Here is a 144179-nt window from a genome sequence, read left to right on the forward strand (position 1 = left end):
TCATGTCGTCTGCAAACAGCGAGAGTTTTACTTCTTCGTTACCTATTTGGATTCCTTTTATTTCTTTTTCCTGCCGAATTGCTCTGGCCAACACCTCCAGTACTATGTTGAATAGGAGTGGTGAAAGTGGGCACCCTTGTCTTGTTCCTGTCCTCAGAGGGATGGCTTTCAATTTTTGTCCATTGAGTATGATGTTGGCTGTGGGTCTGTCATATATGGCCTTTATTATGTTGAGGTACTTTCCTTCTATACCCATTTTATTGAGGGTTTTTATCATAAATGGGTGTTGGATCTTGTCGAATGCTTTCTCTGCATCTATTGAGATGATCATGTGGTTTTTGTTTTTCATTTTGTTGATGTAGTGTAGCAATCTACAGATTCAATGCTATCCCAATCAGAATCCCAAGAACATTCTTCACAGAAATTGAACAAAGAATCCTAAAATTCATATGGGGCAACAAAAGACCGCGAATTGCTAAAGCAATCCTGAGCAAGAAAAACAAAGCCGGCGGAATCACAATCCCCGATTTCAAAACACACTACAAAGCTACAGTGATCAAAACAGCATGGTACCGGTACAAAAACAGGTCCACAGATCAATGGAACAGAATCGAAAGCCCAGAGATAAAACCACACATCTATGGACAACTAATCTTCGACAAAGGAGCAGAGGGCCTACAATGGAGAAAAGAAAGTCTCTTTAACAAATGGTGCTGGGAAAACTGGACAGCCACATGTAAAAGATTGAAAATTGACCATTCTTTTTCACCACACACCAAAATAAACTCAAAATGGATCAAAGACCTAAAGATTAGGCCTGAAACAATAAGTCTTCTGGAAGAGAATATAGGCAGTACACTCTTTGACATCAGTTTCAAAAGAATCTTTTCAGACACTATAACTCCTCAGTTGAGGGAAACAATAGAAAGAATAAACAAATGGGACTTCATCAGACTAAAGAGCTTCTTCAAGGCAAGGGACAACAGGATTGAAACAAGAAAACAGCCCACTAATTGGGAAAAAATATTTACAAGCCACTTATCCGACAAAGGCTTAATCTCCATAATATACAAAGAACTCACACGGCTCAACAACAAAAAAACAAACAACCCAATCAAAAAATGGGCAGAGGACATGAACAGACATTTCTCAAAAGAAGATATGAATATGGCCAAGAGACACATGAAAAGATGTTCATCATCGCTAATCATCAGGGAAATGCAAATCAAAACTACACTAAGATATCACCTTACACCCGTTAGATTGGCAAAAACATCCAAAACCAAGAGCGACAAATATTGGAGAGGTTGTGGAGAAAAAGGAACCCTCATACACTGTTGATGGGAATGCAAACTGGTACAGCCACTATGGAAAACAGTATGGAGATTTCTCAAAAAGTTAAAAATTGAAATACCCTATGACCCAGCCATCCCATTACTAGGTATCTATCCTAAGAACCTGAAATCAGAAATCCCAAGAGTCCCTTGCACCCCTATGTTCATTGCAGCATTATTTACAATAGCCAAGATGTGGAACCAACCTACATGCCCAGAAACTGATGATTGGATAAAGAAGATGTGGTATATATACACAATGGAATATACTCAGCCATAAAAAAAGACAAAATTGGCCCATTCACAGCAACGTGGATGGACCTCGAGAGTATTATGTTAAGCGAAATAAGCCAGTCAGAGAAAGATGAACTCTATATGACTCCACTCATAGGTGGAAGTTAGTATATTGACAAGGAGATCTGATCGGTGGTTACCAGGGAAAAGGGGGGGTGGGGGTGAGGGCACAAAGGGGGAAGTGGTGTACCCACAACATGACTAACAAAAATGTACAACTGAAATCTCACAAGGTTGTAATCTATCATAACATTAATAAAAAAAAAAGCAATCAGAAATGAAGAATACAGTACTGGAAATGAGAAGTTCACTAGAGGGACTCAATAGCAGAGTAGAGGATGCAGAAGAATGGATCAGCGAGCTAGGTGAAAGACTAGAGGAAATCACCCAAGCAGAACAGAAAAACGAATTAGACAGAATGAGAACAGTCTAAGGGAACTCCGGTACAATATGAAGTATGCTAACATTTGGATTATAGGTGTCCCAGAAGGAGAAGAGAGAGACAAAGGGGCAGAAAATTTATTTGAATATATAATAGATGAAAATTTTCCTAATCTTAGGAAGAAAACACACATCCAAGTTCATAAAGCACAGAGAGCTCCAAGTAAGATAAGACCAAAGAGGCCCACACCAAGACATATTACAATTAAAATGTCCAAAATTAAAGACAAAGAGAGAATCGTAAAAAGCAGCAAGAGAAAGGTCACAAGTGACACATAAAGGGAAGCCCATCAGGCTATCAGGGGACTTCTCAGCCGAGACCCTACAGGTGAGAAGAGAAATGCAAGATGTATTTAAAGTGCTAAAAGGAAAAACCTACAGCCAAGAATACTCTATCCATCAAGGTTGCCATTCAGATTGGAAGGAGAGATAAATAGCTTCCCAGACAAGCAAGAATTAAAGGAGTTTATCACCAAGAAACCAGTTCTACAAGAAATGCTGAAGGGACTTATTTAAGTGGGAAAGCAATGACCACAAATAGAGATAAAAAAAATTATTATCAAAAAACCAAAACAATGACAACAAAAAACAGGCAATAAAATCACTGGAAAAGGTAAAGATATAGTAAAGGTAGCAGATCAACTATCTGTGAAGATAATATGAAGATTAAAAGACAAATGTACTAAAATCACCTATTTCAATGATAAGAGGGTAATGGATAGACACACATTAAACAAGAGGCTTTCTACGAAACCAACATTATCCTGATACCAAAACCAGACAAGGACAACACAAAACAGAAAATTACAGGCCAATATCACTGATGAAATTCGATGCAAAAATCCTCAACAAAATACTAGCAAATCGAATACAACAATACATTAAAAAGATCATACATCATGATCAAGTGGGTTTCATTCCAGGGATGCAGGGATGGTTCAACATCCGCAAATCTATCAACGTGATACACCACATTAACAAAACGAAGAATAAAAATCACATGATCATCTCAATACATGCCGAGAAAGCATTTGACAAGATACAGCATCCATTTATGATAAAAACTCTAAATAAAATGGGTATAGAGGGAAAATACCTCAACATAATAAAGGCCATGTATGACAAACCCACAGCAAATATCATTCTCAATGGAGAAAAATTGAAAGCTATCCCTTTAAGAACAGGAACCACACAAGGATGCCCACTGTCACCACTCTTACTTAACATAGTATTGGAATTCCCAGCCAGAGCAATCAGGCAGGAAAAAGAAATAAAAGGGATCCACATTGGAAAAGAAGAAGTGAAACTGTCACTCTTTGCAGACGACATGATTTTATATCTAGAAAATCCTAAAGAATCCACTAAAAAACTTTTAGAAACAATAAAGGAATACAGTCAAGTCACGGGATACAAAATCAATGTACAAAAATCGGTCGCATTTCTATACACTAACAACGAAGTAGTAGAAAAGGAAATTAAGAAGACAATCCCATTTACAACTGTAACAAAAAGAATAAAATACCTAGGAATAAACTTAACCAAAGAGGTGAAAGATCTCTACACCGAAAACTATCAAACACTGTTGAAAGAAATCGAAGAAGACACCAAGAAATGGAAAGATATTCCGTGCTCTTGGATTGGAAGAATTAACATCATTAAAATGTCCATACTTCCTGAAGCAATCTATAGATTCAACGCAATCCCTATCAAAGTTCCAACAACATTTTTCACAGAAATAGAACAAAGAATCCTAAAATTTATACGGAACAACAAAAGACCCCGAATAGCCAAAGGATTCCTGAGAAAAAAGAACAAACCTGGAGGTATCACACTCCCTGATTTCAAAATATACTACAAAGCCATAGTAACCAAAACAGCATGGTACTGGCACAGAAACAGACACAGAGACCAATGGAACAGAATCGAGAGCCCAGAAATAAACCCACACATTTATGGACAGCTAATATTCGACAAAGGAGCCAAGAGCATACGATGGAGAAAGGAGAGTCTCTTCAATAAATGGTGTTGGGAAACCTGGACAGCCACATGCAAAAGAATGAAAGTAGACCATTCCCTTACACCATGCACAAAAATCAACTCAAAACGGATTAAAGACTTGAATGTAAGACCCGAAACCATGAAACCTCTAGAAGAAAACATAGGCAGTATGCTCTTTGACATCGGTCTGTGCAGCATATTTTCAAGAATCATGTCTGACCGGGCAAGGGAAACAAAAGAAAAAGATGAACAAATGGGACTACATCAAACTAAGAAGCTTCTGCACAGCAAAGGAAACCATCAACAAAATGAAAACACAACCTAACAATTGGGAGAAGATATTTGAAAACCATATATTGGATAAGGGGTTATATCCAAATTATACATAGAACTCATACAGCTCAACAACAAAAAACCTAATAACCCAATTAAAAAATGGGCAAAAGATCTGAACAGAGATTTCTCCAAAGAAGATATACGGATGGCCATCAGGCATATGAAAAGATGCTCAACATCATTAGCTATCAGGGAAATGCAAATCAAAACTACAATGAGGTATCACCTCACGCCCATCAGAATGGCTATAATTAACAAGACAGGAAACAACAAATGTTGGAGAGGATGTAGAGAGATGGGAACTCTTGTACACTGCTGGTGGGAGTGCAAACTGGTGCAGTCACTATGGAAAGCAGTATGGAGTATCCTCAGAAAATTAAGAATAGATCTACTATATGATCCAGCTATCCCACTGCTGGGTATTTATCCAAAGAACATGAAAACGCAAATGCATAAAGATACATGCACCCCTATGTTCATTGCAGCATTATACACAATAGCCAAGACTTGGAAGCAACCTAGGTGTCCATCAAGGGACGAACGGATAAAGAAGATGTGGTATTTCTATGTGATGGAATACTACTCAGCCATAAGAAATGATGAAATCTGGCCATTTGTGACAACATGGATGGACCTTGAGGGTATTATGCTGAATGAAATAAGTCAGAGGGAGAAAGTCAAATACCATATGATCTCAATCATAAGTAGAAGATAAAAACAACAACAAACAAACACATAGCGACGGAGATTGGATTGGTGGTTACCATGGGGGACGGAGGGAAGGCAAAAGGTGTGATTAGGCTCACATGTGAGGGGATAGACTATAATTAGTTTTTGGGTGGTGAACATGATGTAATCTACACAGAATTTGAAATATATTATGATGTACATCCAAAAGCTATATAATGTTATAACCCAATGTTACTGCAATTAAAAAAAATCAATTAAAAAAATTTCTATTGGACTTTACTTGTGTAGAATGTGCCAACTTTTACCTACGAGGTAGGGAGAAAACTCATATATATGCTATATTTGCTTATATTTTACAAACTGAAGGTTAAGAAAAACTGATAAAAACCTATACAGAGATGCGGGAGCATCCCAGGAAGGAAGCTAAGAATGTACATTCTCTTGAAAATATGATACAAATTTACTGACTTCATGCACTAAAAAGGGCAAGAAACCGTGGCCAATCAGGGAGAAATGAGTGACTCTAGGCCCCAGGTTAAATCCTCTAAACCATCACACTAAAGGAGCTCAGTCTCCTCTGGAGCAACGGTTGACTCCAGCCCTGCAGAAGGAATTACACTGCATGTGTCCGTACCAAACTCTCATACCAGAAAGCATGTCAAAAAGATTCAGAAGCTAACTCGAAGGGTCTCCCAATGGCCAAAGACAGAACAATTTGACATCGAGTAAAATAACGACTACAATGGACTAAGGCACATCAAACATACAAACGTGTATGAGTCATGATGACATTCTTAAGAAAAGCAACACAAACAAAACCAACACAGGGCTCACATTTGGAGGATCCTGGGGAAACAACTCATTACTTTAAAAGGTGGAAATACAGCAAAAAATTAAACATTCATCCTTCCCTTCCTGTGCAAACCATACCTCAGGGAAACCTAATAGTTTATAGGCGGAAGTTCCTTTTATAGAATTCCAGCTAATGAATGGAGAAGAAATTACAGAATTAGAACATCATCCTCCCACTGCCTTTAAGGAAATGCAGATCTAGGCAACTATTTTCAGAGGCTCCAAAAAACATGAGGTAAAAACCAGTTGTGGGGCCAGCCCAGGGGCGTAGTGGTTAAGTTCTTGCACTCCATTTCGGCAGCCTGGGGTTCGCGGGTTCAGATCCTGGGCATGGACCTACACACCACTCAACAAGCCATGCTGTGCTGGCATCCCACATAATATACAGGAAAACTGGCACAGATGTTAGCTCAGTGACAATCTTCCTCGAGTAAAAAGAGGATGATTGCCAACAGCTGGTAGCTCAGGGCCAATCTTCCTCACCAAAACAAACAAACAACAACAAAAAAACCTTAAAAAACTTGTAAAAAAAAAAAGCAGAAGGGAAATTTTATAACAGATGGGTCAGGCTGACAACATCTGAACCCAGTGATGGATCTTTGCATCACAACAGGAGAGACAACCAGACATGATGAGCCTCCTGGTGTACAAGTACAACACCGCATCTGAAGTACTCTGGCCAAAATATCCGAATTGGATCAAGATTCTAAATCTAATCAGCAATTTAAAGGAAATGAGGAGGGGCAGAAGAACATAAACAACACAAGAAGGATATAATCAACATAATCCAGAATGCACATTCCACGGGACAAAAGATGCAGTTTCTTAAGCAAATAACTGGAAGGTTAAAAACAACAAGGGGGCCTTCTTTATAATAAAAGACACTTAAGAGCTCAGTGAAATTAAAATTAAAACCACAATGAGATACTATAACACGTTCACATAAATAACAAAAATGAAAAAGATGGAAAACACCAAGTGTTGGTGAGGATTGGGAACATAGCCTGGAACAACTACTTTGAAAAACTGCTTGGCAGTATCTACTGAGCGCCTCATACACAGACCCTATGACTCAGAAATGCCTCTCTTAGGTACATGCCCGAAAGAAAGGAAAATAATTGTCCATCCAAAAGCTATGTTCAAGATCACTCATAGCAACATTATCCATAATAAGTCAACAACTGGAAAATATCCAAATCCCCATAACAGATGCACATATATTGTGACATATGCACACAATGTAATATTATACACCAAAGAGAATGAATAATCTACAGACAGCAATAACGTAAATCACACACACATTATGTTCATTGAAAGGAGCCAGACATAAAAGAGAACACGGCACATAATTTCAGGAATGTTTCTTCTAATCTCTCAATTGAGTTTGGGGAAAGAGAGGAAAATCAATACCCCACATCCTTCTATTTGAAGCCACTTAGTGTCCTCTTCTATTACCTGCAGGATAAGCTCAGAGAAGGATGAATCCTCTGAGTCCTTGAAGAGTGATTCACTAAACACAGGAACAAGGCTAGTGCCATGTGGGACGGACAGGCAACTGGGTGTGAGACAGGAGACGCTCCTGGCCCCAGAGGCAGACCTAACCCATGAATTCTGGGTGGCCCTGGGTAAGTCACCACACCTCCTCTGGCCCCACCTGCCAAAGAGGGTCAGATCAGCCCTGCTCCCCAACCAACAAAAAACAAAAACTGGAGCAGAGAGCGATGTGATTCCCATCTGAAAAGCACTGAGTTCAAAAGGGAAAAGAATCCACCACGGAAGTCCAAGGAATTATTGCAACAGCCAAGCTGTGTAATGCACAGTATCTGTGATAATTATTACTTTTTTGCTTTTATAATTACTACCTTTTCATTTTTCTTAAATAAATACCCTCTGTATATGGACAAATGCCTACAGAAGCATAGTTTTCAGCCAAAGAGATACGGCCCCAGACTAACATCAACCACTATGGGTTGACATAGTTAAACACGTCTCTTTCTTCTTGCTAAATGTGCTGGCTAGCAGAGTGGGCTCTGGAGAGAGACTAGGTGCAAAGCCTAGTTCTGCCACCTACAAACTGTGTGAGTGTGAACACTTTTACTTTCCCTCACAGACACTGGATTGGCTCCTGTCTGCCCCTTTAACCTCATCCCCAACATCTGCACTTTGCCTGCCAGGCTCCAGCCACTCAATCTTGTCGTCTGCTCCTGGAACAACTGGTGCTCACACACATCAAAGGGCCGCTGACCCAAAGCCCTGGCCTGTATGTAGTTCAGGACTCAGCTCAAATGTCACTTCCTGAGAAAGACCTTCACTGACAACCCCAGCTACAATCATCCATGATCCATCATTTTCTATTCTATTTATGTGTTTATTTTCTTCAAAGCACTCATCCCCACATGAAATCACCCCGCTTATTGACTGACCTGCTTATTGCTGGTTTTCCCAAACTAGACTGAAAGCTCCAGGGACCCTCCCTGTCTTATTCTCTATGCTGTGTCCCCTGTGCCTAGTTCAGTGCCTTGCATATAAATCACTGATAAAGTTGTACTTACATGAAGGAATTGTTACCTATTTGACACACAAGAGTCGACACAGATATTTAAAGCTGAGTGACAGGAGAAACTGACAAAGAAATCAGACATCAAAGGATTCAAAATGTTAAGAACGCCCTGTTGTAAATCCACAGAAGTGCTTTTTAAACTGGGATGAGCCAGAACCAACTAATTGAATGAAATTCTTCAAAATACAGCCATCTCCCATTCACCTCCCTGTTTTGGATACAGCAGACCTAGGGTGGGCGCAGGAACCTCAATTTGCACAAGCACTCCCTGATGATTTTGAGAAAGTGGTCCATGGACCACACTTGGAAATATCCTGACCTAAACATGTGACATTTGTGCACCACTAATTTAATGCCTACCACGCAGAGTTCTACAATAACTGGGACGTCTCTGTTAATGCAATTATTTGAAAATGTACTGGTCCTTCCTCCCACCCACCACCACAAATTGCTTTCCCACATGGGATCACACCTAAACTCCAGATTATTCCCGGGTGGTTGGCAGCAGTGGGTACTGTTATCCTGCTGTATAGACAAGGCTGATGGAAGGGTAGTGACTTACCTGAAGTGTCCCAGTGATGGGACCCTGATCTCCTCACTCTTGCTCCAGGAACCTGTCTGCACACGTGCCAGCACACTTGGTTCTTCTCTGTCAGCTCCTGCTTCTGAGGCTCAGAGTCCACACCCTCCTCTGACGGTCCACTAGAAGGAGAGTCAGGGGGTAAGACGGCACATGGACTGGAGTAAAGTGAGAGGATGGGAAAGCACATGAACACGGGGAAAGGGGTGAAGGTGTCCTTGTCTGTCCCCACTTGTCCACTGGAAGCTGTGCAATGACGCTTCGCCTCTTCCCCAGCTCCACCACAGAGCCCCTCCTGCCCACACAGTGACACTGAAGCTCACACATCATGGAAATAGGGGCTTATCCCTGGTGGCTGTTACATGTCCAAGTATTCTCTCTGGGAGTCATGCTACTATGTGACGTCAGAGGCCTCACACTGACAGAATGAAGGAGGCAAAGTTGGAATGGGGAACTAACATTTTGAGAGCCCACCAGATGCTACACAGTGTAGACTGTTATTTTCAGACTTTTTCTCTCTATATCCTCAAGGCAGTGCTCTGAGGTGGGCATCATTACTTCCTTTCTATAGACGGGGAGATACTCAGGGTCAGGGAGCAAAGTACATGCTCAGAGGAGTCTAGGGAGGCATCGAGTAGACGCAGAAGCCAACCTGGTGGAGCTAACAGTGGCCAATCCTGGGACAATGTGAGCATCAAAATACACAGTAATACTAAACCCTTTTAGTTGTAGGAATCTATGACTCATACTGATATAGATATTTAAATAAATAAATCACAAGGGGAGAAGGGAAAGGTCTACCATACAGTCGAATGCCAACTAATAAATCTAGAACGAATGACAGAATTGGAAAAGCAACACTTGACCACCATCATAGTAACAAGTAATTCAGCCAAAAGGCCTGAATGGATGCTCAGTCTATAGCAAATCCCACAGGAGTGACTGAGTGACCATGGTAACCAGGCTGGCCAGGGAAAGCTGGAAAAACAAACAGCAATGACCCTGATTTGGTTCAGCTAGAAACTGAACAGGACTGGCATAACACACAGTAATTAACCTCAAGTATTCCTGACAGCAAATATTCTTGGCAGCTTTAGCACAATATATATACATACATACATACTCACATACGTGCATGCTCTCTTCCTCTCCTCTGCCCACTCAAGATCCCAGGAATTCATTGTGACGGAATAGCTGGAGGGTAAAAAAGAAAAACACTGCAATTGAACAGATTCAATTCTAAATACACATATAAAGCTGAAAGCTACTAAACTATTTTAGTGATGGGTTTATCTGGAGATGAACTATAGAATTGTTTCTGGGACATTTTTCTCCCTAGTTTCAGTACACTGTCAATAAGGTCTAAAAGCTGATATGGAAACATAAGCAAATGCATGTTATATACATCAAGCACCTTTTCCACCCAAGAGTAAGTGGTCTGAGCTTTCAACCAAAAAGATTCCTCAACAGCTATTTGACATCTGGCTGCTGCCGGTTTAGAGAAAATATAGTACAGTCGGCCCTCTGTATCCATAGGCTCCTGCATCCCTGGATTCAAGAAACCACAGATCGAAAGGCCTAAGATGGCTGTGTATGTACTGAACACACACAGACTTTCTTTTCTTGTCGTTATTCCCTAAACAATACAGTATAACAACTGTTTATGTAGCACTCACATTGTATTAGGTATTTTAAGTAATCGAGATGATGTAAAGTATACGGGAGGATGTGCGTAGGCTATTTGCAAATACTATGCCTTTTTATAGAAGGGACTAGAGCACGGGAGGATTTTGGTACCGACAGGGGTCCTGGAACTGATTCCCCTGTGGATACTGAGGGACCACTGTATGTATAAACTGCAGTTAAAAAATACTCTCATTCACAATAGCAGCAAAGACTATGAAATACTCAGGAAGAATCTCTCCACATATGTGTAAGGTCTGTACCTTGAACAGTACAAAACATCACTGACAGAAATTTTAAAAAGATCTAAATAAACGGAGAGAGAAACCATTTTCATGTATCAGAAGACTGTATTATAGAGATATCTATTCTCCTCAGACTGGTCTACAGACTCCATATAATCTTAAAAATCCTAACAGAGGGGCCGGCCCCGTGGCCGAGTGGTTAAGTTCACACACTCCACCGTGACGGCCCAGGGTTTAACTGGTTCCGATCCTGGGCACGGACATGGCACCACTTGTCAGGCCACATTGAGGTGGCGTCCCACATGCCACAACTAGAAGGACCTGCAACTAAGATATACAACTATGTGCCGGGGGCATTTGGGGAGATAAAGCAGAAAGAAAAAAAAAAAAGATTGGCCATAGTTGTTAGCTCAGGTGCCAATCTTTAAAAAAAAAAAAACCTAACAGACATTTGTTTTTTAAGAAATTGACAGGCTGATTCTAAAATTCATGTTGAAATACAAAGGACCTAGACTATGAAAAACAACTTTGAAAAAGAAGAACAAAGTTGGAGGATCAAAACTACCTGATTTCAATACTCATTATAGGGGCCAGCCCCGTGGCCGAGTGGTTAAGTTTGTGCGCTCTGCTTCGGCAGCCCAGGGTTTTGCTGGTTCAAATCCTGGGCCTGGACATGGCACCACTCATCAAGCCATGCTGAGGCGGCATGCCACATGTCACAACTAGAGTGACCCACAACAAAAAATCCACAACTATGTACCAGGGGGCTTTAGGAGAAAAAAGGAAAAATAAAGAATCTTTAAAAAAAAAAGAAGACCTTCAGTAACCAGGACAGTGAAGTATTGGCATCATGGTAGACAAATAAATCAACGGAACAGAATAGAGTCCAGAAATAGACTCACACCAAAACTCAGGTTAACTGATTTTGTCAAAGTTATAAAAGCAATTCAAGGAGAAAGCATAGTGTCTTTTTCTTTTTTTTTTTTTTTTGAGGAAGATTAGCCCTGAGCTAACATTCCCCACCAATCCTCCTCTTTTTGCTGAGGAAGACAGGCACTGAGCTAACATCCATGCCCATCTTCCTCTATTTTATATGTGGGATGCCTGCCACAGCATGGCTTGATGAGCAGTGCGTAGGTCCGTGCCAAGGGTCCAAACTGGTGAACCCGGGCCGCCAAAGTGGAGCGTGTGAACCTAACCACTATGGCACCGGGCCACCTGGGAAGGATAGTCTTTTTAACAAATGGGGCTGCAACAAATGGATATCCACATGCACAAACATACATTTTGATCCATGTATCGAACTAAATACAAGTCAACTCAAAATAGACCATACGCCTAACTATAAAGCCTAAAACTTCTAGAAGAAAACACAAGAAAAAAGTCCTTGTGACCTTGGGTTAGATGAAGATTTCATAGGTGTAACCCTAAAACCACAATCCATTATGTCAATATATTGGACTTCCTCAAGTTAAAAACTTCTGCTTTTCCAAAGACACTGTTGAGAGAACTAAAAAACAAGCCACTGACTGGGAGAAAATATTTGCAAATCTTATCTCTGATAAAGGACTTGTATCCAGAATACAGAAAATCTCAGAAAGGTCAATATGAAGAAGACAGACACTCTAATTAATAAATGGGAAAATATTTGAATAGACACTCCACCAAAGAAGATATACTAATGTCAAATAAGCGTATGAAAAGATGCTCAACATCTTTTCTCAAATGTTCAAGGTCACTAGGGAAATGTAAACAAAAACTACAAGATATGACTACACCCCTCTGAGTATGGGCAAAATTTTAAAAACTGACCACACCAAATTGTGGCAAGGTTGCGGAGGATGAAACTCTCATACACGGCTGGTGGTAATGACAGATGGTGCAACCACTTTGGAAAACAGTTTACCAGCTTCTTACAATGTTAATCTTACAACTATCATATGATCCAGCCATTGCATCCCTAAGTATTTACCCAAGAGAAAGAAAGCATATGTTCAAGCAAAGACTTATACCCAAATGTCCACAGCAGCTTTATTTACAAGATCCCCCAACTGGAAACAACACAAATATCAATTACCAGGTGAACAGGCAGAACAAACCATGGTATATCCATTTACAGTCATGCGCCACATAACGATGTTTCAGTCAACGATGGACTGCATATATGACAGCGGGCCCATAAGATTAATACCATACAGCCTAGGTGTGTGGTAGGCTATACCATCTAGGTCTGTGTAGTACACTCTATCATATTCACACAACGACAAAATCACCTAAAGACACATTTCTCAGAACGTGTCCCTGTCATTAAGCAATGCATGAATGTCATGGAATATTAGGCCAACAATAGAAAAGAAGGAACTAGTTGTACATGCAAAAAATGGGTAAATCTAGAAATAATTAGGCTGAAGGAAAGGAGACAGACACAAAAGAATACACATTATATAATTCCATTCACATAAAATTATACAAAAAGAAAACTAATCTGTAGTGACAGGAGATCAGTGGTTGCCTGGGAATGGGGTAGGGTGACGTGGAGAGAGAGGCAGGGGAGAGGTAGGTGAGGGGATTACAAAGGGGCACCAGGAAGATTTTTGAGGAGATGGGTATGTTCACTATGTTGACTGCAGTCTGGATCCACAGGTGCACACAGATAGCAAAACTTATTAGAGCATATGCTTTAGATATGCACAGTGTATCGTACATCATCCAAACCTCAATAAATATTTGAGATATACTTACATATTCATACTTCTCTGATGCAATTAAACTAATCAGGTGAAAAAGTCCCATAATTGTGCTCTTGTAGTGTTAACAGGTCCACACCATGTCTTATCAAATTGGCCTAAATGACGGATAACCAAAATAGAAATAATCATTTGCAATGAAATATATGCAAATATATAGGAAAAGTTGATGTCTATTTCCTTCTGAAGTACAGAAATAATATATCATATCTTAGGAAAATAATCATAATGATATCTAAGAGGAACTAGTTATTTCAGGGAACGATGCTGAGTATCATTATGTAGGCTAACAAATATTTTTTAAAATATTAAGTTCTAGTCCCTGACATTTTAAACTAACACTTGGAAAAATTCCCCCTTTTTAAAAAATGCTGTTATAAAAGGGAAAAAAACCCCACGGTCACCAGGGAAGAATCTCATCACAAATAGGAAGATCTAACTACTGCGTATTTCCACACTCCTCTGAGAGGCACAAGAGAATCATGGATTATTATCTGTATGATGAGAACAATTTAGGCATATTTATTGCAAATGCATGTGAAAGGTCGTGTCTTCCTCAAGCCGGACAATTCATTGCTTTCAGACAAAAGGCGGCAACTATAGGATGGCTCTCAGGGCTACTACAGAGCAGGCAGCTGCTGAAGGAATGGATTCCACCTGCTAAACCTCTTCTCTCATGAGGGAGCAAGTTAGCTTCTCTCCTCTGAGGCTCCTTTGTGAACCCCACAGGAGCAATTCCACAACATGCTTTCGTTCAGATGTATGCACTCACTCAGGCCGGGCCTCATATCCCAACAGGGATGTGAAGTGTCATGGTCTCCTGAGGACGGCTGCCCTTGAATCTGGAGCAGATGGTTCAGCAGCCATGAGGACACAGATCCTCAGAAGCTGCCTCCTTCAGACGCCTGATAGGAGCTCGGCCAGAGGCATGAAGAGCTGCACTGGGAGAGACAGATCCAGCAATCACTATGCTTTACTGGAGTAACAGTGTGCCCCTCTTGGTGAAAACAAAACACCTTCACTCTTCAGACCACCATCTCCAGCTGTCGGAGATGACCCTAGGCAATCAGATTAGCAATAAAGATAGATGGTAATCACCTGTGTTGGAGGAATGACGGGGCAATGGACATTCACATACACTGTTGGTGCCAAATGGGTGTATCCATTTTCTGAGGCCCATATTATTACAGCTGAATAAGTTAAATGGCCTTTGATACAGACATCCTATTTCCACCAACAGGAGAGTTTCAGGTGAGGGTTTAGAAAGGGATCCCCAAGGCAATTCTGACCTGCGTCCAGGTTAAGGGGCCTGAGCTGAGGTGGGCAGGTAAAGGAGCCAGGTGAGTTCCCTGATCTTGGAGGAAGAGACAGCTCTATTCATGAAGCTTCTACTTAAGCAGGGCCTATGCATGGGTTCTTCACATTGTTGCCTAGATTTAGTTGTCACCACAAACGTGCTAGTGAGGCATCACTAACCTCTCTTCATGGATGTTGGTGACTCCAAGCATGTGTTCCTAAACAGAGACAGATGGCAAAGAAGATAAAAGCCCAGCTTCTCCACTTAGCCTCTACAAAAATGGGGGTGGGGGAGGAGTGGAAGGGAAGGGGTACCTTGTTACCGCTTGGTAGAGGTGGGATTTCACTCCCTACAAGGTCTCCACCTGGCAGGCGGGGAAAGACACTTCCTCACTGACCTTTGTGTGGCCTCTCCTGACACTGTGGAGAGGAGGAGGCCTCCTCTTTACTGGATGGTCATGAAAGTTACACCATCCCCTCGGCTTCCTGTGACATCAGCCCAGAAATGAGGGGAAGGCGCCTCATCACTGGGTGCGGGTGGAAGTCAGGCTCCCCACATGGTCTCTACTGACACCAGGGCGACAGGTGCTCACTTCCACCATCAGCGATGAGAGTCCCTTTTCTCCTTGGGGTCTTCTCTGATCCACCCCAGAGGGTGGGGAGGGGAGGCTGGTTGCACTCAAGTGAGCGTAGAATCCACACTCCTCACCCAGCCTTTGCTGGCACAGTGTGGGTGGAGCTGTGTTGCATTCTGTGGTGTCTGTCTGAGGTAGGACAGTGGTTGTCTAAAAGCTTTCTTTCATGCTAGGTTTCCTCTTTTCTGGTTCTTTACCTGGAGAAAGATTTTCTTGAGGCTTGTCTGGTCTTTTCCTGTTGGCATTTTTTGGTGCCCTTCTCCTCCAGCACTCAGTCTGGGACATATGGGGTGAAATACAACCAAGGGAATTCACGCATGTCGCTACTTGGATCCTGAAGTCCCCAGCCAGTCTGTTTTTTTTCTCTCCACCTTTCAGTCTTTGTTTTACATATAAGAGCCAGAGATTTTAGCTGCACCTCGCAGGAGTACCAGGGAGAAATGTGTCTACTCCTTCTGGTTCCCAAAACAGAGGTCTTTGCCTTCTACTTTTAATATAAGTAAAAATTTTATATTTGCATTCCCCCCCGTTTCTTAGATCAAAAGTATGCTATTTACACCTTTATGTACGTTGACATTTTCATTTAACACTATATTCTGGACATCCCTCCACAGCCCATGTGGAGATTTTCATCGTTCCTCTTTACACCTTCCTTAGTGTACACCTTTGTGTGGTTGTATACTTTATTCATCCATCAAACAACTGATAAATGTTTAGGTTGTTGCCATTCTTTTGCAATTCAAATAGTGCCAAAGTGAATAGCTACATTTATTATAATATTTATATCTAAAATCTTTTGTGACATTGCCAGTATATCCTTAGGATATTTCTGGAAATAGGATTTCTGAGTCAAAGAGTAAGGGCATATATGAAATTGCTGGTATTGTCAAATTCCCTGCCATAATGACTGTATTAATTTCCCATGGCTACTGCAATAAATTACCACAACAGAAACATCCCCTCATAGTTCTGGAAGCTGGAAGTCCAAAATTAGTTTCACGGGGCCAAAATCAAGACATTGGCAGGGCTGCAGTCCTTCCAGAGACTCTGGGGGAGCTCCCTCCCCTCTTCCAGCTTTTGGCGGCTGCTGGCATTCCTTGGCTTGTGGCTCCATCACTCCAGCCTGCATCCTTGGTCACACTCCCTTCTCCTCTTCTGTCTGTGTCAACTCTCCCTCTGCCTCTCTTAGAAGGACACTTGGCTGTACATTTAGGGACCATTTGGATAATCCAGGATAATCTCCCCATTAAAAGACTCTTAATTTAATCACATCTGCAAAGACCCTTTTTCACATAAGGTAAGATTTACAGGTTCCAGGGATCAGGACCTGATATCTCTTGGGACCAGTATCAGGCCTACTACAGTGATCATACCATTTTGCATCCCTGAGCAGGTATGAAAGGAAACGTTTTTCCCCATCCTCACCAACTGAGTTTGCCTACAAACATTCGGATCTTTGTCAATCTAATAGTTAAGAAATGGTATCTTAGTATAGTTGTAATTGCATCTCTCTTAATTAAAACAAGCTTGCGACTCTTTTCATGTGTTTAAAGACAACTGATATTTTTTTCGTAACTGGTTGTATTTCTCACATGTCTTTGATAGGGCTGTTGTTTTTTCATGCCTCATGTTGGTAAGTGTTTATATGGAAGGGATATCAATGTTTTGTTAAAGATGTTAGCTGCAAATGTTTTCCCTAGAGTCTCTACTTGACTAGCATGTTTTTGCCACGCAGAGCTGTCATTGTTATTTTTACATTGTCAAATATATCAATCGTTTTCCTTAATGCTCCTGGATAATTTATACTTGGGAAAGTTTCCTCCACTTCCAGATTACAGAAGAATTCACCTGTATTTTCTTCTAATATTTGTTTGGATTTCTTTTTTTACATTTCATTCCGAACCGTTTGGAATTTCTGCTGCTGTAAGATAGAGAAATTGATCCCTTTTTACCTTTCTAACCTTATGATTATCTAGCTGCCTCAATACCACTTCTTAATTGGCCATCATATCTCCACTGCTTTGAAATGCTGCTTTCGTTATATTCTAAATTCTAAATGTAATTGGGCCTATATCACTATTTTCTATTGATTAATTTTTCTGTCAATTAATGGGCCAATCAAATCAAAATTGAAATAACCTTTTACCTCCACTCATAGAGCTTTCTCTTCAACATAGGAGGTTGCACTTTCTGTCTGGAAGTCATCAGTATCCCTGTACACTGGCAATAGTCCCCCACTCCTTCCACCTAGACTTCCAGAGGGCTCTGTCTGGTGGGTGTGGGTCACAGCCCGCCTCACCCCTCCTCCTCCCTCCCGCCTTCCCTCTCTCCTCTGCGTTTGAAGCTGAAGTTCAGGCTTCTGCCACAAGGTGGCACCAACGTACCACTATCATCAAACTTTTCCCAAAAAAGGGGTCAGCTAGGAGTCAAAAACCACAATACCCTCTCTAAAACACAGTCTATGAACTTATATACAGATTGATTCTAATTTTGTCTGAAAAACTGAGAGGCATGAAAGAAGTCTGTAAAAATGTACACTCCAGGGGCCGGCCCATGGCTGAGTGGTTAAGTTCGTGCACTCCCCTTCAGCTTCCCAGGGTTTCACGGGTTGGGATCCTGGGCGCGGACATGGCACCACTCATCAAGACACGCTGAGGCGGTGTCCCACATGCTACAACTAGAAGGACCCACAACTAAAATATACAACTATGTACTGGGGGGCTTTGGGGAGAAGAAGGAAAAATAAATAAATGTACACTCTGGGGCCCGCATACAATGAAACACCAGGCGTAGCGCACCTTGGCATGCGAGAGCAGAGCAGGGCAGGTGGAGGTGACTGAGAGGATGGGGCGTCAGAGGGGGTCTGGGCAACTGTGTCCACTGTTGTGGACAGGGGATGACAGACCGGGTGGGAGAAGGTCTGGGAAGCCTGTACAGGGCTGGGGTAATGGAGAGTGAAATCCGTGTTCTCTGACAGGGACTCTCTGCAGTGTGGACATGTCGACCTACTCTGATGAGGGAAGAGAGACCTCAATGAACGTGATGTAGATTTGGGGTCAACAGATGGAACTGTTTTGAATACATACTAATTTTGTAAACAGAATTGGTATCATAGTAAACAAACCATTCCAAGACATTTGTTACCGTCTGCAAAATGTAGTCTCACCATTGTCTAACGGGGGGCTGTGTGATGGAGCTGGGGAAGAGGCGAAGCATCATTGCACAGCTTCCAGTGGACAAGGCGGGGGCAGGCAAGGACATCCTCACCCCTTTCCCTGTGTTCATGTGCTTTCCTATCCTCTACCTTCCTCTCTAGTCCATGAACTCTCTTATCCCCTGACGGTCCTTCTAGTGGACCATCAGAGAAGGGTGTGGACTCTGAGGCTCGAAAGCACGAGGTGATAGAGAAGAATCAAGCGTGATGTTGAGTGTGCTAAAAAGGTCCCTGGAACAAGAGTGAAGAGATCAGGGTCCCATTATTGGGACACTTTAGGTGAGTCACTACCCTTTCCTCCAGCATCTTCTGTACAACAGGATAACAGTACTCATTGCTCCTGACCACCCAGGAATATTGTGGAGTTTAAGTGTAATCCACGTGGGAAAACAATCTGTCGTCACAGGTGAGAGGGAGGGACCAGTGCATGTTCGAGTAATTGCATTAACAGAGACATCCCAGAAATTATAGAATTCTGCATGGTAGGCATTAAATTAATGCTACAGAAATGTCAGCTGTTTAGGTCAGAATTCTCCCCAGTGTGGTCCATGGAGCACCTCATCAAAATCATTCAGAGTTCCTTGTTAAAATTGCAGATTTAGGTCCACTCTAGGTATGCTGTATCCGAAACAAGGAGGTGGGCTAGGAGATGTCTGCATTTTGAACACTTTCTCCAGCTGAAATGAAAGCACTGTTGTGGATTTACTCCAAGGTGTTCTTAAAATTTTGAATCCTTTGATGTCTAATTTCCCTGTCAACATCTCCTGTCACTCAGCTTTAAATATCTGTGTCTGCTCCTGTGTGTCAAATAGGAAACCAATCCTTCACGTAAGTAATGTTTATTCAATGATGTATATGTGAGGCACCGAACTAGGCACTGAGGACACAGCACAGAGAACAAGACAGGCAGGGTCCCTGGAGTTTCATTCTAGTTTGGGAAAACTGGCAATGAGCAGGCAAATAAATCAATAAGCGGGGCAATTCCCCATGGGGATGAGTGCTTTGAAGAAAGTAAACATAAACAGAGTAGAGATGAGGAGGACAGGGGTTATTATGGCTGGGTTGTCAGCGAAGCTCTTTCTTTGTGTACCATTGATCTGATGCCTACCATGCAGCGAAATTCCAATACTAGGTTGAGTAGGAGTGGCGAAAACAGGCAGCCTGTCTTGTTCCTGCTGGGTTGTTGCTTTGAGATTTGAGTTAATATATGAAAACCCTTAGAATAGTGCTAGGAACACAGTAACAGCTCAATAAATGCTAGATGTTTTCATAAATATGTGCAACTTGATATTTTTATAGTTTTGACAGTTTTGCAGCTCTCATGTGTCTTTAATAAAGCCTAATAACCTTACAATTGAATCCTATTCATCAACTGTTGCATATTCTTTGGGTTTTGTTTTATTAAGAGAAAACACTCTGACATATAACATTATAAGAGTTTCAGGTGTACAACATAATGATTTGATATATTAACTCAATTAATGAGCTTCACTGACAGCCCCACTAAATGGGGAAAGAACAGTCTTTTCAACAAATGGTGCTGGGACAACTGGATATCCATGTGCCTAAGCATGAAGTTGCATGCTTACTTTATACCATATGTAAAAATTAACTCAGAATGGATCCAAGACTTAAACATAAGAGCTAAAACTAGAAAACTCTTAGAAGAAAACTTAGAAGAAAAGCTTGATGACACTGGATTTAGCAATGATCTCTTGGATATGACACCAAAAGCATAGGCAACAAGAGAAAAAATAGATAAATGGGACTTCATCAAAATTAAAAACTTGTGAATCAAAGCAAACAATCAGGAGAGTGAAAAGACAATCCACAGAGTTGGAGAAAATATTTGCAAGTCATATATCTGACAAAAGGATTAATATCCTGGATATATAAAGAATTCCCACAACTCAAGAACAAAAAAACCAAACAATACAATTTTAAAAATGCAAAGGACTTGAATACACAATTCTCCAAAGATATACAAACGGCCAATAAGCACATGAAAAGATGCTCAACATCACTAGTCAGTAGGGAAATGCAAATCAAAAGCACAATGAGAAACCACTTCACACCCACTGGTATGGCTATTAGCAAAAAAATAGAAAATAAAGTGTTGGCAATGTTATGCAGAAACTGGAACCCTTGTGCACTGTTGGTGGGAATGTAAAATGGTGCAGCTGCTGTGGAAGACAATATGTCGGTTCCTCAAAAAATTAAACATAGAAATTACCATATGATCCAGCAATTCCACGTCTAGATACATACACAAAATAGCTAAAAGCAGGGACTCTAACAGATACATGCACATCAATGTCCATAGCAGCATTATTCACAATAGCCAAAAGGTGGGAGCAACCCGAGTGTCCATCAACAAGATGAATGGATTTTTAAAAATGTGATATACACATACAATGGAATAGGATTCATCCTTAAATAGGAATGAAATTCTGATACAGGCTACAACACGTATGAACCTTGAAAACATTACGCTACGTGAAATAAGCCAGACACAAAGGACAAATATTGTAAGATTCCACTTATATGAGGTACCTAGAATAAGCAAATTCATAGAGACAGAAAGTATAATAGAGGTCCCCAGGGTAGGGGGAGCAGGGAATGGGGAGTTAGTGTTTAATGGCTATAGAGTTTCTGTTTAGGAAGGTGAAAACGTTCTGGAAACAGGTAGTGGTGATGGCTGCACAACATTGTGAATGTACCTAATGCTAGTGAATTGTACACTGAAAACTGGCTATAATGGTAAATTTTATGTTATATATATTTTACCACAGTTTTAGAAAGAGTCCTTTCAAGGGAAAGAGGGAGGGAGGAGAGTCAGAGAAAGAGATGCGACAGCAGGTGCAGAGGTTGTGGTCAGAAAAAGACCGGAAGATGCTACTGTGCCAGCTTTGAAGATCGAGGCCATGAGACTCAAGCCATGAGCCAGAAGGGGCCACAAGCCAAGGAATGCAGGCAGCCTCTAGAACCTGGAATAGGCAAAGAAACTGATTCTCCCCTAGGCCCTCCAGAAGGGCTGCAGCCCAGCTGAAACCTTGACTTCAGCCCAATAATACTCATTTTGGACTTCTCCCCTCCAAAACTGTTAGAGGGTAAATTTTTGTTGTTTTAAGCCACTAAACAAAAATGAGTTGTGGTCAATTAATGCATTTTTCTTCATTTTGAAATTCCCTTATTATTTTTAGGGATTTCCTTGCTTTAAATAACTAACTCAATCTCTGGCTTATCATTTTTTTTTTCTGCTTTATCTCCCCAAACGCCCCTGTACACAGTTGTATATCTTAGTTGCCGGTCCTTCTAGTAGTGGGATTGGCTTATCATTTTTTTTTTTTAAAGATTTTATTTTTTTCCTTTTTCTCCCCAAAGCCCCCCAGCACATAGTTGTATATTCTTTGCTGTGGGTCCTTCCAGTTGTGGCATGTGGGATGCCGCCTCAGCGTGGTCTGATGAGCAGTGCCATGTCCGCACCCAGGATTCGAACCAACGAAACACTGGGCCGCCTGTAGCAGAGCGCGCGGACTTAACCACTCGGCCACGGGGCCTGCCCCTTGGCTTATCATTTTTAACAGAAAACATTTTATTTCTTGCAGAAGGCGTGACTTCCTGTCTTAGTCTGTTCAGGCTGCCATAACAAAAATATCATAAACTGGGTGGCTTATAAACGACAGAAACGTATTTCTCACAGTTTTGGAAGCTGGCAATCCGAAAGCAGAGTGCAGGCCTGGTCAGATGAGGACTGGCTTCCAGGCCACAGACTTCTTGCTCTATCTTTACATGGTGGAAAGGGGCGAGGGATCTCTCCGGGGCCTCTTTTATGAGAGCACTAATCCCATTCCTGAGGGCTCTGCCCTCGTGACCTAATCACCTCCCCAATGCCCCATGTCCGAATATCATCACCTTAGGGGTTAGGATTTCGACATAGTAATTTGGGGAACGCAAACATTCAGTCCACAGCACTTTCCCTATCAACAAGTTCTAAGTCTGTTCAGAGATATTTTTATATCATTAAAATACACATAGGTTTTTGTTATATGTACGTTTTACCACACAGACTTTTTCTAAAACATGAACTGAGAAGGATTAACCTCATTAATAGAACTGAGTAGAATTTTGTATGTCTGCTGGCCATTTTAGGTTTTTGTGGTTATAAAGACCATTTTCATTAAGTTCTAAAATATATTTAGCGTTGTCCTGCAGTCGAATGCTCTACCACTCAGCTAGACTCTCTCTCATTACACTCTGATGGACTAGTGTGATTTCCTCTCCATGTATCTAGAATGTTCTTTACCCTTGCTTTTCTCTAGACTACACACACGTACACAAACACACAGGCTTAATGCTCCTTAAATTATGGATACTTGGTGTCCGTGATTAAAGAGAAAGAGTTTCATGATGTGTCAGGAATGGAATCAGGACCAATTCATGTTATTGGGCATTGAACTGAGGTATAATTTTTGTTGTGCCAAGCTAATGTGGTGAGTTTTATTTGTCAAACACGTGCTTGAAAGTGAAAAAAATAACTCAACATTCTAATTGTTTGAGGAAAAAGAAAGAGTGCCACCTGCTCTCTTAATTGGGCACCATCCTTCTAGTAATTTGCTGCAAGAGAGGAGAGGTATGCCCAAAGGCAGCTCCAAATTCACGTCCTTTTCCCTCCATGATTAAAAGCAGGTAAACAAACAACAGGCAAGTGCCACACAGATTCTGAACACCCCAGAATGTGTCTTAGTGACTCAGTCTGGTCACCTTTCTACAGTTGGAGGAAACAGCTGGAGCTCAGGGGCTGTAAGTCCTGATGGTTGGGCCAGTGGACAGTGGCGTGGGGAGGGTGCTGCTCTCACTGAAGGTTCCCATTAGTCAAGTGATACATAAATGCAGGTCATGAAAGTTTCTGGTTTGAGAAATAAAAGATTCTATACCATATGACCCAGCCATCCCACTACTGGGTATCTATCCAAAGAACCTGAAGTCAGCAATTCCAAAAGTCCCATGCAACCCTATGTTCATCGCAGCATTATTTACAATAGCCAAGACATGGAAGCAACCTAAGTGTCCATCAACTGATGATTGGATAAAGAAGATATGGTAGATATATACAATGGAATACTACTCAGCCATAAAAAAGGATAAAATCATCCCATTCACAACAACATGGATGGACCCTGAGGGTATGATGTTAAGTGAAATAAGGCAGATAGAGAAAGACGAACTACATATGACTCCACTCATGGACAGAAGTTAAACATATAGACAAAGAGAACTGATTGGTGGTTACCAAGGAAAAGGGGGGTGGGGGAGGGCACAAAGGGTGAAGTGGTGCACCTACAACATGACTGACAATAATGTACGACTGAAATTTCACAAGGCTGTAAACTATCATAATCTTAATAAAAAGTTTAAAAAAACTAAAATTAAAAAAAATAAAAATAAAAGATTCTAGACCGGGAAACAAAAAGAATAGAATGATTCTAAAAAAAATCAAATAGGAATTTTAAAAAAACTTGAAGCCACACTCATATAAGTAATTAAATATTTGAAATAATAATGAAATGAATGAAAGGAGACAAATTGTATTTATCAAATAATTCCAAATAATATCTGTAGATACCCTGCCTCCATGAGGTGAACCTTAATTCAGCCTCCACCCCTGAGAGCAGGACAGAGTCTGGGAATGGAAAATAGTTACTGTGCACTAGAGAACCTTGACAAACAGCGCCTTGACTCAGTGACGTGGGTCAACATGTCCAGTGACCCTGTGACATCACGTGGGTCTCATGTCCTCCCAGATATGATGTGAGGAGAAGGGCACTTCAACTCTGTGGTATTCTTTCCTGAAACCCATAACCACAGTCCAATGACAAGCAAGATAAACTACCTGATTGTTCAAGAGCGTGACAGTCATAAAAACAGTGTGGCAGTTCAACAGAGAGTTACCACATGACCCAGCGATTCCACTCCTAGGTACACAGCCAGGAGAAATGACAACACATGTCTACATAAAAACTAGTACACAAATGTATGTAGCATCATTATTCAAAATAGCCAAAAGTAGACTATCTAAATGTCCACCAATTAATGAGGGGTTAAATAAAATGTGGAATGTTATTCAGCAATAAAAAGGAATGAAGTACCACTACATGCTACAACATGGATGAATCTTGAAAACAGTATGCCAACTGAAAGAAGCCAAATACGCGAAAGACCACATAGTGTATGAGTCCACTTAGGTGAAATGTCCAGAATAGGCAAATCCATGGAGAGACAGCTTATCTGTGGTTCCTGGGCCTCGAGGCGGGTGCGGGCTTTGACTGCATTCAAGCACAATGGGACTTTTTGGGGTGATGGAAACATCTAAAACTCGATTATGGTAATGGTTGTACAACTCTACAGTTACCGAAAGTCATCAAACTGTACCCTTAAAATGTGTGGATTTTGTTCTCTGTAAATTATATTGCAGGAAAGCTGTTAAAAATATGATATTGGCCTGGTCTTCTGTTCTACCACAATAACAACCAACCTCTCTCATACAAAGATTTAGATGCATGTGTATTATATAAATATTAATTCACATAAAACCACCTGGCTTATATAAATATTAACTTATATAAACCACATGCTTAATGAAAATATTAATTTATATAAAACTGTGACTGTGTCTCATGCCTGCTGACTCTATGTCCTGTCTTCCTGCAAGCAATGACCTTCTCCCACACAGGTGACCTCAGGTTGTGCTTGTGTGTAAAGTTTGGTTCACTTGTGATCACTTCCACATCTTCCGACTGTGGCATGGTTTGAGAGTAGGTCCACGACAGAGCCCAGGGCCTGGCCTGTGTGACATGATGTCAGCATTACTACTTTCTTCCCTCCTCTGTGGCCTTTCTCACGTGACTCCACTTTGGGTAGACTACACTGGAACTACCCCTCTGGGTGTCCGTATGGCAGAACTTCTCAAGGGGCCACATAGGTGCACACTCTTTACACCATCAGTTCCCCTCTTAGTAGTTTATCTTCAGGCTGTAGTTAAGGATGGAGACAAGGATTTGGTTATAAGCATTGCTGTCCTGGTAACTCCCTAGTTTCACTTCTGGGTCTGAATTAAGGAAAAAGACCAAATGGTCTGCCCCACGAAGGGGCAGAAGGAAGTAGAGAGAAATGTGACTGTCAGCGCACACACTGACACACTGACACACACACACACATACTCTCTCTCTCTCTCTCTCTCTCTCTCTCTCTCATACACTGTTATCATGATACTAAAATTCTCCCAAAATATTTTCTGGACTCAAAGAGGACACATTCAGTTCATCAGTGCAAACAGCCATGGTAAATGTGCCTTAAACAGTGTCCTTTAGCACTGTACAGACACTGAAAAGATGCCATCCACAGAGTAGACAATAGCAACTATCAGAAACTATATAACACAGGGATGTGAGAACTGAAAATGTCACATCCATAGGATGGAATTCTAGACAGGTAGCAAAAACAAGTTATAGCCAAAACAATGAGGAGAGATGGTTTGTTGCCCATCAGATAAGCAATGATTCACATTATTTCTAATGTGTTGAGAGACAGGCATTATCATACAGCAATGTTAGGACCATTCATTAGTAATAGCATTCCCAATGTTGTGTTAATATAAAATATTACATTTTTTCCTGGTTTATAGAGAACACTTTCAAGAACATATAAAAAATTCTGACAAAGATATTTGTGTATATATGAGCAAGAGTGTTAAGTATACTATTGTTTGTTACAGAAAATATGATACGGAAACTAAATTTTCACCACCTGAGTATTAGTGAAATAGTCTGGAGCATCATATGAAGAAACACAATTAATATAAAAAAACCCTGAAATTTTGTAGAAATATTTAAAATATTATCATAGAAATATATCTACACAGAAAGAAGGTCATAAGTGCAATAGCAGGTTACAAAGATCTTAAGTGGCCTTGATCCATTTTTGCTAATATAGATTTCTATTTATCCAGAGGTGTCCAAGAATAAAACTAAAAAATGATCTTTTACTTCCATTCTCATAGAACTTTCTCTTCAACACAGAATGAGGCTGCACTTTCTGTCTCAATATCTCAGTATCCCTGTACCCTGGCAATGCTCCCGTTCCACCCAGTCTTCCAGAACACTCTGTCTGGTGGGTGTGGAGCACAGCCCCTCCCACCTTCTTGCTCCACCATGTTCAAGATGTAGTTCACGTTTCTGTCACGAGGTGGCACCAACGTACCGCTATCAGCAAACTTTATAAAACAGGGTCATCGCGGAATAAAAAAACACAATATGCTCCCTTAAAACCCAGCCTATGAACCTATGTACAGAATGATTCTAACTCTGTCTGAAAAAACCGATAGGTGTAAAGAGACTGCAAAAATATATACTGCGGGGCCCGCATATGACGACACACCAGGTGGCAGTAGCACGCCTTGGCAGTGGGTGGTGGGCAGATGAAAGGCAGGGCAGGTAGGAAGTGACAGAGAGGATGGGGCGATGGAGCAGGGTCTGGACAGCTGTGTCCAACGTCCTGGACAGGGGATGACACACAGGAGGTGGGAGAAGGTCTGGGCAGCCTGTACAGGGGTGAGGTAATGGAGGGCACAGCACCCTGCTCTCTGGGAGGGACCCCTCTACCGAGTGGACATGTCAACCTGCCCTGATGAGGGAAGAGAACTCTATGAACACAATGTAGATGGAACTGCTTTAATATACATGTTCACTTTCCAAACAGAATTGGAATCTTAGTAAACAAATTGATGACATTCATCCCCCTTTGCTAAATGCACTCCTTTTCCTTAAAAGAGAAAAACGGAGATAGCCGTTATCAGGTGGCCAGAGCCAGGATGTCAGCTGAGAGTCTCAGACATGGCGACTCAGCCAGAGGGCGGGAGGGATGGAGGGTCACACATTGGTCTAATGGTTTCAGCCAGCGTTTCATGAAACTGTGTAACCTACTGGCAGCCATCCAGCTGTATCCATCATTTTCTGGGATATTTAAACATGAGATTGGAAGTCTACCCTTGGCTTGAACTAAAGATAAAGCTGCCCCTTGAGTGTGAGTACTTGGGGTGACAGAGCTAATGGAGACACAGAAACACACACAGGTACCGGCAGAAACACTTCCAATTCTATTTTTTTTCCTACTTCATTTTTCCATGTAATTGAATAAAATGAATGTTTTTCCAAAGTAATGAATACATGTGTACATTAATTTTGCTGAATCTGTTTACAAGTATATTCTGCTTTCAAATTTTCATCAAAATACATTTTTCCTGAAGGCAGTATTTCAAACAATATGTAAAAGTACATTTATACAATGAAGTTACCTGCATCTCTCATGGGCCTGACTCCCCACCCCCCCCCCCCCCCCCCCCCCCCCCCCCCCCCCGTTCCCCAGCCCTAAGGGGCCTGTTGTCATAGAGTGGGGCCTCCTCTCCAGATGCATCCCTGTGGGGGAGGGGTGCATGAACACAGACACCCGCACACACACAGGGTCTCTTCCAAAAGAGGAATCACAGTACTCATTTTTTACTATTGTCTTTTCCACTCAATATGAATTCCCAGGATTTATATTTGCATCTTATTAATGCTTGTGGTTTTGGAATATTCTGACATGTTTATTGTTCACATAATTTTACATGAATTTGCTGTTTAAATTATGAGCCAATCTCTTTGTTACTAAGTGTGTATCACAAACCATGGATACTAACCCAGTGGCTGAGTTGTAGTGGGGAAATTATTTCTCCTTTGTTTCCACACAATTCCTAGTATGTTCTCCATTTAGAATGTATTTTAAGATTAAAAAATATTGTGACTTAAAAATGATATAGTTCACAATTCTAAAATAGAATGAAAAACACCCGAAGAGCACGTAAGGCAGCTCCGGAGGATTCAAGACAAAAAGCGAAAAACTTTAGAATAATTCTGCAGTTAGCTGTTGATCCTGAGAAAATAAAGTTTCCCTGACTTATTTAAATCTCTTAACCTCAGTACCCTAATTTGAATAATGTATATCATGAATAGCTGTTAGGATTAAAGGAAATGCAACAGAAAAAGCACTTGCTTAAAGCAGCTCTGCTCATATCACTTTCCTTCCCTCCAGATCACTTGTCCATCTGAGCTCCTGCACGAGCCCCACTCCCCCCTGCAGGGATCAGGCAACGGATGAGGCCTGACACTCGGTCACATGCCATAAAAAGTGAGATTTCATCTCCTCTGTCATCTTCACCACCCGGAGGTGTTGCTGAGTGACTACTCCCGGGGCCACATTATCAGGGGAGTGTCATGGACCGTTTCTCCAGCCCTGGAAGCCCATTTCTAAAAGCGAGGCTGCTCTGTGTCCTCTTGGGAGGGCGAGGGATGGAGCCTAGTTCCCATCCTGACACGTACCTGGAGAGGGGACATAAGGTCTCTGAGCCAGAGCTTGGTCATCTCTGAAATGGGACGTAGGACACCTCATACCTCAGTCACAGAGCTGTCCTGAGGGGTTAATGAGAAACCCCGCCCAGAGTACATGGCATGTGGTGGGACTTCTGTGGCCCTTTAAATCTTGGGACACGGCAGCAGGGGCGGGCTGAGCCTCGGGGCTGAGGCAGGCACTGTGAGGAGTCATTTCTCATTTCTCCTAATGAGACTACAGACATTAGAGGAAGGGGGCAAATCTCTCTCTGATACGCCTTCAGTTCAAATTTTAGAGACAGAAGGTCCTCTGCTTTCTTGGATGTTTCAGAAGCTCCTAAGAGCTGCCCCACATCGTGCCTCTGCGCAGATCCTGATCCAGTTCCTCACCTGCTGAGCTCGGTGAGAGACGGCGCCAGGGCAGCGAGGGGTGGCGTTGGCCTAACTGATGCTCAGGACTTACCTGTGACTTAACATATTTATAGGAAAATTCTGGACCCGTCCCAGTCACCAGTGCAGGGGTCCTCAGATCGTGCAAGATCCAGCCACGTCACGCCAGGATTTCAGCCATCTGCTGCCTCCCAGACAGGCAAAAATCCAAAAATTACTAGGATTCTGTGACACACAATTCTCCATTCTCCCATTCACTAATAACTAGATATATATAATGACCTTAAAACCCACACTGTCCCACTAGAGGCGTCTCATTAACTCTATAGTGCAAATAAGAGGGAAATATGGGAAAATTCAAGAGTTAAATCTGAGATGAGTTGGCTCCTGTATATTAACTTTCAAATTTACTCAAATTTCAAAGAATTGAAATTTTTAAAAAAACAACCCTCCTTGGTCCTGTCATCTCCACTCAGCCACAGAATCAATAACTATCTCTCTCTCTCTTTCTCTCTCCCACCTTACCCTTTAAATCAAAGTTCCAGAAAGAGTTTTCCAGTCTCTGCTAACATTCTTCATTCTCACAGACTCTTTATCTCGCTGCAGTATCACTTCTGTGCCCATGACGGCAATGAACATGCTCTTACCAAGGTCACAAGTCACCTGTTTGTCACTAGGTCCAGATGTTTTCTATAAATGTATTAACAAATGAGTGTTACGTTTAATGACCGCCTAAAATCCTCATGCTTGTGCAGAGTGCTTCTGTCACTTAACAACAAATCTTTGACAGGCTTCCAGGCTCTGGAGCACGAGATACTGGGTACAAACCCAAGCCGTCCTGTTCCCTAACTGTGCAGTCCTGGGCCATGTCCCTATGTCTCTGTCCTTCAGTTCATCATCTCCAATATGGGGACGAGCAACAGTATCTACCACATAGGGCTGCTAGGAGCACGAGTGACTCACACGTAAAAAGCACTTGGCACATAATACATTTTAGCCAATTTTTTATTTCCTTTTCTCTATCTTTACTGATATTAGTATTCCTGCAGCCATGAAAAAGTAGGATATAGACTGATATTTATTCACAACCAGTGACATTTGAGGTATGTTGCTACTGAGTATATTAGTCGTTCTGAACTCAGTCCACTGTCACTTCCTGAGCAAGAGCGTCCCTGACAACCCATCTATGATAACCCGTCCTGTTATTGTCTACTCAATGGATTTGATTATTTTCTTTAAAGGACTTACCCCCACATGGAACTGCCTCACTATACCGACTTGTTTCCCTGCTTACTGACAGTTTTCCCGAGCTAGAATAAAGCTCCAGGGACACTGCCGGGTCTTGGTCACCGTGTTGCGTGCCTATCAACTAGTTCAGTGCCTGTTATGGGGTGAATTGTGTCACCCAAAAACAGATAAATTGGTCTTAATGCCCAGCACCTCAGGACGTCACCCTACTTGGAACTATGATTGCGGCAGATGTAATCAGTTACGATGAGGTCATCCTGGAGTAGGGTGGGCCCCTGAACCAAGGGGACTGGAGTCCTTATGAGAAGACAGCCATGTGAAGACAGAACAACAGGGGTAACACCATGTGACCACAAAGGCAGAGACTGGAGTCACACAGCTGCAAGCCAAGAAACGCAAAGCCTGTCAGCAACCAACAGAAGGCAGGAAGAAGCACAGAGAGATTCTGCGACAGCTTTCAGAGGGAGCACGGCCCGGCACCACCTTGATTATCCACTTCCAGCCTCCAGAACTGTGAGACAAGACGTGTCTATTGTGAAGCCGCCCAGCTTGCGGGACTTTGCTATGGCAGCCTTGGAAGATGAATGCAGTCCCTCATACAGAAAACACTGAGGAAGTATTGCTGAGAATAAAGAATTGTCCCCTTTTTGACCCACTGGGAGCAGACACAGATATTTCAATCTGAGTTGCAGGAGAAAGTGACACCAAAATTAGACATCAAAGGATGCAACATTTTAAGAACCTTGTTGCAAATGCAGAGCAATGCTCTTCAAACTTGGGACGCATACCACATCCAACAGGAGAAATTGTTCAACATGCAGACACCTCCCACCCCACCTCCCCATTCTGGATGCAGGAGACCTAGGGTGGGCCGTGCATCTGCTGTTTCAACCAGCACCCATGACGATTTTGTGACCCAGCCCACGGACCACACTTGGAGAAATCCTGACCTAAGTATCTGATGTTTTGTGCTATTAATTTGATGTCTGCCACACAGAGTTCTGTGATATCTGGGGTGTCTCTGTTAATGTAATTCCTTGAAAGTGCACTGGTCCTTCCTCCCACCTACGAGCACAGATTGCTTTCCCACATGGGATCACACTCAAACTCCAGAGGATTCCCGGGTGGTCAGCAGCAGTGGGTACTGTCATTCTGCTGAATACACGGGACTGGTGGAAGGGTAGTGACTTACCTAAAGTGTCCCAATGATGGGACCCTGATCTCCTCACTCTTGCTCCAGGAACCTGTCTGCACACGCGCCAGCACACTTGGTTCTTCTCTGTCAGCTCCTGCTTCTGAGGCTCAGAGTCCACACCCTCCTCTGACGGTCCACTAGAAGGAGAGTCAGGGGATAAGACAGCACATGGACTGGAGTAAAGTGAGAGGATGGGAAAGCACATGAACACGGGGAAAGGGGTGAAGGTGGCCTTGTCTGTCCCCACTTGTCCACTGGAAGCTGTGCAATGACGCTTCGCCTCTTCCCCAGCTCCATCACACAGACCCTCTCACCCACACAGTGACACTGAAGCTCACATATCATGGAAATAGGGGCTTATCCCTGGTGGCTGTTACATGTCCAAGTATTCTCTCTGGGAGTCATGCTACTATGTTATGTCAGGGGCCTCACACTGACAGAATGAAGGAGGCAAAGTTGGAATGGGGAACTAACATTTTGAGAGCCCACCAGATGCTACACAGCATAGACTTGTTATTTTCAGAATTTTTATATCCTCAAGGCAGTGCTCTGAGGATGGCATCATTACTTCCGTTCTACAGACGGGCAGATACTCAAGGTCAGAGAGCAAAGTACATGCTCAGAGGAGTCTAAGGAGGCATCAAGTGGACGCAGAAGCCAACCTGGTGGGGCTAACACTGGCCAATCCTGGGACAATGACAGCATCAAAAGAAATAACTATAATGTCAGATGGTAACCCTCTGAGCAAAATAAAAACCTATGAGTCACATTAATATAAATAAACACATGAATAAATAAATAAATGATAGGGGAGAAGGGGAAGCTCGTCCCAACATTTGAATGTCAATGTGGAAATCTAGACGGAATGGCAGAATGATAAAAGCAACACTTAACACCATCACAGTAATGCCTGAGTCAGGTGAGAATCATGACTCAATTTTCAGTCTGTACCAAATCCCACAGCAGTCACTGAGTCACCGTGGTAACCATGCTGGCCAAGGAAAGCTGGGAAAAACAAACAGCAACCACCCTGACTTGTTTCCTAACCTGTGCTGGGAACTGAGCAGGACTGACATAACACTCAGTAATTAACCTCAAACATTCCTCACAACAAACACTCCTCACAACCTCAGCAATAAACACACATGCGCACACGCAGACCCACATTCACACACACGCTCTCCCTCTTTCTCTTCCCACCCAAGAACCCAGGAGTTCAGCAAGGTGCATTTGTTTGGGATAAAGAAGAAATCTCCACACTTCCATTCTAATCACACAAATAAACTTGAAAGCTACTAAACGATTTCATTTTAGTGACTGATTTTTCTGGAGATGACCTGTAGAATTTTCTCTGAGATATTTTTGTCCCTAGGTCAGTACACTGCAAATCACATCTAAAAGCTAATATGGAAATCTAGGCAAATGAATATTGTGATCGTAAATAGTTGTGGGATAACTTGGCAGAGCCAATGTGCCCAGATATTCGATCAAATATTATTCTGGATGTTTCTCTGAGAGTGTTTTTGAATGGCATATACATTTAAATGGGTAGTCTATGAATAAAGCAGTTAGCCCTCTGTAATTTGGGTGGGCCTCATCAAATCAGTTGAAGGCACAAATAGAACAAAGAGCTGATCTCCCCTGAGCCAGAGGGAATTCTGCCCGGAGACTGCCTGTGGACTTCATCTACAACATCAGCTCCTCCAGGCTCACCAGCAGACTGCCCACAGACTCCAAGTGTCACTCTTCCCTGAGGCTCCAGCCTGCTGGCCTCCCACATCAGATTGTGCCAAGCCTCTGCAATTTATGAGTCACTTCCTTGAAATAAATCTCCACCTGTATATAAAGATCCTATGGGTTCTTGTTTCTCTGGAGAACTCTGACAAACACAGGTGTTAAGCATGAAGAATCTTTTCTATCCTAGAGTAACCTGTGCTTTCAACCAAAAAGATCTCCTGGCAACATTTGACTGCTGACACTTCAGCGAAAATATAATACCTGGACAGCATAATAAAAAATACTGCCATTGACAATAGCATCAAAAAGTATGAAACACATAGAGATAATCTATGTAGCACATCTATGTCCAGAGATGTGCAAGGCCTGTACTCTGAACACTGCAAAACATTGTGGAGAGAAAGAAGAGGAAGCTTAAATAAATGGAGGAACACACTGTCTTCATGGGTCAGAAGACTCAGTATTGTTACAATGTCTATTCTCAACAAAATGATCCATAGATTCAATGCAATCGCAATAAAAATCCTACATTTTTTAAAAAAAGAAATACTCTGGGGGGCCGGCCCCGTGGCCGAGTCATTGGGTTCGTGCACTCTGCTTCAGTGGCCCAGGGTTTCGCCAGTTCGAACCCTGGATGCAGACATGGCGCTGCTCATCAAGCCAAGCTGAGGTGGCGTTCCACATGCCACAACTAGAAGGACTCACAACTAAAAATACACAACTATGTACTGGGGGGCTTTGGGAGAAAAAGGAAAAATAAAATCTTAAAAAAGAAAAGAAATAAACAGGCTTATTCTACAAGTCATGTGGAAATGCAAAGGGCCTAGACTATGAAAACAACTTTCACAAAGAACAAAGTTGGAGGATAAGCACCACTTTATTTCAAGACACATTATAAATCTACAGTAATCAAGATGGTGTGGTACCGACATGAAGGAAGAAATGTACATCACAGGAACAAATAGAGTCCAGAAACAGACCCACATATATACGGACAACTGATTTGCATAAAGCTACAAAAGCAATTCAGTGGAGAAAGGATAGTCTTTTCAACAAATGGTGCTGGGACAACTGGATATCCGCACACACAAACATAAAGTCCAATCCATATATCACACCATATGCAAAAGTGATCTCAAAGTGAATCACATACCTAAATATAAAAGCTAAAACTATAAAACTTCTAAAAAAAGTCAGAGAAAATTCTTGTGACCCTAGGTTAGGTGAAGATTTCTCACATATGACATCAAATGCAAAATCAAAACCATAAATGAACGAATTGATATACCAGACTTCCTCAAAATTAAAAAATTCTGTTCTTCCAAACAGACTGTTGAGAGAATTAAAAGATAAGCCACCGACTGCGAAAAAAATATGAGACAGTCACATATATGATGAAGGATTGTATCCAAAATAAATAAATCTCACAAAGGTCAATAAGAAAAAAGACACCAGTAAATAAGTAGGCAAAACGGTAGAACAGATACTTCACCAAAGAAGATATACAAATGTCAAATAAGCATATGAAAAGATGCTCAACAGCATTAGTCATTAGAGAAATGTCAGTGAAAACTACAATGGGACAGCACCACACCGCCCTGAGAAAGGCCAAAACTAAAGAGTGACCAGAGCAAGTCCTGGCAAGGTTGCGGAGGATGGGACTCTCATACACGGCTGGTGGTAATGAAAAATCGTGCAACTACTTTGGAAAACAGTTTAGCAGCTTCTTACAAAGTTAATTTTACGACCACCACGACCCAGTCATTGTCCTCCTAAGTACTGACTTAGGGAAAAAAAGTCATCTGTCCAAGCAAAGACTTATACCCAAGTGTTCACAGCAGCTTTATTAACAAGAGCCTCAAACTGGAAACAAGACAAATATCCATTACCAGGTGAACAGGTAAAACAAATCGTGATATGTCCATTGATAGCCATGCACCGCATAACAACTTTTTGGTCAATGATGGACTGCATATACGACAGCGGTCCCATAAGATTAATACCATACAGCCTAGGTGTGCTGTAGGCTATACCATCTAGGTCTGTGTGGTACACTCTAGGATGTTCGCACGATGACGAAATCCCCCCCAACAATGCATTTCTCAGAACGCATCCCTGGCGTTAAGTGATGCCTGACTGTAATGGAATATCAGTCAACAATAGAAAAGGAGGACCTATTTATACATGCCAAAAATAGATAAATCTATAAATAATTAGGCTTAAGGAAAGAAGACAGACAAAAAAGAATACACATTGTATGATTCCATTCACATAAATTACATGAAAAGAAAACCAATCTATAGTGACAGAAAATCAGTGGTTGCCTGAGAAAGGGGTAGAGTGACATGGAGAGAGAGGCAGGAGAGAGGTAGGTGGGGGGATTACAAAGGGGCACCAGGAAGATTTTTGAGGAGATGGATATGTTCACTATGTTGACTGGTATGGATCCACAGGTGCACACAGACAGCAAAACTTAGTAGAGCATATGCTTTAGATAGGCACAGTGTACTGTATGTCCTCCATACCTCAATAAACTATTTGAAATATATTTACACATTCATATTTCTGATGCAATTATATTAATCATGGGAAAGATTCCCAAGATTGTGCTCTTGTAGTATTAACAGGTCCACAGTATGTCCTATCAAATTGGCCCACACTACATATGACCAAAATAGAAATAATTATTTGCAATGAAATATACCCAAATCTTTAGGGAAAGCTGATGTCCCTTTCCTTCTGAAGTACAGAAATAAAAATATTATATCCTAAGAAAATAATCACAATGATATTTGAGAGGAACTGGTTATTTTAGGGAAAGTGGCTGAGTATCATTATAATAGGGCAAGCTCTTAGAGTAATAATTACTTTTAAAAATATTAAGTTCTCTTAACTGACTTTAAACTAACAATTTAATATTTCTGACTCTTTAAAAATTTTATCATATAATGGGGAAGAAAACCCTGGTCACCATGGAAGAATCTACATTACAATGTCAAATTGCTAGGAAGATCTAACAACTGTATATTTCCACACCCATCTGAGAGATATATGGGAATCACAGATTAGTATTTATACGGTGAGGACAATTTAGGTACATTTATTGCAAATGCATGTTAAAGACCAAATTTCTTCCCAAGTGGACCATTCACTGATTTTTGGCAAGAAAAGACTCCTCTAAGCTGGGCTTCAGGGCTGCTACAGAGCAGGCAGCTGCTGAAGGAATGGATTCCACCTGCTAAACCTCTTCTCCCATGTGGCAGCAAATCAGCTTCTCTTCTTTGAGGCTCCTTTGTGAACCTCACAGGAGCTACTCCACAATATGCTTTCGTTCAGATCTAGGAACTCACTCGAGTCAGAAGTCATATCCCAGCAGGGATGTGAAGTGCTGGGGTCTCCTGAGGATGGCTGGCCTTCAATGTGGAGCAGATGGTTCAGCAGCCAGCAGGGCACAGATCCTCAGAAGCTGCCTCCTTCAGACGCCTGATAGGAGCTCGGGCAGCGGCATGAAGAGCTGCACAGGGAGAGACAGATCCAGCAATTACTATGCTTTACTGGAGTAGCTATGTGCCCGGCGCCATGCTAGGCACTGGGTTAGTGATAATGACACTAATACAATTGCACAGTGATCATAACAACCAGAATATACAATGGTATTCTCATAACGGTCTTTCTTCCCTCTTTTCCTCCTCTATCTCCTAACAATAAAGTTGAAAATGAGTAAGAAGTGGCTGGAATTCATACAGACACTCACGGTCCCGCAATAACCACAGGGCGATGGGCTTACTTACGTGTTGTCACTGAACGCTCACAGCAATCCTAGGGGTTAAGCAATCTCATCCCGTTTGACAGAGGGGGGAGCTGGAGCTGAGAGAGCCGTTCCCTGTGTCACCTCCCGCGCCCCGGCCCTTAGAAGCAAAGTATCTTGAGGACACCCTTGGGGCAGGACGCCACACTCACTGGGACCGGCGGGAACCCAGTGTCTTTACCCACGAGCCCGCCAGGATCCGAGTCCCAAAGCGGGAAAGAGGCGACTTGGATGTGGGTCCTTTTGTCTCCCCCACCCCCCGGGGCGGCTCAGCCCCCTCCAGGGGAACCACAGCCTCTGCCGCGTCTCGGATACCTGAAGGTGAGACCTGCTCTTGCCAGAGCCCCTCCGTCTCTATTAAAAAGTCGTCACGGTCGCTACGATGACGTCACGTTTCTACGGCAACTAGGAAGCGCAGGCACATCCTTCCCCCGGAAACGCTCCGTTTGCTCGTCCACACCTGGACCCTTAGCTGAAAGTAGAACATCTTCCTTCGCTCTTCAGCCACCCCGTGAAAAAGCATACTAAATACAGGCACTAGACTAGGTACCCGAGAATTGGCGGAATTCTGCCCAGTTTGGTGGAACACAGCATGTCCCTGTCGTCAGAATTTTGTTTGCCTTAAAGAGACAGTAGGGGAGTATTATTGGTACACAGAGACCCAGGGAGATTTCCTAGGGTTCTTAGAGATGAGCTCACCTAGGAGGGTGAACGTGTAAGATCACGCCCATGCTAAGCAGTTAGCCATCTGTGGCAGAGAACTAAGAGACTGTCCATAATCATGTGACAATGATATAGAAACAAAAAATAAAGTTAAGGGGCCGCCCCATGGCGAGTGGTTAAGTTTGCGCGCTCCGCTTTGGCGGCCCAGGGTTTCACCGGTTGGGTTCCTGGGCGCGACATGGCACCGCTCCGGCAGGCCATGCTGAGGCTGCGTCACACACAGCACACCCAGAATATACAACTATGTTGGGGGGGGGAGTTGGGGAGAAGAAGGAGGAAAAAAAACGATTGGCAAGGGTTGTTAGCTCAGGTGCCAACCTTTAAAAAAATAAAGTTAAAATTACTTTTTAATGACTTTTTTCATTAAAAAAATCTGAGAGTTATCTGGGGGAGGCAGGCCTAAAATATTAGTCATTTAATAGGCACAAACCTAGTCAGTTGAACTATATACACTGGTATTTCCTGGGGAATTCTTATCCTGCATTCCCGATATTTTCTTCCATGTGGAGGGACATCCACCACCAAACACATCCAACCTCTCTATACACTCAGTCCTCTGTGTAGAGAGTCACTTACCTGATTAGTGAGGTTGGAAGGATAAACGGGCTGCACAGCCCAGGCCCTGTCCCTTCAAAGCTCTTGTAGCAAGCAGCCCTTCCAGAGCACATCTTTCACTCTGCCCTCAGGGGTGCGTCTAAAAACAGATCCACAGCTCTTCTCCCCTTTCTGTGTCTTGCTGGCTCCCAATCTATTCCCATGGTCTTGCTCCAAAAATGCTTGAGTCTTTAAGAGACCCCTTCTCCACATCTGGTCTCGAAACCAACTAAGAAATAGGAGAAAAGAATAGAAAGAAAAATACATCTATTTTATTCCTTATAAAGGTGATATTGGAGAATATGGCTTAGATTTGCCACAGGGCAAGTGGGCTTCCTAGTAAAGAACCCCAGAATTGGGCAGAATTATCCACCCAGCATTGCTGCACTGGGACAGTCAGAAAGGCCAAGGGTGGGATGCCTGTCTCTCTGCTGTCTGATGAAGGAGTCCTATGTGTACTCAAGAAAAATGGCTTCCTTGGGAGACTATCCTTGTAGCAGGAGAAAGAGTTTGAGGACCCCTTCTTTGAGAAACACTTCTCAAAAGGAATAAATACCCCTTGTTCTGATTGCATACTCCCCAAGCCACCTTCTGAGGATATGGCTCTCCACGTGTCTCAGGGAGCATTTCTAGCAATACCCTCTCATTCCCTTCACAAGCAGGATTGTAGTGGAAGCTCCTCTTGTGGAGGGGATTGGAGTAAATTTCTAAATTTCAAGAGTAGGATGAAAATCATACATCATGAAAATCTCTCTTGGAAATCCCTTCAAGAAAGAATTTAAATGTTCAAAAGCTATACCAACATGCAGACGATAGCTAAAATTATAAGGAAGTCCTACCAAACCTTGAAGGATAAGAGAATCCCTATCTCATCCAATGATTACAGACCACAGAAAAAGAGGGAGAGTTCACTCAAACCACGTCAGATATCCATTTCTGTTTAATAAGCACACTCCCAAAACAATAGCCATGTTTTTTCTTTCAGGATTTTGTGGGCTGACTGGGCTCAGCTGGGTGTTTTTCTGGTTCATGTGGAGTCTGTCACCCGGGCTGCAATCATCTGGAGGCTCCACTTGGCTGCGACATCCAAGAGAGCTCACTCACATGGGTGAGGATTGGTGCTGGCGTCTGCTGGGGGCTCAGCTGGGGCTGTTGACTGCAGCACTTTGGTTCTCCTCCAGATCTCTCCACGTGTAGGGTTGCCAGATTAAATTTAACCCATGTAAATTTTAATTTCAGATAAACAACAAATTTTTAGTGTACGTATGTTGCATGCAGTATTACTTTGTTCATCTGAAATTCAAATTCAAGTGGGTGTCCTGTATTTTTACTTGCTAAATCTGGCAACCCTAGGGGAGAAGCTTGTGAATCTACATAAGTTTAACAACAGACCTGAGATGACTCTTCCAGTGGCACTGGTCTTGGAAAAATGAAGAGATCAGATTTGGCAATACAAAGCTGTTAATACCTGATGCTGGTGATATGAAGGGGAAATGGACGCTGGCATACACTGTTGGTGCCAAATGGGCTTGTCCATTTTCTGAGGCCCATATTATTATGGCTCAGTAATTTGAATGGCCTTTGACACAGACATCCTATTTCCACGAACAAGGGAAATTCATTTGAGGGTGTAAAAAAGGATCCCCAAAGTGATTCTGACCTGCAGTCTGGTCAAGGGGCCCTAGCTGAGGGGGTGGGTCAGGACCACATAAGTATCCCCATCCAGGGAGGAAAGACAGCTACTATTTATGGAACAGATTGTTTAGAGAGGCCCAGCTCCAGCCTCTTCATGTTGGTGACTGGATTTAATCTCACAACAGCCCTGCTAGTAAGGTTTCACTATCCTCTCTTCACGGATGTCTGTAACTCCAAACCACGTGCTCCTGAGGACAGAGATGGATGGCAAAGAGGTTGCTCCCAATGCCCACTGCCAGAGCCAGGGATGGAACCTGACATCCTCGGCACCTTCAATTGCGGGTGGCAAAGATTTAATGAAGGTATCAGGACACATACTGCTGAGGTGCTTAATCTCTGTTCTCCCTGTGTTCACCGGGTGCCCCTTACACTTTCTGCAGGTGGGGTTTGTGAGGGGGCTGGAAGCAGAAACTGGCTGAAGCCCACGTTTCCTCTATCCTTTGTAAAATCTTAAACTTTTGGGCTGTTTGTACCTGGTAGGGAGCAAAAGGCCTCTGAGGACACAGAAGGAAGGGAAATTTCTCTCAGAGAGGGATGAGGTTGGAGGTCTACAGGTCCCTCCAAGAGTAGGGACCAGAGCACTACTCCATATCAACGCTTGGGGTGGCTCCATGGATGGTCCACTGAGGCTGGACATCTAAGCATGACAGATTTTCTAGTGTGGATCAAGAGATGGATGGAGCAGGAATTGGATTCTAGCTTTTGCCCTAATCACAATATACCATGCATTCTCAACAGAGGTGACATCGCCCCCTGAGGGGCCAAAGATTGGATCTTGGGGGCAGGATTTTCATAGATTTTTACGATGGTCTGTGAATCTCCAAAGGACCACAGTATAAAAACAGATAAACTACACCTGTAGTATTAAAAATGTCACATTCCTCTGGGGAATGGGTTTGGGGGTGATTAGGCAAAAAATGTCTGAAAAGGCTCTGGGGGCGGGGGGTAATAATGAAAGAAGGTTGACAAACACTTCGTATACACAGTGATCTCTTATCTAGATGATGGGCCACCAGGAGTTAGGGACAGGGCATTTAAACTTCCCCATGGGTACTCATTCAACAACCACTCTTGGTGTTGGTGATAGTGATAATGACAGTAGAAATGAAATCCTGCCCCTGAGGGCAAGAGAATTGTGTATGGGGGTTATGTGAATTGACTGGCTTTTAAGATGGTCGATAGAAAGGGATCAGTCAGAACAGTTGTGTCCTCTGAGAAAGATGATAGGGAGGCTAGGAAATGAATGCTTACGAAATTAATGTATGTAAGTGGTACTCTAAATTTTCTCTCTTTTCATCTTAACACTTGAAGTTATCTTCAGTTCAATTTATCTATTTTATCCTATAATTCAGATCAGGGTAGGAAGTTAGGAGAGGTTAAGTGAATCAGGGAAACCGCTTTGAATGCCCGCTCAGTGGGGGAGCCTGGAATTACTCTAAAGCCCTTTGAGTCCCGGAGCCGCCAGGGCTCTGAGTGCTCTAATCTCCCTGGGGGCTGGTGCTTGATGCTGCCCAGCGTATTGCTTAATTTATTAATAATGACCTATATTACCTTTAAATTAGAATATTATTGTGGATTTTAAAACACTATGAATGGCAAAATTTTCATTCTCACTGCCTCCTACACCAATTTTGGACTCAGGGAGATTTAGGGAGGAAGTGAATATGAAGATACAGTAGAATGGGTTTCCAAAAGCATGGTACCTATCAGAAAACCATAACACTGACTGATGAAGTTCTCAATAATGTAGCTATAGTAGATATCTATGTAGATATACTACATAAGGCCAATATAGCATAAAGGGTGAAGGGGAGGGGACCTACTAGGGTGGGGTTTCTACATATCAATTGATGTGGTAAAGTATTGATTCTAAATAGACTGTAGAAAGTTAAGTAGTTTGTAATCCATAGAGCAACCACAAAGATATTGTACAAAGAGATATATTCAAAATTACAAAAGAAAAATTAAAGTGGGGTACTGAAAAGCATTCAAATAAGCCAAAGAGGGGCTGGCCCAGTGGTGTAGTAGTTAAGTTCCCACGTTCCACTTTAGCAGCACAGGGTTCGCAGGTTTGGATCCCGGGTGTGGACCTACACACTGCTCAACAAGTCATGCTGTGGCAGCATCCTACATACAAAATAGGGGAAAATTGGCACAGACATTAGCTCAGTAGCAGTCTTCCTCAGGCAACAGATAGCTCAGGGCCAATCTTCCTCACCAAAAAAAAAAACCACCAAAGGAAGGCAAGAAAGGGGAAACCGGCTAATGAAAAACAGAGAGGACAAACAAAAAACAAATAATAAAGTGGTAGATCTAAATTGGAACATGTCAATAATTACACTATTTGTCAATGATCTGAATACATAACTAAATGACTGAGATTGTCAAAATGGATTTAAAAAATAACAACAGAAACCAAAAATATGGCCCAACTGCGTGTTGTCTACAAGAAACTCACTTCAAATATATTGATATACGTAGCTTAAAGGCAAAAGGATGGATGAAGAAATACCATGCAAACACTGATTGAAAGAAAGTAAGAGCTTCCATACCATCAGACAATGTAGACTTGAAAGCAAACACAATTAACCAGGGATAAAGAGGGTCAGTCAATTCACCAAGAAGATAGAACTATTTTAAATGTGTATTATGTCTAACAACAGAGTCTCAAAATACATCAAGTAAAACTGACAGAACTGAAAGGGGAATAGACAAATTCACGATTATTATTAGCATCTTCAACACTCTTCTCTCAGAAATAGATAGAATTAGTAGACAAAAAATCAGCAAGGTTGTGGATGAAATGAACACCACCAACAACCAACTGGATCTAAGTGACATTTACAGAACACTCCACCCAAAAACAGCAGAATACATACTCTTTTCAAACGTACATAAAACATTCAGCAAGACAAGACTATATCCTGGGTCATAAAACAAACCCTAACAAATTTAAAGAACTGAAATCAAACAGAATGTGTTGTCTGACAGTAATGGAATAAAACTAGAAATCAATAATAGAAAGATAATAGGAAAATCTCCAAGAACTTGGAAACTAGACAACACATATCTAATTAATTCATGGGTCAAATGAGGAAGTCTCAAGGGAAATTAAAAATACATAGAACAGTATTAAAATGAAAATACGAAATGAAAACCCACAGCTGTCAAGCTTTGGGGGTCAGAAAACAAATAAGTCATTGTCAGGGTTAGGCTGGGGAGAATGCGTTGACTACAAAGGAGCACAGAATTTTTTGGCATGATATCTTGACTGTGGTAGTGGTTACACAACTGTATGCATTTTTCAAGACTCACAGAACTTTACATTAAAGGAAGTGAATTTTATTTCCTCTAAATCATACTTTAATGAAAATAATTTTTAAAACATGCATCTTGTTAAGTCAAGAACGTAAGTAGCACATCAGTATTATTCTGTGATTCCAATTTAATATCTAAAAAAAATAAATCAGTTGATGAATAGACCAATGTATCTATTCACGTATGTGTATTTCAATCTGCATAGAAAAATGTATGCCAAGTACAGATCAAATGACAGCAGTGGTTACCTTTGGGAAGTAGGATGGAGGAACACTGGCCCAGAAAGACACTTTCACTTTGTCTGGCTGTGAGGCATTTTACACAACACATATATTATTTATGTTTACAATCCATTATTAAACAGCATATATGGAAAACATCTGATAAGGAGTAAGGGTACTGAGGAGAGTAAAAATGATATGCAATATACACTTAAAACGCATTTGTCTGTCTTTGTCCACTAAAATTAATCTAGGAGTGATAGCTAGCTCCATATGGTTTATGATCTAAAAATGCAAAAAATAAAATCATGTTCACTGGATACAGTTAAAAATGTAAATAAATGTGATCTATGTTCCTTCTGAATTATAGTTCATTATGGGAACATTTTATGCACTGACTGAATAATAACAGTATCTTTTTTTTTTCGGTGGGGAATATTGGCCCTGAGCTAATATCTGTTGCCAATCTTCCTCTATTTTATGTGGGATGCCGCCACAACGTGGCTTGACGAGTGGTGCTAGGTCCACACCAGGATCTGAACCTCCGAACCCCGGGCTGCCAAAGAGAAGCACACAAACTTAACCATTACACCACTAGGCCAGGCCCCTACAAACAGTATCTTTTATATGATCAGGAACTGTGGGTAGGTATGATTATAATCAGGAAAATGTCTTGGGGAAATATGAACCTCTTGTCATAAACAGAAGAATTTCTAGCTGTTTCAGAACCAGACAAGGGACGTGGGGCTGTGTGTCTAAGTGACCTCTGTCCTCCCTTAGCAGGGCCGATAGACTGACCTGAACCCCATGAAGGATCACCTGCCCCGCCCCCGCAAACCTCTTCACCTCATGCAATACATTCCCTTGGGTAAGGGAATCAGGACAGTCTCACCAGCCAGCTCAAGGCCTGTCAAGTGTCCCCCTCACCACCATCACCAGCCCAATGTCAGGTTTCCATAGTAACAAGGACACAGTCCTGTCACCTCAGCAAGAGAGGCTCCATCCACAAGGATGCTCTTTAGGGCTACTCTGCTGACAGGAAAGGCAAGGCATTTTTGCCCTCAGAGTCCAACATCTTCCTGGCTGCCAAAAGCAAGTGGCTTATCCTGTTTACAAACTCTCCACCCTTGTCAGAGCTCAGCAGGTAAAACACAAACTCCTGACCATGGCCTAGAGGGCCTGTGTGCTCTGGCCCCTGCCTTCCTATCTGGGGCCACTCCCCCTCTCTCACTGACTGCTACACTGGTCTCACTCCATTCCAAAAGGGCCAAGCTATTTCCCACCCCAGGGCCTTTACACTTGCTGCTCCTCCTGCGTGGGTGTCTCTCCCACCCTAGCTCTCTCCTTTTCACACTTCAGGTTACCTTTTAAATGTAATTTCTCAGAGAGGATTTCTGTGCCCCCTTCCCATCTAAATCAGATACCCAATATTGTTCTTTTTCATAGGATGCTGGAGTTTGCCCCATAAAGGCCTCTTGAGCAAAAGTGCTTGACGAAAAGGGAGAAATGCAAGTAAAGCAGATGGTACAGTGCCTGGAACATAGATATTCAATCCAGGTACCATGCCCTCATTGACCCTGCTCCCTGGTGCAATCCTCTTTGGTAGCTGAGGAGAGGTGAGAGGAAATGACCCTCCCAAAGTCCTGTCAACAGTGAAGGCTCAGGCACTGAGACTCAGGCAGTGCTTCTGAATCTTGCTCCAGGGTCCCTCCCTGCAGATTCCCAGTCACCAAATGCCTCATCTTTCTGGAGGTCCCAGACTCCCAGTTCATGTGCATGCCTGAATTGAAACTACTGGACCCAGAAAGGCCACAGCAAAGGCATAATCACTCAATAGGAAAGACTAAGTATTTCCACCCCCTACACTCCATCAGACAACTCATTTTATAGCATTCTTTATCACAGAAATGGCCCTGAATCTGTTCCATAATGTACATGAGTGTATCTGTTTTCCTTCTTCTTTTAACATTCCCAAAATGCTCTCTAAGACATAGCGATGGTCTTGAGGTTAAAATTAAATCTCTCTTAAAGAGAAGAAAACAGGGGCTGGCCTGGTGGTGCAGCAGTTAAATTCACATGTTCTGCTTTGGCGGCCGGGGGTTTGCCGGCTTGGATCCCAGGTGCGGACCTCCGTACCACTTGGCAAGCCATGCTGTGGCAGGCGTCCCACCTATAAAGTAGAGGAAGATGGGCACGGATGTTAGCTCAGGGCCAGTCTGCCTCAGCAAAAAGAGGAGGATTGGCAGCAGACGTTAGCTCAGGGCTAATCTTCCTCAGAAAAAAGAAAAGAAAAGAAAAGAGAGGAAAAGACGGAACAGAAAGGAAACAAAGGTTTGCTGCCAGTCTACATGTTCTACATATTCTCTTTGGTATCAAGATATCTTTTCACAGATTATAAGAGTGAGGTTCAGAGCGGTTAAGTACATGTTCCAGGGTCACACAGATACTAAGAGAAAGAGCTGCCATCATAATCCCCATGTGCTTGACTCAAGGCCTGTGCTTGGAACCAGGCATTCAGCCTCCTCTTTAGATGGCCAGCGTAGAGCAATGAGAACTCCCATACATAACTGGTTGGATTGTGACCTGGTACATCCACTTTGCAAAGTAACATGGTCATGGCTACCAGATTGTACCTATCTGATGACACCTCAAATGGACTCACGAGCACATTCAGCTAGAACTCATAATAAACTCACCACAATTTTGATTTATAGATTGACTATGGATTATTTGCATCAACACCATCAATAAAATAACCACAGCCATTTTAAAGCCGCTGTCATCCACTCCAATTCTGACATCAATTCCGAAGTATTTTTTTCCACACGACCAGCAATTCTCTGACACCAGCTGGGTGTCCTACACTTCAACTCAATTCTGACACTAACTGGAGATGGCTTCAGGTCCCACAAATTAAGGGCTCAGTCCGACAAGACTGCCCCCCCCCAAGAGACATACTTCAGACACCAATCACAAGTCCAAGTTGTCGTCTGTGCTTCTGACTCACCAGCTGTAGATTGGAGGCTCCAACCACTCCCTCCTTGGGTTCGATTAAACTTTGTGTGTGTGTGTGTGTGTGTGTGTGCGCGCGCATGTGAGGAGGATTGGCTCTAAGCTAACATCTCTTGCCAATCTTCCTCTTTTCGCTTGAGGAAGATTGTCGCTAAGCTAACATCTGTGCGGATCTTTCTCTATTTTACGTGGGATGGCGCCACAGTGTGGCTTGATGAGCGGTGCTAGGTCTGCGCCCAGGATCTGAACCTGTGAAACCCAGCCGCCGACCCAGAGGGTAAGAACGTAACCACTGTGCCCCCAGGCCGGACCCAGGTTCGATTAATTTGCCAGAGCGGCTCACAGAACTCAGAGAAACATTTTACTTACTAGATTCCTGGTTTATTATAAAAGGATATAACTTAGGAACAGGCAGATGGAAGAGATGCATAGGGCAAGGTATGGGAAAAAGGTGCGGAGCTTCCATGTCCTCTCCAGGTGTGCCACTCTCCCAGCACCTCCACATGTTCACCAACCGGGAAGCTCTCCGAACAAAGTCCTTTCGGGTTTTTGTGGAGGCATCATTACATAGGCATGACTGATTAAATCATTGGCCATTGGTAACTGAACTCGATCTGTAGCCCCTCTCCCTTCCCCAGAGGTGGGGGACGGGTGGGACTGAAACTTCCAACCCTCTAATCACAGGCGTGATTCCCCTGGCAACCAGTCCATCCTTTGGTTACCTAGGGCCTTCCCAAATCATTATTACCTTAACAAAAGACACCTTTATCGCTTTCATCACTTAGGAAATCCTAAAGGTCTTAGGAGCTCTGCGCCAGGAACAAGGACAAAAACCAAACATATATTCCTTATTATAAATCACAAAATCACATCTGCAAATAGTTTTTGTTTTATTCTGACGCTTGCTTGAAGACTCTGAAATCAGCTACAGGCCAGAGTTTGTATTTTCAAGAAAGAAGGACTATCTCAGAGCCCTGTGGAAATGGACATCAACACAAGACAGGATAAGTGATTTGGCTAGTAAAGAAAACAGTGAGCCCTTTTTAGATTCAGACGTGCATTACTTACATAGATGTTAAAAGGATGAGTAGCCAAAGGTAATATATAATTCCCCTGTCCCTTGCATTGGGAAAAACAAAAGGGGCCGGATGACTGCAATATGGATGACATGACACTGTTGCAGAGGAGTCAGTGACACCCTGCAGCTAAAGTTTTATAGCCTACAGCTGTGCTCAGAAGAAAGACACACCTCATCAGAATCCAAGAGGCAACAAAGAAACTTTCAAGATAACCTCCTGCTAGATAGGAGAGGTGAGTGGGATATGGTGTGGTAACTGCTGCTCAGAAGGTTTCCGTGTTCTCATGCTCTGGGAAGACCAAAGACATTCTTCCAAGACTTAGATGAGCAGTGGTTCAAGTCTTGCCTATGTGGCCAATGTGGATACATGCAAAGTTGTTAGGGTGCTAGAAAGGAGCTGTTTCTTCAAAGAGAACTACGCTAGGTATTTCAGCCTATTGACACTTGAAAGAGCACATTTGTGGATACAGGCTTTTGAAGTCATTGCTTCAACAACTTTAAAGCCTTTCCAATGGACCGAGTCATGATTTCTAGGAGGATTTTTAGCTGACAAGTAGGTAGGTTCAAGAGACTACTGACCCAAAACCCAGCAGAACAGGAATTAATTATATAGGACTGAACGACCTGATGAGGAGTGACTGTAGTTTTTGTTTGGAATATTGTTGATGCTGTTTTAATCTTCTACGTTCTGTGTATATAATGTGGCCTATGTCTTTCCTACATTATGTATAAACTGAAATGAAACATTTGTAAATGACTTTTTTTTCTTACTGATTCTCAAGCCTCTGTAGAATTTACAAATTCTAACTGGATCTTCTTACTTTTCATGGCAATATTATGATTTGCACATGTTCAAGAAGAATCTGTCCTCCTTTTTACCAGGATACAATTGGAAACTTTGGTTATGCAACTAAGGCCTTGCCTGAAATGTCATATTTGAGAATGATGTTCATTTAATCAAGTATGACCAGCTACAGTTAGAAAATTAGGGTTGACTGTAGGGAGCCCACTGAGGAAAACTGGCTTGATTACTTGGCTTACAGGGTCTCCAGCCTTATAAGTGAGAAAGGAAGGTCACTTATTGGCAGGCCAGGAACTCTGAGATAGTTTAGTAACCCTGAAAAAAATTCACCCAATTTATACATACTGCATGTGGAATCCGGTTGAGAGAGTTTCTTGGCTTTCATTCCTAGCCTCAGGATAAGCAAATAATAAGAGATTTTTTAAAGTCCAATGTGAAAATGTCCAATGCTAACATCATAATCAATGGTGAAAGACTAGAAGTTTTTTCTCTAAGATCAGGAACAAGACAAGGATGCCCACTCTGGCCACTTCTATTCAACATAGTACTGGAAGTTCTATCTAGAGCAACTGGGGAAAAAAAATAAATTAAAAGCATCCAAATTGGAAAGGAAGAAGTAGAACTATCTCTATTCACAGATGACATGATCTAATATATAGAAAAACCTAAAAATTCCACAAAAGAATTGTCAGAACTAATAAACTAATTCAGCAAAGTTGTAGAATACAAAACCAACATGCAAAAATTAGTTGCAATTTTATACACTAATAATGGAAAACTCAAAAGGAAATTAAGAAAACAATTTCGTTTACAATAGCATCAAAAAGAATAAGATACTTGGGAATAAACTTAACCCAAGAGGCAAAAGACTTGCACACTAAACTACGAAATGTTTCTGAAAGAAATTAAAGAAGACAGAAATAAATAGAAAGACATCCTATGTTCATGGATTAGAACTTAATATTGTTAAGATGGAAATACTATCCGAAGTGATCTATAGATTCAATGCAATCCTTATCAAAATCCCAGTGACATTTTTTGCAAAAATAAAAAAATCCATCCTAAAATTCATATGGAATCTCAAGGGACCATGCAGAACCAAAACAAACTTGGAAAAGAACAACAAAGTTGGAGGTCTCATTCTTCCTTATTTCAAAATTTACTACAGAATTACAGTAAGCAAAACAGTGTGGTGTTGACATAAAGACAGACATGACGATCAATGGAATAGAATAGAGAACCAAGAAACAAACCCTCACATGTATGATCAATTGATTTTCAACAAAGGTGCCAAAACCATTCAATGGGAAAAGAATAGTCTTTTCAACAAACGGTGATGGGGAAGTTGGACCCCTACTTACACCATATATAAAAATTAATTCAAAATGGATATAAGACCCAAATGTAAGACCTGAAATTATAAAATTCTATAAGAAAACATGGGAGAATATCTTCATGACGTTGGACTTGACAATAATTTCTTGAATGTGACACTAAAAGCATAGGCCAAAAAAAGCAAAAATAGACAAACAGGACTACACGAAACCTAAAAACTTCTGTGCAGCAAAGAAAATAATCAACAGAGTGAAAAGGCAACCTACTGAATGGGAGAAAGTATTTGTAAACCATCTATCTGATAAGGGTTAATATCCAGAATATATTTTTAAAAACTCCTACAACTCCTACAACTCCACAACAAAAAACAAATAACTGGATTGAAAAATGGGCAAAGGACTTAAGTGTCTATGGACAGATGAATGGATAAAGAAAATGTGGTACATATAGACAACGGAATATTATTCAGCCATAAAAAGAATGAAATCTTGCCATTCTTGGCAAGAACACAGATGGATCTTGAGGGCATTATGCTAAGTGAAATAAATCAGACAGAGAAAGACAAACACCATATGATTTCATTTCTATGTGGAGTCTGAAAAAAATAACAACCACCACCACCCTCAAGGTCATAGGTAAGAGAACAGATTGGCGGTTGCCAGAGGCAGAGGTTGGCGATGGGCGAAATGGGTGAAAGGGGTCAAAAGGTACAAACTGCCAGTTATAAAATAAATAAATCACGGAAATGTAATGTACGGCATCGTGATAATAGTTAATAATACTGTACTGCATATTTGAAAGTTGCTAAGAAAGTAAATCTTAAAAGTTCTCATCACAAGAAAAAAATTCCCTATGTTGGTGATGGATATTAACTAGACTTATTGTGATCATTTCAAAATATATACAAATATCGAATCATTATGTTGTGCACCTGAAATTAACATAATGTTGTATGTCGATTATACCTCAATTTAAAAAAAGAATAATCTTTCTTTGAGATTTCTGTTTATCCAAAACGGGGAGACTATAGGGAAATAATTGTTCTTCAAAGGAAAATTATGTGTAAACCTTCTGTGTTATTTGATTCTGATTCTATGGGAACTATTCATAACCACAAGCTTTAGGCAACTTGCAGCAACAGAAATAATTCCTGTCTGGAAATATGTAAATGAACTTTGGCAAGGTGGGGAAAGGACCTCCATTCTCTCCTGCAGAAAAAACACCAAAACAGAGGCTAAGCATTTTCAGTTGATCTGATTACACTGCTAACAATACCTGGAGCAGTTTGTTCTCAGAGTACTTTACAGATTCAAAAATTATGGAGTTTTAAATTATTTATGTCGGCTATATCTGTCAATATTTACTATATTAAATATTAAAATGGAAAACTTTAATTCATTAAATAATAATAATAAAATATCCATTACATCATATAAACATAAATTGTAAATTCATACAAAAAATATATTTCCTAAAAAAAGTCATGAGGAGATGGACATTTAAAAAGATATTTGAAAATCTCTTTAATATCTGTCCTAATAGAAATCTGTTGGAGTCTTATATCCGTTTCTGCACTTAATCTGTTGCCATTATGGTACATGCTGTATCTCTGGAAAATTTTGCCATACATTCATGAGAGAATGAGAGTGAAAAACGTAAATAACATTATCCTACAAGCTGGGTGAAAGGTTAACCTAGAAAAATAACTAAAAAAACGGACTCTTTAGTAAAGTGGTATAATGCAAAATTATTGAACAAAACTCACTATTTCATTTTGAACAAATTAGACCATAGACATATTCAAATAAAATCGATAATATTTAGTTTACCGTAAAAAAAAAAAAAACCTGTTTTAAAATTAGCAGAACGCCACACTTTAAAAAATAAAGCAGGGGCCAGTGGGCGGCGTAGTGGTTAAGTTCACACGCTCCATTTCCCAGCGAGGTTCCTCGGTTCAGATCCCCCGCGGACCTACACACTGCTCACCAAGCCATGCTGTGGCACCATCCCACATACAAAAAACAGAGGAACATTGGCATAGATGTTAACTCAGAGCCAATCTTCCTCACCAAAAAAAATAATAAGAATAAAATAAAATAAAGCAGATCAAACTTTACCAGAATACAGTTCTTATGAAAACTTAAGTGGCTCTGAAAAGAGCTTTTGGGTTGCAATGCTCAGGTGCTCCTGAAGCAGCTCAGCAGCGGCTAATGTACCTGATGACGGCCTTGCTGGCCTCGGGCACGGTGTGCTTGTCACTCTCCCCCGGCAGCGGCGTGCACACAGAGTCCTGGATCTCAGTGGACGAGATGGTGGAGCGCTTGGTGGGCGGGCCAGGAGGAGGGCATGATCTGAAGTGCATTCCAAGATATCATTAAGAAAATAATTCACGATGCGCACGACATTAAATGAAATACCCATATTAAGTTGAACCTGCTTCAGAACCTTGTAAACATAGGTGGCGTAACTTGTCTCAGGGCGTCTCTTTTACATCTTCCCCTTTTCTGTTTTGGAAGTGGCTTTCCTGATGTCCTTCTTGGCAAAGATAGATTTACGAGAACGCTCAGCCACGATGGACATAGTTTCCCAGTACACTGGAATGAAAGAGAAAGCTGGTTGGTAACCGAGTGGTGTCTATTTATATTCCCTGTATTCAAACGAGGTGTTGGTGCACGCAACATCTGATTGGGTGAAGTGTAATGCAGGAAACCCTGTCAATAAGCAACACGTTGTCAAATTTGATTGGATAGTTCTACCTGGCAAGAGCCAATTAGAAGGCATGGAATAATCAGACTATCTAAAAGTTTCCTGTAGCTTCTGTGGAGAGCATTTTGAAGACACTATCTGCAGCGCTTGAATTGTAGAAGTTTCAGCTTCAGGTTCTCAAGAGTTTGTCCTCTGTAACCCAGGCCCGCGATGCTAACGGAATGACACTAGCCACCTTTGGAGCATTTGTCTGCCAACTCAGAATCTAACGTGCTGGGCTTAAGCCTCCCTGGCTTGAGCAGAAGCTCTCCGATTGAGGAGAGGAGCTCCTGTAAAACAAGGAACGTGGCTGACAAGCCATTGTCTCCAACTGTGATCAAAACCTCAGTGAATTGGGAAAAAGTAAAAATGGCAAAACCAGTCTCCAAATACAAAACACGAACAGAAATAGGTATATTTTTAAAAATGTAAAATATCCTTAAACATTAACCACAGTTAAAATTGTTTCTCTTGGACCAGCCCTGTTGCCTAGTGGTTAAGGTCAGCGTGCTCTACTTTGGCAGCCTGGGGTTAGTTCCAGGGCGCAGACCTACATCACTGTCAGTGGCCATGCTGTGGCTGGGGCACACATACAAAAAGAGGAAGATTGGCAGACCTGTTGCCGTAGTGGTTAAGTTCCCGTGCTCTGCTTCACAGTGGTGCTTCACCAGTTGGGATCCTGGGCACAGACCTAGCACCACTCATCAAGCCATGCTGAGGCAGGGTCCCACATAGAAAAACTAGAAGGACCTACAACTAGGTTATATAACTATGTAGAGGGGCTTTGGGGAGAAAAAAAGAGGAAGATGGGTAACATGTTAGCTCAGGGCCAATCTTCCTCACCAAAAAAAAAAAGTCATACCAAAAAAAAGAGAGAGATTGGTAACAGATGTTAACTTAGGATGAATCTGCCTCAGGGAGAAAAAAAATTGTTTCTCTTGGCAATACTTAAGTCCAGAAAAATAACCCAAACTATATAATTGGTGAGTAAATATGAGAGCTGTTGACTGGAAAAAAAAATTGGTAAATTACACATCTAAGTAACCTCCTTAGGAAGAAAAAGGGAATAATTTGGAAAATATTATACAAAGTAAAGGATATGTCTTTCAAATATCTATGATAATACAATTGAAAATACTGACAAAATGTGTGGATTTGTGGAAATTATAAATTACAGAAATTTTTTTTGAAAGATTTGCTCTGAGCTAACATCTGTCACCAATCTCCTTCTCTCTTTTTTTTATGTCCCCAAAGCCCCAGTACATAGTTGTATATTCTAGTCGCAAGTCCTTCTAGTTCTTCTATGTAAGCTGCTGCTATAGCATGACTGCTGACAGAGGAGTGGTGTGGTCCAGCACCGGAAGTGAACCCTGGGCCGCTGAAGAGGAGCACACTGAACTTCAACCACTAGGCCATCAGGGCTGGCTCTAAATTACAGAAATTAAGCCCACTTTCCTCCCCTAAAAAGGACTTAAAGACTAAGAAAATTTAAGATATTGAGATCATCAATGCACTACCATACCAAATGGCCAGGCTTCCAAAAACGTTTAATCTTAGATCATTAAGGAACAGGTATTTTTTCTGTTAATGAAATGGTGTTAGATTGTGATGAAAAAAATACATTTTTATTTGAAGAAAATATAATGCAAAAAAAGCATGCTAAAAAGAGTTCTGAGCAGTCACATTTATAAATTAGGATATAAAAATCCTACATAAATTATTAACAATTATATCTGGCATAATGGCAAACGATGAACCAGAAAAGACAAATCAGGAGTCGTTCAAGAATAGAAAAACATTTCAGATTGAGCAAAATACAAACATTCACTTTATAATATTAATGAAAAAATCTCAGTGAATCTCAGTACATGCTTTAAATCCCTTTGCTAACATCACAATGCTTGTTTCATGGTGAAATACTAGTATTACCATCAATAGAGACAAGATTCACAAAAATTGAATCCTCTCATCAGAACTTTTATTTGTCATCTGGTATATTAGAAAAATCTTATGAAAGGACTTGAAAAAGGATTTTACTGCAAAGACCTAGAAAAAGTATCACAAAATTACATGCAGGTGAATCCCCTGGTCAGGGGTGGGGGGCACATGATTGACTTACACATCTGAAATACAATTGTGGGAAAGCAAAGAGTTGTGTGTGTTCAGAGAAAGAGCTGTGGACATGTTCAGGAAGAAAAGCATTTCACCAAGTCACTTAATTTATATTAGTTGTTGCTGCTTCGAAATGCCAACATTTGTCACGCCATCAAATGTTTTACCAAAGTTATTCTAGCACACTGGTCTCGTGCATAATGTATTAGAAGGTATTTTAATATATTGAATCCATTAGAACAGTAGTGTGTTTTGGCTGTTTTGCACTTATAAATTCAGAAAGTGAACAGAAGTATTAACAAAAAGCATTTAAATGCACTATAATTTGGTTGAGAGTGCAGGGTGACTGAGACAGATGAATCTGATAACTAGAGAGAAAAACCTAGCTTGATGTTGAAGGCTGGAAGGGACAATGGGTACATCTGATATTTACCCTAGTGGGTGAATGAGGAACAAAGGGACTAAGTAAACAATCATATACTAATGTTGTGTTTTATGAAGAAGACTAAAGGGAAATGGCTTTAACTATAGAAAATAGCATATAAGCATGAATCCGAGGAAAACAGTGTTAAGAGAAAAAAACTACCACAAATGTTTCTTTGAATTCATTTTAATACATAATGGAAACAAACAAACAAAAAGTGCATAAATAGATAAATCAAAAATCTCAAGAAACAATACCTTTATCAAGCTCCCTGGACTCTGAAATTACTACTCTATTTCATTCAGATTTATTTGCTTTTATTCTTTTCCAGTGTATAATCTTTCATGTTTAAAAATGTAAACCTTAAGGACCTGCAATTATGCTCCACTCTGATGATGGGAGCGTCCAATGAGAGCAGTTCCTGCCCCATTCTCCACTGGCTCAGCCAATGAAGGACCTGTCTTTTACATTATATTAAGTGAAACATGGTGATCCATCAAGAGAAATAAGATGACTCTCCCCCCACCATCTTTTTCCTCAAGCTATCTGAATATTGAGTTATTTTATTTTATTTTTCACCTTCAAATGTATATGCCTGACAAAATGAAGTTCACCACCTTAACTTGGCAGGATGAAAACCTCACCCCAGGACAGAGGCGAATAAAATGGGGTAGGTCCTGATTCCTAACCCATTGTCATCCCCCACTCCTTGATTTTGGGCTGTCACTCCTGGGTAAGAAGAGAATGAGTATGGGGCAAGGGAGGAGGAAGCTTGAAAAAGTGGTCATTTATTCTTTTTCCTTAATATGAGGGACTTTAAAAACAAATCTAGGATCACTGGTGGACATGAATGGAACACGAGAGCACATGTACTCCCCTCTAGCAGGTCATCAATCCAGTCCTTGACATGCTGTCTCGTGTCCGTCTGAGGGTTGTGACATGGCTAGTCCTGCTCATCATAGCCTCTGCTGTTGCCCTAAAATTCTTCTGAAATCCTGAAACCTGTCCATAATGTAACTAAGTCTTCCTTCAGAGTCTTCCTACACAGAGGTAAGTGTGAACAACGTCAGCTCCTGGGAGCTGAAGTTAGGCAGGGACCATATGACTTTGGTGGACATGATGTTTGACCAGACAGTTTATCACGCACCACTGGGGATTTTGTTTTAAGAAAGCATAAGATTCATAGGTGTTGCTTTTGTTAAAATAATTGGACTGTCGTAGTTAATTCTATCCCTTCTAGGAACTCATTGTTCTTTCCCAGATGGGATCTTCCCAGAGAGGTGAAGGGCCTTACCCAAGCTCACATAGCTACTGGGTCAGAACTGTCACCAGGACCTCGTGGTGATCTCCTGAATTTCGCTCTAGTGTCTGGTCCATCAGACATGGTATTAGCCTTTGAGTATTTGAACCTATCAGGAGCTTATAGAAACTGTGCCTCTCTGCATTGATCTGCTTGACAGGAAATACTTTAAAATAAAAGCTAATGCAGTGTTAATTTGCTTGACCTACCTCAATCTCCATTGGGGTAATTAATTCAAATTAAAATGCATTAGCATGTTTTCCCTTGACAAATTCCAACAGCTAAGGATGTCAGAGACCAGGTTGAGTTCCAAGGGCCACTTCAGCTTTTCTCTCTCCCTGAATCTTTCCTGTGGCCTCGAATGTGCCCCCATTTATGATTCCATGGATATGTGGTTTTACAGGCAGGAAGGAGGTGGAGGGATTACAATGGAAGTATTGGTGTCGTATTTGTGGTATTTATTCCATGTTGTTGTTTGTATCTGTAACTTGTTCATTTTCATTTCTGTATAGTAATGCATTATAGGACTATAACACTATTTTTCTGTTGATGGACATTTGCATTGCTTTAAGTTTTGAGCTTAATCATCAGTCTTGTTTATGTCTTCTGGTGACACAAGGACTCATTTCTATTGAAATACACCAGGAGTGCAACTGCTGAGTCAGAATAAGCATGAATGCTTAGCTTTAATAGATACTGACAGTTTTCCAAAGTAGTTGTATCAATTTACACTTCCACCTAAAATATATTTGTGGGTTCCAGTTACTCTATATCTTTGCCAACATTTGATATGGTTACTCTTTTGACTGTTATCCGTTCTCCCATTTCATAGATGGGAAAACCAACTGGGCCTAAAAGAGATTAAATACTTTTTTAAAGTATGTGCTGAATCTGAATTCTAGACTCTTCTCAGTATACCAGGCCATCAACTATTACATTATGGGCTTTCAGCACTCAAGAATTAGTTGTTTCAAAAATACATGGAATGATTTTTCTGTAAGTTTAAAATTATATTAAAATAAAAGTTTACCCCCCCCACCAATGAATGGAATGCTACCTATACCCTGATATGCGTCTGTATTAGTACTCACTCAACATCGTATCTTAATGACGATGGTTGTGGTGGTGGTGGAGATTTAGTTGTTCCTTTTGGTCTAAGACATGGGCTGACAAAATTTTTTGTAAAGAGCCAGATAGTAAATGTTTTGGGCTTTGCAAGCTATTTACAATTTCCTTTACTGCTAGTATTATTATATCCTCTGTACAGGTTGTTCTGGTTAATATTGCTGCATAACAAATTACTCCAAAAGTTAGCGGCTTAAAATAATCATTTATATTCAGTAAGTGTCAGGTGCTAGGTTCTTCTTTGGGATCTTTTCTGATGTTTAGGTCAGATGTCAGCTGGGACAGCAGTCATCTGAAAGCTGGACTGGGATGGACATCCGAGAGGGCTCATTCACATGGCTGGCAGTTACTGCTGGCTGTTGGATCAGAAGTCAGGCAGAGCTGTCAACCAGAGAGGTTACACATGGTCTTTCCAGCATGGTAGTCTCAGGGTAGGCAGAATTGTTACATGGTGGCTGCTTCCCCCAGACCATTGTTACACGGGTCTGCATCCCAAAAGACCAGCTAGATCTTCATGGTGTTTTCTGACCAAGCCTCAGAAGTCACAAAGTGATTTCCATTGTACTCAGTTGATCAAAAGAGTCACAAGTCCTCTCAGATTCAAAGGGAGGAAACATAGTCCACATTTCTCAATGAGAACAGTGGCAAGGTCACATGTGGATTGGGATATATCATCTTTGGAAATTAAATCTGTCCTCCAGGTGAACAAATGGATGCAATCTGCATATAGATATGCATTGAAGCAATGTTGTTAATAGCGAAAGTATAGAACATTTCTAATGTTAGCCCATGGAGGTTTGATTAAATAAGTTGTGATAAATCTAAAGAGTAAAATAATATGCAACCATTAAAATGTATAAGGTAGTTCTATCTATACTTACATGGGAATGTGCTGAAGATATACTTTTGAAAAATTTTTATTTTTTATTTTTTAAATTTTTTAAAAAGATTTTATTTTCCTTTTTCTCCTCAAAGCCCCAGCACATAGTTGTATAACCAAGTTGTAAGTCATTCTAGTTCTTCTATGTGGGATGCTGCCACAGCATGGCTTGATGAGCAGTGTGTAGGTCTGCACCCAGGATCTGACTCTGTGAACCCCAGGCTGCCAGAGTGGAGCGCATGAACTTAACCACTCGGGCATGAGGCTGGCCCCTGAAGATATACTTTTAAGTGGAAGAATCAAGTAGCAGAACAGTATATATGGTATAATTCCAGTAAATATGTAAAGTGTATGTATGAAATAAACAAAAAATTTAATAATATACAACATACAGATCTACTTTCTGCGTTATACATGTTTGTGTTTTTCTGAAATTCTTATAATAACAACATAGGTAACTTTTAGCTACGTGAATAAGAAACCTTAAAGTTTTTATAACTTTTGATTTGTCAATTCAATTTCTTAGAATAAATTCAGAGAAAATGATCAGACAAGTACACCAAGATATAAATACAAAAGTATCTTTAATAGAGAAAAATTTACATGATCTTAATTCAGTCTGTTGTATAGAAAATCTATATAATAAAACACTTTGAAATCAACAAAATTATGAGATTTTTTAAAATAGCTTTATTGATATATAATTCTTATACCATATAATTCATCCACTTAGAGTGCATATTTCAGTGGTCTTTAGCTATTCACAGAGTTGTGCCACCATCACCACAATCAATCTTAGAACATTTTTATCACCCCAAAAAGAAACCTTATACTCCTTAAAAGTCACTACCCATTTCACCTCATCTTCCTCTCAAGTTCTAGGCAACTTCTAATCTGCTTTCTCTCTCTATGGATATGCCTATTTTAGACATTTCATATTGGTGGAATCATACCATATGTGGTTTTTTATGAATAACTTCTTTCACTTAGTACAATGTTTTCAAGGTTCATCCATGTTTTAGCATGTATCAGCACTTTGTTCCATTTTTATTGCCAAATAATATTCCATTGTGTGTATATACCACATTTTATTTATCCATTCATCAGATGATGGACATTTAGGATATTTCCACTTTTTAATTATTATGAATAATGCTGCCAAGAACATTTGCATGTAAGTTTTTGTGTGAACATAGTTTTTTACTTCTCTTGAATGTTTACCTAGAAGTGGAATTGTCAAGTCATATGGTAACTCAACGTTTAACATTTTGAGAAACTGCCAGACAGGCTGTTTTCCACAGTAGCTGCACCATTTGACATTCCCATCATCACTGTGTGATGGTTCCAATTTCTCTACATATTTGACAATACCTGTTATTATCGATCCTTTTTTTTTTTTTTTTTTGCTGACGAAGATTCACCCTGAGCTAACGTCTGTTGCCAATCTTCCTCTTTTTGTATGTGAGCTGCTGTGACAGCATGGCCACTGACAGAAGAATAGTGTAGATCTGTGCCCAGGAACTGAACCTGGGCCACTGAAGTGGAGCACACCAAACTTAACCACTAGGCAACCAGGGCTGACCTGACTTTTTGATTATATCCATCCCAGTGGGTATGAAGTGGTATCTCATTGTGGTTTTGACTTGCATTTCCTTGATGGCTAATGATGTTGACCATCATGCTTATTGGCCATTTGTATATTTTGTTTGCAGAAATACCTATTCAGATCCTTTGCCCATTTTTAAATCAGATTCTTTGTTTTTATATTGAGTTGTAGGAGTTCTTTATATATTCTAGATATAAGTCCCTTATCAAATATATTACCTCCAGAAATTTTCTCCCATTCTGTGGATTGTCTTTTCACTTTCTTAATGGTGTTCTTAAATCACAAAAGTTTTAGATTTTGATAAAGTCCCATTTATCTATATTTCTTTTGTTGCTTGAACTTTTGGTGTCATATCTAAGAAACCATTGCCTAACCCAAGGTCATGAAGAATTGCACCTATATTTTTTTCTAAGAGTTTAATAATTTTAGTTCTTACATTTAGGACTGATTTATTTTGAGTTAAGTTTTGTATATGGTGTGAGGTGAGGGTCCAAATTCATTTTTTTGCATGTGGATATTTAGTTGTCTCAGCATCATTTGTTGAAAAGACTGTTCTTTCACATTGAATTTTCTTGGCACTCTGGCTAAAAATCAATTGACCGTAAATGTGAGGGTTTACGTCTGGATTCTCAATTCTATTCCATTGGTCTATATGTCCTGTCCTGATTCCTTTAGCTTTATAGTAACTTCTGAAATCCGCAAGTGTGAGGCTTCCAATTTTGTCCTTTTTCATGATTGTTTTGTCTGTTCTGAATCCCTTGCATTTCTGCATGAATTTTGGGATCAGCTTGTCAATTTTTGCAAAGAAGCCAGCTGAGATTTTGATAGAGATTGTGTTGAGTACGTAGATGAATCTGGGAAATATTGCCCATCTTAACAATAGTAAGTCTTCCAATCTATGAACATAAGATATCTTTCAATTTATTGAGGATTTCTTTCAACAATATTTTTTAGTTTCAGTGTACAAGTCTTGGACTTTTTAAGTAAATTTATTTCTAAGTGTTTTATTCTTTTTGATGCTATTTTTGACAAAAATGTTTTCTCTTCGAATTTTTCATTGCTAGCATATAGAAATAACAATTGATTTTTGTATATTGATCTTGTATTCTTTTGCATTGCTGAACTCGTTAGTTCTCATAGTCCTTTAGTGGATTCCTTAGGATTTTCTATATACAATATCATGTCATCTGCAAATAGAGAGAGTTTTACTTCTATCCTTCCAACCTGGATGCCTTTTATTTCATTTTTCTTGCCTACTCTGAAAAGAATTTGAGTGTATGTCATAAAATAGGGCTCTTTGTTTTCCTTTAACTATTGAACTAATTATACAAATATAATTTCTGTAATAACCTATTTTTTTTTTACTACTGATTCAGAAGTGCTTCCTTATCACATACTAAAAACTTATATTTGGGGATGTTAGTGGGCTTTCTCTGTTTTATTCCACTTACTGTGCTTATTCCAGTACTACACTGAGTTAAGACTGTAGCTTTCTAAATCATTCTGCTTCTTTGAAGTATGAGTTCCTCCACCAGGTATAAATGAAATCCACACCAAACAAGATAAGGTAACTAGCATAGTGCCTGGCACATAGGTAGCATTTTCTAGAGGGCAAAACTACATCCTGTGGTTATCCTTTCTGTCCCACCACCCATAGCAGTTTAGGATTATTCATAGTTAACAATTATTTTTACTGTGCATTGAGCACCCATCATAAAAGAATTAATTACTTTTCCAAACCAAACATCCAAAGATAACCAAGGAAAACAAATGTACTAAGATGTCATGTAACCAAATCTGTACTGATGGACACAGATGGACAACTGTGATGGCCCATTTTTTTTCCATTTTAATCAAAGCCTACAGAATCACTGCTGTAGCCCCAGTTCCAGCAAAGAATAAATGCATAATAAACAATTGTTATGGGAACTTTTTAAATATAAAACGTTTTAAAACAGAAGATTCAATTTTAACACTTTATTATCTCTGTGGGTAAATATTAGAAGTGGAACTGCTGAGCCAAAATGTCAAATATTTTTATTTTTAAACAATTCACAAAGTTGCCCTTCAGAAAATTTTTACCAATACACTCAACAAGAGCAGGGAAGAGTGCCATGTGTCCGCAGTCTCTCAATAAATCTGATACACATTTTCATGTAATCAAATCTATCAACATTTTCCTTCATTGTTCGTCTCTTTGTTATCATATTTTTAAAGGCCTTCCTTCACGTGGAAACCGAGGCTACTTATTCAGAGCTTGTTATAACAAGGGAGACAGCCACCATCACTTGTGTTTTGGCAGAGACTTAAAGGCAGGCAGGGGAATGGGAAAGCTTTAGAGTGAAAAAAGGGGAGACTTCAGGTATTCTCTGAATGGAGGTTGTTAGCCTGGGGAAGCTGGAGGCAGGCTAAGTAGAAGCAGGGCATTTTATGTGATTGGTTTGGGGAGCTTGCTCTAGTTGGCGGTGGGGCAAAAATTGGGAGGCTGGCAGTCTCTGATCAAGTCCTGAAGATTGCTGCAGAGGCTGTGGTCTGGCTTCCTGGGCTGCTCGCTGCAGAGGTCGTGGGTTACAGTTCTATTGTCATATATGGGTTGGTCATTGTCCGTTGTATATTCAGTCTCTCCCTTTAAAAAAATCGTTCTTTTATTCTGTTTCAAATAAAATTTCATTTTTAGATATAAATGTTTAATTCATTAGAAAATTTATGTTTGTGCATGTCTGAAGCAAGGGACAATTTCATTTTGAGGGGAACAGTTTTCCTAATCCTTTCTAAAGTGCGACATTCTACTCTTTGTACAGTATTAAAGTTCACATTCATACGATTTCATTGGGTGGGTCTACGTTCTGTCAGTGGCATTTATGAGCAACATCGTCAAGACTCCTCCCCCGGACCGCCCAACCTATTAAAAAAAAAAAGCCTCTGTATTTTTTACTAAAATTCTTTCTTTGACCAGCTTCTCAAGAAGAGGAAAAGGACAAAAGGGCCCCGAGAAGTGAGGGGGACCTGCCCTGAAGAAGCAGGGGGTGGAAGGCCGACGCCGCTAGTGGGCGGGGCGTGGGGGCGAGCTGGGGTGACGCGAAGTTCACGTGACCGCCTGGGCGCAGATGTGGGCACCAGTCCGGGTGTCCGCCCTGCCTCCCCGCGGTCCGACCCGGAGCTGTCTGCGAGCTCTTAATTGTTGCTCCAGGTTCTTTCAGGTCAGTGTAAGGACCTTCGTCGCTGCCTGGGGACCACCAGAATGGGGAGGAGGACCGAGCATGGGAGGGAAAAAGGTTGGGGATGGGGTCCGGGTCGAAGGAAGCTGGCCCGAGTGCAGATAGAGATGGCGGTGGGAAAATGGCTAAGGGGGGCAAGCGGCCAATGGGCGGAGGGTGGGGAAGGCGGACACCCCAAGTCCCCGTGCCCCTTTTTTCCGCACCTCCTCCTCTCTGACTTCCGTCCATTTTAGAGCCGGGGATGGTGAGCTGGGGGCGCCCCAGCAGTGAGACAGTGGAAATAAACCCCCTTTTACCACAACGTATGTAGAGAAAAAAGTTGACCTCGAGGGTGGGGAGGCGAGTTGCCTCCCGGAGAGAAGGACGCAGAGATCCAAAATTAGTTTGGAAAACATCCTGGTGTGGCGCTCGAGGCGTGAAAATAAATGGCGGCTGGGGTGCGGGGGGTGGAGGAGGTTGGGGAGGGAACCCTTGGGTGTGGAGGGCCGGGATTCAGGAAAGGTACCCGAGTCCCTGTGCATCCACCGAACGCCCAGCCCCTGTCTGCTGTCTGTCTGCAGGTCTGCGTGTCTGCTGTTGTCAGCACTCTGCTAGACTAGAAAAGGAGGAGAAACCTGTCCAGAATTCCCGCAGGTCAGTGAAGGAGGGCTGTTGCTGGACAGGGACTCAGAGCAGTGGGGAGTGTGGAGGGCATGGGCTGGGCAGAATTTGGGGCCCCACTGCCTACCTCCCAACACATTTACACACCCACTATGCCACGCTGAGCAAACATGGAGAAAATGGTAGGGCCTGCCAGGAAAACGGTTGGGAGGAGTGATGGGGTAAAAAGGTGGGCAGAAGGCGCAATTAGGGGTCGGACCAGGTCAGGGGAACCCTGACAAGGGGCGAAATGCAAGTACTATCCGGACCTGCGTTCCACTTCCAAGCCCTCAGTCTCCCTTGTCTCCTCTTTGTCTCCTCTTTCCCCTAACCCCAGGACAGGGTAAGGAGGGGAAATCTCAACATGGAAAAACTCTGCAATGAAAAGGAAGAAATGCCTGAGAACCAAGGAAAGATGGAAAACAAAGAACAGCCACTCGATATGGGAAAGCCGGAAGTAGCTTGTAGTCTGGAAGACAAGGAGAAGTTAGAAAACGAGGGAAAGACAGATCACGAGGGAAAGACAGAAGATGAGGAAGTACTAAATGATAAGGAGAAGCCAGAGAGTGAGGCAAAGCCAGAAGAAGGAGAAAAAGCAGAGAGCCATGGAAAGCCAGAAAACCAGGGAAAGCCAGTGAGCCAGGGAAAGCCAAAAGAAGAAGGAAAACCAGAGACCCAGGGAAATCCAGAGAGCCAGGGAAAGCCAAAAGAAGAAGAAAAGCCAGCCAGCGAACCAAAGGCTGCAGGAAAGCGCCCAGCTGGGGATGATGTACCCAGGAAAGCCAAGAGAAAAACCAACAAGGGGCTGGCTCAGTGCCTCAAGGAATATAAGGAGGCCATACACGATATGCATTTGAGCAATGAGGAGATGATAAGAGAATTTGATGAGATGGCTAGGGTGGAGGATGAGGTGAAGAAAACCAGACAGAAATTGGGGGGGTTTATGTGGATGCAAAAAAGCTTACAGGACCCCTTCCACCCGAGGGGCCCAAGGGAACTCAGGGGTGGTTGCAGGGCGCCACAAAGGGGCTTTGAAGACATTCCTTTTGTGTAGTGCCCTGGCCTCCATGGGCCAGGCCCTGTGCTTTAACCTTAGGCTAATACTTTACTTTAGGTGTCATTCTTGTTATCCAACCGCAGCCCTCTGTGTTTCAGTAGCAGATATTCATCCGTTGCATGGAAAAATGTTTATAGTGCATTATAAAATTAAAAAGAAAACAGTTTGCAGCACCATATATACAGCATCAGTTCATTTTTCTAAATCTGCAAAGATATTTACCTAGTGATCTATGTACAGAAAAAAACTCTAAAAGCTGTGTCCACTAAAAGATGAACAGTGGTTATCTGTGGGTGATTTTTTTTCCTGTTCCTTTTTTGTTCGACATATGTTTTCTCCTAAAAACACAGATTACTTTTGTCATAAAAACAATGAAAGACAAAAAATAGGAAAACCATATATACCAAGCAATCAAAATAACTGTTCAGTGAGTTTATGAAGGCAGTGGAGACACAAAGTTCTTGGTGTCAGGATGTAAAATGATGCATAAAACTCACATTATCTCTGGGGCTCGAAGCTGGAAGTATGAACCTGGCAGTTATTACAGATCCATTTCTCTAAGGAACAGTCTTGTCATCTGTGAAATGGGGATAAAACTTGCCTTGCAAGGCTGTGGAGAAGATCAGATGAGGTCCTGAGTGTGTGAACTGTGTTGGGCTGGCTCCTGCCCTCTCCCCTGCACTTGCAGGACCAGAACTCCATCAGATGTTTGGGGGAGAGCTGAGGGAGCTCTCACCTGTGTCCAGGAAGAAAGGTGGGTGTCACTCTCCCCTGGGTAATACCATGACTGATGGGCACTGTGCCTCTTGTCATGGGCTCTGCACCCTCCTGAGGGCGCCACTGCTGCCGGTGGGCTGGAGACCACGATGGACTAAGGCAACACTGTCTCATCAGAAGGGTCAAGAATTCTTCTCTACCCAAATCAGAGTTACTCTAAGTCAGGTGGGTAGTACACAATTGTCACTTAGGCCTTGATATTTCATAAAATTTTTATGAAACATCCCTTTCTAAGTTTTCGGTTGGTTTGTGTGTGTTTTTGCCTACAGCCGTCTCCTCTGGATTTAGATACTGGAGATTGAGCCAGGAGAAAAATCTGAGTGACCAGATGCTATGCTATTCTCACCTGTTAATCTCTTGTCTGCTGAGACCTTTTTCTTAGAAGGAGTTGTCTCCCAGGAAACTCCTGTTAAGCCCTGCCTTGCCATCTCAACAGACCCATCTACCTATGTGATTTTTTTTCCTGGCTTTTTATTAGCCTTTTATTTGCTTATACTGTTTTTTTAAAATAAACTTTTATTTTAGGACAGTTGTAGATTCACGGAATTATTGCATAGATAGAACAGAGTTTCTGTATACCCCAAACCCAGTATTCCCTATTATTAACATCTTACATTAGTGTGGTGCATTTGTCACAGTGAAGCAATATTGATACATTATTATTTACCAAATCACTTACTTTGTTCAGATTTCCTCAGTTTTTCCTTAATGTCCTTTTTCTCTTCCAGGAACTCACCCAGGTTACCACCTTACATTTAGTCGTCATGTCTCCCTAGGCTCCTCTTGGCTGTGACGTTTTCTGACCTTCCCTGTTTTTGACGCCCTTGACACTTTTGAGAAGTACTGGTCAGATATTGTGTATAATGTCTCACAGTTTCGATCTGTTGAGTGTTTTTGGGAAGAGGACCACAGAGGTAAATTTTATCTTTAGTCTTACAGACTCCACTCATTTCCAAAGTTACCTATGTCAGCACCTTATTGTCCTGTCTTTTTCAGTGAGGTTATTTCATATATTTGTAATACACTCAGATTCTTTAGTCACCTTCTGCATTTTTGGGGCTGCTGTTATAAATGGTATTTTTAAATTTCAAATTCCAATTGTTCATTGCTGGTATATAGGAAAGCAATTGACTTTTGTGTATTGACCTTACATCTTATGACCTTGTGACCAAGAGTTTGTTAATGCTTTGGCATTTTCTACATAGACAATCATGTCATCTGCAAATGAAGACAGTTTTATTTCCTGCATTTCAATCTGTATCTGTTTTATTTCCTTTTTTGTCTTAATTGCACTCGCTAGGGCTTCCAGTATGATGTTTAACAGGAGCAATGAGAAAGGATATCCTTGCCTTGTTCCTGATCTTAACGTGAAGTGTCCGCTTTCTCTCACCATTAAGTATGATGTTAGTCATGGGTTTTTTATAGATAGTCTTTATCAAATTGAGGAGTTCTCCTCTAATCTTAGTTTGAGAACTTTTATGAATGGGTGTTGGATTCTGTCAAATGTTTTTTCTGCATCAAGTGATAAGATCATATGATTTTTCTTCTTTAGTCTGTTCATGTGGATTATATTGATTGATTTTCAAGTGTTGAATCAGCCTCGCATATCTAGAATAAATCCCACTTATTAGGTGCACAATTTTTTATACACTGGATTAAATTTTCTAATGTTTTGTTGAGGATGTTGTGTCTGTGTTCATGAGAGATGTTGGTCCGTAGTTTTCCTTTCTTATAACGTCTTTTATCTGGTTTTGGATTTAGACTAATACTAGCCTCACAGAATGAGTCAAGTGTTCTATTTCTATTTTTTGGAAAAGTTTACAGAGAACTGGTATTATTTTTTCCTTAAATGTTTGGTAGAATTCACTGTTGATTCCTAAATGTTCACTGGTTATCCTTAAATGTTTGGTAGTATTTGGCCCTGGTGATTTTTATCTTTGGAAGGTTATTGATTATTGATTCAATGTCTTTAATAGATACAGGGTTATTCAGGTTATCTTTTTCTCCTTGTGTGAGTTTTAGTAGTTTCTATTTTTTCAGGAATCAGTCCATTTCGTCTAAGTTATCACATTTGTAGGCATAGAGGTTTTTATAGTTTTCCTTTATTATCTTAATGTCCCTGGGCTCAGTAGTGATAACCCCACTTTCATTTCTGATATTGTTGATGTGAGTCTTCTTTCTTTTTTTCTTGGTCACCCTGGGAAGAGATGTATCAATTTTATTTATCTTTTCAAAGAACCAGCTTTTGGTTTCATTGATTTTTCTCTATTGTTTTCCTGTTTTCACTTTCATTGATTTCTTCTCTAATTATTTCTTTCCTTCTGCTTGCTCTAGGCTTAAATTATACTTTTTTTCTTTAGTTTCCTAAGGAGAAAGCTTAGGTTATTTATGTTAGATCTTTCTTCTTTTCTCTTATATGCATTTAAGCTAGAAATTTCCTTCTAAGCACTGCTTTTGCTACATCTCAAAAATTTTGATATGTTGCAAGTTATTTTTACATTTCTTTCGAGAATTCTTCTTTGACTCGTGTTATTTAGAAATGTGTTCTTTAATTCCCAAATATTTTGGTTTTCCATCTATCTTTCTCTTATTTATTTCTAGTTTAATTCCATTGAGAGCAGACTTTTATGATTTCTATTCCTTTAAATTTGTTAAGGTGTATATTATGGCCCAGAATCTGGACTCTCGTGGTGGATGTTCTGAGTAAGCTTGAAAAAAATGCATTCTGATGTTAGATGAAATGTTCTATAAATGCCACTTAGATCAACTTGATTGATAGTGCTGTTCAGGTCAACTGAATCATTATTGATATCCTGCCTGCTTAATCTATCAATTACTGACTGGGAGGTGTTGAAGTCTTCAACCCTAATCATGGATTTGTTTCTCCTTTCAGTTTTATCTGTTTTTGCGTCATATATTTTGACGCTTTTGTTAGGTGCATACATGTGTAGGATTATGTGCGTTTTTTTTCAGAATTGATCTCTTTATCATTATGTAGTGCCCCTTTTTATCTCTGATAATTTTACTTGTTCTGCAGTCAGCTTTGTCCTAAATTATACAGCTACTCTAGCTTTCTTTTTTGTCCAGCTTTCTTTCGATTGGTGTAGTGTGGTATATCTTTCTCCATTGCTTTACTATTAACCTCTCAGAGTCTTTATATTTAAAGTGGGCTTTGTATACACAACATATAGTTGGGTTTTTTTAATCCACTCTGAAAATTTCTATCTTTAATAGGTGTATTTAAACCATTCACATTTAAAATGATTCTTTTTATATTTGGATTAATATCGACCATGTTTATAACTGTTTTCTATTTGTTGTCGGAAGCTTCTTTTTCTGACTTCTCTATTTTTAATTGAGTATTTTCCGTGATTCCACTTGCCTTCTCTCTTGGCGTATCAATTACATTTCTTTCTAAAATATTTTTAGTGATTTCTCTTGAGTTTACAATATGCAGTTTTAACCAACATCACTTTCAAATAACACTATTCTGCTTTCTTATATATAGCGCAGTTACCTTATTACAGAGTATTCGTTATTCACTTCACTTATCCATATGCTATAATCACTCAATACATTGTTACTATTATTACTTTAGACAAACAGATATCTTTTATTCAATTAAGAATAAGAAAAATAAAGATTTCATTTTACTTTCATTTATTCTATTTCCAGTGCTCTTTATGTAGATATGAGTTGCTGACCTATATCATTTTCCTTCTGCTTGGAGAAAATCTTTTAACATTTCTTGAAGCGAAGGCTTGCTGGTGCTGAATTTCATCAGTTTTTGTCTGAGACAAAGTGTTTATTTTGCCTTCACTTTTGAAGGATAATTTTGCTGAATATGGAATTTTAGGTTGGTGGGTTTTTTCTTTCAACACTTTAAATATTTCCATAGTTACAGAGATAGGAGTGTTAACACTGAAATGCTTATTCATCAACACTCATTTCTTTATTTCTCCTTGTAGTTCTGTCAAATTTTTTTTTTTATTTTGAGGTCAAGTTAGTAAGTGCGTACAAATTTAAAATATCATGAAGTGACACGCCTTATGTGTTGTAATGCTTCTTGTTTTAAAGTCTATTTTGTTATTAATTTAACTATAATGGGCTTCTTTTGATTAGTGTTTTTATGTTATACTTTTTTCTGTACTTTTACTTTCAGTGTTTATGTATCTTTATATTTCAGATATGTCTTTTGTAAACAGTATATAGTTGGATTTTTTCCGCTCTGAAAATCTTTGTCTTTTAATTTCTTCATGTAAGCCACTTATATTTAATATACTTACTTATATTAATAGATATAAGTTAACTATTGTGCCAAATTCCTTCTCCATGTCCTATCTGATCTATGTTAGTTTTCTCTTCTTTATTGATTATTTTCTTATTTTTCACTTTTATTAGCTTAGGAGTTTTACACTCTTTTACTTTTCCTTAATGGTTATCTGGCAATTATAGCACACAGTCTTGCCTTATCAAAGGCTAATATTAATTTATGCTTTTACACACTCCCCAGATAATGCCAGAATTTCAAATACTTTTACTCCGGCTCTCTTGACTCATATGTTATTGATCAATATGAATTAACAAAATATTATTGTTTTATGTAGCATTGATTTAAATTTAAAGATTTTATTGTATTTTTCCTTTTTCTCCCAAAACTCCCTGGTACATAGTTGCATATTTTTAGTTGTGAGTCCTTCTAGTTGTGGCATGAGGGATGCCACCTCAGCATGGTTTGATGACTGGTGCCATGGCCATGCCCAGGATCCAAACAGGTGAAACCCTGGGCTGCTGAAGCGGAGGGTGTGAACTTAGCCACTCAGCCATGGGGCCCGCCCCTATATTTAAATAGATAGTTATCCTTTTAATCACTGTTTATTCCATCCTTCATCTTGTCTTTCATCTGGAATCATTTTCCTGTTATCTGGGAAATGCCTTGTAGCATTTAGTATTTCCTTTTGTTCCTGCCTGCTGCTGGCAAACTCTGTTTGTTTTTGTTTATTTGTAAAGGTCTTTATTTCACCTCATTTTTGAAGGGTATTTTTGCTGGTTATCATTTCTTGATATTATTTTATTTCAAGACACTAAAGATATCATCCCACCATCTTCATGCTTCCATTGTTGCTGTTGAGAATCCAGCAACAAATCAACCTAACATTTGTTCCTTTCAAGGCATACTCTGTTTTTTTTATGGCGACTTTTGTGATTTTCTCTTTATCTTTGTTTCTTTGAAAGTTCACTATTATGCATCTATGTATGAGTTTTTTTTTTTTTTGAAGGAAGACTGGCCCTGAGCTAACATCTGTGCCCATCTTCCTCCACTTTATATGTGGGACACTTAGCACAGCATGGCTTGCCAGTCAGTGCCATGTCAGCACCCAGGATCCAAACCGGCAAACCTCAGGCCGCTGAAGTGGAACATGTGAACTTAACTGCTGCACCACTGGGCCAGCCCCCTATGTGTGAGTTTTTATTTATCCTGTTTGGAATTTGTTGGACTTCTTGGCTCTATGGATCAATGTCTTTCATCAGTTCTGAAAAAATTCTCAGCCATTATATCTTCAAAGATTGCCTCTAAACCATTCCAGTTCTCTTTTACTTCTCGAATTACCAGTAAATGCCTGTTAGATCTTATGATACCCTCCCTTCTGTATTTTCCATGTTTTTGACTACTGTGCAGCCTTATGGATATTTTCTTCTGAACATAATTTCTAATTCTTTAATTCTCTCTTGAGCTGCGTCTATCTGCTGTTAAAGCCATACATTTAGTTTCTAATTTCAGCTAAGTTAATTTTTAGTTTTAGAATTTCCATTTATTTATTTTTTACTTTTTCTGGTTTTTAGTTCTCTGTGAAATTTTCAAAATTGTATTCTATTTATCTGAATACACTAAGCATTGTGGTCTAATGGTCTGTATCTGATAATTCAAATAATTCGAAGCTAATGGATCTGTTTGTGTTGCCTGTTGTCTCTACTGCTTCTTACTTTCTTTGTGTTCCTGCTTATCTTTCTTTGTGGGCATTTTACTTCAACAATTGTTTGTTGAGATAATTTGAGGCTTAGGATGATGGAATCTTACTCCAGAGATTTTGTTTGCATTGGTCAGGCCCATAAGAGTGCTTCCTGTCTGGAACTACCATAATCTATGTTCAAAGCTTAAAGTTTACCAGTCCACCTATATATTGCAAAGTCAAGCTAAAAGACTTTGTGGGGGCTAGTTTATTTCCAGTTTAAAATTACCCTTAAAGTGAAACATTTGAGGTGTATGAGTGATGGTTTGTTAGGAATCCTCTCCCCTTTTAATGAGTCTTGGGCTTTCGTTTTTATTACTCTAGTACATTGAATCTGCCATAGTTTCAACTCAGTTTGGCACTGGTTTATTCCTTAACCACAGATGCCCTCAAGACAAGCATAGTTAATCATATGAGTACTATAAGAAAACATGGGTGAATTCCTCATTGCCTTCATGTAGGAAAAGAGTTCTTAACCATGAACCAAAATCTAGATGCAATAAAAGAAAAGTTTGATAAATTTTACTACTTTTTTTAATGCATGGCAGAAACACTATAAAGTCAAAAAGCAACTAACAAACTGGAAGTATATATTTCCAACATATATAAAAGATAAAGGCCTAATATAGTGTATAAACAACACTTGAAAAATGAGGGGAGAAGGATTGACAATCCAATAGAAATATATGGGGGCCACCCCATGGCTGAGTGGTTATCTTCCTGCACTTGCTTTCACGGCCTGGGATTCCCTCATTCGAATCCTGGGCATGGACCTAACCACCCCTCATCAAGCCATGCTGTGGCGGCATCCCACATAGAAGAACTAGAATGACCTACAACTAGGGTATACAACTATGTACTGGGGCTTTGGGGAGAAAAAAAAAGGAAGATTGGCAACAGATGTTGGCTCAGGGCCAATCTTCCTAAAAAAAGAAAGAAAAATATGGGAAAGATATGAGCAGACAATTCATAATGATATTAAAATTGTCATTAAACATAGAGAAGAGCAAAATAAAATGCCATTGAGATACTACTTCTAACCTATCATATTAGTGAAAATTAAAAATATGTCACACAGGTTGGAAAGGGTGTAGGGAAACAAGCACTCTCCTATATTGCTGATGGGAAAGCAAAAATGAATCTTAGGCTCCGGGGAGGGGACAGCCTGGAGAAGCAATTTGGAAATCATCTGTGCTTGGAGGGAAATGAACAGAGATCACCCAGGAGAGAGGAGGCCAAGGAACACTACCACTATAGGTGGCAGCGCAGCTTCCTAGAGGGCACCATCACCCAGGCCATGGAGTTAGGCTGAGCTGGTCTTGAAAATGGGCTGTGAGGCTCTGTTGCTGAGCGCTCTTGGCGAAGTCGGGTACCCTTCGTGTGATCAGCTGTCACACCCTGCGATCATGAGCATCTCAGAGAGATGCTGTGCAAGGACCTGAAATGCGCCAGGTAAAGCACCTGCGGTAAGGAAGTCGCCTGCCTCCTGCTCTCTCGGTGACTCCCTCTTGGTCACCCGCCCTCCCCACCCCCACGGTCCGCAGCTGCCAGTCCCTCGGGGATGGGGTGGGCGGGGCGGGGCGGGGGCCGAGCCCTGTGACGCGGTGCTCACGTGACCGGCCGGGCGCCGACGTGGGCAGCAGCCCGCGCACTCGCTCGCCGCCCTGCGGTCCCGTCGCCCGCGCGGAACCAGCTCCCCGAGCTGCCCGGGTGGCGGGCGAGGGGCGAGCGGGCTTCAGCGAGCCCGAGGAGGCGCAGGCCGTCCCGGGCCCGCAGGTCAGTGTGGAGGTGGGCGCTGCCGGCGTCCCGGGGCAGAGGTGGAGGTGGGTGGGAGTAGGATCCGGGAGCAGCGGGGAGGGGCCGACGAAGGGGTCCAGGAGATGGGTGAGGAGGGGGACGGGGCGCGGGCAGTGGGGAGGGAGGGACGACCCCGCAGCGGGCCCCGCCGCCTTCTCCTCGACGCCCCTCCTCTGCGCCCTCCATCTATTTTCGAGCCTGCGATGGGGAGGGGAGGGGGCGCCCCCGCAGTGCGACAGTGAAACGTAGACACTTTCTGCTAATAACCCCCCTCACACTCTGCGCCTATGAGAAAATAGCGATCTCCGCGAAAAGCGCTTGGGTTGGGGGCGGGTTGCCTGTTGGGGAGGGGGTCACAGAGACCCAAACAGTTTGGAAAGCATCCTGGTCTGGTGCCCGAGGCCTGAAAGGTAATGGCGGCTGGGATGCAGGGGAAATAGGAGAGGGAAACGTTGGATGACGAGGGCTCAAATTCAGAAAAGAAACCTCAGTCCCTTGAGCGTGCAGCCCTTGCCCCTGTCTGCTGTCTGTCTGCAGGTCTTCGTGTCTGTTCCCAGCACTCTGCTAGGCTAGAAAAGGAGGAACCTGTCCAGAATCTCTGCAGGTCAGTAAAAGGGGGGAGGGGCCCCAGACGGGGACTCCGGGGAGGTGGGTGGAGGGCATGGCCTGGGCAGAATTTGAGGGCCCCACTCGCATCCCACCACCACATACATAATAGACAGGCACGCCGCCACACTGAAGGATGGTACAGAAGGTGGTAGGGCCTGCCAGGGAAAGGGTTGGCTCTGGTGTGTGGGAGGAGTGATGGGGGTAAAGGGGTGGGCAGGAGGCACACTTGGAGGCCGAGGCTGGTCAGGGGAACCCTGACAGGGGACGAGATGCAAGTACTATCCAGACCTGCATTCCGCCCCCAAGCCCTCAGTCTCCCTTGTCTCCTATTCCCCTCACCCCCAGGACAGGAAAAGGAGAGGAAATCTCAACATGGAAAAACTCTGCAATGAAAATGAAGGAAAGCTGGAAAGTGAAGGAAAGACACAAGATGAAGTAGAGCCTGAAGATGAAGAAAAGTCAGATGAGGAAGGAAAACCAGAAGTAGAGGGGCAGCCAGGGCACAAGGGAAAGCTCCAGAATGAGGGACAGCCAGATGATGAGGCACAACCAGAAGATAAGGGAAAGCAGGACAAGCAGGGCCAGTCCGAAGATGAGGGAAAACCACAGGGCGGCGAGGGCAAGCGAGAATCCCAGGCAAAGCCAGAGAGCGAGCGGCGGGCTGCCGAAAAGCGCCCGGCTGAAGATTATGTGCCCCGGAAAGCGAAAAGGAAAACCGACAGGGGGACGGACGACTCCCCCAAGGACTATCAGGAGGACCTACAGGAAAGGCATTTGGGCAGTGAGGAGATGATGAGAGAATGTGGAGATATGTCAAGGGCTCAGGAAGAGCTAAGGAAAAAGCAGAAAATGGGTGGTTTTCATTGGATACAAAGAGATGTACAGGATCCATTCGCCCCAAGGGGCCAACGTGGTGTCAGGGGAGTGAGGGGCGGAGGTCGGGGCCAAAGGGGTTTACATGATATCCCCTATCTTTAATGCCTGTGGCCTTGATTCTGATTTCTCTGATGGGAATATTGCCAACCCTGCTTTCCCTGGCAGGCATTTGCCAGGCTATGTGCTTTAACCTTAAGCTGATACTTTGCTTTAGGTGTCACTCTTGTTACCAGCAGCCTTTTGATCCAACTACAGTGCTCTGTCTGTCAGTGGGGGATTTTCACCCATGTGCATGGAAGAGTTGTTCGTGGTACATTGTAAAATAACAATAAAGAAAAAACAGTTTTCAGAACCGCATACACAGCATCAGCCCATTTTTGTAAAAATATAAATATGTTTGCATAATGCATTTGTGCATAGAGAAAACTCTGAGAGTGTGTGCACTAAAAAGTAGGCAATGGTTTTTCCTGCATGGTAGCCAAAAATAGGTCTCGCCTGTGCTCAAAAATGAGTCCAATCACCTGATGGTTAGGTGCCCCCATGCCATTCCTCTGCGAGTGCGCATCCCCATGCCTTCCCCTCGTTCTAACCGTGTCAGTGGGCACTGCCACCCCTTCTCCTGGATCCTCTACTGTCCTGTGGCTCCCACCACGTGTGATTCTTTTTCTTTGCTCACTCATCTCCACTTTTCCCTGGAAGATATATGGATTATGTAGGTCATAATAAAAAAATAACTAAAACCAGAAAACAATACATAAGAGATTAAACTGTTCAGTGAGCTTATGAGGGCAATGAAGACACTTAAAATTCCTGTTGTCAAAATGTAAAATGCTAAGTAAAACTCGCATTATCTCTTGGACTCATAGCTAGAGGAAGAAACCTGGCAGTTATAACAGACCCACTGCTATAAGGGTCAGTGTTGTCACCTGTGAAACGGAGATAAAACTTACCTCGCGACTGCTGAGTGGATCAGATGAGGTACTGAGTATGTAAACCGTGTAGGGCTGGCTCCTATGTAGCAGTCAGTCCTTGGACCCTGTCAGACATTCAGGGAAGGGTTGAAGTTAGAACTTACCTGTTCCCAGGAACAAGTCCAAGCAGCTGAGAAGAGGGTGCCACCCTTCTCTGGATACTACTGTATCTTCTGGGCACTCCTGTTCTGCTGTGCCCTGTACCCTATGCTGACAGCTATTGGTGTGATGGGTCCTCTTGGTGACAAAGCCCTTCTGATTCTTCATAGTCCCTAAAGGGCCAAAGCCTCTATTTGACTCCTATATGAGTGTGGATAAAGCCCTTCTCTCAATTTCAGAGTTGTACCTACGCAAGTGGTACTGTCCCAGGGCTGCTTGGGCCTCACTGTATAACGCAATTCTTAGCAATGTAGTCATCAATACTTTTAGTTCACTTTATATTTGCTTATAGTTTCTTTTTTCTTCATAGGGCTCCGATATTTTGAGTCCACTGGGGGCTGTGTCCTGAGACTAATCTATGGACCAGACAATGGATAGTGATTTGATCTGAACACCACACCACAGTACCCCAGGGAAACCATATCTAAACTAACATACCATTCTTAGTGTGAGTTTTCTCTCTAAAAAGTCTCCTGGCTGGCTTGCTACACAAAATCAAGGGACTTGTCCACAAATAATCACAGAGGGTTACACAACTAAGTTTCAAGCTGAAAATATCCCTTCCCATTCCAAACCAGTTCCAACTGCAAAAGGTAATAGTGCTCTTAAAACTATTAAGAACTCTTAAGGTTAGACATTTTTATTTAACCTACCAGTACGCTCCTTTCTCAAAACAAAATCTTTTTTATTCATCCTCATATCCTTTACACTGTACTTGACACATATACTTAAATTATGGTTGAATCAGGAGTCCTGAGTTTAGAGAGATACACTGTTCATGGATTAGAGACTCAATAGTGTTAATATGGTGATTCTCTCAAAAATTGACCTATAAATGCAATGCTATCCCAATAAAAATCCCAGCAAACTGAGATTCTAAAAGTTATATGGAAAAGCAAAGGACATAGCATAGCCAAAATATTTTGAAAATGAAAAACAAAGTTGGAGGACTCACTGCCTGATTTCAAGACTAACTATAAAGCTGCAGTAATCAAGATTGTGTAGTATTGGCGTAAAGATAGACATAGAGATCAAGGGAATAAAACAGTCCAGAAAGAAGCCCACTTGTATATGGTCAATTCATTTTTTAAAAAAGTCCCAAAGTAATTCAATGGAGAAAGACGACAAACGCTACTGGAATAATTGGATGTTGTCTTAGTTCAGGCTGCTCTAACAAAAATACCCCCGACTGGGTGGCTTAAACAACATTTATTTCTCACAGTTCTGGAGGCTGGGAAGTCCAAGATTAAGGCGCTGGCAGATTCAGTCTCTAGTGAGGGTTTGATTCCTGGTTCATAAACAGATGTTTTCATACGTCAGAAGGGGTAAGGGAGCTCTCTTTTAAAATGGAACTAATCCCACTCATGAGGGCTCCACCCGCATGGCCTAATCACCTCCCAAAGGCGCCGCCTCCACATAACATCACATTGGGCATTAGGATTTAACACTTGAATTTTGGGATTATGCAAACTTTCGATCTATAGGAGACATCCATATACAAAAAAGTATCTTTACCTCACACCATATACAAAACATGAATTCAAAATGGTTCATAGCTCCAAATGTAAAACCTAAAATTATAAAAAACTTCTTTTAAAAATAGAAAAAAATAGCTTGTAGTTGCAGAGTAAAATATTATTGCTTATTAATTTTGTAGTGATCTAAAGACTTTTGAAATTATTTTTCTGCCACTGTCTACTTAATAAGTTCCAGAGGTTTCTCCTACTAAGAAATGGGAAAAGGCAAATGCTAATGATAAAGCATGTAAATGCAGACAATAAAATTTAAGATATTGTTAGAAAAATAGGAAAAAGGGGGTTATCTTGGGTTAGGCAAACATTTCATAAAGGGACATAAGCACTAATGATAAAACTGGTAAATTGGACCACATATATATTAAAGTATTTTTAAACTTCTCTTCAAAGCCATTGTTAGGAAAATGAAAAGACAAGCTTCCACCTGGAAGAAGAAATTTGATAAAGTCCCTGTCTCTAGAATATACAAAGAACTCTTACAACTAATAATAAGATAAATAACATAATTTAAAAATAGGAAAAAGATTTGAATAGACACTTCACCAAAGAAGAGATGAAGATGGCAAATGATCACATGAAAAGATGTTCAATATCATTAATAATCAGGGAAATGGAAATTAATAACATAATGAGATATCACTACACGCCCATTGTAGTGGCTAAACTAAAAAACAAAGACAAAGAACTGTTATTATAAAGTCCTAGAAAAGATATGGAACAACTGAAACTCTCATTGTTGGTGGGAATACAATATGGCATGGCCACTTTGGGAAAGTTTGGTAGCATACACTTACCATATGACCCAGTAATCCCATTCCTAGGAATTTACCGAAGAGAAATGAAAATTTTAGTAGCTTTATTCGTAACAGCTCCAAACTGGTAACAGCCCAAATGTTCCCCAAACGGTGAATGGATAAATAAGGGAAAGACTACCGGTACATGCAAAAATAGGAATGACTTAAATTCATTAGGCTAAGTGAAAGAAGCCAGACAAAAAAGGCTACCCTCTAGTATGCTTCCATTTATAAGACATTCTGGAAAAAGCAAAACTATAGAGACAGAAATCAGATTGAATCTCAAGTGTAATTTTGAATGTTGTTCCCAACTGTGGAAAATTTAAGCCTGTTCCTCTGCCTCTCCTAGCCCCATCCCAAGGCTACCCAATACCCTTTAATACATTCCCTTTCTGCTTAAATTAGCCAGAGTTGGTTTCTGTGGCTTGTAACTTTCCTTGACTGAACACCTAATGCCCTGCATTCCTTCCTTCCAATTTTACTAAAATTTATCATAAATAAATTCAAAGCTCTTTTTCTGTGATCAGCTCACAAAATGGTTGACCCAGCCTGTGCCTTCATTTAAAAAAAATAGGTTTTTACTCTGTGATTTTATTTTTTACTTATTTATTTTTTAAAGATTGGCACCTGTACTAACAACTGTTGCCAATCTTTTTTTTTTCTGCTTTTTCTCCCCAAATCCCCCAAGTACATAGTTGCATATTTTTGTTGTGGGTCCTTCTAGCTGTGGTATGTGGGACGCCACCTCAATGTGGCCCAATGAGCGGTTCCATGTCCGCGTCCAGGATCTGAACTGGTGAAACCCTGGGCCGCCAAAGCGGAGTGCGCAAACTTAACCACTCAACCACGGGGCCAGCCCCTGTGATTTTATTTTCTGGACTGTTTATGTCTACTGACTGTTCTTTAAGGTTATAGTATCCTGATTGTTACTCATTGGTAGAGGGTCAGAATTGTTCAGAGCTTGGTTCTCTGGGCCCCTCCCTATCTGTTCAGAAGTCTGGTTATCTCAATTAGCTTTGCAAGGAGGTACTTGTCCATCCAACCCAGAGAAGTTTAGGGTTCAGGACCCTGGAGAGCAAGCCCCTGGTAATGAGTTTGCCCCAGCTCTTGGGAAAATATTATTTGTCAGTGGGGGCTACTCTGTGGGAGGGAGCATAAGAGAGATCAGGCTCATCCTCTGCAGTGTTCATGCACCAGCTCACGGAAGGTATCTGGATGGTCACAAAGAAACAGGGGCACAGGGCTCCCTCAGTGGACACCCTGACCAAGTTTCTGCCTGTTTGTAACCGTTGGGAGGATCTTGAGTTCTAAAAGCTACTAGACCACATTCCTTTCTAAATAGACTATATCTATTCAGGTAGTGAGCGTACCCACTAGGGACATCCAATGCAGAGGAAATTCTCAATAATTGAGAGAAAAAAATGACCATCTCTGAAAATACCATTCAACCTTTCCTTCCAGCAATCCCACTGTTTGCTCAATGAGCCCATGTACAAAGTGGCTACAGAAGCAGGAATAGAGCTATGCAAGAGCTCAACAATATTGTCTCCCATTACCAGCCTTATCTGACTACTGTCACAGCTGAGTAGCAGAACCTGCCAACACCAGAGGCCAATGCTGAGTCCCTCATAAAGCACCATTTCCAGGGAGTACCAGCCATCCACTTTGGGAAGGTTGATTACTATGGACCTCTTCCACCAGAGAAACAGTGTTTTGTCTTTAAATGGAAACAATTACACTTTTTTAGATATTGGTTTTATTGATATATAATTCACATGCCACAAAATTCAACCCTTGAAAGTACACAATTCAGTTGTACTTAGTATATTCACAGAGTTGTGCAACAATCACACTACCTACTTTTAGAATATCCTTATCATCACCCAAAGAAACCCTTTACATTAGCAAACTCTACATATTCTCCTCCACCACCATCGTCCCCTTACTCAGTTACTGGCAACCACTAATCTACTTTCTGTTTCTATGAATTGGCTATTGTGGACATTTCATATAAATGCAATCATACAATACGTGGTCTTTTGTGACTAGCTTTTTTCACCTAACAATATTTTGAAGGGTTATCCATGTTACAGCATGTATCAGTGCTCCATTCCTTTTTACTGCCTAATAATATTCCATTATATGGTACACCACAATTATTTATCCATTCATCATTGAACATTTGGGTTGTTTTTATTTTGGGCTGTTATGAATAATGCTGCTATGAATGTTTGTGTAAATGTTGTTGTTTGGACACATGTTTTAGTTCTTTGGAGAATGTACCCAGGAATAGAATTGCTAGGTCATATGGTAACTATGTTTAGCATTTTGAGGAACTGCCAAATGTTTTTCAAAGTGGCTGCACCATTTTACATTCCCACTAACAATGTATGAGGCTCCAATTTCTTCACATTCTCACCAGGGCTTGTTATTATCTGTTTTTTTTAATCTTATCTATCCTAGTGAATGTGAAGTAGTATCCCACTGTGATGTGATTTGCATTTCCTTAATAGGTAATGATATTGAACATCTTTTTATGGACATAGTGACCATTTGTCTATCTTCTTTAGAGAAACGTCTATTCAAAACATTTGCTGGTTTTAAAATTAGGTTATTTGTCTTCTTATTGTGGACATGTAAGAGACATTTATATATTCTGGATATGAGTCCCTTATCAGATATATGATTTGCAATTATTTGCTCCCATTCTGTGGGTTGTCTTTTAACTTCCTGGATGGTGTCCTTTGAAGCACAAAAGTTTTTCATTTTGAGTAAGTTCAACTCATCTATTTTATTTTTTATCATCTATGCTTTTAGTGTCACATCTAAGAAAACACTGCCTAACCTATGGTCATAAATATTTACTCATGTTTTCTTCCAGGAGTTTTATAGGCTTAGCACTTACATTTAGAACTATAATCCATTTTGAGTTTTTATATGATGTGAGGTAGGGGGCCCAAATTAATTCTTTTGCGTGCAGATATCCAGTTGTCTTAGCACCATTTCTTGAAAAAACTATTCTTTCCCCATTGAATTATCTCGGCACATTTGTTGAATATCCACTGACCATAAATGTGAGGGTTTAGTTCCAGACTCTCAATTATATTTTATTGATCTATATGTCTGTCCTTATGAAGTACCACACTGTCTTGATTACTGTAGTTTTATAATAAATTTGGAAATAGATAACTGTGAGGCCTCCAACTTTCTCCTTTTCCAAGAAGAGGAAATTTTGGCTATTCTGGGTACTTTGGATGTCCATAAGAATTTTGGGATCACCTTGTCAAGTTCTGAAAAAAATATCAGACAAAATTTTGCTAAGATTGCTGGGACTGTGCAGATCGATTTGCAAAGCACTGCTAAGGTAACAGTATGAAGTCTTCCAATCCGTGAATGTAGGACACTTCTACATTTATTTGGGTCATCTTTAACTTCTTTAAATAATGTTTTTTAGTTTTCAATGTATAGTTCTTGCACTTCTTTGGTTACATTTATCCTCAAATATTTTATTCTTTTTGATGCCATTGTAAATGGAATCATTTTCTTTCTTTTTTTTTTAAGGTATGCTTTTTGGTGAGGAATATTGGCCCTGAGCTAACATCTGTTGCCAATCTTCCTCTTCCCCGCCACCCCCAAAGCCCCAGTACATAGTTCTATATCCTAGTTGCAAGTCCTTCTAGTTCTTCCATGTGGGATGCCACCACAGCATGGCTTGATGAGCGTTTTGTAGGTCTGCGCTCAGGAACTGAACCAGTGACCCCTGGACTGATGAGGTGGAGTGCACGAACTTAACCACTCAGCCACAGGGGCAGGCTCTGGAATCATTTTCTTAACTTTTATTTTCAGATATTTCATTGCTAGTGTATAAAAATAAAACTTCCTTTTGTACTTTGCTATTATATTCTGCAAACTTTCTGAATATTTATTACTTCTAAAAGCTTTTTCGTGTGTGGATACCGAAGGAATATTATATACAGGATGATGGCATCTATGAATAGAGATATATTTACTTCTTCCTTCCAATCTGGATGCCTTTTATTCTTTTCCTTGCCTAATGCCCTGGCTAGAGCCTCCATTACAATACTGAATAAAAGTATGGGGATCAAACATTCTTGTCTTTTTCCTGATCTTAAGGGAAAAGCATCAAATCTTTCACCATGAAGTATAATGTAAGTTATAGTTATATTTGGGTATATCTTTATCAGGTTGAGGAAGTTCCCATTTTGTCAAATACCTTTTCTGTGTCTAGTGAGATAATCATGTGGGTTTTTTTCCTTTATTGTATTAATAAGCATTTTATATTAATTGATTTTCAGAAGTCAAACCAGCCTTGCATTCTTGAGGTAAATTCCACATGGTCATGGTATCCTTTATATATGATGCTGGATTATTTTGCTACTATTTTGAAGAGGAATTTTGTGTCTATATCCATAAGGGGTTTAGTTCTGTAGTTTTCTTATTTTGTGATATTTTTATCTGGTTTGTTATCAGGGTAATGCTTACATAATAGAATGTGTTGAGAAGTGTTCTCTATTCTATTTTTGGATGAAATAAAGATTTGTTATTAATTTTTTTTCAAGTTTGGTAGATTAAACCAGTGAAAGTGTCTGGGCCTGGGCTTTTCTTTGTGAGATTATTTTGATTACTGATTCAATTTCTTTATTTGATATAGGGCTATTCAGATTTTCTAATTCTTCTTGAATCAGTTTCAGTACAGCATATCTTTTTAGAAAATGTCCATTTCTTCCAGGTTATCTAATTTCTTGACATGTAGTTGTTCATATTATTCCCTTATAATCCTCTTCATTTCTGTAAGGTCAGTAGTGATGTTCCCACTTTGGTTCCTGATTTTAATAATGAGAGTCTTGCTTTTTCTTAGTGTAGCTAACAGTTTTTCAATTTTGTTGATCTTTTTAAAGAACCAATTTTGGTTTCATTGATTGTCTCTATTGTTTTCCTGTGGTTAGTTAGTGGTTAAGTTCACACACTCCACTTCAGCGACCCGAAGTTCACAGGTTCGGATCCTGTGCACAGACCTACACACTGTGCTCATCAAGACATGCTGTGTCAGCATCCCACATAAAATAGAGGAAGACTGGCACAGATGTTATCTCAGCAACAATCTTCCTCAAGCAAAAAGAGGAAGATTGGCAACAGATGTTAGCTCAGGGCCAATCTTCCTCACACACACACACACACACACACACAAAATTTCCTTCAAAGAAAAGCCCAGGACCAGATGTCTGCATTGGTGCATTTTTATTGTGATATTGTGATTTATAATAAATACATATTTGGTCTTTGTCCTGTTCCTTGCACAAAGTTCCTAAAACCCTTGGAATTTCCTAAGTGATGAGAGCAACAAAGGTGTCCTGTTATTCTTAACAAGTCCCTTTCAGCCACACCAGAGTTTACATTAATGAGGTGACCTTTGGAAAGCCCCTGTGTAACCTAAGGATGGGGGCTGGTTGCCAGAGGAACCAAGCATAATTAGAAGGATGAAAATTTCAGTCCCTCCCTCCTTCCCCCTACCCCATCTCAGGGCAGGAGAAAGGGGCTGGAGGTTGAGTTAATCACTAATGGCCAATGTTTTAATGAATTATGCCTATGTAGTCAAGCCTCCATAAAAATCTATGAACTTGGTTTCAGGGAGCTTCCTGGTTGGTAAACACATGGAGGTGCTGGGAGACTGGCTCTCCCAGAGAAGGCATGGAAGCTCCATGCCCCTTCCCACATTCTTTGCCCTATGCCTATCTTCCATCTGGCTGTTCCTGAGTTATATCCTTTTATAATAAACTGCTAACCTAGTACGTAAAATGCTTTCTTGAGTTCTGTGAGCTGCTCTAGCAAATTAATTGAACCCAAGGAGGGGGTCATGGGAACCTCCAATCTATAGCCAGTCAGTCAGAAGCACAGGTAACCTGGACTTGAGACTGGCATTTGGAGTGGGTGTAGGGGCAGTGTTGTAGGACTGAATGCTCTACCTGTGGGATCTGATGCTATCTCCTGGTAGATAGTGGCAGAATTGAGTCAAAACGTAGGACACCCAGCTGGTGTTGCAGAATTGCTTGATGTGTGGAAAACCCACACATCTGGTGTTGGAAGTAAGGTAGAAGTGTTTTAGTAGAGTATTGAGAGTAGAGAAGAAACACAGGAGTGTGTTTTTAATTTATATCTATCAATGTTTCAAGAAAAATAAACGCCAACACTTTACAAATCTCACAAAGTATTGTTAAAAGATAAACTGAGACACATTAAAATTTTTAACAGTTTAATTGAGCACACATTGATTCAAATCACACAGAGCCAAACGGGGAGAGGTTAGGAGTGCTACATAGACAGGAGCTGGGGCAAGGTTTTTATAGAGAAGATGTAGAAACAAAGCAAGGAAGTTATTTAATTTGATATATCTTAAGTGGTTGCATTATTTGGGAAGCCTAGTTGGCTGTTTGTGATTGGTTGTTCTTCTTAACCTTGAGGCATTTACAGGAATTGACTCTGGTTTAGGTTTTGGTTTTGCTTACTTAGGCGACTAAGTCATTAGAGCCTCTTCAGTCTAATGGTGTCCTTGTTTGATTACTTTAATAATTCCTCCCTTTTCGTCATCTTGTCATACACGAGAGAGAAAAAATTTTGGTATTATCACCGCTCTCAGTCACCATCAGGTTTAAATTGTTCTTTTTCTTTTTTAAAGATTGGCACCTGAGCTAACAGCTGTTCCCAATCTTTTTTTTTTCCTGCTTTATCTCCCAAAATCCCCTCAGTATATAGTTGTATATTTTAGTTGTGGGTCCTTCTAGTTGTGGCATGTGGGACGCCACCTCAACATGGCCTGACGAGCAGTGCCATGTCTGCGCCCAGGATCCAAACCAGTGAAAACCTTGGCCTCTGAAGTAGAATGCGCGGACTTAACTGCTCAGCCACAGGGCCAGCCCCTAAATTGTTCTTGTCTCATTGTGAAATTCATAGGTTATGATGTCAGGTTTGTGGAAGAACTGTTTTTGCTGTTCATTTTGTTGTTTATCTTATTTGTTTCTCCAATCAAAGTGAGACCATCTGATGTACTGCTGATGGCTGTGAACATGCATTTAAGACCCTTGAGAGAACAGAGCACACTAGGGAGACTACAATGATGATATCAGGAGGATAATACCAAGAGACTGAGGTAGGCTCCTTAGCCAGGACCCCTATGAACCAAACCAGTTGATATCAAATAAAGAATGTACCTGAAAAGGCATCACCTGTTTTAGTCAAGTAGCTTGTTAATTCCTAGTATTTGCTACAATATGAGAGGTATTGATCCAGGTACAGCAGGAGTTATTTGCTATGGCACAAACTCCTCCTTGTTCAACCAGCAAGTAATCTAAAGCAATTCCATTATCTAAAACCACCATAACAAAAAAACCTAGGGACTTTTGTTGTGCAGCTATAGCCTTAACATTAGATTCAGTGATAATTGCCAGAGTTAAGGTGCATCATCTTCCTGTGCATTAACAGAGAGACAAAGGAAGTAGCAAAAAGGGAAAAGGAATAAAGTTTCTGTATTGGAGATGAAGATCTTGATCCATGATCCTGGGAGAGCTGTCCGCCTCAAGATGCTGTCTAGTTCTAGGGAGGAACCATCTTAGTTAATTTTAATTTTAGGTCTCCAGCTGGTGTGCAGTTCCAAGAGTCTGGAGGAATGCTTTTTAATTGGGAGATGTGGACTCAAGGTTCAAGGCCCTGAAGTTTGGTGCTGTCTGGGCAGTGAGGAGGATCTGGTATGGTCCCTCTCAGCAAGGATAAAGGGCACTCTGTTCTTAGTGATTCCAAGTCAGAAAGGTAAGAGAAAGTTGAAAACATTAGTTTGGAGAATTGTAGCCAGATATTTATAAAAGCTGGAAAAATTCAGGATCCAGTCCAGTTTATAGATATATAACAAAAACCCCCCAAAAATGAACAGGACTAGAATCTAATAATCTCACTTATAGTTTTCTACTGAAACAAAAATTTTCTCTCTACAATCACTCCTATTTCTAGCAAAGATAATCACAGCAAGACTAATTTGTTTCCAAATAAGTCTAGTCTTATTAAACTTAGCCTGATTATTTACATAAATGCAGCAAGAATAGTGATTGACCATACAGGCTATTTTAAAGTTTGCTTTGCTAGAACTTTGCATAAGATTGGACTTTTTTTTTGCTGAGGAAGAATCACCCTGAGCTAACATCTGTTGCCAGTCTTCCTCTTTGTTTCGTATGTGAACCATCTCCACAGCATGGTCATTGACAGACCAGTGGTGTAGGTCTGTGACCAGGAACAAAATCCAGGCCCCCAAAGCAGAGTGCACTGAACTTAACCACTAGGCAACCAGGGCTGGCCCCAGATTGGACTTTTAAAAGCCTCTGGAGGCTAGGAAGCCAAGCCAAGGACTTGTTAGACATCACCTGAAATACCTATAATTTGGGTGAATTCCTCTCCTCCTGAGGTCCCTAAAATAGCCTGGTGTTGCTGGGGCTTCCAGAAAGTGACCTTTCTTACTTACCTATTATGGCTGGGAGCCCTGTAAGCAAGATATCAGGCAGTTTTTCTGAGGAGCTTTATTGGCTTCATAAAGTCAACCTCAGTTCTTTAAAGCTGTCTGGTCATATTTGATTTTATGCACATCATTCTCAAATATGACATTCCAGTCAAAGCCTATGTAATATAGCCAATGTTTTCAATTGTGTCTTGTTACCAGAACATATTTTTACTGAATGTATGCAAATAACTTTATTGTCATGAAAATTTAAAAAACTAAGGGTTTCCAAATTCTGGAGGGATCAGGTATGGAGAAAAAGATAAATACTTCAATTCTGTTTACAAAAGTCTAATCTATCAAATTGCTATGTTATAGATAGCTTAAAAGAAAAGAGAGAAAGATTTCCTTAAATCTGGAAAACAAAACATTAAAGAACCAGGATTGTTTCAAACAAAAAGCCATAAAAAATTATAATCATCTTTTCAGTTCAATTAATCCCATGTTAATTCTTGTTTTGCTTGAATTCAATTTGTCCATTAGAATTCTGGAAATTCTTACTCAGTTCAGTTGTATGATTGTAATGTTACCAGAAAAATGTGTTCAAGTGCTTTCAGAATCGTTTCCTAAATTTCGCTGAAAATGAAGCACTTTTGCAAAAGCATCACAGTAAAACAATAACTGTCTGTAAATCACAAAAATGACTTAAAAAATGGCCATGTTTCAAGATCTGATGAGAGTTCATTTGAAAAGGAAATTTACTTAATTCTGTGGCATATGACAATTTAAGATAGTAATTGGACAATAAGAGTATTGACAAATTTCTATGAACTTAATTCTGGAATACCTATTTTAATAACACATATCCATACACATATAACCTAAGAAGGCTTATCATCACTTCTTATTTGACAATGCTTTCTGTATAATTTAACATACCAAATAAACGTAATTAGTTTAATATCTTTCTTTTACAAGGTGAGACAGAGGGTCCCTCTGGGAAATCTTAAAGTTAGTTTGAGGTAAAAAAGACTCCATTTAGAATCTGATTTGGGGGAGTTGTCAAAAATATCAAAGGTTTAAACCTTTGATGAAATAGGATCACAGATCATCATGAAAGAATATTTAATTATCTATTTAGCCAAAGTGAAAATAAAAGATTTTAAAGGCATTAGAGGTTACAAAGTTGTTAATAAAATGTAGCTCTTTTCATATTGAGAAGACTCAGTTCTCCCATGTAATCAAAGACCTGATAAAATGGGGGCCAGCCTGGTGGCATAGTTTAAGTTCATGTGCTCTGCTTCAGCGGCCCAGGGTTCATGGGTTCAGATCCTGGGCATGGACATACACACTGCTCTTCAAGCCATGCTGTGGAGGCATCCCACATACAAAATAGAGGACGATTGGCACAGATGTTAGCTTAGAGACTATCCTCCTCAACCAAAAAGAGGAAGATTGGCAAAAGATATTAGCTCAGGGCCAGTCTTCCTCACTAAAGAAAAAATAAAGGACCCAGAGGATGCTCTACTCTCCTTAAAAAAAAAAGACCTGATAAAGACAACATGAAGCACAGGAAATTATTTTTGCAAGACACACAATCTTTGCTTTCCAGGCAGATTACCCAAAAGGTAAATAAAAAGATTTCACAATCTCTTATCACAAGCAGACCAATAGTCCAAAAACACTGTCTTTTTAACAGACAGCCAAATTCTAATTTTGCACTGGTGTAATTTGATATTAAAGTTCATTCTTTAAAAACTTAAATCCATTCTGATCTTATCCAGCTTGACCACACATAAAATTCCTTTCCCAAGATTCCTTTTCCACAAACCTTCTATCCATTCAGGATTTATCCTGTATTTTAGTCTTTCCCATCTGGAACAACCAGTCATTCTACTTTAGGACAAAATTACTCTCTTTTTCCCTTTACAAAAACTCGTCCTTCATAGCTTTCCTTATCTAAAAACCTATTCTACTTTCCTTACCTCCTTTTCATACACAGTTGTTTCCTTTCACTCTTATTAGTTCCAGTAGTTTTAATTACATATATTGATTAACATTCTTAACCCTTAGAAACTTTAATTTTTAGTGAAAAATAAGAAGCAATTGTGGGGGCTGGCCTGTGGCGGAGTGGTTAAGTTTGTGTGCTCTCCTTCAGTGGCCCAGGGTTTTGCCAGTTCATATCCTGGGCACAGACATGGCACCGCTCATCAGGTCATGTTGAGGTGGTGTCCCACATAGCACAACCAGAGGCACTCACAACTAGAATATACAACTATGTACCAGGAGGCTTTGGGGAGAAGAAGAGGAAAAAAAAAGATTGGCAACAGATGTTAGTGTGGGTGCCAATCTTTAAAAAAGAAAAAAAAAGAAAAAAAGCATACTGCCTATGTTTAAAAAAGAAAAGAATTCCTAAAAAAAAAAGCAATTGTGGACTGCCTGTTATACTACCATTCTGTGGACTGGAAAATTTATAAATATATTTCATAATTTCTCGAAGTGTATCCTTCCTCACAGTAAATTTTTCAGTATGGTACAAGACATGTTTACTAATAGACCAAAATATCTTCAGTTTCTGTGTAATAAGAAACCAAAAGTAGATAAACTTATACTCAGTAGTTAATGTTTCAGTATTTTATCTTATTTGGAAATGATCTAGATATCCAATGAATACCCATCATTTAACTTAACTTAGTATAAGGTTTCAAGTTACCAAAAAGACTTTTGAAACTATTTTTTAGGTAGACATACTTAAACATAATTACTGTTGAAAAAATCATCTATAAACTTTTATCTTACTTACATCTATATAATTCATTTGTTCTTAAGAATTATGTTTAAATTACTCCTGAAAATTTTATGACATTAAACAGCCAACCACCATCTTAAGTTATTTTTGTTGACAACAAATCCTGTATAAGAGATAATATGACTTTTAGTGAAATCTGGTAGAATAAAAGTCGTACATCTGCATTATATTTAATGTTGATAACTCTGAAGACATGCTTGTTTTAATTAAATCAACAAACTTACACACTTTTTTTTAATTAAGATTATGATAGTTTACAACCTTGTGAAATTTCAGTTGTACATTATTGTTAGTCATGTTGTGGGTACACCACTTCACCCTTTGTGCCCTCCGCCCACCCACCCCTTTTCCCTGGTAACCACCGATCAGTTCTCCTTGTCTATATGTGAACTTCCACCTATGAGTGGAGTCATACAGAGTTCGTCTTTCTCTGTCTGGCTTATTTCGCTTAACATAATACCCTCAAGGTCCATCCATGTTGTTGCAAATGGGACGATTTTGTCCTTTTTATGGCTGAGTAGTATTCCATTGTGTATATATACCATATCTTCTTTATCCAATCATCAGTTGCTGGGCACTTAGGGTGGTTCCATGTCTTGGCTATTGTAAATAATGCTGCAATGAACATAGGGGTGCACCGGACTCTTGGAATTGCTGATTTCAGGTTCTTAGGATAGATACCCAGTAGTGGGATGGCTGGGTCATAAGGTATTTCTATTTTTAACTTTTTGAGAAATCTCCATACTGTTTTCCATAGTGGCTGCACCAGTTTGCGTTCCCACCAACAGTGTATGAGGGTTCCTTTTTCTCCACAACCTCGCCAACATTTGTCACTCTTGATTTTGGATATTTTTGCCAATCTAATGGGTGTAAGGTGATATCTTGGTGTAGTTTGGATTTGCATTTCCCTGATGATTAGTGATGATGAGCATCTTTTCATGTGTCTATTGGCCATCCTTATATCTTCTTTGGAGAAATGTTTGTTCATGTCCCCTTCCCATTTTTTGATTTTTTGTTGTTGAGCTGTGTGAGTTCTTTATATATTATGGAGATTAACCCTTTGTCAGATAAGTAGCTTGTAAATATTTTTTCCCATTTAGTGGGCTATTTTTTTGTTTCAATCCTGTTTTCCCTTGCCTTGAAGATGCTCTTTAGTCTGATGAAGTACCATTTGTTTATTCTTTCTATTGTTTCCCTCACCTGAGGAGTTATGGTGTCTGAAAAGATTCTTTTGAAACTGATGTCAAAGAGTGTACTGCCTATATTCTCTTCCAGAAGACTTATTGTTTCAGGCCTAATCTTTAGGTCTTTGATCCATTTTGAGTTTATTTTTGTGAATGGTGAAAAAGAATGGTCAATTTTCATTCTTTTACATGTGGCTGTCCAGTTTTCCCAGCACCATTTGTTAAAGAGACTTTCTTTTCTCCATTGTAGGCCCTCAGCTCCTTTGTCGAAGATTAGCTGTCCATAGATGTGTGGTTTTATTTCTGGGCTTTCAATTCTGTTCCATTGATCTGTGTACCTGTTTTTGTACCAGTACCATGCTGTTTTGATCACTGTAGCTTTGTAGTATGTTTTGAAATCAGTGATTGTGATGCCTCCGGCTTTGTTCTTCTTTCTCAGGATTGCTTTAGCAATTCGGGGTCTTTTGTTGCCCCATATGAATTTTAGGATTCTTTGTTCAATTTCTGTAAAGAATGTCATTGGGATTCTGATTGGGATAGCGTTGAATCTGTAGATTGCTTTAGGTAGTATGGACATTTTAACTATATTTATTCTTCCAATCCATGTGCATGGAATGTCTTTCCATCTCTTTATGTCGTCATCAATTTCTTTCAAGAAAGTCTTGTAGTTTTCATTGTAGAAATCTTTCACTTCCTTGGTTAAATTTATCCCAAGGTATTTTATTCTTTTCGTTGCGACTGTGAATGGGATTGAGTTCTTGAGTTCTTTTTCTGTTAGTTCATTGTTAGCATGTAGAAATGCTACTGATTTATGTATGTTGATTTTATACCCTGCAACTTTGCTGTAGCTGTTGATTTTTTCTAATAGTTTTCCTATGGATTCTTTGGCGTTTTCTATATATAAGATCATGTCGTCTGCAAACAGCAAGAGTTCTACTTCTTCATTGCCTATTTGGATTCCTTTTATTTCTTTTTCCTGCCGAATTGCTCTGGTCAACACCTCCAGTACTACGTTGAATAGGAGTGATGAAAGTGGGCCCCCTTGTCTTGTTCCTGTTCTCAGAGGGATGGCTTTCAGTTTTTGTCCATTGAGTATGATGTTGGCTGTGGCTTTGTCATATATGGCCTTTATTATGTTGAGGTACTTTCCTTCTACCCATTTTATTGAGGGTTTTTATCATAAATGGATGTTGGATCTTGTCGAATGCTTTCTCTCCATCTATTGAGATGATCATGTGGTTTTTGTTTCTCATTTTGTTAATGTAGTGTATCATGTTGATTGACTTGCGGATGTTGAACCATCCCTGTGTCCCTGGTATAAATCCCACTTGATCATGGCGTATAATCCTTTTTTTAAAAGATTTTATTTTTTTCCTTTTTCTCCCCAAAGCCCCTCAGTACATAGTTGTATATTCTTCGCTGTGGGTCCTTCTAGTTGTGGCATGTGGGACGCTGCCTCAGCGTGGTTTGATGAGCAGTGCCATGTCTGTGCCCAGGATTCAAACAAACGAAACACTGGGCCACCTGCAGCAGAGCACGCGAACCCAACCACTCAGCCACAGGACCAGCCCCTTGGTGTATAATCTTTTTGATGTATTGCTGTATTCGGTTTGCCAGAATTTTGTTGAGGATTTTTGTATCTATGTTCATCAGTGATATTGGCCTGTAGTTTTCCTTCTTTGTGTTGTCCTTGTCAGGTTTGGGGATCAGGGTGATGTTGGCTTCATAGAATGTGTTAGGGAGTGCTCCATCTTCCTCAATTTTCTGGAATAGTTTGAGAAGGATAGGTATTACATCTTCTTTGAATGTTTGGTAGAATTCTCCAGAGAAGCCGTCTGGTCCTGGACTCTTATTTTTGGGGAGGTTTTTGATTACTGTTTCTATTTCTTTACTTGTGATTGGTCTATTTACACTCACTTTTATTTCCCAAAGATTATCCCAGATCACATGAACTTGAGAAACATTTGGGGTAGTTTTTATATTTCTCAGAGAATGCCTAATTTATATAAAAGCTTATGTTTCTGTAAGCCAATTAAATAGAACCCTTTAAAAATTAATTTTGGCAATACTATCTGGAGGTTGAAAAACCACTCATAAATAACATACATATACGGACATACATAAACATAAAGGCAAACACAAACAAAGATCTTATAGTCTTTATTTTTAAATTTTAACTATAAGATGGATATAATAATGCAAAATTCCCTAGTTTACAAAAGAATGGTTGGATCCAAATTGTGTTTCTGGCAGATGGAATAAGTTAAGGTTAACCACTCAGACGGCTTAAGTTTTTACTAATATTTGTGGAGACTTTTAATATTTTTCATACACAGGTCCCAAATAGCTTCTTTTTTATTCCTTCTGATAACAATTGTCCGCCTGATGTTTGCATTTCAAAGAGATGGCTCTCAATTCCTAGAGAAGACTCTGGTAGAAAATTTTTATCTTGAAGACACGGAAAAAGAATGTAAGTTTTCTCCAAGAAGTAGTTTTGTTTTCATTGTCCTGATCTTTTATGATACCTGTAACCATTTTTGAGATGAATAGGGGAGGGTTGGGGTTTGGTAAAAAGGATAGGTGGGCTTTGAATTGCTTCTAGAGCCACATTTCTGTTCTTTGAAAGTCTCAATTTGTAAGACAAGAACAATTTGAGTTCTTTGAGTAATTCCTCAAAGAACTGAGTTGAAACCTGAATGCTATCAAGGTGCTCACCCACTCTTCCAACTACATTATCTTCAATTTGCTTCTTTATATCAAGGAGAAGATCTAACTAAGATAGAAATCAAAAGATTCCTAGGGCTTGCCCCGTGGTGGAGTGGTTAAGTTTGCACGCTCTGCTTTGGCAGCCCAGGGTTTCACTGATTTTGATCCTGGGTACGGATGTAGCACCACTCATCAAGCCATGCTAAGGCTGAGGACGCCCCCACATAGCCCAACTGGAAGGACCTACAACTAGAATACGCAACTATGTACTGCAGAGCTTTGGGGAGAAGAAGAAAAAAAAAAGATTGGCAACAGATGTTAGCTCAGGGCTAATCTTTAGGGGGAAAAAAGATTCCTATGTTCTAGATTTAGAGCTGTGCTTTTGGAATGTTTTGGTAAATCTTTCCATGAAAGCTTCAGGATTTTTTTTTCCTTTGGGTACATAGTTCCATTTTAGCTTAGGGGAGAAGGCCTAAAAATGTTCCTATCAAGCTCTGAATATCAGCTTCCAATTTGGCAAGCTTCTCACCAAAGAAATTTTAAAGAAAAAATTCCTTCAAATATCTTATTATCAGATTTTAGCTGGGACAAATAGTAAATATTCCTGGCAGTATTGAACTCTTTTTATTATTATTTTTCCTTTTACCTTGGAACCTATCAAGCGACTTGATACTAAAACCAATAAGTCTTTTATGGCTTAACCATGGACACAAGTGGTGTCCCCAAAGAGGGTGCAAAAGATGCAGTCCTCCTATAATCCAGAATCACTTACAAAGATAACCAAAAGAAAGAAATACTTAGACAATTCCCCTGGGAGCTAGCAACAGTCCATAGGACACTAGCCACAAATGAGGTGCAACCCACATTTGTGTGGCCATATTATTGAGACCCTCAACCTGACAGTTGAGCTGCCTATACATGCAAGCAATGACAATTTGTGTGCCTCGACAGAAGTAAAGCCAAGCCAAGTCCTCAGGACACAAAACAAGTGGCAGATAGAAAATCAATAACTGTCCCTGAGATGGAAAGGATGGATAATAAATGGGTACCCAAAAACCAAATTCACAAAAGTCTGAATTTGGAAAAGAAGGGATACCATGAAATTTTACCTTCTTCTCTCAGTGGGGCACTACAAAGATACAGGAGAGCCAACTTTGGGAAGAATTCCTACCCTTCACCAGCTTCTGCCAGTCATCCTGGGATCCCGTCTACAGGGTCCAGAGCAAGTGAGGTGTTCCAGAGGTGTCACCAGAAATTATAGAGGAGAAAAATATATTTTTTCTCTACCTTCATGAGTTCTTGGCCGAGACACCTTTTTCTCTAAGGTACCTGGTAAATAAGCTTATCAAGGTTAAAAGCTTCCCACTGTGGCCACTATAATTAAAGATTGTCTTTCGTAAGGTTAATCCACTTGTTCAGACAAACAGATTCTACGCCCATAATTTTTTTTCCATTTTATTTTTTATTCACATTATGATAGTTTGCAACCTTATGAAATTTCAGTTGTACATTATTATTTGTCAGTCATTTGTCAGTCATATTGTAGGTCCACCAATTCACCTTTTGTGGCCAACCCCTACCCCTGCTTTCCCCTGAAAACCACTAATCTGTTCTCTTTATCCATGTGTTTAACTTCCACATATGAGTGGAGTCATACAGAGATTGTCTTTCTCTATCTGGCTTATTTCACTTAACATGATACCTTCAAGTTCCATCCATGTTGTTGTGAATGGGACGATTTTATCCTTTTTTATGGCTGAGTAGTATTCCATTGTATATATATGTATATGTATATATATGCACCATATCTTCTTTATCCAATCATCAGTCAATGGGCACGTAGGTTGCTTCCACATCTTGGCTATTGTGAATAATGCTGCAATGAACATAGGGGTGCATGGGTCTCTTTGAATTGCTGATTTCAGGTTCTTTGGATAGATACCCAGTAGTGGGATGGCTGGGTCATATGCTATTTCTATTTTTAATTTTTTGAGAAATCTCCATACTGTTTTCCATAGTGGCTGCACCAGTTTGCATTCCCACCAGCAGTGTGTGAAGGTCCCTTTTTCTCCACAACCTCTCCAACATTTGCTATTTTTTGTTTGGGTTATTTTAGCCATTCTAACGGGTGTAAGACAGGGATTGTGATGCCTCTAGCTTTGTTCTTTTTTCTCAGGATTGCTTTAGCAATTCGGGGTCTTTTGTTGCCTCACATAAATTTTGAGATTCTTTGTTCTATTTCTGTGAAGATGTCATTGGGATTCTGATTGGGATTGCACTGAATTTGTAGATTGTTTTACATAGTATAGACAATTTAACTATGTTTATTCTTCCAATCCATGTGCATGGAATGTCTTCCCATCTCTTTCTGTCGTCACCAATTTCTTTCAGGAAAGTCTTGTACTTTTCTTTGTATAGGTCTTCCACTTCCTTGGTTAAATTTATTCCAAGATATTTTATTCTTTCTGTTGCAATTGTGAATGGGATTGTGTACTTGAGTTCTCTTTCTGTTAGTTCATTATTAGAATATAGAAATGCTACTGATTTATGTAAGTTGTTTTTGTACTGTGCAACTTTGCTGTAGTTGTTGATTACTTCTAGTAGCTTTCCAATGTATTTTTTAGGGTTTTCTATATATAATATCATGTCATCTGTAAACAGTGAGAGTTTCACGTCTTCATTGCCTATTTGAATTCCTTTTATTTCTTTTTCCTGCCTAACTTCTCTGGCCCAAACCTCCAGTACTATGTTGAATAAGAGTGGTGAGGGGCCCGCCCCGTGGCCGAGAGGTTAAGTTTGTCTACTCTGTTTCGGTGGCTCGGGGTTTCACTGGTTCAGATCCTGGGCATGGACATGGCACCTCTTGTCAGGCCACACTGAGGCAGTGTCCCACATGCCACAAGTAGAAGGACACGCAATTAAATATATATATATACAACTATGTACTGGGGGGATTTTGGGAGAAAAAGCATAAAAAAAAGAAGATTGGCAACAGTTGTTAGCTCAGGTGCCAATCTTAAAGAAAAAAAAAGAGTGGTGAGAATGGGCACCCTTGTCTTGTTCCTGTTCTCAAGGGGATGGCTTTCAGTTTTTCCCCATTGAGTATGATGTTGGCTGTGGCTTTGTCATATATGGCCTTTATTATGTTGAGGTACTTTCCTTCTATACCCATTTTATTGAGAGTTTTTATCATAAATGGATGTTGTATCTTATCTAATGCTTTCTCTGCATCTATTGAGATGATCATGTGGTTTTTGTTTCTCATTTTGTTAATGTAGTGTATCACATTGATTGACTTGCAGATGTTGAACCATCCCTGTGTCCCTGGTATAAATCCCACTTGATCATGGTGTATGATATTTTTAATGTACTTCTGTATTCGGTTTGCCAATATTTCATTGAGGATTTTTGCATCTATGTTAATCAAGGATATTGGCCTGTAGTTTTCCTTCTTTGTGTTGTCCTTGTCTGGTTTTGGGATCAGGGTGATGTTGGCTTCATAGAATGTGTTAGGAAGTGACAATGATAGGTATTAAATCTTCTTTGAATGTTTGGTAGAATTCTCCAGAGAAGCCATCTGGTCCTGGACTTTTCTTTTTGGGGAGGTTTTTGATTACTGTTTCAATCTTGTTACTTGTGATTGGTCTATTCAGATTCTCTATTTCTTCCTGATTCAGTTTTGGGAGGTTGTAAGAGTCTAAGAATTTATCCATTTCTTCTAGATTGTCCAATTTGTTGGCATAATTTTTTCATAGTATTCTTTTATAATCTTTTGTATCTCTGTGGTCTCTGTTGTGATTTCTCCTCTTTCATTTCTAATTTTACGTATTTGAGTCTTCTCTCTTTTTTTCTTAGTGAGCCTGTAGGCCCATAATTTTTATACATGTAGTTAGCCAGAATCCCAGATGGAGGAGTCTTGGACTCTTTGGATGTGGAGGAACCCATTTTCTCTTTTTTTCACTTAAAATAAAATTTGTTTATGTGAGGACTCACACTGGACCCAGTCCAGAAAAAGAAATGCTCAAGCAAAGTCAGAGAGCTCATAATGCAAATGCTGTAGAGCTTGGATAGCCAAGAGGGAATTATTTGTGACCTCCAGACACAACAGAAAAAATATGAGCACAATGAGTTCAGTGGGTACCTACTCTTGCTCATTGCTCATTGCTCCCTGGGGCTGTAAGTAGTCTCCTTTGGATCCCACTTCTGACACGAAGGCTGTTTAAAGATCTAGTGAAGCATATCATAAATTTTGAGTTTATCTGAACAAACGTTGATTCAAATTGGGCAGTGCAAAACCAGAAGTGGTTAGAAGTGCTTCATCAACAGGAGTAAGGGGCAAGGTTTTTATAGAGAAGACACAGAAGCAAAGCAAAAAAAAATTATTTGATTGGCTATAACTTAAGTGGTTGCATTATAGCGGAAAACTAGTTGGCTGCTTGTGATTGGTTGTTCTTAATCTTGAGGCATTTAGAGGAATTGACTCTGGCTTAGGTTTTAGTTTGCTTACATAGGCTGCCAAGTCATTAGAGCCACCTCAGTCTAACAGCCTTCTTGTTTGATTATTTTAATAGTATAGAAGTGGGAGGAACAGTTCCTAATTAATTCTATGAGACAAGTATCACCATGACATCAAAACAAGACTAGTACAACAAAAAACTAAAAACCAATATCTTTTATGAATATAGATGCAAAATACTCAACAAATTACCAGCAAATTGAATCTAGCAATATATAAAAGGGGTTATACCCAATGACCACTGAGATTTATCCCAGAAAGGCAAGTTTGGTATAATACACAAAAATCAGTCAATATGAACCACGACATTAGCAGAATGGAGGCCAAAACCCACATGATTACCTCAACAGATTTAGAAAAACATTTTACAAGATCCACCACCCTGTTATGATAAAATATTCAACAAACTAGGAATATAAGGGAACTTCCTCAACTTGATAAAGGACATCTACCAAAAACACGCATCTTACATCATACTTAAGCTTGAAAGACTAAAAATTTTCCCTCTAAGAACAGAAATGAGACAAGGATGTCCTCTCTTGCCATTTCTAGAGGTTGTAGTAGAGGTTCTATCCAGGGCAATTAGGCAAGAAAAATAAATAAAAAGGCATCCCATTAGGAAAGGAAGTAAAAGAATCTCAGGGCCAGCCCTGTGGCCGAGTGGTTAAGTTCATGCACTCTGCTTTGGTAGCCCAGGGTTTTGCTGGTTCGGATCCTGGGCGCGGACATGGCATCGCTCATCAGGCCATGCTGAGGCGGCATCCCACATGCCACAACTAGAAGGACCCACAACTAAGAATATAAAACTATGTACTGAGGGCGCTTTGGGGAGAAAAAGGTAAAATAAAAAATCTTTCAAAAAAAAGGAAGTAAAAGGATCTCTATTTGAAGATAACATAATCTTGTATACAGCAAATCCTAAGAAACTCATTTAAAAACTATGAGAACTAATATTGAGTGGAACAATGTGGCAGGATACAATATCAATAAACAAAAATCAACTGCATCTCTTTACACCAGAAATTAACGATCTGAAAATAAACTTGAAAAAATCATTCCATTTACAGTGACATCAAAAAGAAAAACATTTTTAGGAACATATTTAACAAAAAAGGTCCAGACATAAATTAAAAACACAAAATTTTGTTGAAAAAAATTAAAGACCCAAATAAATGAAAATAAATCCAATGTTCATGGATTGAAAGACAATATTGTTCAGATGGCAAAACTCCCTATTTGATCTACAGATTCAATGCAATCCCATCAAAATCCCATCTGGCTTCTATGTAGAAAATGACAAGGTTATTCCAAATTCAAGGGATCCAAAATAGACAAAATCTTAGAAAGAACAACATTGGATATCTCATACGTCCTAGATTCAAAAATTACTACAGAACAACAGTAATCAAGACAGTGTGTTACTTCCATAAGGATAGACATATAGATCCATAGAAAAGAATTGAGAGTCTAGAAGTAAATCTTCACATTTAGGGTCAATGGCTTTTTGACAAATGTGCCAAGACAATTCAAAGGGGAAAGAATGGTTTTAAAACTAATAGTGATGTAACAATTGGATATCCACATGCCAAAGATTGAATTTAGACCACTACATCATACCATACACAAAAATTAACTCAACATGGGTCAAAAGTATTAAAATAAGTGCTAAAATTATAAAACTCTTAGAAGAAAACATAGGAGTAAATCTTAATGACCTTGGGTTTCACAACATTTTCTTAGATATGACAACAAAAGCATATGTGACAAAATATATATAAGTTGTCATCAAAACGAAAATTTTTTGTGCTTCAAATGATAATATTAAGAAAGTGAAAAGGCCACCCACAGAATGGGAAAAATCACTTACAATTCATTTATTTGATAAGGAATTAGTTTACAGAACATATAAAGAACTCCGGACATTCTACCATTAAAAGATAACCCAATTTAAAAATGGGAAAACGATTTGAATAGACATTTCTCCAAAGATATGCAGATAACCAATAGGCACATGAAAAGGAATTCAACATCATTAGTTGTTTGGAAATGCAAATTAGAACCAAAAGGAGATAGCACTTAAAATACAATGTGATAGCTAAAATGAAAAGGATAGAAAATAACAAGTTTTGGCAGGGATGATGAGAAACTGGAGCCCTCAAACATTGTTGACGGGAATGTAAAATGCTATTCTCAATTTAGAAAATAGATTGGCAGTACTTCAAAATGTTAAACATAGACTTACCATATGACCCAGCAATTCCATTCCTTGGTATATACCCAAAAGAAATGAAAAGATATGGCCATACAAAACTTATACACAAATGTTGATAGAAGTATTGTTTATAATAGCTAATGGAAAAGTGGAAAAAACGCCAAATGTCCATCAACTGATGAACAGATAATCAATATGTGGTATATCTTATAATAAAATAAAATTGGCAATAAAAAGGAAGAAGTACTGATACAAGCTACAAAATGGATGAAGCTTGAAAACAATATGCTAAGTGAAACAAGTCACAAAAGACCCTATATTTTATTATTCAACTTATAAGAAATTGCTATATCAGCAAATCTATAGTGACAGAAAGTAAATTAGTGGTTTCTTGGTTCAGGGAGCAGGGTAGGAATAGGAAATGATTGGTGATGGATACCAGGTTTCTTTGTGGGATAATGAAAACATTCTAAAATCAGATTGGGTGATGGTTGCCCAACCCTGTGAATGTACTAAAAATCACTGATTTGTACCCTTTACATGGGTGATTTATATGACATATAAACTATATCTCAATAACATTGTTAAAGAGAAATGATTATACAATAAAATAATAATTATTATTATTATTTTATTATTAGTATTGTGGGTTTATAACACATGTAGAAGTAAAATGTAAGACAACACTAGAAAAAAGGGTGAGAGGGAAAATATACAAGGTTTTAAAGTTCTTCCATTATCCACGAAGTCATAGAAAATTATTTGAAGGTATACTGTAATAATATAAAATAAATACTGCAAACTCTAGCACCATGGCTCAGATATTTTACGTGGGAGGACATCAGGCTGTAAAATAGAGAGCTCTAAATTTCTTCCCAAAGGAAATGACTTCATTTGCAATAGCGTGGAGAAGATCAAGCCTAAAGGAGCTCTTGAGAACATTGGAGGTTGTGGTGTGTGGTATAATAAAAATATATATTTGGTCTTTGCCTCCAGTTCCTGGCACAGAGCTCTCAAAACCCTTGGGGTTTACTAAGTTATAGGAGTGTCTTTTGTTATTCATAATGAGCCCTTTTGACCGCATCTGAATTTATGCTAATGAGGTGATTGATGGTGAAGCCCCTAGATAGCTTCAGGATGGTGGCTGGTCACCAGACAGACCAAACAAATGAATAGAGGGTTGGAACTTCCAGTCCCCACTCCCCTACAACCTATGGGGAGGAAAGAGGAGCTGGAGATTGAGCTCAATCACCAATGAACAATGATTTAATCAATAGAGCCTGGGTAATGAAATGTCCATAAACCTCCCTAAATGACAGGATTTGGAGAACTTCCAGGTTGGTGACACATTGATGTGTTGGGAAAGTGGTGTGCCTGGACAGGGCGTGGAAACTCTGCACCACACTCTTACCACAATAACTTGCCCTGTGCTTCTCTTCCATTTAGCTGTTCCTTATTGTATCCTTTAAAATAAATTGGTACTGGTAACTAAAGCACTTTCTTGAGTTCTGTGAGTTGTTCTAGTAAATTATGAAAACTGAGGAGGGGGTTTTGGGAACCCCAAAATTTGTAGTCAGCTGGGCAGAAGTGTGGGTAGCCTGGGCAACCCATTTGTGACTGGGATCTGAAGTGGAGGCATTGTTGTAGGACTGAGTCTTTAACCTGTGGGGTCTGCACTAACTCTGATGAGTTAGTGTCAGAAGTGAATTAAATTATAGGACACCCAGTTGGTGTTGGAAAATTAGAGAATTGGTAGGTGTTGAAAAATTTTGGTGTCAGATAACACCACACATGGTGAACAGCAATTGAGAGGACATTGGTAGAGTCACTGGAGACAGACTAAAGTGTAGGTTAGTTCATTTACCAGAAAAAAACCTGGGAAAGAGAGCTAGGAGGAGACCTGGGAGCAGAACTAATCTCAGTCCGTAGAACAATTTATGCCTCAGGGCACTGTTGACAACAACAGAGCAATCAGCAGGCAATTAGTAGCGTTTAACAGCTGCGCCTGGTCAGGGAAATAGAGCCCTGCCAAACCCATTGTTATCCCAGGGTGACTATGGGCATACCTAAAGCTGTGCCCACTGAGAGGCAACATAAGAGGTTTCACACTGTGTTTTGGCACAGACATTATTTGTTTAGAGACTAGCTGGATTATGTAAAATAATCTAGTCACTAAACAAATAAAGATGAAAGTAACAATAACAAGCCCCAGATGGGGAGTGGGAGCCAATACCTTGAGTTGCTACAATATATTATCTAAAATGTCCAGTTTCCAACAAAAAATTATGACACATGCAAAGAAACAGGAAAGTATGACCAATATATCAGAAAAAAGTAGGCAACAGAAACTGCCTGTGAGAGTAACCAGATGTCAGCTTTAACAAAGACTTTAAAGCAGCCATTATAAATGTGATCACAGAGCTAAAGAAAACCACGATTAAACAAGTAAAGGAAGATATGATGACAATGTGAAATCAAATACAGAATATCAATACGGAGAAATTTTTTTTTAGAAAAGAACAAATGGAAATTCAGGAGTTGAAAGTACAATAACTGAAATGAAAAATTCAACAGTAGATTTAAATTGGCAGACTAATTAGTGAACTTAAAGATAGACTGATAGAGATTAAGCAATCTGAACAACAGAGAGAAAAAAGGCTGAAGAAAAATGTACAGTCTCAGAGAAATGTGGGACACTATCAAGTGCTATATTGGCTAAGGAAATGACTCCCAATGGTAACTCAAGAGGTAACTCAGAGGAACCAAGTGAAGAGAACAAGAAATGATATATAAGAACGTTAATATAACAAAAGCTATGAATATATACTCTCTTTCCTTTCTTCTCGCCAAGTCTTTACAATATATAAAGGAATAATTACAACAGTGTATTGTTGAATTTGTAAGATGTATAGGTGTGATATATATAACAATAAAATCACAAAAAGAGGGGAAAGAGAATGGAGTTACATAAGAGTAGTATTTCTGTATCTCACTAGAATTCAGTTAGTGTAAATCTGAAGCTGATTCTGTTAAGTTAATGTGTATATGGTAAGCACTAGAACAAACACTAAGGAAATATTTTAAAATATAGCAAAAAAATCATAAACAAAATTAAAATGCAACATTAGAAAATATTCACTTAATGCAAAAGAGATCCAAAAAAATGAGACATATAGAAAACAAAAATTAAAACGGCAGAAGTAAATCCAACTATATCAGTAACAACAAAGTGTGAACGCATTAAACTACCCAATAAAAGGCAGAGTTGTCAGACTGGATATAAGAAAACCAAAATCTAATAATATGCTATCTACAGGAAACACACTTTAAATTCAAAGATACAAATAGATTGAAAGTAAAAGGATAAAAAAGATAGATCATACAAGTAACAACCACAAGAAAGTTGGAGTGGCTATAGTAATATCAGACAAGATAGACTTTAAAACAAAAATGTCAGTAGAGATAAAAAGAGACATTTTATGATGATAAAAGGATCAATCCTTCAGGAAGATATAATAGTTATAAGCATATATACACCTAATAAGAGAGCATCAAAATATGTGAAGGAAAAACTGACAAAAATGAGGGGAGAAATAGAGAATTTAACAATAATAGTTGAAGACTTTCAACTTTTAATAATGCATAGAACAATTAGGGATAAGACCAACAAGAAAATAGAAGACTTGAACAACACTATAAACCAGCCAGACCTAATAGACATCTATAGAACACCCCACCCAACAAGAACAGGATATACATCCTTCTCAAATGCACATGGAACATACTCCAGAACAGACCATACACTAGGCAATAAAACAAACCACAATAAATTTGAAAGATTAGAAATAACACTAAGTATGTTTTCTGCTAACATGGAATGAAAGTAGAAAACAAAAACAGAAAGAAATTTGGGAAAATCACAAATATGTTGAAATTAAGCAACACAGTCTTAGATAATCAATGGATCAAAGAAGAAATCAAAAGGAAGTTAGAAAATATATTGAGATGAGATGAATGAAAATGAAGAGACAACATACCAAAACATATGGGATGCAGCTAAAGCAATGCTTAGAGGGACATTTATTGCTATAAATGCCTATATTAAAAAAGAAGAAACATCTCAAATCAATAACCTAAGCTTCTACCATAAGACCCTGAAAAAGAGAGCAAACTAAAACTAAAGCAAACAGAAGAAAGGAAGTAATAAAGACTATACAGAAACAAATGAAACAGAGAATAGAAAAATCAATACAACCAAAAGCTGTTTTTTTGTAAATATCAACAAAATTGACAAACCTCTAGATTGATTACCCAGGAAAAAAAGAAAATTCAAATTACTAGAGACAGAAATAAAAGAGAGGACATTACTAGTGACTTGACAGAAATAAAAGGATATTAAAGGAATACTATGAATAACTGTACTCCAATACATTAGATAACAGATGAAATGGACAAATTCCCAGAAAGACACAAACTATCAAAACTGACTCCAGATGAAATAGCAAATATGAACACATCTATAATAAGTAAAGAGAATTAATTAGGGAAAAAACCTACTGAGAAGGAAAATTCCACACCCAGACAGCTTCACTGATGAATTCTACCAAACATGTAAGGAAGAATTACTACTACTTCTTCACAAACTTTTCCAAAAAATAAATGAGAGAATACTTCCCCACTCATTCTATGAGGACGGTATTATCCTGTTACCAAAACCATTCAAAGACATCACATGAAAAAAACACTACAAACTAATATCTTGTGTAAATATGGATACAAAAATCTACACAAAAATACTAAAAACTGAATCCAACAACATATAAAAAGAATTATACACCGTGACCGAGTGGGATTTATTCCAGGAATGTGAGATTGGTTTAACATCCCAAAATCAATCAATGTAAAACACCATGTTAATAGAATAAAACATAAAAACCACATGACGATCTTAAAAGATGCAGAAAAAGCATTTTTAAAAATCCAATACCTTTTCATGATTAAAAAAACGATAAATTAGGAATAGAAGAGAACCTCATCAACCTGACAAAGGGTGTCTCTGAAACATGAACTGCTAACATACTTAATGGTGAAAGATAGGATGTTTTCCCCTTAAGACCAGGAACATGACAAGGATATCTGTTCTTTCCACTTCTACTCAATGTTGTGCTAGAGGTTCTAGCCATGGAAGTTAGATAAAAAGAAATAAAAGGCATCCAGATTGAAAAGGAGAGAAGTAAAACTATCTCTATTCACAGATGACATGATTTTATGTAGAAAATCCTAAGGAATCTACTAAAAATCTATTAGAATTAATAAAGGCATTCAGCAAGGTGGCAGGATACAATTTCAATATACAAAAATCAGTTGTATTTCTATATACCTAGAATGAACAATTCAAAAATGAAATTAAGAAGGCAATTCCATTTACTATAGCATCAAAAAGAGTAAAATACTTGGGGATAAATTTAAGAAAAGAAGTACAAGTATTGTAGATTAAAAACTAAAAACACTTGAAAGAAATTAAAGAAGATCTGAAAATGGAAAAAAAAATCTCATGGTCATGGATTGGAAGACTTAATATTGTTAAAATGACAACAATCCCCAAGTTGATCTACAGATAAAATGTAACCCTTATCAGAACCCCCATGGACATCTCTGTAGAAATAGACAAGATGACTCTAGATATTCAACATAGAGTTACCATATGACCCAGCGATTCCACTCTTAGTTATATATGCAAGAGAAACAAAAACATGTCTACACAAAAACTTGTACATGAATGTTCATAGCAACATTATTCATAGTAGCCAAAAGGTGAAAACAATGCAAATATCCATCAACTGATGAATAGATAAAAACTGTGGTATAGCAAGATGATGGAATATTATTCGGCTATAAAAAACAATAAAGTACTGATACACACTACCACATGGATGGACCTTGGAAACATCTTGCTAAGTGAAAGAAGACAGTCACGAAACACCACATATAACATTATTCTATTTATAGTAAAGAATAGAATAAACAGAATAGGCAAATCCATAGAGACTGGAAGTAGATTAGTAGTTGCCTAGGGTTGGGGAGGTGGGGGCAATGAGGGGTGATAGAAAAAGAGCGTGGGCTTTCTTTTTGAGGTGAGGAAAATGTTCTAACTGACTGTGGTGATGGCTGCACATATCTGCAAATATACTAAAAAACCACTGAATTGTACACTTTCAATGGATAAATTGTATGATATGTGACAATATTTCAATAAAGCTGTTAAAAAATAGAATGAAAAGGGGCCATCATTATAGATCCTCCAAACATTTAAAGGGTAGTGTGGGAATATTATGAACAACTTTATGCCAATAAACTCAATAACATAGATAAAACTGTTAAATTCCTTGAAAGACACAAATTACCAAACTCACTCGAAAAATAAATAGAAAATCTGAAGAGAAGAGTAGTGTTTAACCACCAGGTCTCTAGAAGAAAGTAAAGCCCCTGATTTGTAAGCACATGTAATTTCCGTGATGTAAGCCATGGCCAATTTCAAGCTATCAATATGACATCACTGACTGAAGATTTGTTAAGAGATGATAACAATCAGCTCTCATTAGCTGATACAAGCCAGCTCCAGCATGCCACTGCCTATATCTATAACAGAAAATTAATTTGTTATTAAAAACCTTTCAAGAAAACTCCAGGCCCAGATGTCTTCACTATTGAATGCTATCAAACATTTAAGGAAGAAATAATACCAATCTTAAACAAACTTTCAGACGGTAGAGGAAGAGTTCTCCTCTCTACATAATAAAGCCAGGATTACCCTGATAGAAAACAAAATCATTACAAGAAAACTAAGACTAATATACTTCAGGAACATAAAAGTAAAATTTCTTTAAAATTTTTTTGGAAATTGAATCCAGCTGTATATAAGAAGTATAATGGGGGCCAGCCCCGGTGGCCTAGTGGTTAAGTTTGGAGTGCTCTGCTTTGGTGGCCTAGATTTGGTTCCTGGGTGTGAACCTACACAACTCATCTGTCAGTGGCCATGCTGTGGCAGTGGCTCACACACAAAAAAGAGGAAGATTGGTGGCAGATGTTAGCTCAGGGTGAATCTTCCTCAGCAAAAAAAAAAAAAAAAAATGATTTCTAAAAATATTTTTAAAGATTTTAAAAATCTTTAAATCTTTGCATTCTGAGGAATGCAAAGTTGGTTGAGCATTCACAGGTCAATGTAATTCAACATGTTAACATAATAAAGGAGAAAAATTATGACCACGTCAATAGATACAAAAAGGCATTTGATAAAAGACAACACCCATTTATGATACAATCTCTCAGGAAACTATGGATAGAAAGGAAATTCCTTACCTTGAAATAAGGCATCTGTGAAAATACTACAGCTTCCATCATACTTAGTAGTGAAAGACTGAATGCTTTCCTCCTATGATGGGGAACAATGCAAGGATGTCTGTTCTTACCAATGCTATTCAACAATGTCCTGAAAATCCTAGTTAGTGCAATAAGGCAAGGAAAAAAAGCATGTAGATAGGAAAAGAAGTAAAATTACCTTTATTTGCAGGAATATCATGAGCATGAACACCGAATGCCCTAAGAATGTATAAAAAGTTGTTACAACTAATAAGTGAATTTAGCATGGTCTCAATATAAAAGGTCAATATACAAAAATCAAGTATATATCTTGGTACTAGAAATAATTAGAAAATGAAAAATTTTAAATACCACTTGCAATGGCATCAAAAAGTATGAAGTAATTAGGGATAAATTGTATGTAATACGTAAAGACTTGTACACTGAAATCTATAATGCATTGCCGAGAGTAATTGTGGAAGACCTAAAAAAGTTATGAAGTATACCATGTTTGCATATCAGAAGACTCAATATTGTCAAAGAGGCAATTCTCCCCAGATTGATCTGTATATTCAGTATAATTCCAACTAAGATCCTACCTAGCTTTTTGTGTAAAAATCGACAAGCTGATTCTAAAATGTGTAAGGAAATGCACAGGATCTGTAGCAGTCAAAACAATCATGAAAAAGAGCAGTATCAGAGGACTGACAATATCTGAACTTGAGCCTTCCTGTAGAGCTGCAGTCATCAAGACAGCATGGGATTTGCAAAAGGACAGGAAAGGAGATGCACAATATGTGTGTCTGCCATTCTTGCTGCTTCATTTGCATATTGCATTTCCCATGCCCCAGGATCACAAAATTCCAGTGAACCTTGATGCATGGGAGTTCAGCAAGACTCAAAGCAAGTAAATGGTAGGCATGTTATTTCTATGACTGCGGACAACCAGGAGAGGCCACCCTTTTGGTTCCATTCAGAGCTTACTTCCAACACAGAATCACATTCTAAGAAACTCAAATGAGGAGCCGGCCCTGTGGCCAAGTGGTTAAGTTCGCGCGCTCTGCTTCAGCCGCCCAGGGTTTCACCTGTTCGGATCCTGGGTGTGGACATGGCACTGCTCATCAAGCCATGCTGAGGCGGCGTCCCACATGCCACAACTAGAAAGACCCACAACTAAAAATACACAACTATGTCCCTGGGGGCTTTGGGAGAATAAGGAAAAATAAAAAATAAAAATAAAAGGAAACACAAATGACAAAGAAACCCAATCATATCCTTTCTTACATGTATTACTTCCTTGTAGTTGCCAATCACTTATGTTGAAAATGATGACAAGAAGGAAAAGGAAAGATAGAGCAACCCACAGTTCCTTTTCCTTTCAGTCCCTCCGTAAAATGGGCATATGTGCACGTATCAAGAAGTGAATTAGGGGGCCAGCCCCGTTGCCGAGTGGTTGGGTTTGTGCACTATGCCTGGGGTTTCGCCAGTGTGGATCCTGGTCATGGACATGGCACCACACATCAGGCTGTGCTGAGGTGGTGTCCTGCATGCCACAGCTGGAAGGACCCACAACTAAAAATATGCAACTATGTACTGAGGGGCTTTGGGGAGAAAAAGGAAAAGTAAAATCTTTAAAAAAAAAAGTGAAATAAAGGGGCTGGCCCTGTGGCCGAGTGGTTAAGTTCACGCACTCCTCTTCAGTGGCCCAGGGTTTCACCAGTTCGGATCCTGGGCGCAGACCTAGCACCGCTCATCAAGTCATGCTGAGGCGGCGTCCCACATAGCACAACTAGAAGGAGATACAACTAGAATATACAACTATGTACTGGGGGGCTTTGGGGAGAAGGGAAAAAAACGAGGAAGATTGGCAACAGATGTTAGCTCAGGGTCAATCTTCCTCACCAGAAAAAAAAAAAAGAAGAAGGAGAAGAAGAAGAAGTGAAATAAAAACATTTGAATTGGTTTTGTTAGGCATTCCCACCGTTCTGGTAAAAAGTATACACATATATATGTATGAACTCCAAAATATGAATTGTGCAATTTTGGTGATTCTGCATATGAGTCAAATGCTCTTGTACTTGCATTTAAAAATGGCATTGTACAATATAAAGATGACTATATAATTTATGCTAACAATTTAAAATTTTAATTTTACTCTACTTAGAACAAGATTAAATAATAAATAAAAAGCACCATGTCAAGGTCAATATCAATGGTCATAAATCATATTAATAGGATGTAGCCTTGATATGATGTGATGAAATGGCACTTTACCTCTGTGATCTTCCTCCCAAAAACCCATAACCCCAGTCTAACCAAGAGAAAAATACCAAACTAATCCCAATAGACGGGCATTCTACAAATACCTATCTAGAACTCACAATTGTAAAGATCATCAAAATCAGAGAAAGTCTGAGACACTGTCACAGACAAGAGGAGCGTAAGGAGACATGACAACTAAAAGTAATGCGGTACTTTGGATGGGATCCAGGTGTAGGAAAAGGGCATTAGGCAAAAACAAAAGAAATTTGAAGAAAACATAGACTTTAAGTTAATGACAATGTATCAATATTGGCTCATTAATTATAACAAATGTACCATAATAACATAAGATGCTACTGGATGTGGAGTATATAGGAATTCTCGACAGTATCTTCTCAATTTCTCTGTAAATCTAAAACTGTTCTAGAAAATAAAGTCTACTAAAAAAAAATGAAAAGTAGAAAGAGAGACCACAGGAGAAAGAAAAGCTTTATATTTTAGTACCTTTAATGGCACTTTTTCTTGCTTTTTGAACAAGGAGCCTTGCATTGTAATTTAACACTGGCCCTTGCAAATTATGTAGCCTACTCTGCCTCTGTCCCAACTTCTGTCCCCAGACCTGAGACTGGGGTTGTTCTGGGCCCTTTTGAGAGTCCCTGAGGCCAAGAGTAAGGCTGTGAGTGCGCTGGAGCCCCACAGGGAAGCCCAGCCCAGGATGAGTTCTGTGCTCTGAGCTCGTCTGGATTCTGAGAAAAGCAGCAGCAGCCACAGTCTGGAGAGTCCCCGCTCAGGCCAAATGGTGTTCCTCAGAGAAGCCCCTGCTCACTGAGGTGGGCAGCGTGGAGTCATAGCATCCCAGAGCCGGAAGGACTTCATTCATGGTTCTTCCACAGCCCTTCCCCCCACCTGTCAGGGAGAAGAAGGCGGACAAACAGAGGCAAGGAGAGGGGTAGAAGGCCTCCAGGCCTCCAGAGCCCTCCAGTGAGTGAGTGACAGCTTGAGTCCTGCCCAGCACAGAGCCTGGGACTGCCTTCCTTTGGGTCAAGGTTGGACCTGCCTTCCCTGTCCCTCAGTGTTTGCCAGAAGCCTGAGCTGCTGTCCACCCCCCTCCCCCCATTCCTCAGAGCCCCTTCCTTGTTTCTCTGGGCATGTATAGGGTGTGTGTGTGTGTGTGTGTGTGTGTGTCTAGACCCAGTTAGTGTGAGACCAGAAGCAGAAAGGAGGAGGCTCTTATCGTTGCATTTCCCACGTGGCTAATTCCCCTGGGGCAGAGGGGTGGGGAGAGGAGAGCCAGAGAGCCACAGGCTGGACAGGGCCTGCTGCAGCACACAGCAGCAAGTCCTGAGACCAAAGCACTGCCATGGGTGTCATTAGGAAAGAATGCAGAGGCCACAGCAGCAGGGGGAACCTCTGGACCGGGGAGGGCAGGCCTCCTCAATGACAAGCAGGCAGGCCCTGCAGAGGGAAACCAGCCCTCTGCAGTCTGTGTTGTAGAGGGCTCAGACGGAGGGGGCTCTGTTCTGCCACAGAAGTGCAGCCTCACCAGGGACCAGGAATCCCTGAGCCAGAGCCCCACCCTGGGCTTCCTCAGATCCTCCAGAGAAAGGCCTCACCCCTGGAGACTGTTGTCATGGCAGCAGCTGCCAGGGGCTGACTGCCTCCCCCCTTGCCTGTGCCTGCTTGGCTGCCCTGCCTGCCTCCTGATACCTTCAGCTCCTGCTACCTGCAAAGGCCTGTGCTGCCCACCGGGCTGCGGCTGCGGTAAATGCGGCTGGAGCCCACTGCCCAGGAGCAGTTTAACAAAGTGGTTTAAGGTTCAAGTACTCATATCCTACTGCCAGGGTATAAATCCATCTGGGCTACTCACTATCATCTGTTTCCATGGGAATAATTTGTAACCTCTCAGAGCCTTAGTTATCTCACCTTTAAAATGCAGTTCCTTAAACTCTCACTAGCATTAGTGAGCTAAGCACCATGTCTTCACAGGACCCTAAATCAGCAGTATCAGATAAAATCTCTCAGAAGGATTATTTCACAGCCCCCACCACGAGCACACACAGACAAGGAGCATACCACATTCCTTTGTAACAAATGGTTGTCACCACGGCAGAACCACCTTCATCTTACTCCCTCTTGAGAGCCCTTTCTCCCAAGGGAACCCCAAATCAAAGCAGAGACAGAGCCAATACAAAGACACTGTCTTCATTCCTCCTTTTCTGGTTTTAATCTGAAACCCCCCTTGTCTGCCCCCCAGTTTACCAAGTTCTTATCAAGGGTTAATTTATAGTGGTTTGGCAGCTTTCGGGGGAAACTCTGTCTCCTAACAGCAGCACTAGAAAGTAATCCCACCCTGAGAAGTCACACTGAGAGAGGAGAGGAGAGGAACTGGCCTGACGGAGCACACTCCTGGCTGCCACATCCAACAGGGAAAAGGAATTTTTCCTTTTTTTCCCCTCTCTTTTTTGTGAGGAAGATTGGCCCTGAGCTAACATTTTTTGCCAATCTTCCTCTTTTTGCTTGAGGAAGATTGTTGCTAACACCTACGTCAATCTTCCTCTATTTTATGTGGGACGCTGCCACAGCACGGCTTGATGAGCAGTGCTAGGTCCATGCCTGGGATCTGAACCTGCAAAACCTGGGCCACTGAAGCAGAGCACATGAACTTAACCACTATGCCATGGGGCTGGCCCCAGGAATTTTTTCATTTTGAGTCAGAGCTTTTTGCTGAGATCTCCCCTAGATCTTTCCCGAGCTTGCTGAATTTATCATCCTATTTAGTACTAATGGTTTGCTTTAAATTAATATTTTGTAGCTCATGTCCTGAATGACAGAATCTGGATTCAAAGAATGAGGGAGTGAATCTAACAGGATAACGTCTAACCAAGAAAAATAGAAGCTTCTGTACTTAGTTTAAAATTAAAATGATTTCTAGAAGTGCATTAACAGAGATGTATGAAACAGATTTGGGGGTCTCAGTTGACTTCAACATAAAGTGGATTCAACTGTGTGATATGGCATCCACAAAATCTACTATGATCTTAGGATGCATCTATAGATGTATAGTGGCTATTCCAGAATGAAAGCTGTGATAAGATCACTCCATCCTACACTAGGCAAAATATTCAGTATTTTCAAAGATATTTACAAATTCAGGAACATGTAGGATGCTGAGTGACTTTGAAAAAATATATCACATCGGAAAGAGCTGAAATAACTGGGGAGGTTAAACCTAAAAAGAAAGTTTTGGTGAGAACATAATTGTTTAAGGATTAAATGAGATAGCATATTGAAAGTGCTTAGCACAATGCCTGGCATAAGTGCTCAATTAATGTTAATAATAAAAGAATGATAATTAGTATTATTAGCACTAAGTCATACTATTATTATTATTACTATTACTCTACTCTAATTATAGTTAATGCTTATAGAGTGTTCTCTATGTGCTAGGCACTATTCCAGGTCCTTTACATATACTGACTCATTTATCCCTCTTACCAATCAATCCTATGAGGTAGGTACTATCATGTCTCCAATTTTGCAGATCCACAAACACATCCTTGTAATCTCAGCTGAGTATATTAGCATGATTTTAATCCTGCTACTCGGTGTGTGATCAACAGAATTATTGCATAGTTTAGTATGAATGCCGTCTGTGCTGAATCTATCTTTTTAGGTCCAGCAGTCCCAGGACCCAATTATTTGCTGATTTAATGAATTAATATAAACTTTCTCAAGCAGCACCACCAGAGTTCCAGCAATACCTCTTTCTTTTGTTATGAATAATAACTACTGAATATATGTATATACATGCATAGACATTATGTGTGTATATATGTATATACATATATACATAAATATATAATAATGCCACACTCTCCACCAAATATGCTCCCATTTCAGGTAAGTAAGTTTTCAGACTATTTGTACTTAGATAGACAAACGTGTCTTTTGATTTATGAAAATCAAAGTGTTCAGCCCTTTTAGATTTACATACCTTACAAACTTAACTTTTTCTAGGGTTCTAGAATTGAATTATTACCAATTTAGAATGGAGCTTCTATTTGTGATACAGGTCTGGGGGCTCAAAAAAAATCCTCAAGTTATGGAAAAGTGAAAGCTTATCTTCCATGAAAGTGACAGGAGATAAAAACCATGTCGATAGAGCCTAAGTGGACATAATGGACTTATGAATGTGGATTAAAACTGGGAGAGGTGGCATATGACATCGAGTCATTAATGAGAAGTAGTCAGATTTCAGTGCAGGATCTGGACTGTAGGGGAACTAATGGGCCTTGGCGGCTGATGACGGGAGGATGAGGGAGAGAGGTGGTATCAGGGGAAGCGGCAGAGAGGAAGAGGCAATAACCCCCAAGACTAGACGCTGATCGTCTGGTAACCAGGAAAAGGCAAATATAAACAAAGAGAGGTGAATGACAGGGCTTGGTGTGTTGGGTCAGGAAATACTGTCAGGTTGCTGCGGCACAGCCGCCGGTCAAAGTGGTAACTGGGGATCTGATCTGAGCTCGGCGGTGACGCGCGGCCCTCACGTGACCAGGAGCCTATGTCTGCCCAAGTCCCTCTCGTCTTAGTCCTTTTTGCCTGTCCAGACACCGTCTGCCAATTGCCCTTTGGTCGAGGGGAAAAGCAAAAGGAAGTAAGTCCCCTTAGTCTTCTTAAATCGGTGTGAGCGTCGGTGCCGCCCAGTAACCCCTGGGATCGGGATGGCAGAGTCCAGGCCTTTCCCTATGCCCAGCCCCGCCCCCTGCGCCCACATTTCGGTGCAAAAAATGGTGGTCTTAGGGGTGGGGTATGGAGGTGAGTGGGGGCTCCCCTGGGAGGGAGACACAGACATTCAGAAATAGTTGCTAAGCAATCTTTCGCTTCCACTTCCCGCCTGAAAAGAAATGACGAACATTGCGGGGTGGAGGGGTGGGGGCACAGAGGACTCAGGCTTGAGCTAGGGCATCCGGCGGAGGGGAACCAGAAGGGGGCTGGCGTGGGGCGGCGGCTGATGCCCAGAAAAGGGGCGTGTGTGGCAGTCAGTCTTTCCCTCCTCTGCACTCCCCGCCCCCTACCCTGTCTGGCGTCTGTCTGCAGGTCTGCCGGTCGCAGCGGGGCACCTCGAGAGAACGTCTGGGAACAAGCCGCCAGGAGAAGTCCAGGTCGGGGAAGGGGTGGGCAGTGGGCCAGGATGGGGTGCGAGGGAGGACGCTGATGGGAACGGAGTCGGCGGCACCACCGCCCCGCCCCGCCCCTGCCACTGCGGGAGAGGCCTGTGGCAAGGCCTGCTGGGAAAATGGTGGGCTTTCGGAAAGGAGGGGGCGACAAGGGCGGGGGGACTAGATGCGGCGGGGTCCCCAGGGCCAGAGAGCCTCTCAGCAAGCGTAGGTTGGAGGACCTGGGCCCCGAATCAGGAAAAGGCAGGTTGTTGGAATCCATGGCCGGGGTTTTGGTCCAGCCACCAAGTATTCTGACTCGACTCTGCCTTTCTTGTCTCCTATGAATAACTGTGCTTAAAAAAGACCATTCTCGACATGGAAAAATCCTGCCAAGAGAATGAAGAACAGCCACAGAGCGCGCCCAAGGCAGATGAGGAGCGGCCTCCTGTGGAGCACTCTCCTGAAACGCACTCTCCGGAGGAGCCGTCTTCGGAGGAGCAGTCCTCGGAGGAGGAGTATTTTCCCGAGGAACTCCTTCCTGAGCTCCTTCCTGAGATGCTCGTGTCCGAGGAGCGCCCTCCGCAGGAGCGCCTTTCTAGGAAGGACCTTTTTGAGGAGCGCCCTCCCATGGAGCAGCCTCCCTGTGGAGTGGGAAAACATAAGCTAGAAGAAGGAAGCTTTAAGGAAAGGCTGGCTCGCTCTCGCCCCCAATTTAGAGGGGACATACATGGCAGAAATTTAAGCAACGAGGAGATGATACAGGTAGCAGAGGAGATGGAAGAGATGAAAAGAGTACGCAACAAATTGATGATCATGCATTGGAAGGCAAGACGGAACCGTCCTTATCCCATTTAATGTGTTCGGCCTCTAGTTCTGTTTTACCGGATATAAGTATTCCCACCTGAACTTTGTTTGCATTTTTCTCATGTACCTTTCCACATCTTCTTAATTTTAACTTTTTGTGTGGCTTTATTTTAGGTGTTTCGCTTGTAACTGGCATAAAATTGCCACCCCCCCCCCCCCGCACAATGTGCAAATCCCCCTCTTTCAGCCCTGGGTCTCACCCATTTGCATGGAAAGATGTACATTATATATTGTGAAGTGAAAAAAGCAGTCTTCAAGAAGTATATGTAGTATCCCATTTTTGTAAAAAAATGTATATTTATATATTAATATGCAGAGAAAAAACTGAAAGTATATACTTCAAAGGCTTAACAGTGGCTGTGTGGTAAGATAATAGGTGAATTTTTTGATTTTTCGTTTTTGCTTTATTGGAATTTCTCATTTTTTTCAACACGAACACATTTTGTGTTGCAAAAAAATATATAATGAAAAATTGAAAGGCAACTTAAAAAACTGTCATTCAGCTTAAAAAGACAATGTGGCACTTAATAAATACCTGTCAGAACTTTAAAAAAGAGAAGTAAATCCCATGTTTCTTCTGATTCTCTTATGCAGAAATATAAACTAGGTACTTTTATTTGTTTAAGTGTCATTCTTTTCCCACTTAAATAGGATTAATCCTTGACTTACAAGGCTGCTGTGGAACCAAATGAGGTAAAGATTGTGTGAGCTGTGTGTTTTTGCCCCCACCTGCACGTGCAGGACCCCAGCCCCTGTAGATTCCTTTCAAGTACAGGGTGTAGGACCCAAAGGAGGTCTCACTTGCGCTCACAAATAATTCCTGTGAGATTCCAGGTGAGTACCACATTCCATTCCTGTCCTGCTACTCTCTTCCCTTGAATACTGTCATGTCTACTGGGTCCAGCTGCCCCTTCTGGGTCCTGCTCCTGCCTCGGTCCGAAGTGCCGGGGTTCTCCAGGTGCAAAGCCGGGCCAAAGCTGAACTGTGTCTCCTACAAATATGTGGAGAATGCCTCTCCTCCAGCTTTAATGTTACACTTCTCCAAGTGGATACCATCACAGTGCCGCTTAAACCTCAATATCTTAAAGAATTCTTAGCAAAATACTCGTTCCCATTTTTTTTTTCCTGAACACTTCCCTTTTCTCCACTGGAATCAACATGAGTTCACTGGGACCTGGACTAGAAGAAAATTTGTGAGTCAGACACAATGCCGTGTACTCAGAATTGGAACCTCCCTCCCAAATAATCTCCAAGGTTAACTAGGGTTTTAATTGTCTAACACTTACCTTAGGGTGAGTTTCCTCCCAGGGGCCTCTGGCAGGCTTGCCTTACCAATTCAGCTGACTTGCTCAACTTATATAAATTAAAGAGGAAAGCAAGATTCAGGCTCAAGCTAGAACATTTCCCTTCTACCCATCCCACATCAACAAGAAACATGCAAAAATACTTTGTAAGTCATTAAAGTACTTACAGTCATTAAAGTATATGTATAATGTATATACATATATATGGGCGGTGTGTATCAGATATTGCGATTTCTCTGTTAATTTATTCTTATAAAACCTAAGATTTTGTTTTATTGATCCTGTTTATTGATTTTGTTTTATTGATCTTATTAATTCTAGAAACATAGATAGTGGTTAATAATGTTTTTAAATTATGACCCAATCATAAACCCTGAGTTTCTGTTTGATTGGCTATGATAGCTTCAGTGTCTTCGCTTCTCTGAAAAGTATGATTTGCAATTCCAAAAGGTCACAGTGCGGAGAGGGATTGTTTCTCCAAATTCAACATTAAAAGTATTCAAATATTTTATGTATCAGTGTTTCTCTTATCAAATATGCAGAGACCTGGGCGTTACCCGAGACGCACCAAATCTGCTTTTCTGTAAAGTAGCACACAAGCTGGAGAGCCCCTGCTATATACAATATACTCCTGGTTTTGGTAAGAGTAAACTGTGACATAGATAGAAGAAAATATAGATGATTGTGTCAGAATGAAAAGGTTGAAAGGCTTGTCCAAGAATATTTTTAAGTAAGAAATTAAAAACAAACTCTTCAATTTTACTACATAAAATTTAGATTTTTTTCAGCAAAGACCATACCCAGAATAAAAAGCTAAGAGAGATGACAAAATAGCAAGACATATTTTCCACGATTGATATTGTGTAATGCCTTGCATTGCTTCCTTCCAATATGAGTAAAATGCCTCAGAAATAAATTCAAAGTTCTCCTTTGGTCATCAGCTCACAAAATTGTAAGCGAACCCTGTGCCCTTGACTTTGTTTTTGTTTTTATATTTTCACTGTATGATGCCATTTGGGGGGGATCTTCACATCTCCAGACCAGTGTTCAAGATTATGGCAGCCTGATGGGTGCTGGTCGGGCTGGATTCTGGCTGGAATGAGGTGAGGGTCCAGGGGCTCACTGTGGCAGTTTTACAAGACGGATGAATCCAGCTCCCTGGCGTCCTGAGGGGTGGTGCTCAGGTAGAATTTGGAAGGCCTCACCCAAGCCACACTCCTCTGCAGGGAGGTCTGACTTTGGTTTCTCTGCTCCAGCCTGCAGCAGGCAGCAGACCCTCCTAGGCTGATGGCTGGGCTGTCCTTGACATACTTACCTGGAGGACAGGGACTGTCCCCATCACAGGTCAGAGACCTTTGCCCTTCCCTCCTTTTCCCTTCCTCTTTCGGGAACCTTTTGTAGGGGAGGAGATAAAGCCCCAAGGATTCCTAACTGGAAACACTGGTTGGGACAGACTTTGGGTGAGCAGATGTCCAACCAGGTAAGTTGGGGCTGAAGCAGAAGGGGCTGGTCCTTCTCTCAGAGTCCAGTGAAGTAGCCCCCCAAAATGGGGTTAGACCTCGGACAAGACCTCTCCAGCCCTCTCCCGCCCACCTTTCTCAGATTCCCAGAGGGGCCTCGAATGTGCACAGGCCTGTTTGGGTGGTTCTGCGGTGACTGTAGCTCTGTGTGTGCCTGGTGCATGCTTCTGCTGTCTGCGTCAGCCCAGGCCCAGAGGCACAGGAGACCCCAGGGAAAGGGAGCTTGCAAAGGCACGCGGTCCTGCAGCTCAGGAGAAAAGGGGTTTCACCTCCTGTGTGAACATCCCTGTGCACTGCAGGCCCAGCCCACGAATTGGGAGCCAGGACAGTCAAGCTGTGAGCTGGTGTGAAGATGCTTTTGAAGGCATTGATGGTGGAGGGTCAGTGGCATCCAGAGCCTGGTTCTCTGGGCCCCTCGCCACCTCCCTGCCTAGGCAGAAGGCTGGTATCTCAGTCACATGTCCCAGAAGTGACTTGCCTGGCCAACTCCAGAGCAGAATGCATTGAGGGCCCTGGACTCTGGAGAGAGCTCTCTGCTAACCAGGATGCCCTGGCTCTGAGGGGACACTGCATGAGAGTGGGAGGCCCTGTGGTGAGGCAGCGTAGAGGGATCAAGTTCAGGGTCCTTGCAAAATGCCCAAAGACTCCTCCCTCTCTCATTCAAAAATACTAATCTAAGCTCAATTCTTTTTACAAATAATGAATAAGATTATATAGATAAATAAGGGGTAGATCTTGTGTTCTAGCTCAGATTTGTCTGAATCCAATTCTGTATTCTCTCCTTTCTACCACACTGCCTCCAATTTAGATTGTAGCTTTCCGGGACTGAGATGGCTTAGGGAATAACTGTTTTAGACTTGCTAAGTATTATATCCTTGTTGGTGTGTATATTTGGGTGAGTTTTCATATTATTATCTTTTTCCAGGTGGAAATGTCCAGTAGGCAGTTAGATATAAGTGTCTAGAGTTTGGAAAATACATTGACATGGAAATATGGATTGTGGCTGGTGGTACCTGGCACATAGTAAGCACCCTATGAATATTTATTGAATTAAATGAATGAATGAAGAATCCAGTCCAGAGGACTGTAGATAAATAGGTGGAACACAGGGAATATTTAGGGCGGTGAAACTATTCTGTATGATACTACAATGATGAATGTCATTATAAATTTTTCCAAACTCGTGGAACGCACAACATCAGAAGTGTACAACACCCTAATGTGAACTATGGACTTTAATTAATAATGAAAATCAATATTGGCTCATCAATTGTAGCAAATGTACCGCACAAATGCAAGATTTTAATAATAGAGGATATTGTGTGGGAATATGTTAGGGAATATATGGGAACTATTTGTACTTTCTGCTCAAGCTTTTTGTAAAAAGAAGAAAGAATCCACTGGTATATCCTTCTATCCTTTTCTGTGAATATATATTTTCAAACACAAGTGGGATTCTATTGAATGTGTTAATTCATGACCTGTGTGTAAAAAATGAACTTTTTCTTTACCCCTCTTTACCAAGACACTACCTGTCATGAAGATTATTTAGAAAATTGGAGTAAGCTCGCCATCTGGTGACCAAAGTCAGAACCGCGCGTTAAACACAGCTAACAAAGGAGAGAAACTTGGAAAAGTGCGGCAGGGGGCGAGAGACAATATTGGGGAAGGGAATGCCTCAACCCTGACTCACACTGGACCTGATCCCTCCAGAATTCGGAAACTCTTAATGAGTACTATCATTTTCACGGCAATGTGGTTACTTGCACAAGAATCTGTTCTCCTGGGGCTGGCCCGGTGGCGGTGGCGCAGCGGTTGAGTGCACACGTTCTGCTTTGGCAGCCTGGGGTTCGCCAGTTTGGATTCCGGGTGCGGACATGGCACCACTTGGCAAGCCATGCTGCGGTAGGTGTCCCACATATAAAGTAGAGGAAGATGGACACGGATGTTAGCTCAGGGCCAGTCTTCCTCAGCAAAAAGAGGAGGACTGGCAGTAGTAAGCTCAGGGCTAATCGTCCTCAAAAAAAAAAAAAAAAAAAAGAATCTGTTCTCCTTGTAACAGAACACAATTAGAAACATTGGTTATATTACCAAGGCTTTGACTGTGTAGGGAAGGAAAAATAATTTTCCCTCTTCCCTTCTAGGTTCCTGGCTGAGAGCCCCCTGTAATAAGAGACAGATTAACAGGAGAAAAACAAACAAAAGTTTAATAACATGTATACCTCCTTATACATGGGAGATACCCAGGAAAACTAATTCTCTGAAATGGCCCAAGCCACCACCTTAAATACCATCTACCATCTCCAGCTAAAGACAAAAGATGTTGCAGGGGGTGCAAGATGGGGATGGGGGGCCGGCAGGAGTTATGGGAGGTTTTCAGGCAAAACACAGTACCAAGGGTAAGGTTGTCATGTAAATTTAAATCATTGCCTTCTCCCTTGATGATGGTTTCTAGAGATTTAGTCATCCTTCCCTTTCTGATATAGGACTGAGAGGGAGACACCCTTACAGATGGAGATTTCTCTTATAAATATAAGTATTCCTAACCAAAGGGTTACTTCTATTCGGCATTCAGAGCTTCTCCTGTGTCTGTGGCTTCTCAAAAATAATCGACCCAGGGGCCGGCCTAGCGCTGTAGTGGTTAAGTTCACGTGCTCCGCTTCAGCAGCCAGAGGTTTGCGGGTTTGGATCCTGGGTGTGGACCTACTCACCACTCATCAAGCTATGCTGTGGCAGCATCCCACATACAAAATAGAGGAAGATTGGCACAGATGTTAGCTCAGCAACAATCTTCCTCAAGCAAAAAGAGAAAGATTGGCAACAGATGTTAGCCCAGGGCCAATCTTCCTCACCAAATAAAATAAGATAAAAATAACCAGCCTAAAATAATCTTCATGGCAAAGAGGCACATTTTGGGGTATCATATTCTGTTCCCTTACCACTGGAATGTCATATTTGAGAATGTACCTAGATTCACATTTGACCACACAGATTTAAGGAACTAAAGTTGACTTTGTTTAGCCATAAAATCCCTTGGAAAACCAGCCTGATACCTTGCTTACATGGTTCACTGCAGCCTTAGCAGGGGAAAGAAAGGTCACTTCGTGGCAGGCCCAGTAACCTCAGAATATTTTGGAGACCTCAAGAAGAGAGGAATTCACCCAAATCTGTAGGTATTGTAAGCAAAGTCTCATAGTGAGCTCTTGGCTTGTCTTTCTGGCCTCAAGAGGTTTTTAAAAGTCCAATGGAGATATCTTATGAAAAGTTAAAGGGCCAGCCTAGTGGTATAGTGGTTAAGTTTGCGCACTCTGCTTCGGTGGCCTGGGGTTCACAGGTTCAGATCCCAGGTGTGGACCTAAACACTGCTCATAAAGCCATGTTGTGGAGTGGCCCCACATACAAAATAGAGGAAGATTGGCACAGATGTTAGCTCAGGGATAATCTTCCTCAAGCAAAAAGAGGAAGATTGGCAACAGATGTTAGCTCGGGACTAATCTTCCTCACCAAAAGAAAAAAAAAAAGTTCCTGGAAAGCAGATTTAAAAGAGTCTATATGGTCAATCACTATTCTTGCTGCACTTATGTAAATAATCAGGCCAAGTTTAATGAGACTAGACTTATTTTGCAAACAAATTAGTCTTATTTTGGTTATCTCTGATAGAAATGGGGCTGACCAGAGAGAGTAAAATTATGTTTTCAGTAGAAACTATAATACATATATGTTGATGTCAGATTCTAGTTCTATTCATTGCCTTGAGGTTTTGTATTCTACCTGATAGCCTTTCATAACTGGCCTCCCCCGACTCAAACATCTTTCTTTTGTCTTTAGTTGAAGATGGTATTTAAGGTGGTGGCTTGGGCCATTTTGGGGTGTTACTCAGTTTTCCTGGGTCTCTCCCCTGTGTACAGGAGGTACACATGTTAGTAAACTTCTGTTTGTTTTTCTCGTTAATCTTTTAATACAAAGGGGTCTCAGCCAAGAACCTAGAAGGGTAAAGGTAAAATTATTTTTCCTCCCTTACAAGATGTATGTACTTACACTGTGTGTGTGTATATATCTCTTTTTATATACCATGTCAATTTATTTTTATATATAGTATATATGTATATTACTTTATATGTTTGTATATTATCTATGCACATACCTTTATGTATTCATTTATGTGTTTGTAGTTATACCTTTTATAGCATATATTTTACTTGAAGTATTCCTTTATTTTTGTTTGCACACATGCCATGACATTCATCCATATGGGTATTCCATCAACCCCAACCCTTGATGGTGATGTCTATAGTGAAGATAAAAGTGTTCTCTTTGATCTCAGAGGCCTATGTCTGAAGGCCACATGAATGGACAGGTACCCCAAAAAGCATAAAGTAGAGGAAAGAGCAGCACCTTTGTTTGGAGTTGAGAAAAGAAATTCAAAATGATCAAGAACCTACTTTGGGCCAGGTGTTTTGTTTTTTATTTTTATTTTTTTGAGGAAAATCAGCCCTGAGCTAACATCTGCTGCCAATCCTCCTCTTTTTGCTGAGGAAGACTGGCCCTGAGCTAACATCCGTCCCCGTCTTCCTCCACCTTATATGTGGGACGCCTACCACAGCATGGCTTGCCAAGCGATGCAACATCCGCACCCGGGATCTGAACCAGCAAACCCTGGGCTGCCAAAGCGGAACATGCACACTTAACCGCTGCACCACCAGGCTGGCCCCTGGGCCAGGTGTTTTATGTTTAGGATCTCCTTTAATCCTTACAACTCTTTGAGGAAGGCATTATTACCTTATTATAGATGAGGAAACTGTAACTCAGAAAGTTTGAGTGACTTACACAGGGTCACACAGCCAATTAGCGGACGAACCTGGATTTGAACTCAAATTTGTCTGACCCTTAGGTCAGACCTCTAAACCATTATGCCTTGCTTACTCCAAAAATTTCACACCTTCTCTCTTATTGCCTAGTCTAGTGGCATTTATCTTTTGGAATTCAGAAAAGTTGGGAAAACTCCCTCACTCTCATGCCCCACTCTTGTTGAGTTTGAATTTGCTACAAGCATGCTTTTGCAATCAGAAAAATTAGTAAAGAATTATCTCTTTCAAAATCTTTGAACTAAAAAAACTCAGAATATTAAATCGCATGTGAGAAACTGGGATGAAATATTTACACGTCTATTGCAGGTTTTAAGATATCTTTGAAAAATGTAAATCTCTACTCACTGAATAGAAAATGAGCAAAATACATGGAGAAGTAATTCACATGAGAAGAAACACAAATCACATACACATGTGTTCATAGAATCTAAATGACATCATATAAATGGCATTACACCCTACATTTCATTTGACAAAATGTTCTTTCTTTCACTCAACAGTATGTCTTGGAAATCTATCCCTATTGTTACCTATTGTGGTATAATAAGAAATATTTGGTCTTTGTCCCAGTCCCTGGCACAAAGCTCTTCGAACCCTTGGAATTTCCTGAGTGATAGGAGTGTCTTTTGTCCTTCCTAAGGAGCCTTTTTTGAGCATATGCTATTACGGTGATCTAGGGTGGGGCCCCTTGGATAGCCTCAAGGTGGGGCTCGTGCCCTGAAAGACCAAGTGGAACTTTCAGTCCCACTCACCTACCTCTGGGAAGGGAAAGGTGAGGAGGGCTGCAGGTTAAGCTCTGTAAAAACTCTTGAAGGACGAGATTTGATGAGCTTCCAGGTTGATGAATGCATCCACATGCAGGGAGGGTGGCGTGGCCCCATTCCTTGGGGACAGAAGTGCCCTCGTTCAGGACCCTTCCAGACCTCGCTCCCCCTTTGTACCTCTTTATCTGGCTGTTTATCTGTATCCTTTACAATATTCTTTATAATAAACTGGAAAATATAAGTAAATGTTTCTCTGGGTTCTGTGAGCTGATCTGCCAAGTTAATCGAACACCTAGCAAGTTAACTGAATCTGAAGTGGACGGGGATTGAGGGAACCTCCACTATGACCAGTTGGTCAGAAGCACAGGTGACAACTGGACTTAAGGTTGGCGTCTGAAGTGAGAAGGATGCACTCTTGTGGGACTGAGCCCTTAATCTGTGGGATTTGACTGTGTTTCAGTGTCAGAATTGAGTTCTTTGCTTGGTGTGTTAAAAAAACCACACATTAGATCTCTATCTGATTCATATGTACCCGCCGCATACATTGCAGAGGGCGAACATACTGTAGTTTATTCTGTAATGACAGAGATTTAGGTGGTTTCCACGCTTTGCTGTCACAAACATGCTGCAGGGCCCTTTTTTTTGCCTGCCTCCTTGCACCTATGTGTCAGTATTTCTCCAGGATTAATGACTAGAAGTGGAGTTGTGGGGTCATAAGGTATACTGCCAAACTGGCCTTTGTACTGGACATTTGTCATCTGAGTTCTTTCCACACTTTGACTTTGACTGGTTTGGTCCAGTCAGACCTTTGAGGCCAAACCTCCATGCCTTTGCTCATTCTGCTCCTTCTGTCTAGACTGCCCTCCCCTTCTCTGTTAAGCAAATTCCTATTCAATCATTAAAACTCAAGTAAGTTAACACTCCCAGAGGACTTGCCTGACAGTCACCAGTACAAGCTGACTTAGCTGGTTCTTTCCTGGTGCTCCTAAATCACCAAGTGACTTAGACTTTATTATTACTGTGTGTTAAAGCATGTTTACACATCTATCTCCCCTATAAATCAATGAGCTCCTCTGGGATATTCGTGTCTTATTTGTCAGCATATACAGGACAGAGGACAGAACACTCATTAAATATAAGTTTGTTGAACCAAATACCCAAGATTGTGACTGTCTTCTCTGTCCCAACTTCTGTCCCCAGACCTGAGACTGGGGTTGTTCTGGGCCCTTTTGAGAGTCCCTGAGGCCAAGAGTAAGGCTGTGAGTGCGCTGGAGCCCCACAGGGAAGCCCAGCCCAGGATGAGTTCTGTGCTCTGAGCTCGTCTGGATTCTGAGAAAAGCAGCAGCAGCCACAGTCTGGAGAGTCCCCGCTCAGGCCAAATGGTGTTCCTCAGAGAAGCCCCTGCTCACTGAGGTGGGCAGCGTGGAGTCATAGCATCCCAGAGCCGGAAGGACTTCATTCATGGTTCTTCCACAGCCCTTCCCCCCACCTGTCAGGGAGAAGAAGGCGGACAAACAGAGGCAAGGAGAGGGGTAGAAGGCCTCCAGGCCTCCAGAGCCCTCCAGTGAGTGAGTGACAGCTTGAGTCCTGCCCAGCACAGAGCCTGGGACTGCCTTCCTTTGGGTCAAGGTTGGACCTGCCTTCCCTGTCCCTCAGTGTTTGCCAGCAGCCTGAGCTGCTGTCCACCCCCCTCCCCCCATTCCTCAGAGCCCCTTCCTTGTTTCTCTGGGCATGTATAGGGTGTGTGTGTGTGTGTGTGTGTGTGTGTCTAGACCCAGTTAGTGTGAGACCAGAAGCAGAAAGGAGGAGGCTCTTATCGTTGCATTTCCCACGTGGCTAATTCCCCTGGGGCAGAGGGGTGGGGAGAGGAGAGCCAGAGAGCCACAGGCTGGACAGGGCCTGCTGCAGCACACAGCAGCAAGTCCTGAGACCAAAGCACTGCCATGGGTGTCATTAGGAAAGAATGCAGAGGCCACAGCAGCAGGGGGAACCTCTGGACCGGGGAGGGCAGGCCTCCTCAATGACAAGCAGGCAGGCCCTGCAGAGGGAAACCAGCCCTCTGCAGTCTGTGTTGTAGAGGGCTCAGACGGAGGGGGCTCTGTTCTGCCACAGAAGTGCAGCCTCACCAGGGACCAGGAATCCCTGAACCAGAGCCCCACCCTGGGCTTCCTCAGATCCTCCAGAGAAAGGCCTCACCCCTGGAGACTGTTGTCATGGCAGCAGCTGCCAGGGGCTGACTGCCTCCCCCCTTGCCTGTGCCTGCTTGGCTGCCCTGCCTGCCTCCTGATACCTTCAGCTCCTGCTACCTGCAAAGGCCTGTGCTGCCCACCGGGCTGCGGCTGCGGTAAATGCGGCTGGAGCCCACTTCTCTGTGAGCAGCTTTCACCAAGGGAAGACCCCTGCAACCTTATGAAAAGCTCTGGAAGGTGAGATGCAGGTAGCAAGTCCCTCCTCAATTATATAGACTAGTCAAGGAATCTAGTAAGAATAGCTGGGAGTCCACAGACATATGTTCCAAAGCTGATCTCTTTTCTTGCTTGCTAGATGAAATTAGCAACATATTTAATCTTTCTCTGTCTCTACTTTCTCATCTATAAATGAGGTCAAAAGAAGATTTATAAAATTGTGTCTTTGTAGCACTCGCAAATACATATTTATAAATTTTCATTCTGGTCTGAATTCAGAGATACGTGAGAATGACAATGTGAACTTGGTTCAACGTGGCGTTAGATTGGTTACTACTAAAGTAGCAAATATACCATGCAAAGGATATAGAAGAGATGGTAGTGCAAGTGGTTGAATGCTGAAAATCTATTCTGTGTCTTGTCTGTCACTATGGTGTGGTCAAAGCTCAGTGGTCTTGGCAGCCTGTGTAAGGTGAGATGCTCACCAAGTCAGAGGAGCACAGAACTGTGAGTTCACTGCTTTTTAAACTTCCAGTCCTGTCAGGTGTCAGAAAGAACTTTGGACTAACCTCCAAGGCGATACATCTGCTACTCAGTGAACCACTTCAAAGGCCTAGTGTCCAGGCTCCAGGCCTTGACTTTCTTTCTGTGGCGGCGCCGGCAGTGCCTCGCTTCTGCATTTGCTCTTCAGGGAGGGAGCTTTCAATGCATGTCAACTTAGGGGCTTTTTTGTGGACAGGGCTGGCCGTGATCCACTTCACTAAGAGGAGAATAGTTCTACCTATGCTCAGTTTGGCAGAAGACAAGTTGTAGGATATTTATTCAAAGAGTGCATGGAAAGGAATATAGTATATGCGGAGGCACGAGGAAGGATGGAAAAAGAGATTAAATGTGTTCAAAGTGAAGGAGATCTTGTATGTACCATGAAAAGTGATGAAGTCAGGTGTAGACTACAAACCAATCAATGGTCCAGAGTGCTCTGATAGAATCCCTTTGTCACTAGCCTGAGTTAAACTCTCTGGTTCTCTTCAAATGGAATGGTGGTGTGAAGCCTTTGCTGTCCTAAGACTGGCTACTTACTGCTCTCAGCACCTATGGTCTATTTTTATGTTCCTGAAACATCCTAAGGAGCAATTCCTTCATGAGATATACATTCCTTTATATTATCTGTTCTTATTCCTTTATAGTACCAGGTCTGGGGGAATTACTCATTCTAGGAGAATGGCATAGCAAGAGCACAGAGTGGGTAAGTAAAAGCATATTTGGGTCACACTGATTGGGGATCCCTTTTAGCTGGAGCAGAGGAAAAATAGTTGGCAAAGCTTAGAGAATGCAACTCAAGTTGGATCCTGAAGTGCCCTGTTAGGATAGGGAATCTAAGATTATTTAGTGGATTGTGCAGTTACCATCCAGAGCCTTTGGGCAGGAGAATGGCAAGATGAAATTAGGAAATAAGGTAGATTAATTTTGTCATTTACTTATTCTTTGAATTTTTCTCTAATAACTCCAGTCCACACTGGACATTATCTTCTCCAAGTTTCTGCTGATCTGCTAATAATCCCTACTTCACAAACTGGTGAGGGAGCACATGGGATAGTCCGCTGGCCTATACAAAACAACTGTCCCCATGTGGGGCACGTAGCAGGCACAGTAATGAGGAAGTTTCCAAATGTCTTTAGAGGACAAGTACCATTTCCTTGTGGTTGGTTTTTGTGTCTTCCCCAACCTAACCAGCCTCAACCTAACATACCCTGGTGGATATACAAGAAACCATGACCGCCTTTCATTGCATGCCCAAGATGTAAATCACCCCAAATTTAGGTAAATGCTGAAAATCTTAGCAGCAAAAAGAATGTTGGTCAATTCAGCTTGTAACTTCTGTTAGAACTGTAAGCAGTAACTAATCCATAATTATGGACGAGTGAGCTTTGTGGGCCCATTAGCAGAATACAGTTGTATGGGTGAAGTGAAAAACTGAAAGGGTCAAGGTAGTGCAGAGGTGAATTCACCTTGAAGCTAAAGAATCTTAATCTTCACGGCCCCTTGATTTGTATGGGCACCATCTGAGGCCTCTAGAAAGGGTCATGGTAAGCAAAATTCTAAGATGGTCCCCAATGACCTTCACACTGTGTAATTCCCTCTTCCTGACTGTAGATGGAACCTGTGAATATAATGAGATATCGCTCCCACGATTATGTTAGGTATACGGCAAAAGGGATTTTGCAGATGCAATCAAGATCTCAAGTCATTGAGTTAATCAAAAGGGCCGTTACTAAGTGGGCCTGACCTAACAGGATGAGTCCTTAAAGAGATGGCCTTTCCTTAAGTCAGAGAGATTTGAAATAGGAAAGGGGTTCAATGTGAAGGAAATTTTCCACTTTGACTTTGAAGATAGAGAGGCCATGTGGCAAGGAATGTGGGTGGCATCTGAGCTAAGAATGGCCCCCCGCTGATGGCCAAGAGGAAAGTAGGACTTCAATCCTACAACCACAAGGCACTGAATTCTGCCACAACTGTATTCGACCAATTATGAGGTAGACTCTGATAGGCTTAAAGAAAAAGAAGTTTACTTGGGGTTTATTAGAACTGCAACCCTGGAACACAGATTCAACATTGATTCAACATTGAATCTGTGTTCCAGTTGTGTTCTGGCTGTTGAACGGAGAGGGAAGGTTTTACAGTCGTGGCTAATGAAGGCAAAAAATAAAAAAAAAAAGCGGGGGCGGGGAGGAATGTCTTTTAACAAATTCCAGGCCCAAGGTAGTCATGGGGTGAGGGTCAGCTGACACAAGCCATTAAAACCTAGGAATGTAGAAGATGACCTTGACAGGAATGAGGTCTGTATCTCGATAGTCTTATCTTCCTTGAGAAGACTTGCAGATGCATTTCAGGCATCTAATGAGTTCAAGAGTTCATCCTGAAGGAGGAATTTGTCCTTCTCCTCTTCTGCCTGGCTCCATTTTAGTGCCTTAATATGAGAGACTCCGTCTTTTTTCAATTCCGTACATGAAAGCTTGGAAAAGCACTCAAAGTTCCAGATGAGAATGCAGCCTGGCTCACACTTTGATTTCAGCCTTATGAAATCCTGAGCGGAGAACTCAGTCACAACATGCCTGGACTTCTGACTTACCGAACTGTGAGCCAAATAAATGGGTGTTATTTTAAGCAGCTAAGTTTTGTATTTTGTTACATGGCAATAGAAAACTAATACAGGGGCCATACTATATCTCATATATTTCTGTAAAAGTTAGCAAAAGCAAGAATATTGACCACAATTTAAGACTCTCTTTTCCCACTCTGACTTCCCCTCATGTTGGTGGTGAGATGGAAGCGGGCATGTTTGGGATCAAGCTAAGGAGAAGTTGACTTGGAATTACATTTAGTTTCAGATTAATTGGATAATTTATTCATGTGTTCCTCAGTCCCTTCCATGTATAATTAGGTACAGTCATGTGTGGCTTAATAATGGGGACGTGGTCTGAGAAATGCCTCATTAGGTGATTTTGTCATGTGAACATCTTAGAGTGCACTTAAACAAACCTAGATGGTATAGCCTACTACACACCTAGGCTATATGGTACTAATCTTATGGGACCACCAACGTATATGTGGTCTGTCCTGAAACTTTGTTATGCAGTGCATGACTGTAATTACTAGTAAGATTTCACAGGGTAATGAGTAGAAGCTCTAGGATTCAAACCACGGTTGCCTGACTCTAATGCTAATGAGCCTAACACTATACTTGCCTTTCAGATGCTTAGTGAACCATGGACAAATTCTATAGCTCAAACTAAAAGCACGATGGTTTAACATCAGCCACTTGCCAGCGTTTGATACTATTTCCCACTTCATTACCTGATTCCAAGATACTTTTTTAGTGTTGGCTCCCATTACTGTCCTATAAGTACAATATGATTTATCAAAAATGGACTCCTGGTCTTTGCTACACCAGCCATGCCTGTGGCTTTGCCCAGTCACATCTACACAGGTTCATGTTAATTTCTTGGTGATTTGGCATGAAATACTGACATTGACTAAGACACCATGAAACTCAAAATCACTACTACAATGAGGACGGTGGGGGAGGAGAAATAATTTTCCCTCTACCCTTCTAGGTTCTTGGCTGAGAACTCCCTATAATAAAAGACAGATTAACAAGAGAAAAACAAACAAGTTTAATACCATGTATACCTCCTGTATACATGGGAGAGACCCAGGAAAACTGAGTAACTGCCTGAAATGGCCCAAGCCACCACCTTAAATACCATCTCCAGCTAAAGACAAAAGATATTGGTGGGGGAAGTTATGGGAGGTTTTCAGGCAAAGCACAGTCACCAAGGGGAAGGGTGTCATGCAGATTTAAGTCCTTGCCTCCCCATTGATAGGAGTTGCTAGAGATTTAGAGTCAACTTTCTCTCCCTGGTACAGTACAGAGAGGGAGACACGCTTACAAATGGAGATTTCCTGTATAAATGTAATTGTCTCCTAGAAAGGGTAACTTCTGGTTTTCTGAGTTTCTATGTCTGCTGTTTCTTAAAAATAATCAGCCTAAAATAATCCTTGTGCCCAAGAGGCATATTTGGGGGTGGCAAATTCTGCTCACCTTCAGAACATTGACATCACACTGGTTTGTGAGTGTCATTATTAAGAATATTTAAGGGGCCGGCCAAGTGGCACAGTGGTTAAGTGTGCACGTTCCACTTTGGTGGCCCGGGGTTTGCTGGTTCGGATCCCGGGTGTGAACGTATTCACTGCTTGTCAAGCCATGCTGTGGCAGGTGTCCCACATATAAAGTAGAGGAAGATGGGCATGGATGTTAGCTAAGGGCCAGCCTTCCTCAGCAAAAAGAGGATTGGCAGCAGTTAGCTCAGGGCTAATCTTCCTCAAAAAAAATAAAAAAGAATATTTAAGATATGAATCTGCACAGGATAACTTAAATCTTAAGCCCACATAAGAAAGAAACTTGAGGGGCTGGCCCCGTGGCCCAGTGGTTAAGTTCCTGCGCTCCACTTCGGCGGCCTGGGGTTTCACTGGTTTGAATCCTGGGCACGGACATGGCACTGCTCATCAGGCCATGCTGAGGCGACATCCCACACAGCACAACTAGAAGGACCTACAACTAGAATATACAACTAAGTACTGGAGGGCTTTGGGGAGAGGAAGAAGAAGAAGGAAACAAAAAGAAGATTGGCAACAGATGTTAGCTCAGGTGCCAATCTTAAAAAAAAAAAAGAAAGAAACTTGACAGAGGTTGACAGCAGTTTACTCAAATTTGACAATACTAAAAATTTACCCATCACCAATGAGTTGCAATGCTGGAATTTTTATCAGTAGTAATAATAACAAACTGATTAATCATGCAAAGGAAAGGTTAAATTACCTTTACATTTTTCTCTAGGAAAAATGATATTTAAAAAATGCCATATGAAGAGAGGATCAAAGAGTTTGTAGCCAAAAATCGTAGAGGTGTGCCAGACAGTTAATAAAAATGTCATTGGTATGGAAATTGGGATGTTTTGTATATGTCAGCTGTTCAAATTTTGTAATTTGTTGTGATTTCTTTTCTCATTATAAATAAATATTAACTTTGGTATCTAATTGCCTGCATCTTAAAGAGGGTCCCTCAAATTGTAAATTTCAGGCCCCACAACCTAGATGTGTCCCTGGGATGATAAGAAGTAGTAGGAAATTTTGGTTGCAATTGGAAAGGGTTAATAAGGATGTGGATGTGGTAGAGAACTGGGAAATAGAGCAATTGTGGAGGTTGAATTAATAATTTTGAAGACCAGAACATTGTGACCAGCTTTTAAACTCTGAAATTCCAAGGTGTCCTTGGCACTGTGAGATTATGTGACCTCAGAGGCTGACTTCATGGAAAGTCCTCCCCCACAGGGGCCCCTCACTAGGGGCGCCTCCAGCTGCTCTGTACATTTCAAACCTTCAAAAAAGTGGCTGCCTAAAGGATCTATATTTGTATTATCACTGAGTAGGGAAAACAGGTGGCTGGATTATTGTTTACCCACATATACTCTTGAATCCACCTCTTGCTTCTCAAATGACAATAGATAGCTCTTTTCTATCTTTTAAAGACAAATAGGATGTAGGCTGATATTACTATCAGTAATGATAATAATAACCTTAAGGAACAGAACTGGCAAAAATTTAAAAGAGCTAGTAAGAATCTCTGACTCTTCACTCTGAGCCTCATTTCCTGAACCCCATTTCATGCCTGAACAGAACTGCAAGAGAAATGGTAGACCTTCGGGTCTTGGGGGAGGGGAGGTGGAGAGTCTAGCCGGCGGGCGAGAAAAACAGACATGGTCGATTAACCCCAAGGGACTGATCCTCCATGATAATCTGAGAAGGGCAAATAGAAATTCCAGGGATATGATACACTTTTCATGCTTCTGGCGCAGACTGAAAAGATTAGCAGTGTCAAGTTGTGGAGGGGGGTGGGGAGCGTCGACCCGGCTCCTGCTGCGGTGCCATTCGGAGGGTTAATTTGGGGACCCTAGCTCACTGTTAACAGAGGCCTCACTGGACAAAAGGCAGACGTGAATTTAAGTCACTGTGTAGTCTGAGCCCTCTTTCCCGCCTGAACACCATCTCCTGATTACCCTGGAGGCAGGCAGGCGCGCTTCTGGACACCAGACAGAGGAGGAGACTACCTCCTGTCCCGGATCTGAGGAGGTTTGAAAGAGCAGAGGATATCCGAAGGCGAGGGTCAACAGCAAAGCGGGTACAGAACTGCATTGCCCATACCCCTTTCCGGCCCCTGCTCCAGTCCATTTGGGGGCAAAAAAATGGTGGGCTTGGGGGAGGAATCTGGGGAGGGGACAGTGGTCAGGTTTGGGTACCAGCTCCCTATTCGAAAGCAGGCTGGCTTCTGGCCCAAGGAAAGAGGAGGAGGAAAATGCCCGGGTAACCTGCAAGCGCATGTGAAGGCAAGAGCCACCTGCAAACCACGGAAAAGAAGCGAATGTAAGCGACCCCCGCGGCAGGTCCTCTACTGCAGTTGTGACACCACAGCCACGCCCTCTACCATTTTGATTCAGAAAATGGTGGGCAATAGAGAACGCTGGGGAGGTGGGCGGGACCCCTGCGTGGGTGCCAGCTTCCTATTGCGGAGGATGTGGGCGTGTCGAGTGGAAGGTTACGAAAGAGAGGTAAGCACCCCGGTTCCCTGCAGATGGGCCCCCAGGGGTAGGGGTGGGGGTGGGGGCGGTCGGGCAGTCGTGGAAGCAAATCCTTTTCCAGGACTGCGTTCCCCACATTCTCGCCTAGCGTGCGCGCGCGCCTGCGTGCTTGTGTGTGTGTTTAGGGGGAGCTGATGGAGCTCTCTCGAAAGGAGTACTATGGGTTCTTTCCTTTTCTCTCCTTCAGGGAAAAGATGGTCTTTTTTCAAAGGAAAATTCCTGCCATGATAACACACCAGAAGGTCAGAAGGTTAATATTCCGGTGACAGAGTTCTGGATTTTTATCTTAATTTTTCTTTTTTTCTTGTGCCTTCTCAGTTTTCCAAATAGAGTATCTATTACCTGGGTAACAAATACTATTATAAGGTTAACAAAATGAAAAATTATAAAATTCAAAAGGACCTGTCAATCAGTTGATAAGATAGTCTAGTAGTTCTCTCCGACCATCACAAATCCGTGTCTGTCCCCCACTATATTTTTGTCATACAATATGCATTTTTTAAAAGATTTTATTTTTCCTTTTTCTCCCCAAAGCCCCCCGGTATATAGTTGCATATTTTTTTTTTTAGTTTTGGACCCTTCCAGTTGTGGCATGTGGGATGCCGCCCTCAGCATTGCTTGATGAGTGGTGCCATGTCCGTGCTCAGGATTTGAACCGGGGAAACCCTGGGCCACCGCAGCAGAGCACGCCAACTTAAGCCATGGGCTGGCCCCACAATATGCATTTTAACAAGTGTCGCAGATGACTCCATTGCACTCTAAACTTTGAGAGCCATCCCTGAGTTTGTCAGGTTAGGCTAAGCTTATGCTAGGGTAACAACACCCAAGCCTCAGTGGCTTAACACAGCAAAGGTTTATTTCTAGCACACAATAAATGTCCATGTGTTGGTGAAGGCCAGGGGTGAGGGGTTCTTTGCTTCCTATAGTCTGTCAGGGACACCAGCTGAAGGAGGCTTCACAACCTGGAACATTGCTGGTCACTGTGACAAGGGGACAGTGTCATAGAGATCTGTCACCCACTCTTGTACAGTAACCTCAGAAGTAACATAAGTCACTGCTGTGCACAGCTGATTGCCTGGAACTAGTCATGTGGCCTCACCTAATAGCAAGGGGCTGGGGGGCTTTGGGACTAGTAAGTACAGTTATCTGTGTGCCCAGAGGGAGTGTAATCTATAAAGAGAGAAAAAGAAAATATTCATAAGAATTCAAGGGGTGAATGCATCTCTAAAGCACTAAAACAAAAAATTCAAAATTACAACAAGGGGCCAGCCTGGTGGCATAGTGGTTAAGTTGATGCGTACCCCTTCAGTGGCCCAGGGTTTGCCACTTCGGTCCCAGGCGTGGACCTACGCACTGCTCATCAAGCCATGCTGTGGCAGGTGTCCCACATATAAGGTAGAAGATGGGCACAGATGTTAGCTCACGGCCAATCTTCCTCAGCAAAAAGAGGAGTATTGGTGGTGGATGTTAGCTTAGGGATTATATGCCTCAAAAAAAATTTACAAAGACAAAATGACAAGTGTAATATAAGAAAATTAAGTTTCTGGGCCAGCCTCAGTGGCCTAGTGGTTAAGTTCGGCATACTCCACTTCAGTGGCCTGGCTGCAGTTCCCGGGCATGGACCTATACCACTTGTCTGTGAGTGGCTGTGCTGTGGCAGTGGCTCACATACAAAAAGAGGAAAATTTGCAGCAGATGTTAGCTCAGGGTGAATCTTCCTCAGCAAAAAAAAGAAAAAAAAGAAAAAGAAAAAGAAAAGAAAAGAAAATTAAGTTTCTATGAAGCAAAGCAAGAATGAACATGCTCTTTGCTTTTTGTTTTTTCTAAGATGTCATTTCGGGGAATCTTCATGTCTCCAGACCAGTATTCAAGATTATGGCAGCCTGATGGGTGCTGGTCAGGCTGGATTCTGGCTGGAATGAGGTGAGGGTCCAGGGGCTCACTGTGGCAGTTTTACAAGACAAGATAAATCCATCCCCCTGGCGTCCTGAGGGGTGGTGCTCAGGTAGAATTTGGAAGGCCTCACCCAAGCCACACTCCTCTGCAGGGAGGTCTGACTTTGGTTTCTCTGCTCCAGCCTGCAGCAGGCACCAGACCCTCCTAGGCTGATGGCTGGGCCGTCCTTGACATACTTACCTGGAGGACAAGGACTGTCCCCATCACAGGTCAGAGACCTTTGCCCTTCCCTCCTTTTCCCTTCCTCTTTCGGGAACCTTTTGTAGGGGAGGAGATAAAGCCCCAAGGATTCCTAACTGGAAACACTGGTTGGGACAGACTTTGGGTGAGCAGATGTCCAACCAGGTAAGTTGGGGCTGAAGCAGAAGGGGCTGGTCCTTCTCTCAGAGTCCAGTGAAGTAGCCCCCCAAAATGGGGTTAGACCTCGGACAAGACCTCTCCAGCCCTCTCCCGCCCACCTTTCTCAGATTCCCAGAAGGGCCTCGAATGTGCACAGGCCTGTTTGGGTGGTTCTGCGGTGACTGTAGCTCTGTGTGTGCCTGGTGCATGCTTCTGCTGTCTGCGTCAGCCCAGGCCCAGAGGCACAGGAGACCCCAGGGAAAGGGAGCTTGCAAAGGCACGCGGTCCTGCAGCTCAGGAGAAAAGGGGTTTCACCTCCTGTGTGAACATCCCTGTGCACTGCAGGCCCAGCCCACGAATTGGGAGCCAGGACAGTCAAGCTGTGAGCTGGTGTGAAGATGCTTTTGAAGGCATTGATGGTGGAGGGTCAGTGGCATCCAGAGCCTGGTTCTCTGGGCCCCTCGCCACCTCCCTGCCTAGGCAGAAGGCTGGTATCTCAGTCACATGTCCCAGAAGTGACTTGCCTGGCCAACTCCAGAGCAGAATGCATTGAGGGCCCTGGACTCTGGAGAGAGCCCTCTGCTAACCAGGAGGCCCTGGCTCTAAGGGGACACTGCATGAGAGTGGGAGGCCCTGTGGTGAGGCAGCGTAGAGGGATCAAGTTCAGGTCCTTGCAAAGGGCTCAGGCCTCAGGCAGTAGAAGGTATTGGGATGACTGCCAGGAAAAAGTCACCAGGGCTCTGGTGGCCCTGGAGTCACATAGCTCAGATATTTCCTCAGAAGAACCTTTGGATCTCTTCTGACATTTATGCTAAGGCCCCCCTTTCCCCAGGTGCTCCCATGCCATAACTGAGCCTGTATGGGCAGCTTGAGCCGGCCCTTCTGCTCACTGGAGGACTCCTTTAATCTCTGTTCATACTCCCCATTGGCCTGGGGCAGACTTTCTCAGTATTGCCCTGCAGACTGGGCTTCTTCCTGCCTAATCCTCTCTCCTTCCCTCCTTCTTCTAACAGGTGTGAGACGTGCATCACAGTGTGAAGGCTCTCTCCATCTTCTCCTGCTCCTTCTCCCTTTATCTTTCACAGGTATTTCCTCAATAAATCTCTTGTATATCTAAGCTTGTCCTGGCATTTGCTTCTAGGAGGGCCTGAACTGATCATAGGGTCAGGGTGCTTTCACAGATGAGATTTCAAGTTTCACATTTCTCAGTAGCTGTACTATTTTTCAGAGAGGCAGGATAGTATAGTAGTTAAGAGCTTAACTAACTGGATTCAAGTCCCAGGTCGACCACTTTTAGCTGTGTGTCCTTGGACTCTGTGCCCCTTTCCTAAAATGGGGATAATCACATTACTTCCCCTTAGGGTTGTTTTGAGGTTTATATGAGTTATTATACAGACCACTTAGTGTCCCACACATACTAAGTAATATCAGCTATTTTACCATCTTTGATAGATGAAGTCAGAAGAGGGGCAGGATCTTACCAGTTCCTGTGGCTCTTGATGAGTTTGGTGCTGAAACTCTCAGTCTCCAGTTCTGGAACTCTAAATACACATGCTCTATTTATTTTTTTTTTGGTGAGGAAGATTGGCCCTGAGCTAACATCTGTGCCAGTCTTCCTCTATTTTTTGTATGTGGGATGCCACCACAGTGTGGCTCGATGAGCAGTGTGTATGTCCACACTCAGGATCCAAACCTGCGAACCCTGGACTGCTGAACTGGCGTGCACAAGTTTAACCACTATGCCACGTGCCCCTGCTCTACTGATTTTTAAACTAGAAGCTAAAATTAAGGTTCAGGAAAACACATGAACCAGTTGATGGCATGATGATTGTGTCCCCTACCTTCAACTCCCCTGGGTGGGTAAGTCCCAGAGGGAGAATAGTGTGATAATATTGTCCCCTTTTCTATACTGTAATCGTCTAGTGATTCTGGAATACAGACATGGCACTGAAGATCATACCTGCGTTTCCCCTTTTTGCTGTTCCATTTACAAATGCTCTTCATGGTAGACTGTGTCGAAGGCATATTTTTAAAGGAAGGGAAGAGGCAGGGTGGGGAGGGAACTAACATTTACCTGAGTGCTCACTAAGGGACAGAGGCAGTGTTTGGTGTTCTGGGTTGATTCTCTCTTTAATCCCCATAGCAATCCTGTGAGGTATGGAGCAGTATTTCCCTTGCACGAGGAAAAACAACTCAGAGAGGTTAAGTGTATTTCCCAAGGCCCTAAATCTAGGAAGTTGCACAGCTTGTATTCTAACCCAGCTTCCTCACACTCCCAAGCCCATACTTTACCTTTTAAATGTTTTTAAACTTTCGATGGTGACCTTCCAGGACTGGGGAATTGCTTGGTTTAAATTTGCACAACAGGATGTTAAACTGGAAGTTTCCTCTTACACATCAAGATATACTAGATGTGAAATTCTAAAGCCAGGTTTTCAAAGGAAATAACCTTACCAAACTTAAAGCAGCTGCTCTAAAACTTACAAGGAGAATTAAAAGGGTCAAGACAGAGGAGATATGGAGATGGAATTTTTGTGTGGAGGATTTCTTTGGAGTGGTCTTCCCAGGGGGAAAAGTTGGAATGCTTTCCTCTTCACCCCAGGGCATCAGCTGGAGCCCTTGCAGCTTGATTTGTATCTTCCTGAGTTTGCAGGAACAGTGAAATGGAATCCGACTCCAGCAGGAGAAATCTTATGGGCTAGAGAATGTGACTGTGGTGATGGTGGGAGCAAAGGAGAGGTGACTTTATTGGGATGTTTACATTCCCAATTTGTTGTGAGCAAAAGATATATGGGTGTTTCTCAAGTACCAGAAGTGGGCCGTGCAGGAGAGCAAGCTGCTCAGTGTTGCTGAAGAGAACTGTTAGGGAGTGCTGTGGATTCCACCAGAAAAACTGGTTGGAATGGACAACTGGAAAACCCGGAGCCAAGGGGAAACAGCACTAGAATGTTTCGCTCTTGACACCGGAGTTGCAGTAGGGGAGCCTCAGGTGAGAAAGAGTCAGATTTAAATGTCAGTTAGACTCAGAGAGCATGAAGCCAACTTGCTATGCGACCAGTCAAGAACTTTCTGCTTACTCCCTCCCTTCAACCCAAGACAGGCCTGAAGTCAAAATCAGCAAGCTGGGGAGCATGGGGAAAGAAGAAACTCAGCACATCCTTTCTCCCAAAAGTCGTAGGTCCACCTGAAGTTGGTGCTAGCTGAGGGAGGAGAAGGTTCAACTCTAAATAGTTTTAGAGGGTCCTTTATTATTTGGGACTGAGGGTTCTAATCATTGAAATAAGGCTCAATTTTTTATTTAAAGTGATTGTAGGAGTCTTCACAGTGAGCAGCAAAGCCACCGGGCCTGGGAAAAGCTTTTTAAATGTACAGGATTAGACAAAAATAAAGTTGCGTTTTGACCATATCTCACCAGTAGTTCTTGTTCAGTATACTGACTACATCTGCTTGGTATGGTGTTTGTGACGTGCCGTGCTCCTATGAGTGAACACTACTAATGTTTTTGCATTAATTTTGCTATACCAGCTTTCTTTTGCTTAGAATTTGCCTGGTATATATTTTTGCATCCTTTTCTTTTGAACTTTTCTGGATAATTTTAAGAGCACTTTGAGAAAGACCATGAAACTGGATTCTGTGCCTTTAAAAAAATCCAATCTGAGGTTTTCTTTTTAATGAGTTGAATCCATGTATATTCATTATGATTATTGACATATGGGATGTATATTTCTACCTTTCCACTTTGTGTTTTCTGTTCATCATACTTTTTCTTTGTATCCTTCCCTCTTCCCTCCTACTTTCTGTTGGACCAATGGAGTTTTCTTTGGAATTTTGGAATTTACATATTCTATTTGTAATCTTTTAGTTCTTATCCTAAGATTTTTCTAAATTGTTTATCTAACTTTATATTTTTAAACAAAATCTAGACTATCTCCAACTTCTATCCTCTTATTTACTTTTACATTTTTAATTTATTTTCCAAAAAAAATATATACAACTTTTAATAATTGGCATTTCTATAAGCAAGCAAACAACCATAATTTTAACAGTTCACAGTTCATGACGCACTTTTAAATATATTATCTAATTTGATTCTAGAAAAAGCTCAGCTAAGTGTTACCTTCATAATGAATTAATGAATTAGGAAAAAAAGAAGAGAAAACAGCTCTTCAATTCGTAATGGTATCTTTAAAGACTCTTAAGAGTCTGGGGACCTCAGGTTGAGAACCACAGATTTTAGGAATATATTCTTTACCCTTTCCTTTTGGGAATGGAGAGAGGAGAGAGAATTATCATTTTTGAACATTTATTCTGTGCCAGAAATTTGTCTTAGGCAAGACGAGCCTTATATTTAATGGCTACCTTCTTTACTTTCTAGGTGTTTTTGGGTGTTGTGAGAGATATTTCACAACATGTTTCTGTACCAGTCCATGTACACTCTCCTGAATGGAAAATGGGCTTGCTTATATTGGTAATGATATTGATGAAAATAATTTTAAAAACCGATTATAATAGCTGTTTATTTTGGAATCACCATGTTATCTAGGTGCTGAATCTCATGGGCTATCCTCCCAAAACCACTCTTCAGTTTTAGAAGGGAAGCCACTTAGTCATCTAGCTGAAACTATATACCTGTGTAGTTTCAGAATAGAGAAACTTGCTAAATCAGCAGAGTTGGGTAGTAGTTTGGGTACACTTATAATTGCCCTCTTTTTTAAAAAAATTGATCGGATAGGCTGGTTTAGATCCTTATAAAGCACTTTAGGCCTCTCCTGAATATTCCTAAGGTATCGTTTTTAAAAAATGAAACAATTAACAATAAATCAGCTAAAATAAAAAGAAACGACCTATGAACTGAACTGGAAAATATTGAATTATCAGTCACTGAGATATTACATATGCATTGCATTCTTATATTTTTCTCTCTTCCCATTTCCAGCAGAGATCCAGGAGAGGGAGGTTTGTGGCAGAGCTGGAAGTAGAAGCTGCTTGTAGCCAGTGGCTTTTCTATTTTGAAAAGGATTATATTCCTTGACAAAATCAAGCCACATGTTCCTGTATGGGAATGGAGGGCATTTGAAAGCAGCAAGAGAAGAGAGGTCAGGGTTTGTGGGTCCTTTCAGTAGCAGACACATGAGTATTTCTCCATATCAGGACCCAAGGAGGACTCTATGATGGGCTCAGGGAAGCTGGGCATCTAGTCTTGCCAAAGATTTCCCTACCCAGAGGGTTGGATGGAAGCAGCAGGGACAAGGGATCTGAAGATACTGTGTCCATTCAGTAAATGAGCATCTCATCCCTAATCAGTGTGGAGAGACATCTGATGACTGGGGATCTCCTCAAGCTACAGTGCTAGATAAGACCATAGGATGTTTGTACAGCTAGTGGAGACGGGGAATCCCCAATAACTGAAGTGGGTGTCTCACCAACATGCTATGCTTGGATCTCAGGGTCATATTTATGTTCATTTAAAAGCAATTTTAAAATGTGATATTTCTAACATGCTCAAACATGTGAGCTAAGATCCATCTGTTGCCAACCCTCCTATTCAAAGTTTCAATAACAAAGGAAACAGGCCCTTAGAGAGTGTTTCATGAGTGTCACGAGCTATTACACAACTGTCCTCTGAATGGATGAGTCCTTCTTAATAACTCTTCTAGTTGGCCAGGCCCTAGGTCTGAGAGGACATAATAATTCTAAGAATATATGACAAAGTATGAACTGTAGTTATTTCAGGTATGTGTATGCTAGAAATCTCTCATCCCTCCCACCCCATCCACTTTGCCTTCCTACTCTGTGTCCCCCAATCTTACCAATATAGACTACATCAAAGGTCTTCCTTGCCCTCTGGCTTCCAGTTTGGCCAAAAGGAAATACCCAGCAGGAGTTAAAAAGGAGGGAAGAGTGAGGTGAGGTATTTCCCCCCTCATCCTGGATTCTCTCTTCAAGGTCTCTGTGAGCTTACTGTATCCTGATCACAGCTGCTGTCAGGTGGCCCTTTCCACACAGCTGTCTACCATTCCAGTAACCACTCCCCCACCTCCCCTCCTGGCTCCCACTCCTCTCCAGCTCCTACTCCATCCTTCCCCCAGCCCCTCCCCTGACCCCGCTCCCTCCCCTCCTCTCTTTGCCTAGAGGTAGTAATACCATGTTACCTGCCGAATTGTGTCACCTCCAAATTCATATGTTGAAGTCCCAACCTCCAGTATCTGCAAATGTGACTGTATTTGGAGAGAGTCTTTACAGATGTAATTAAGTTAAAATGAGGTCATTAGGGTGGGCCCTAATCCAATATTACCGGCTTCCTTAAAAGAGACGATGAAGACACAGGTACAGAGGAAAAGACTATGTGATGTCACAAAGACAGCCATCTAAAGCCAAGGAGAGAGGCCTCAGAAGAAACCAACCCTGCCAACATGTTGATCTTAGACTTCTAGCCTCCTGAACTGTGAGAAAACAAATTTCTGTTGTTTAAGGCACTCAGTCTGTGGTACTTTGATGTGGCAGCCCTAGCAAACTAATACACGCCGTGATCCTACTCCTCTGCTGACAACTTGGGAAAAATTCTCTATTAAGCTCCTCAAATCATCCATTTTGAGTCTCATTTATTTCCTGCTTGGGACCCTGACTGATCCAGTAGGAAGTATACAGACTGATCCAATAGGAGTATACATGATTCTTATTTCCATTTGTTCTTACTACATTTTTCAAAATTTCTGCAGTAACCACAGAATACTTTTTTTCGCTTAAGATGTAAAAAAAAAAAACCACTGTCATGAAACAAAATTTGGTTTGACTGGGAAATTTCCATAGAAGATGGTTTTATAATCACAGACTTCCAACGCCATCCCTCTCCTCCACAGATCCCCTACTCTAGGATTCCCAATATTATGTCCAAGGAATTATAAAAATAGAGGGAACATGACATCAATTAGGGAACTAGGGAAAGCTGCCATCCTTGGCCCAAAACTTACAAGTATTTCTGATAGATATAATACTGAAAGGGGCTGCCCATGCTTCCTCTGGTGGGAAAGAGCAAAGCTCTGTGTAAATGTTAAGTGATTGTTATAGTACCCACTAAATATCCGATTGTACCAGCCCAGCCCAACTCATAGGGGCAAGGAGTATCAGGAACAAAA

The 144179-nt window shown here is 41.1% G+C and overlaps 3 protein-coding genes and 1 long non-coding RNA gene across 8 annotated transcripts; 3 read left to right on the top strand and 1 right to left on the bottom strand.

The window, feature by feature from the left end:
* Nucleotides 1-63609: 63609 nt before the first annotated feature.
* Nucleotides 63610-65772, top strand: TCEAL4 (transcription elongation factor A like 4). 2 transcript variants are annotated; one of them, XM_014828502.3, is made up of 3 exons: nucleotides 63610-63880; nucleotides 64459-64531; nucleotides 64875-65772. In XM_014828502.3, the coding sequence occupies exon 3, from the start codon at nucleotides 64902-64904 to the stop codon at nucleotides 65589-65591; it is 690 nt and encodes a 229-aa protein (XP_014683988.1). In that variant the 5' UTR covers nucleotides 63610-63880; nucleotides 64459-64531; nucleotides 64875-64901; the 3' UTR covers nucleotides 65592-65772. The 2 variants fall into 2 exon arrangements, with proteins under 2 accessions (XP_014683988.1, XP_044619316.1); XM_044763381.2 differs by having other exon boundaries at nucleotides 63726-63880; nucleotides 64880-65772.
* Nucleotides 65773-65915: 143 nt separating this feature from the next.
* On the top strand, nucleotides 65916-76016 carry TCEAL3 (transcription elongation factor A like 3). Of its 3 annotated transcripts, XM_070502011.1 has the most exons (4): nucleotides 65916-66536; nucleotides 67100-67285; nucleotides 74717-74783; nucleotides 75134-76016. In XM_070502011.1, the coding sequence occupies exon 4, from the start codon at nucleotides 75161-75163 to the stop codon at nucleotides 75764-75766; it is 606 nt and encodes a 201-aa protein (XP_070358112.1). In that variant the 5' UTR covers nucleotides 65916-66536; nucleotides 67100-67285; nucleotides 74717-74783; nucleotides 75134-75160; the 3' UTR covers nucleotides 75767-76016. The 3 variants fall into 3 exon arrangements, with proteins under 3 accessions (XP_070358112.1, XP_070358113.1, XP_070358111.1); XM_070502012.1 differs by lacking the exons at nucleotides 65916-66536; nucleotides 67100-67285 and adding an exon at nucleotides 71651-73834; XM_070502010.1 differs by lacking the exons at nucleotides 65916-66536; nucleotides 67100-67285 and adding an exon at nucleotides 73875-74158.
* Nucleotides 76017-76169: 153 nt separating this feature from the next.
* Nucleotides 76170-116184, bottom strand: LOC123282435 (uncharacterized). Its single transcript, XR_006522506.2, has 3 exons — nucleotides 115744-116184; nucleotides 76615-76700; nucleotides 76170-76356 (listed from the first exon to the last, which is right to left on the bottom strand). It is a non-coding gene; the product is annotated as an uncharacterized lncRNA (long non-coding RNA).
* Nucleotides 115016-118501, top strand: TCEAL1 (transcription elongation factor A like 1). Of its 2 annotated transcripts, none has more exons than XM_014838617.3 (3): nucleotides 115016-115322; nucleotides 115766-115830; nucleotides 116191-118501. In XM_014838617.3, exon 3 carries the CDS (start codon nucleotides 116203-116205, stop codon nucleotides 116680-116682), a length of 480 nt encoding a protein of 159 aa, XP_014694103.1. In that variant the 5' UTR covers nucleotides 115016-115322; nucleotides 115766-115830; nucleotides 116191-116202; the 3' UTR covers nucleotides 116683-118501. The 2 variants fall into 2 exon arrangements, with proteins under 2 accessions (XP_014694103.1, XP_014694094.1); XM_014838608.3 differs by lacking the exon at nucleotides 115016-115322 and adding an exon at nucleotides 115347-115483.
* Nucleotides 118502-144179: the final 25678 nt, after the last annotated feature.

Source organism: Equus asinus, chromosome X, assembly GCF_041296235.1.
Source record: "Equus asinus isolate D_3611 breed Donkey chromosome X, EquAss-T2T_v2, whole genome shotgun sequence".
In the NCBI taxonomy this organism is placed as follows: Eukaryota; Metazoa; Chordata; class Mammalia; order Perissodactyla; family Equidae; genus Equus; species Equus asinus.

What these genes read in the sequence shown, in the direction of transcription:
- TCEAL4 (XM_014828502.3), top strand. Translation starts at nt 64,902, where the DNA reads ATGGAAAAACTCTGCAATGAAAAGGAAGAAATGCCTGAGAACCAAGGA.
- TCEAL1 (XM_014838608.3), top strand. Translation starts at nt 115,390, where the DNA reads ATGGCAGAGTCCAGGCCTTTCCCTATGCCCAGCCCCGCCCCCTGCGCC. An exon ending in CTTAGGGGTGGGGTATGGAG is followed by an intron (nt 115,484 to 115,765) that starts GTGAGTGGGGGC and finishes GTCTGTCTGCAG; the next exon opens with GTCTGCCGGTCGCAGCGGGG. An exon ending in AGCCGCCAGGAGAAGTCCAG is followed by an intron (nt 115,831 to 116,190) that starts GTCGGGGAAGGG and finishes TGCTTAAAAAAG; the next exon opens with ACCATTCTCGACATGGAAAA.
- TCEAL3 (XM_070502011.1), top strand. Translation starts at nt 75,161, where the DNA reads ATGGAAAAACTCTGCAATGAAAATGAAGGAAAGCTGGAAAGTGAAGGA.